Raw genomic sequence first — 144,179 nt, forward strand, 5'->3', positions numbered from 1 at the left:
AAAGTTAGACTGACAATCAATTTACCACACATCAGAAAGTATGAGTTGTGGCTGATAAAGACTACTACTATGACTATTTTAATCTATTCCCATTTTACCCAAATTGTGCAATAATCTTACTACTATGCCATTCAAAATGTATACACAGATGTAGTTATTATTACTACAAGTTACAAATATACTTGTAAGATACCACCAGTGCAAGTGCCATGGAAAATATTTCAAAATAATTAATATTAGGAATTTTAATATGCACACCTCAACCCCCCCCCCACCCCCCTAAAGTGTTGACACAGTGAGTAATCATAAAGTAGCAAAGTGAACAAGATGTTAATTTTGGTAGCTTTAGGTACATTAAATTGTCACATGCATTTTACCAATCACCAACAAGCAGTCTTGCAGGTTTGATGTGGATTTCCTGTTCCTGCTTACAAGCAATAAGAACATGCATATGGTTTTAACAATTAGAGCAGGAAAATCTTATTATCTTAGAAACCTAATGTCATAAGCAATTATGCATAATACTTTGACATGTAATGTAAAAGAAAAAGAATGCTGACTCAAAATTTAAAATTCCATGGAATAATTAACCTCACAATAAAATATCTTGAGGTAACCATAAAGTGATTTGAATTAGTGTGACTATATATTCACACAAGCAGATCAAAACTATAATTTACCATGACCAGATCTTCTAGATTACTGCAGAGTTAGAGCTGGACTACAATACTGGCTTTGCTTGAAAGTCATTATAATAAAATGATTTTAGCTGTTTCTGCCAACAGTCATGTGTATTAATGTCAGCTACATTACATTGAAGAAGCTCTTCAACAACCCCCAATACACTTAATTTTAGAAAGCAGAGATCACAAATATGTTTGAAAATATTCTGTTCATATTTTTGGTTTGTTTTTATTATAAACGTAACCATTAGTTTTTAAGTTTCAAAATATTGATGAATATATCTCTGAAATTGTAGAATATAAAACCATACAATTAAATACTACTGTTGCATCTGAAAACAATCTGATAAATTAATCATTTGGCACCAGAAGATATGGCACCTGAGTGGGGAGAAAGAGGAAAAAAGAGAGTAAATTATTCACGAATATCATTTCAAAATTCTAATATTGACCCGAAACATATGAAAACTTATAAACTTTTCAACAGCCATACTAGATTTTATAGTACCATTATAAACTGGGAGCTTTATAATGGTACTGTAGAATGTGTGCAATTCAAAAATCAACAGCTTTGTACTGTAGATGAGGAAGAGAACACGAATGATTACTATTATTGTATACAACAATTTGTTATGGATATGTGCTGAACATGGTTCAGAGTATCAGTTATGGCTATAAGCACAATGCCCTGTTAAAAAAGCATTCATACCCAAAGTCTACTTAGTGTGACACATAGTGCCACACAAGTAGTGAAAAGGTTTGCCTATTAGGTGTGTTTGGACATGGTTTTAGGAACCATTTTACCATGTTCCCTGAAATTTGGTAATTTTTCTGCTCAGCTTAAGTTATGATACATACATGCAATACATGGAAATATCCATTCAAATATGCAAGTTTCATCTACTTTTGATCAGGCTACAAGATGGTATGCTGCATGGGATCTATATGTTCTATCTTAGGAGTAGGAGGGGTGAAGGTAAAAAAAAAGATGGACATAGTCTAGTTCTGGTCAGCTATCCAATAAAATCGAACAGCATTGACAAGTCTAAAAAACGTGCCGTGAAACCTGGAGTTTGGAACTGTATGGCACTGAGTGACTTTCAAGGAGAAAAAAAAATGGATGGAAAAAAGTGTTCATATTTTTGGAAAATGAAACTCACCATTAAACAAGTACCAATATCATGGCAGAGTTTTGATTGATTAGGTTGTAATTTTCAATTTTATTTTCCTTCAGTATTTTTGCTTACTATTCTTTTTCTTTATTATATAAAATTGATGCTCACCCTATCACCTTCAGTTGAAAACATGGTTGAATTTTTGGTTATTCTCCACAGTTCCCATCTACATCTTTAGCTGGCAGGAAATCCACTTGTTGCAGAGGATAACAATGACAGCAACTATACCTACAGTTAAAAATTACTTGGATTAACTATCCTCCACAGGATAACATCCCACCTCGCAGCCTGGCCATGAAGAGATGAGACTCATTACAAGTTCAGCTGGTGGATTTGTCAGTCAGTGCTAAAACTCAAACCTGTAACTACAGGATTATGAAGAAACAGCGAAAAGAAATATGAAATTATTAAACTTTGTTAACATTACAATTGCTGGTCACACTTTAGATATATATTTATATAAAAACACAGCACTGAACAGACCCTTTAACTGACTCTACAAAGAGATCCACCCAAATATAGGATTTTGCTGACCTGTAGGCATTTTGTCCAAACTTGGATGTTTGCCAACCAGTGAAAAGAAATAATGCAAAAATTCTGCAAATTGATGGTTAATTTCAAGGATCTGGTAAAATGTTGCCCAAATGGTCCCTAATCACATTTACACAAGTCTGTGTATTTACGGTATTACTAAATATAAATTCAAAACTGTATTGTAGATTTTTCTTTAAAAAGATACAATTTGTATCAACAATGAAAGGTCATTTCTGGCCATTTAGGACTTTGCTTGAAGCTGCAATGCACTCAACAGTTAAACAGAATGGATATCAAAAAAACTCCTTGTAGAATGAATATGACACTGCAGCTGGCAAAACCCATTAAAAATACCAGAAATAACACTTACTGAAACTAAACAGACATTCTGTTCGTTTCTACTTTAAAAAAAATTGTGGCAAGATAAACCAGGCCTTCTCATAATACCACAGCCTGAGTGCATTAATAAAAATCAGTATACAATATATTTTAAAATGTTTAAACTAAATTAATTTAAAAAAGGTTGCTTTTTATTGCAACCTCAAAACTTAGTACAGTGCTATATACATCCTCACACAATAATAACTGGTTGGTATTTCTGCTCAGCTATTAATAGCCATTTTTTGATGGTCAGATGACATTTTGACCATACTATTCAATTAGTGGTAATGCAGAAATCTACCAATACTTTCTCAAAACGTTGAAGGAAAAGTGCCATAAGCCACTAAATGTATTGTTTTGATAAAAACATCAGACTTCCTACCAATATCTCCAGGTTAAAGCTGCAATGTATTATGGAGACAGTAAATGACATCACTAGTAACTGAATTTTAAAAAGGTGCTTTAACATACATATTTTATGTTTCCTATAGTAAACTGCAGCTTTAAATAACACTATCATTCTAAAAGGTACTGACGGGAACACTAAAAAAAAATTCCTCTTTGTAGAGGGTACTTCTTTACACGCTACTCTATTTTACCTCCCTGTTTTGAAGAATCTCACAAATGCGAGCTACCTCAGCATGTGGGCCTGAGAAATAAAAACACCAAGATGATGCATTTCAATTCAATAACCCAGTTTTGACTTTTCTGCTAGAATAGCTGCAGCAAGTTGTTGGGCATCGATCAGGTGAGGATTCCTTTTCATTACCATCCGCACAAGGTCAGCTGGAAATATGTTGCACAAATTGATGAAGATCTTGTCACGTGCATCCTGAAACCTTTGTGGATTTGGAGGCTCAGGAGGTAGCCCGCTCCATGGCATCCTCCAGGTCTGCTCCCTTTTTTCAGGTAGGCTTTGGAATGTAAATTGATCATAACATGGCTGAGCGGGATTGTTAGGTAATGAATATCCTTGTGCATAACCATAAGCATCCATGCCATAGCCAAGCCTGTTCCAGCTGGCAAATGTTTCCTGACCTATATACGGTTTTCTTTGTCTCATTGGTAGGTTTTCATACAAACGTGAGTCTGAAAAGCTTTCTATCCTTGTAGTTCCTAGTGCTCTTCCCATATGCAAGTTCTGTGGATGCTGGACATTCTGAGGTACAGGGCGATATTCACCAGGACAACTGGAGCGAGCTCCAATTACTGGGTGCTGCAAATGTGAAGCCATGCAAGGGACTGAAGTTTTGTGCGATGGCTTTTGCTCTTCTTGACTGTAACTTTGTACTCTTGTTAGAGTATCATGATAACCATGAAGAAAGGGCTGATGTCGATTATGAAACTGGTGACATTTAAGGTTTTCCTCAAGCACTGTATCTGGAGAACTTGGATAGGCTCGTTCATTATACCCAACACATGAATCACTGCTACCACAGCTGATACTACCTTCACTGCTACAATCAGAACCTACATTGTTTAGTCTGTATTCTTTATCTACAGAAAACTGGTCAGGACTGTGTGTACCAGATAAACCAAGGTTATGATATGCATTCATCATGGAATAATATCCTCCATCAACAGGAGAGTCACATTTTGGGTGCTGGTTGTTATAGGACACATGTGTTCCATGGCTATTGGTCACCAGAATTGGTGGGTACTGTGCTGGCACACCTTGTTCTTGTGTCAAAAAGTGCATTCCAGAACCTAATACTGCACCACCTTGGACTTTTGCAGCTGAAGGATTTGATGCACCAACAAGAGAGGGCACAGACCTAGTTTCCAATCTGGTTTTATTGCTAAGTTTCTCTTCAACCTCATTATAAAGAGGGGCTCGTATACTTGGGTCAGACTGTCTTTTAGGAGCTGTACGTTTCACATCAAACATACCCTCAGTTTTGGTATTAGAAGGAACGCTGTTGCTCTTCACCAAGCCTCCTTCATTAGTGGTTTTCATTATCGAATTCTTTGCACTAGCACGGAGTTCATCAGCAACAGAACGCTGAGGTTGTGTACCTCGTTCTGGATGGTAGTACTTACATTTATGGCCATAAGTGCACTTTTTTCCTGTTGAAAACACAAAAGTGAGTTTTAAATGACTACTGTGAACAAACATGCAGCTTAGTCATTCCAGACAAGGTTTAAAAAAAATAGCTATTCTATTATTTAACATATTACAGAATACCACAATCGCATAAATGGAAATGTAAAAAACACTAGTTAGGGGTACAACCAAAGAAAAATTGGAAGTACTTGATGGTTAATCCATTACAATAATATATACTGGAGGAAGGCCAGCAAATACAAGAAATAATGTAAAATTGAATGATTCATGTGACAACATGAACTGTGACAGTGAAGCTTCAGTTTGTATTAGTCATTTGACTGAGGAATAGATTAACGCCTGGTTAATCACTCCTCTGCACTGCTTCAATTTTACTAGGCAGTCTTATTTTGGTTTTGTCCATTTTGTGACAACATCCATCAGTGCAGACCCTAACTACCAATGTGTTCTATGCCATGAATGTAGAAGGACACATACACAGAGATTTAACAGCCATCATTACTGCAAATTTAAAATATTCTGCAGTTCAGTACTAGAAAATTTGGTGTCTAGTGTACATTCAAGTTATTTCTCTACATTGATCAAAATACTGCTTCTCCTGATTTTCAGCAAAAACTACGCACTGAGTGCTGAGTCAGCTAATCTCTGTCTGGGAAGTAGTGGGGTGCTACAACTGGCATCAGCATCCCTAAAGGTAGCATGTCAGGAGAGAGGGTGGCTTGGATTTCCATTTCCGGTCACTGTCCAGTTACCCAAGCTCAGGTTTGGCTGCGATTTTTTTTTGGCTGGTGGGCCAAGTAAAATGTTATGGATAGAATGGGTGCATGCTACCATATGGTACCTTCACACCCATCTGAAATATAAGATTGAACTGATAAATATCTCACGTGCCTCAGGGCAGTGTCCTAGGCCCAACCATCTTCAGCTGCTTCATCAATGACCGCCCTTCCATCGCAAGGTCAGAAATGGGGATGTTCGCTGATGATTGCAGTGTTCAGTTCCATTCGCAACCCCTCAAATAACAAAGCAGTCCGTGCCCGCATGCAGCAAGACCTGGACAACATCCAGGCTTCGGCTGATATGTGGCAAGTAACATTCGCGCCAGACAAGTGCCGGGCAATGACCATCTCCAACAAGAGAGAATCCAACCACCTTCCCTTGACATTCAACGGCATTACCATCGCCGAATCCCCCGCCATCAACATCCTGGGGGTCACCATTGACCAGCCACATAAATACTGTGGCTACAAGAGCAGGTCAGAGGCTGGGTATTCTGCGGTGAGTGACTCACCTCCTGACTCCCCAAAGCTTTTCCACCATCTACAAGGCACAAGTTAGGCATGTGATGGAATACTCTCCACTTGCCTGGATGAGTGCAGCTCCAACAACACTCAAGAAGCTCGACACCATCCAGGACAAAGCAGCCCACTTGATTGGCACCCCATCCACCACCATAAACATTCACTCCCTCCACCACCGGCGCTCAGTGGCTGCAGTGTGTACCGTTCACAGGATGCACTGCAGCAACTCGCCAAGGCTTCTTCGACAGCACCTCCCAAACCCACAACCTCTACCACCTAGAAGGACAAGGGCAGCAGGCACATGGGAACACCACCACCTGCACGTTCCCCTCCAATTCACACACCATCCCGACTTGGAACTATATCGCCGTTCCTTCATCGTCGCTGAGTCAAAATCCTGGAACTCCCTACCTAACAGCACTGTGGGAGAACCTTCACCACACGGACTTCAGCAGTTCAAGAAGGCAGCTCACCACCATCTTCTCAAGGGCAGTTAGGGATGGGCAATAAATGCTGGCCTTGCCAGCGACGCCCACATCCCATGAACGAATAAAAAAAAAGGGGTATTGGTGATTATGTGCAATTTATACTAGGCCAACTGCACTAGTATAAATTAGTAGCAGTTCTTACACCTCATGTAACAAAGCTTACAGTCTTCCTTACAGCCACGACTCATCACAGCAAAGTGTACTTTTAGCTTGTAACATGCTAGCAAGTCTTAAAGCAGTAGCTAAACTACAAAGAATACACACAAGAAACTATCACAACTACCCTGTTGAGTTTGTACTGTGAAGGGGTGCCACCTCTCTACTTTGGAGAATACTACTCACACGTTTTAGTGCAGCTGAAATTCAGGGGAGTAGTATAAACAGGGTTTATATATATCAAAATTAATTTACCATATGGACACGGCTGCTTCTTATGTTCTGGTACAACAGGTCGCTTCCTCAGAAAGTTATCCAAGCTAGGCCCATGGCGACCCAGAGGGTCATCAGGTGGCATAAACCTGAATTTAACAAAGTACATAAATAACCAGCAACATTACATTAATACCAGTCACTTAATGACAACGTTTTGGATGTCTGCTAATATAAGAACTTTTAGATTGAATTTGACTCAAACAGTTAAGCAAAATCTGAATACTCACTTGTCATTAACAAAAGAATACATAAGTAATCTCTCATCTATGAACTTTTTCCATTCAGGCTTTTCATTCTGCAAATCCCTGTAGTTATCATTTGATACAATGATACCATCTGACTCGTAAGCCAACTTCACTATGAAGCGATCGTCATAGCAAACCACTCTTCGCCCTTGCACTCGACGGGATGGTGTGAAAACTAGGATTTTATCCTTTTCCAACCTGCGCAGGATTTCTTGATCTGTGAAAATAAAATTGTTTTACATTTAGTCGTTGCTAACCACTTTCTGGATTTCTGAAATAAAATTTCTAGCTTCAAGGCTCAGTTTGGGTTCCGCCAGGACCACTCAGCTCCAGATCTCATTACAGCCTTGGTCCAAACATGCACAAAGGAAGATGGTAGTGGTTGTTGGAGGCCAATCATCTCAGCCCCAGGACATTGCTGCAGGAGTTCCTCAGGGCAGTGTCCTAGGCCCAATCATCTTCAGCTGCTTCATCAAAGACCTTCCCTCCATCATAAGGTCAGAAATGGGGACGTTCGCTGATGATTGCATAATGTTCAGTTCCATTCGCAACCCCTCAGATAATGAAGCAGTCCGGGCCCGCATGCAGCAAGACCTGGACAACATCCAGGCTTGGGCTCATAAGTGGCAAGTAACATTCTCGCCAGACAAGTGCCAGGCAATGACCATCTCCAACAAGAGAGAATCTAACCACCTCCCCATGACATTCAACGGCATTACCATCCATCGCCAAATCCCCCACCATCAACATCCTGGGGGGTCACCACTGACCAGAAACTTAACTGGACAAGCCACAAATACTGTGGCTACAAGAGCAGGTCAGAGGCTGGGTATTCTGCGGTGAGTGACTCACCTCCTGACTCCCCAAAGCTTTTCCACCATTTACAAGACACAAGTCAGGAGTGTGATAGAATACTCTCCACTTGCCTGGATGAGTGCAGCTCCAACAACACAAGAAGCTCGACACCATCCAGGACAAAGCAGCCCGCTTGATTGGCACTCCATCCACCACCCCAAACATTCACTCCCTTCACCACCGGCGCACTATGTACCATCTACAGGATGCACTGCAGCAACTCGCCAAGGCTTCTTCGACAGCACCTCCCAAACCCACAATCTCTACCACCTAGAAGGACAAGGGCAGCAGGCATATGGGAACAACACCACCTGCACTTTGCTGTCCAAGTCACACACCATCCAGACTTGGAAATATAGCGCCGTTCCTTCGTCGTCACTGGGTCAAAATCCTGGAACTCCCTACCTAACAGTACTGTGGGAGAACCTTCACCACGCGGACTGCAGCGGTTCAAGAAGGCGGCTCACCATCACCTTCTCAAGGGCAATTAGGGATGGGCAATAAATGCTGGCCTTGCCAGCGACACCCACATCCCATGAACGAATAAAAAAAAAGAGCAGTGGGCCTAATACTGACCCCTGGGGAACACCACTGTATACATCCCTCCAGTCTGAAAAACAACCATTCACCACTACTCTCTGCTTTCTGTCCCTTAGCCAATTTTGTATCCATGCTGCCCATCCATTTAATCCCATTGGCTTTAATTTTGTTTACAAGTCTATTATGTGGTACTTTATCAAATGCCCTTTGAAAGTCCATATACACATAAACTGCACTACCCTCATCAACCCTCTCTGTTACTTCAATCAAGTTTGTCAAACACTAATCCGTGCTGACTTTCATTTATTAGCCTATACTTTCGAAGTACCAATTAATTTTGTCCCAGATTATTGTCTCTAAAATTTTCCCCACCACCGATGATAGTTTGATAGGCCTGTAATTGCGGGTTTATCCCTCTCCCATTTTTTTGAACAGGGGTGTAATATTTGGAATCCTCTGGTCCCCTGGCATCGTCCCCATATCGAAGGAGGGTTGGAAGATTGTGGCCAGAGCCTCTGCAATTTCCATCCTTACTGTGTGCTATGATCAATCAAGGCTAAATTATTCCCAAACATTCCAAATCAGAGTTAAAGGACGTTGGGAGCAGGTGAATTTACAGTTCTTGAATCCAAAGAATTGTTCTGAACGAGATAACAGGCTGACTTGATTGCTGCCCATCTCTCCAAGCAGCTTTAAGCATCAGTTTTGGCAGGAGCAAGGACATGAAAAGAGAAAAATGATGAGAGGGCATTGCTACAGGCAGTTATATCCAGAGGATTTGTTGTGTGCTCTGAAGTTAAAAAGACTCAGAAAATAATTGTCTTTAAAAACAGAAAGACGAACATACTTAGGTTCAGAAGGAAGCACAAAAATGTAGCAGAGGCAATTAGAAAAAGTACTTGGGGCGATGGGTCTAAAATATTAAAAATAGTTGACTACGTTCAGAGCAGATATTGAGTAGAAAGGTATGGATATCATCTGAGAATCCAGTGCTATGCACTCAAGTCAGATTTAAACATCTAAAGCCAAGACTCAAGATCAAATCTCATTATCTCTAAGCAGATGGCATAAACTAAAATTTAAAAGCCTCGATGTTTTCCTTTGATATACTGAAGTGTTAACTTATATGCATCAAATATCACTACAAGCAACTGAAAGCTTATATAAACCTAGTGATTGATAATCGTAATTTAGAAGATGTCTGAAAAACAATTTGGAATCCAATTAACCCCATTTATACTGGGATAGAAGAGCTACTGTATGGGTAGAGTTTTTACTGGTAGAGTTCCCTAATCTACTGACAGCTAAGCATTTTGGAGCATAAACTATTTTACAATCTTCTGGAAAATTGTAGAAGTGAATCAGCAGTATTATCTATACCCTGTTACTACGTGCAATATTCACATGGGAAAGGATACACCACTCATTTAACACAGATTGGCTGCATTATCTTTTATAGGAAGATCACTAACGAGCTCTATTCCATAGATTTGCAACAGAGCAACAAAATGCTGGAAATTAATCTAGAGGAAAAAAAAATCCACTTTTTCCAAGATTCATATTACAATACTAAAAACCAAAAGAATTACATTTATTTAAAAAGGTTCTTAAAACTTTAGGTCAAAAAAATGAAACTGAGTCTATGAATAAATCATGGACAGTAACATCACTGACCATGTTTAATTTATGTACCATTCCAAACCAACTGAGTAATTGCTATAGGTTACCCGTGATGAGGGCATCAGGCCTCGATTGTTCCTTCCTCCAGGCAGGCACAAACACAGTGATATCTTTATGGCCCCTTTCCAAAAACCAGTCCACTGCTAACTTAATCCCTCGACAGGAGAACACTTCTTTGTTGCCATGACTGTAAGAAATAAAAACATAACTTAAATCCATATATTCAATGGGATTATCCTTCCCAGTTAATACTCCTCTAAATAAAAATCTGCAGATGGAATTATAAAAAAAGAATTAGCCAAAAAGCATCATTACATCTTCAAACATTTGAGCGCAAGAGAAGATAAGTGAAGCATAGATAAATCAACAAGCTTTATCATGGAATTTAGTTTTAAGTTATGAAGACAGACTCAAACAGCTAGTGAAAAATTGATGGTTCAGTCAGGAGAGGGGGGAGAACAAGAGAGCAAAAATCATAGAAGTTACAGCACAGAGGTTGGACATGTGACTCATCACACCTGTGCCAGTGCTTGCTCTTCAAGCCAACTAATCTAATCCCATTTCTCTGCCCTTTATTCCAAATTTCTTAATATCTTTGTCTCAATAGCCATAGTAAAGCCTGTTCTAATAACAGTATGTAAAAGCATTTCGAACATCGCCCTTCGTTTTTCTAATGATAATCATAAGTCTATGCCCCTCGTTACTGATTCAACAACCGGTTGAAACAATCTCTTGCTATTTATCCTCTCAAAGCTTTTTATAATCTTGAAAACTTTCTCCGCTTAACCTTTCCGTTCCAGTGGAAAAAGGCCTAGTTTCTTTGAACATCTCTTCATAACTATAATTCTCATTCCAGATATTATTCCAGTGAATCTCAGTTGTACCCTTTCCATGGCCTGAATATCCTTCCTGTAATAAGTACACACAATACTATATCAGTGACCTAACCAATGTCTTGCACAAATTTAATACTATTTCCTTTTATAGTCAATGACCCTATGCATAAAACTCAAAATCCCTTGACTTTATAAAAATGGATTTTTCTACATGCTCCCACCTTGAACGATTACATAGATTACATAGAATTTACAGCACAGAAACAGGTGTATAAAGTAGAAAGATATCCACTCGAGCCTCTTCCCACCTTACTTCATCTAACCCCATCAACATAGCCTTGTATTCCAGTAAATACAGGAATGTCCTCAAAAGGTGTATAAAGTAGAAAGATATCTGCTGAAGCATAGAGCGAATGGAGTGGATTGCAAACAGAGTGGGAACTTGAGAATTTGGTGAGAGGGGGAAGGACAGTGAACAGAGAGAAAGAGCTGAGCGACCAAGAATAAAAGGGTAGGTTAATCGGTGTAAGTAAACAGTAATCGAGTACCTAAAGGGAGTTTAGAAAAAATGCTTTCTAAATAGAATGGACAGGCAGCTGAAACCCACTGCTGTCCTGAAGGGCCACATGTGCAGGAAATGCTTCCAGTTGCTCGAGCTCGTGCTGAGGGTTTCTGAGCTTGAGGGGCAGCTCGAGTCACTGCAGAGCATAAGTGAGGTTGAAGGTTTCCTGGGTCGTACGTTCCAGGAGGTGGTCACCCCGCAGCCAGAGAGTTCAGGTTAGCAAGTGGGTGGCCATCCGAAAGGGTAGGAAGAGGCAGGCAATGCAGGAATCTTCTGGGTGTGTGCCACTCTCAAACCGGTATTCGGCATTGAATACCAGTGAGTGTGACGACACCTCGAAGGAGTGCAGTCCTGAGCATGGCACCATGGGGCCATGCTCAGGGCTGCACGGGGGGGGAGGGGAGGGGAAAGAGAGAAGTATAGAATTGCAGTAGTCATAGGGGATTCGGTAGTCGGGGGACAGAGAGGCATTTATGTAACCGTCAACATGAATCACGCATGGTGTGTTGCCTCCCTGGGGACATCATGGAGAGGGTGCAGAACATTCTGCAGGGGAAAGGGGAACAGCCAGAAATCATCGTCCGTGTGGCTACCAATGACATAGGAAAGGAAATGGATGAGGTCCTGCGGCTAGAGTTTAAGGAGCTAGGGAGGAAGTTAAAAAGCAGGACCTCAAAGGTAGTAATATCTGGATTATTCCCAGTGCCACGCACTAGTGAGTGCAGAATAGGAAGATAAAGCAGGTTAATGCATGGCTAGAGACATGGTGCAGGGGGGAGAGCTTCAGATTTTTGGGGCAGGAGGGACTGTTCAAGACTGCCGTGTTGCACCTCAACAGAGCTGGGACCAATGTACTCATGGTAATTTGGCAGGGGGATGGGCACCAGGATGTAGCATTAGCAAGGAGAAACAAAGAATTGGGAGAGACAGACAGCACTAGAGTAAAATAGTACAGCATTAGGTGGGATCAGACTAAGAGACAATATGAGAAGGTCGAAGATAGGTTTAGACCGCATGTGTGTAAACACACGAAAGCATGGTAAATAAGGTTGGTGAGCTGCAGGCGCAAATAGCCACATGGGATTATGATATAGTGACGATAATGGAGACCTAGCTCAAAAAAGGGCAGGACTGGGTACTAAATATTCCTGGATACATAGGAAAAATAGGGAAGAAAAAAAAAGGAGTTTGGTGGGGGGGGGGGGGGGAGAAAGAGGGTGGCAGTATTGATTAAGAAGAATATTGAAGTGCTGGAGAGAGAGGATGCCCTTGAGGGATCAAGGACAGAATCTATTTGGTTACAGTTAAGAAACAATAGAGGTGCCATTACACTACTGGGTGTATTCTATAGGCCATCTAGTGGGAAGGATATAGAAGAGCAAATTTGCAGGGAAATTACAGCGAGGTGCAAGAACTATGGAGCAGTGATAATGGGGGACTTCAACTATCCGAATATAGACCGGGATAGTAATAGTGTAAGAGCAAAGAGGGGAAGGAATTTCTGAAGTGTGTACACGAGAAATTTCTTGATCAATATGTTTCCAGCCCAACAAGGAAGGAGACATTGATGGATCTAGTTCTGGGGAATGAAGTGGGTCAAGTGGAGCATGTGTCAGTGGGGGAACAGTGATCATTCTATCACAAGGTTTAGATTAGTTATGGAAAAAGACAAGGAGCAATCTAGAGTAAAAATACTTAATTGAAAGAGAGCCGATTTCATGGGTTGAGAATAGATTTGGCCTGGGTAAATTGGAATCAAAGACTGGCAGGCAAAACTGTAATCAAACAATGGGCAGCCTTTAAAGAGAAGATGGTTTGGGTACAGTCTAGGTACATTCCCACAAGGGGGAAAGGTAGGGCAACCAAAGCCAGAGCTCCCTGGATAATGAAAGAGATGGAGAGTAAGATGAAGCAGAAAAAAGGGGCGTATTACAGATGTCAGGTTAATAACACAAGTGAGAACCAGGCTAAATATAGAAAGTACAGAGGAGAAGTGAAAAGGGAAATAGGAGGGTCAAAGAGAGAGGATGAGAATAGACTGGTGGCTAACATAAAAGGGAATCCAAAAGTCTTCTATAGGCATATAAATAGTAAACAGGCAGTAAGAGGAGGGGTGGGGCCAATTAGGGCCCAAAAAGGAGATCTTGCCTGGAGGCAGAGGGCATGGCTGAGGTACTAAATGAGTACTTTGCATCTGTCTTAAGCAAGGAAGATGCTGCCAAAGTCAAGGTAAAAGGGGAGGTAGTTGAGATACTGGATGGGGTGAAAATTGATAAAGAGAAAGGCTAACTATGCTTAAAGTAGTTAAGTCACCCGGTCCGGATGGGATGCATTGTAAGTTGCTGAGGGAAGTACGGGTGGAAATTGCAGAGGTGCTGGCCGTAATCTTCCAATCCTCCTTAGATACAGGACTGGAGAATTGCAAATGTTACACCCTTGTTCAAAAAAAAAGGTGTAAGGATAAACCCTGCAACTCAGCGGTGGGGAAGCTCTTGGATAATCCGGGACAAAATTAATAGTCACTTGGGCAAGTGTGGATTAATAAAGGAAAGCCAGCACAGATTTGTTGAAGGCAAACTTGATTAAGTTTTTTGATGAGGTAATAGAGAAAGTTGATGAGGGCAATGTGCTTAATGTTGTGTATGGACTTTCAAAAGGAGTTTGATGAAATGCCACATAATAGGTTTGTCAGCAATATTGAAGCTCATGGAATAAAAGGGGCAGTGGCAGCATGGATACGAAATTGGCTAAGTGACAGGAAACAGAGAGTAGTGGAACAATTGTTTTTCAGACTGGAGGAAGCTATACAGTGGGGTTCCCCAGGGGTCAGTACCAAGACCACTGCTTTTCTTGATATATATTAATGACTTGGACTTGGGTGCACAGGGCACAATTTCAAAATTTGCAGATGACACAAAACTTGAAAGTGTAGTAAACAGTGAGGAGGATAGTAACAGACTTCAAGAGGACATAGACAGGCTGGTGGAATGGGCGGACACATGGCAGATTAAATTTAATGCAGAGAAGTGCGAAGTGATACATTTTGGCAAGAAGATCAAGGAGAGGCAATATAAACTAAATGATACAATTCTAAAGGGGATGCAGGAACAGAGAGACCTGGGGGTATATGTGCACAAATCTTTGAAGGTGGCAGGACAGGTTGAGAAAGCCATTAAAAAAGCATACGGGATCCTGGGCTTTATAAATGGACGCATAGAGCACAAAAGCAAAGAAGTTATGTTGAACCTTTATAAAACAATGGTTCGGCCACAACTGGAGTATTGTGTCCAATTCTGGGCACCGCACTTTAGGAAGGATGTGAAGGCCTTAGAGAGAGTGCAGAAAAGATTTACTAGAATGGTACCAGGGATGAAGGACTTTAGCTTCAGTCTGATAGACTGGAGAGGCTGGGGTTGTTCTCCTTGGAGCAGAAGGTTGAGAAGAGATTTGAAAGAAGTGTTCAAAATCATGACGGGTTTAGATAAAGAGAAACTGTTCCCATTGGCGGAAGATTCGAGAACCAGAGGACACAGATTTACGGTGATTGGCAAAAGAACCAAAGGCGATGTAAGGAAAAACCTTTTTATGCAGCGAGTAGTTATGATCTGGAATGCGCTGCCTGAAAGGGTGGTGGATGCAGATTCAATCGTGGCTTTCAAAAAGGAATTGGATAAATATTTGAACAGAAAACATTTGCAGGGCTACGGGGAAAGAGCGGGGGAATGGGACTAACAGGATTGCTCTTAAAGAGCTGGCACAGGCTCAATGGGCTGAATGGCCTCCTTCTATGCTGTAACGATTCTATTCCTTTCTCCCTCATGTAATTATCTAGCTTTAAATGCATCTATGCTATTCACCTCAACTACTCCATGTGGTAGCAAGTTCCACTTTCTAACCATTGAGTAAAGAAGTTTCTCCTCAATTCCTTATTGGATTTATTAGTGACTACCTTTTTTTAGTTTTGGACTCCCCCACAAGCGGAAACATCTTCTCTACGTCTACCTTATTGAACCCCTTCATAATTTTTTATGTATCTGCATCCCTAGATTTCTCTTCCTCCACTCTTACCATTTAGGGAATACTTTCTTCCACTTTTCTTTTACCCAAAATTTACTACTTCATATTTGTTTGCGCTGAACTGCATCTGTCACAGACATGTCCACTCCACCAACATATGTCCTCCTACAATCTTCCTCACAGCTTGCCATGCCTCCTAGTGTGAGATCAAACCTTGATATAATTCCTCGTGTGCTTAAAAAACAAAATAAAAAATGTTCCTAGCAGAGATCCCGGGATATACCACAACCAATACCTCATTGATCCAAAAATCATCCATTTACCCCTGCTCTTTGCTTTTTATCCCCTAGCTATCCATGCAGTTACATTACCTTTAATATCATGTGCTTTAAATTTTCATAAGTCTCTTATGTGGCATCTTAAAAGCTTTCTGAAAATCCATATATAAAACCACCACATTTGCTTACTTACTGTGATTTCCTCAACAATTTAATTAAATCTCAAATTCACACTGATTACTTTCTAATTATTCACCAATTTCATCCTGTATTATGGAGGAGTCATTGTACAAAATGTGTCTCATAGAATTACATAGAACGCACAGCACAGAAACAGGCCATTCGGCCCAACAGGTCCATGCATCTATGCTAATCGCCTCAACTACTCCTTGTGGTAGCAAGTTCCACATTCTAACCACTCTCTGGGAAAATAAGTTTCTCTTGAATTTCCTATTGGATTTATTAGTGACTATCTTATAATTATGGCTTCTAGTTCTGGTCACCCCCCTCAAGTGGAAACATCTTCTCCACATCTACCCTATCCAACCCTTTCATAATCTTAAAGACTTCTATCAAGTCACCCCTCGGTATCCTCTTTTCTAGAGAAGAGAGCCCCGACCTGCTCAATCTTTCCTGATAGGTATAACCTCTTAGTTCTAGTATCATAGAGTAAATCTTTTTTGTACCTTCTCCAGTGCCTCTATATCCTTTTTATAATATGGAGATCAGATCAGTTCACAGTACCCCAAGTGTGGTCTAATCAAGGTTCTATATAAGTTCAACATAACTGCTCTGTTTTTCAATTCTATACCGCTAGAAATGAACCCCAGTGCTTGGTTTGCTTTTTTAATTATTAAAAATGGCCCTATTAACCTGCGTTGCTACTTTTAGTGATTTGTGTATCTGTACCCCCAGATCCCTCTGCTCCTCTACCCCATTTAGATTCTTATTATCCAAGCAGTATGTGTCCCCCTTATTCTTCCTACCAAAAGGTAATGCCTCACACTTCCAGATGAGGCTCTCTGTCAGGAACAAGATTTGGTAAAATTACCGCTTAGAAGTTTACCCACAAACAATGCAAGACTAACTCGCCTATAATTTCGGGCTCATCTCTCTCTTTTCTTGAACTGGGGATGTAATTTTCTTGAATAGGGACGTAATGCTGGTCTTCCCTCAATTCCCATTTCCAGAAGACTTTTGAAAATTATAATTCATGCTCGTTATTTCCTCCCAAACCTCTAGTTTCCAGAGTTGTACACCATCTGGCAATGGTGACTTAGTCCTATTAATTTTTTTATAGTTTCCTTTTCAATATTTATCTCCGATAGTGGGTCTTCCACATCCTTCTCGGGTACTCCTCTAAACTCACTTTCATTTTCCTCTAATAACCAAAGCAAATTCTTAATTAAGCATCTCCACCAGGAGTCCCTTCATCTACAAGTAGTCCCCCTTTAACTATCTCATTACTTATCTGCTTATAGATCCCTGTTGTTTCCTTTCATTTTAACCATCAGTCTTCTTTCACAGCCTTTCTAATTCCCCTTTTTTGCTTCTCTCCTATAATTTAAACTTTCTTCTGCAAGATATCACACAGGAGATTATCAGAAAAGATTAAGGGATATGGAATTTGGGGAAGGATAGCACAGAGCAGGATTTAATGGCAGTTATTATAGTGATTGGAAGTAGGTAGTGATATCCAACAGGGTTCAATTTAGGGGTCTACTTCTGGTCACTGAGTGCATCAATGATTTGAATATAGGCCTAGAGAGAGTGGTGTTGAAGTTTGCAGATAATAATAATAGACCAAAGGAAGCTGCAACGAGATATTGATGAGGAATAGCCTAAAAAGTGGCAGATCAAATTCAATGTCAGTGTGAGATGGTGCATTTTGGTAAAAAAATAACAGCAGTAATTATACTCTGAATGGGAGTAGGCTCAGTGCTGTGGAACAGCTGAGGGATTTGGGGTTCAAGTTTACTGGACATTAAAGGCAGTGCCACAGGCTGATAAGGCTGTAAAAAGAAATGTTAGTTGAATTCTAGGCTTTATCATAAGGTGTGGAATATAAAAGCCCAGAGGTAATGGTGAGCTGATTAGACCTCAGTTAGAGTACCGTGTGCAGTACTGAAATCCATACAATAGTAAAGATATTGAGGCCCTAGTGGATACAAGATGATTCACTAGGATTCTGTCTGCTCTGAGGAAATACAAAATACAAAAGACTTCAAAAATTGGGTCCTTTTTTTTTGTTAGAACGATGCAGATTAGGGGCCGATATGATAGAAGCATTTAAAATTATGAAAGGATGAGACAGGGTTGAGAGAAGTAGATTGTCCAGTAGTTGATGGATCTAGAACAAAGGGCCCATTAAACTTTTTAAAAATTCATTCATGGGATGTGGGCATTGCTGGCAAGACCAGCACTTATTGCCCATCCCTAATTGCCCTCAAGAAGATGGTGGTGAGCCACCTTCTTGAACTGCTGCAGTCCGTGTGGTGAAGGTTCACCCAGAGTGCTGTTAGGTAGGGAGTTCCAGGATTTTGACCCAGCAACAATGAAGGAATGGCCATATATTTCCAAGTCAGGATGATGTATGACTTGGAGGGGGAACTTGCAGGTGATGGTGTTGCCATGTGCCTGCCGCCCTTGTCCTTCTAGGTGGTAGAGATTGCGGGTTTGGGAGCTACTGTCAAAGAAGCCTTGGCGAGTTGCTGCAGTGCATCTTGTAGATGGTACACACTGCAGTCACGGTGCACCGGTGGTGGAGGGAGTGCCAATCAAGTGGGCTGCTTTGTCCTGGATGGTATCAAGCTTCTTGAGTGTTGTTGGAGCTGCACTCATCCAGGCAAGTAGAGAGTATTCCATCACACTCCTGACTTGTGCCTTGCAGATGGTGGAAAGGCTTAGGGGAGTCAGGAGGTGAGTCATTCACCCCAGAATACCCAGCCTCCAGCCTCTGACCTACTCTTGTAGCCACAGTTTTTGTGGCTGGTCCAGTGTAGTTTCTGGTCAATGGTGACCCCCAGGATGTTGATGATGGGTGATTCGGCAATGGTAATGCCAATTGTTGGAGATTTTGAACAGAGAGCAAGAGAAAGTTCTTTACACAGAGTTGCAAGGCTGTGGAATAGGCAGAAACTGAGTCATCATTTAAGATTAGATTGGATAGGTGAATGAAGGGAAAGGGGATATGGGAATAGGGTGGGCAAATGTGATCAGAACTATTTGCTTGTGTGGAGGGTAAATGCCGACGTGGACTTATTGCGCTGAATGGCCTGTTTGTGTTTTATAAATTCTATGTATCCTTACCTTTATTTTTTATTTGCCGCTTTTTAAACCTAACTGTATCCATGGAATCCCATCCTTTTCCTCCCAGTAGCAATGTATTTAACCTGCACTTTATTTATCTCTTATTTAAATACCCATCACTGCTGGTCAACTCCATCATCCGCCATTTCTTCCAACCAACCAATTAAATTAATCAGAGCTAGTTCCTCTTTCATCTCTCTGAAATTAAATTCCCATACAACACACTTGCCTTGCATTCCTCTTTTCTGTCTCTATTTTCAATGTGAACCTAATTAGGTTAGTCACTATTTCACAACTGTTCTCCCACTTTAAGATTGCTGACCTGTCCTGCTTCATTACTCAAAATTAGATCTAGTATCTCATCCTTCCTTGTTGTACATGAAACATACTAAGTTTTATTAATGGTGCTCAGATGGAGTACAAAGTTAATAGTCCTGGATGTATTTTAGAAACTATTCCATTTTGACCACAAACTCTCAATATCCCAATCTACCTCAGGATATATTGAGTCTATAGCACAGAAACATGCCATTCGGCTCAACTGGTCTATGCTGGGGTTTATGCTCCATACGAGCCTCCTCCCTCCCTACTTCAACTACCCCTATCGGCATAGCCTTCTATTCCTTTCTCCCTTGTGTGCTTATCTAGCTTCCCCTTAAATGCATCTATGCTATTTGCCTCAACTACTCCTTGTGGTAGTGCATTCCACATTCTTACCACTTTTTGGCTAAAGAAGTTTCTCCTGCATTCTCTATTAGATTTATTAGTCTAAGGAGTCTTACAACACCAGGTTACAGTCCAACAGTTTTATTTGAAATCACAAGCTTTCGGAGCTTTCCTCCTTCATCACCTGACGAAGGAGGAAAGCTCCGAAAGCTTGTGATTTCAAATAAAACTGTTGGACTATAATCTGGTGTTGTAAGACTCCTTACATTTGTCCACCCCAGTCCATCACCGGCATCACCACATCACAGATTTATTAGTGACTAACTTATAGTGATGACCTCTAGTTTTGGGCTCCCCCGCAAGTAGAAACATTTTCTCTACATCTACCCTATCAAACCCTTTCATTATCTTCAAAACCTCTATCAGGTCACCCCTTAGCCTTCTCTTTTCTAAATAAGAGCCCCAGACAGTTTAGTTTTTTCTGATAAGTATATCCTCTCAGTTCTGGTATCATCCTTGTGAATCTTTTTTGCACCTTCTCCAATGCCACTATATCCTTTTCATAATATGGAGACCGGAACTGTGCTCAGAACTCCAAGTGTGATCTAACCACAGTCCTATACAAGTTTAACATAGTTTATGTACTTTTCAATTCTATCCCTCTACAAATGAACCTGTGCTTGGTTTGCCTTTTTTATGGCCTTATTAACCCAAGTCATTACTTTTAGTAATTTGTGTACCTGTATCCCTAGATCCCTTTGCTCCTCTAACCCATTTAGACTCTTATTATCCCAGCAATACGTAGCCTCCTTATCCTTCCTGCCAAAATGCGCCACCTCACACTTATCGATATTGAAATTAATTTGCCAATTACACACCCATTCTGCAAGTTTATTAATGTCCTCTTGCATTTTGACACGTTCTTCATTTGTATTAACTACACCCCCCCCAAATTTTGAGTCATCCGCAAATTTTGAAATTGTACTTCCGATTCCCGAGTCCGAATCGTTGATATAAATTGTGATCAGTGGTTCCAGCAGTGATCCCGGTGAACACCACTTCCCACCTTCTATCAGCCTGAGTAGCTACCCTTAACCCCTACTGTTTTCTGTTTTGTAGTCAGCTTGCTATCCATTCTGCCACCCATCCCCTGACTCCACATGCTCTGATCTACTGCATTATGCTTGTCGACTCTTTGTTACTTCTTCACAGAATTCAATAAGGTTGATCAAGCATGACTTTCCCTTCTTAAATCTGTGATGACTACTCTATTAAGTTTTTGCTTTCTAGTTGTTTTTCTATTACATCTTTGAGTAAAGATTCCATTACCTTTCCCACCACTGATGTTAAGCTATCTGGTCTACAGTTCCCTGGACTTGTTCTATTTCCCTTTTTAAATATAGGAACATTAGCTGTCCACCAGTACTCTGGCACTATTCCCTTTTCTAATGATTTTTTATATATATATCATGGTACCTCTGCTACCTCCTCCCTAACTTCTTTTAATATGCACGGATGCAATCCATCTGGACCAGGGGTTTTATCCTCTCTCTGTTTGATTGGTTTATCAATTATCTCCCCCGTTTCTATCTTAAAGCCCTTTTTGATCTCCTCTTCTAATGTCATGCCCACCATGTTAGTCTGCCTGGTAAATACTGAGGCAAAGTGACTATTCAATATTTGTGCCATTTCACAGTTGTTATCTGTAAGTTTATCTTGTGCATCCCTTGGTGGCCCTATCCCTAGCCTGACTTTTCTTTTCTTATTTGTGTCTGCAGAATACTTTACTATTTCTTTTTATATTCCTTAATAATTTAATTTCATAGTTCCTCTTTGCTTTCCAAATTGTTTTTTTGACTTCTTTCCTAACCTCTTTATATTCCCTTTTGTCATCCTCTCCTTTATTGTCTATACTTGGTATATGCTTTTTTTTTTTAAGTTTCAATTTTACCCATTTCTCTTTATTCATCCATGGTGTTTCATTATTGGCTAGTTTGTTCTTGTTTTAGAGGAATATGTTTCTCCTGAACTCGATCACCCTTACAAAATATTTTCCACTGCTGTTCTCTCTGTCAAAATGTGTTTCCAGTTTACCTTCCCTAGTTCCATTCTCATTCCCTCAAAATATGCTTTTTTCCAGTCTATTACTATGGTTTTTGTCTTATTTATGTCTTCCTCAATCATTATTTTAAAACTGATTATATTATGCTATTACCTAGATGTTCCCCTACCTTTACATCTCTCATCTGCTCCGGTTCACTTCCCATTACTAGATTCCAGCAGTGATTCCTCTCTTGTTGGGCTTCCTACATACTGGGCAAGAAAGGAGTCCTATACACACTGTAAAAACACCGTTCCCCTTTCCCTAACTCTTCTTGCCAGTTTATTTGGTGGTAGTTGAAATCGTCCATGATTATTATTTGATTTTTTTTTAAAACTCTTTTCATAGATTTGCCTACATATTTCTTCCTCCACTTCCACTATTAGGTGGTTTGTATAATATGCTTATTAACATGACCGATCCCTTCTTATTCTTTGTCAAAATCCATATGCATTCTGTTTCTATCTTATTACTTATGTCCCTTTTTCCTATTGCCATTATGTTGTCTCTAATTAGTACAGCAATTCCATCCCTATGCTTTCTAAATAAGTTATATCCGCCAATATTTAACTGCCAGTCCTGTTCCTTTTGTAGCTATGCTTCAGTTATTTCAAGGAGGTATTGCTGCAGTTATATAAGGTATTGGTGAGACCGCACCTGGAATACTGCATACAGTTTTGGTCTCCATACTTAAGAAAAGACATACTTGCTCTCGAGGCAGTACAAAGAAGGTTCACTCGGTTAATCCCGGGGATGAGGGGGCGGACATATGAGGAGAGGTTGAGTAGATTGGGACTCTACTCATTGGAGTTCAGAAGAATGAGAGGCGATCTTATTGAAACATATAAGATTGTGAAGGGTCTTGATCGGGTGGATGCAGTAAGGATGTTCCCAAAGATGGGTGAAACTAGAACGAGGGGGCATAATCTTAGAATAAGGGGCTGCTCTTTCAAAACTGAGATGAGGAGAAACTTCTTCACTCAGAGGGTGGTAGGTCTGTGGAAATTGCTGCCCCAGGAAGCTGTGGAAGCTACATCATTAGATAAATTTAAAACAGAAATAGACAGTTTCCTAGAAGTAAAGGGAATTAGGGGTTATGGGGAGCGGGCAGGAAATTGGACATGAAGCTGAGTTCGGATCGGTCAATGCCCTGTGGGTGGCGGAGAGGGCCCAGGGGCTATGTGGCCGGGTCCTGCTCCGACTTCTTGTGTTCTTTAGATTTGTGGTTGGGATCAGATCAGCCATGATCTTATTGAATGGCGGAGCAGGCTTGAGGGGCCGATTGGCCTACTCCTGCTCCAATTTCTTATGTTCTTATCCCTACTACATCTGGCTCCTCGCTACGAATTATTGCCTTCAGTTCCCCCGTTTTGTTTCTGATGCTGTGCTCCATGCTGTAGAGGCAATTTAATTTGTTTTTAATAACTGTTCCCCTCACTTTATTTTTAAACAGTCATTTTGTACTTATGTTCTATAACTGTATTTGTTCCTTGACCGTTTAGGTTACCCTTATTCCTTACCTTGGTCTGACCTTTACTCTCATCTCCTATTTCTTTTATCTTCAGACTTATGTTATTTTATTGTGAATGATTACAGCCATAGAAGAAAAGTTTTTATTGGCAATGATCAGATAGAGTTGCCCATAATTACAACTCTTACTACTGCCAATCTCTCTAGATTGCCTACAAATCCCATACTGAATTTCTTTCCCATTGTTCAGTAGCCTATAATGTAATCTCAATATGATAACAGATCCCTCATTAAATCAACTTAGACAAGTCTCTATCTGATCACCAATAAAAACTTTTCTTCTATGACTGTAATCATACACAATTAGTAAAGGCGCTCCTCCTCACTTTCACTCTTCATCTCTCCTAAAAATTTTATAGCCAGAATATTTATTTCCCAGTCTCACCCCAGCTAAAGCCAAATTTCCAAAATTGCATCAAGTGTCTCGCTCCATTCCAACATGTCTCTAGCTTCATGATAATTTATAAGGCTTTGCACAAACACTGCAGCCCTGACCCTTTATACTCCCAGTATTCTTTTCCCTTATATTTTTCTTTCCTTGACCATTCATAACCTCTTTCCTATCTGTCCTACTATTATAGACCATTCTGCCCTCTTTATACCAAGTCTTCATCTCGTTCCCCAAATACTCTATCCTTCCTTCCTGCTCTATTTACCCCCTCTGCGAGAGCATTAGTTTGGGCTTTTGAGCCAGTACCATGTAGAGCTCCCCTGTCCCAGATCCCATCCCTTAGCCATAATAATCTAAAACCTTCCCTTCTACACCATCTCTCAAATTATGCTTTGATGCATTTAATCTGCTTCTCCCAAATGCACGTGGCATTGGAAATAATCCTAGTCACTACCTTTGAAGTTCTGCTTTTAAGTCCAATACGCAATTCCTCAAACTCCCTTTGCAAGACCTCCATCCTGCTCTTTCTTACATCATTGGTTCCTACATGAACCACACCTTTCCAGAATTTTCTCCACCCAGTCCCCATACCCTTGTAACTGGAAGACAACAGTTCATAAGGGACTCCTGGCCATAACTGTAGAAAAGGGCATTGTTTTCTCATAACTACCATTTGCCTTTTCTTTTCCTCACGGTAACCACTAACATATTGCAAATTCAGCTGAAAAGAATTGAGGCAATGAGAATAAAAGCAGAGAGTAGAACCTCTCAATTTTACAAAAAAAAATTCAAATTATACAGGAAGTTGTAAGGGCCACTTTCAGTATGAAATGAATCCTCCTCTTCACAAGTAGACAGTGGTCTGGAGTAGGTGTGCAATCCAAAACTCTGCTGTCCATATTCTAACACGCACAAAATCCAGTTCACCCATCACCCCTGTGCTCGCTGACCTACACTGACTCCCAGACAGGCAATGCCTCCATTTTAAAATTCTCATCCTTGTTTTCATATCCCTCCATGGCCTTGCCTCTCCCTATCTCTAACTTCCTCCAGCTTTAATTCTGAAATCTCGATGTTCCTCCAATTCTGGCCTCTTGCGCATCCCCAATTTTCATCGTTCCACTATTGGTGGCCTTGCCTTCAGCTGTCTAGGCTTCAAGCTCTGGAATTCGCTCTGAAAATCTCTCCGCCTCTCTCTCCTCCTTTAAGACGCTCCTTAAAACTTATCTCTGACCACCTGTCCTAATATCTCCTTATGCAGCTCGGTGTCAAATTTTGTTGATAATGCTCGTGAAACACCTTGGGACATTTTACTCCGTTAAAGGTGCTATCTAAATGCAAGTTGTTGTTGAACTGCTTAAGTGGAGCTGTGTTAAAACTAGTCAGTCCTTTAAAGGGCTCTGCTGAGGTACTCTGTGGGAAAGGTACTACTTAGGATTCTGTCTTTTTTCAAAATCTATACTTTGGTGATCAAATTCTGTCCATTCTTCTGTGAAAACCACAAATGAGTGTCCTTTATTATTCCTATGTTGCTTTATCTAGATATTTAATTTTTCTCTTACATTTTTAAAACCCAGGATACATAAGATAGTAGGAAACACATAATGGGGAGAGGTATGCAGGCTTCACTGTAAAGGGAAGGGTTGGGGTTTGGCGGTCTTGAGTAGCATTGGGGCAAGAGATAGTTGTAAGATATGCCGAGGGGGAAGTTGGGAGTTTTAGGATTACTGGGGAGGTAAGATGTGGGTTTTGGTTTACTGGGTGATTCCTGGGGTCTGTCAGTCATGGGGAAAGTTCCCAGGGTAATACAGTACTTTGGCAGGATGGTGGTCTTGGGGTATAGAAGCAATCAATAGAGGTACCAGGGCCCATCAGCACAGGGGAGGGGATGATGGCGAGACACAGGGCTTCAGGATATGACGGCACTGGTTCGAAGCATAAAATCCAGTTACCATATTTGCCGACAGTCAGAAGCCCTCTCAGTCAAGCAGTAGTGAGAAAATCCTACAGATATATGGTGGGAAATTGTGAACATTGCAGATTGTGGCATCTTCTTGAAGCTAACAGTGATTAGACAAAATATAAACTTCAAGCCTAGGTTGGACAGAAGCTGACGCCTTGAAGTAAAAACTGGAATGAAGGCATTAAAAGGCACAAAGATAATTCTGTGTGTAAAATTAAACATGTTGTCATTGTGAAAGTTAATTTTTGAATGTTTTTATTTTGTTAAAACCTTATTTTGCACATTAGACTTTTCAGTTACTATGGAAAAAAAATGGCAGAAACAAAATAATTAGAATTATTTTTTGGGTGGTTTCATTAGATCGCCTGACTAGCCTTCAGTTGTTATAATGAATTTGCACACCATCCAATTAGCTGTAAGAAATTTGCTTACACAGTGGAATAAATGTGTATATTACCCAATCAAATGCAGGATATTTGCATAAGTTATAAAATTGCTCAACAGATTTATAAATTAATAAATTTAGAGGGAGGGAAGGAAGGCAGGAAGGAAGGAAGGCTATAGGGTGCAAATCTCAAAGGATGGTGGCACTTTCTCTTGTACGTCTTTGGCAATGCCATATTTATATACAGATCCTGAACCGGGGGAGCTGAATGGAAGATGGGAATAAGTGCCTCAGAGTTGGGGTGGGAGTGGAAAATGGGCTGGCCTGCTGAAAATCCAAAATGTCACACCGTTCTTCCTTTTTCTTAAAATTAAAATTCTATCAATTGTGAAGAATAAAAAGTGCTTGACATTAACCAGAAAGCATAATTATAAATGTAAAAATTCAAAATTTTCCTGGGGACAATGCCCCCAGGCGCCTCCCAGAAATGCATCAACAATTTTGTGATTTCAGCATTCGTATTTCTCCCTTTGGGCTATCATGTACGTATGCTTTTATTCATCCAAAACAAATGAAAGATTATTATGGCATATCTACAGTTTATGTTATAAAGCTCATGTAACTACTTGTTTTCTCATGTCATAAGCTTATAGTCAAGTTTATTCTTTAAGTCTGCTTTTTGAGAGCTGCAACAGACTTTTTTTTTGAAGCTGGTCAGATTTAGATATTTAGGTTAGCATGTATGCAAACTTCCAAATTCATTGTTGTTGCTTCAATCGAAAGCCCTGCCTATTGCATTTAGGCATTAGCGCTGCTGTGTGTAAAACCTTTGAAAGAGCATGGGATTTTGCAATAATTGTAGAATAAAGCTTAGTTTATGAATTTCACTCTCCATTGACGCACTCAGTCACTACTTTTCACTGCCAAGTCAATTGAAATATTTTCCTCCCTTCAAAACCTAAGATTAGAAAAAGCAAGCCTTAGAGACCTGAAAAAAAAATTACTAGATAGAAAATCCAGTGATTTAGCAAATATATTTACAGTAATAAAGTCCCAAAAACATCAGGAACTTTATTACGGTGACAAGAACAGAAACAAATTTAAACACTAATTCTGCGAACCGCTTTAGCTCCTTCCTCCACTATTTTGTCTTTTAAAAAATGAATTGCCCATCTAAATCTTTTCTTTTCCATTCCATATTTATATCTATCAAAATTAATTTTAAATTCTTGAATTATCATCTTTCTTCCAGCTCCCAGTCTATTTAGTGGGAGTAACTTTGGGTGGGGGTGGGAGAAGAAAAAGGGTTTTGATTTATAAAAAATAACATCCCTAAAGCTAAAAAAAGCACCAACAGAAAGCCATTAAAACAAAGACTGTCCTGGTCACATCACAAATGCCACCAATTCAAACAATAATGATTTTTTAAAAACAGGACAGTTCTGCCAACAAACATGTATAGGAACATAGGAACAGGAGTAGGCCATTCAGCCCCTCGTGCCTGCTCCGCCATTTGATAAGATCATGGCTGATCTGTGATCTAACTCCATATACCTGCCTTTGGCCCATATCCGTTAATACCTTTGGTTGCTAAAAAGCTATCTATCTCAGATTTAAATTTAGCAATTGAGCTAGTATCAATTGCCGTTTGCGGAAGAGAGTTCCAAACTTCTACCACCCTTTGTGTGTAGAAATGTTTTCTAATCTCACTCCTGAAAGGTCTGGCTCTAATTTTTAGACTGTACCCCCTACTCCTAGAATCCCCAACCAGTGGAAATAGTTTCTCTCTATCCAACCTATCCGTTCCCCTTAATATCTTATAAACTTTGATCAGATCACCCCTTAACCTTCGAAACGCTAGAGAATACAACCCCAATTTGTGTAATCTCTCCTGGTAACTTAATCCTTGAAGTCCGGGTATCATTCTAGTAAACCTACACTGCACTCCCTCCAAGGCCAATATGTCCTTCCGAAGGTGCGGTGTCAGGAACTGCTCACAGTACTCCAGGTGCGGTCTAACCAGGGTTTTGTATAGCTGCAGCATAACTTCTGCCCCCTTGTACTCCAGCCCTCTAGATATAAAGGCCAACATTCCATTAGCCTTCTTGATTATTTTCTGCACCTGTTCATGACACTTCAATGATCTATGTACCTGAACCCCTAAGTCCCTTTGGACATCCACTGTTTTTAACTTTTTAACCATTTAGAAAGTACCCTGTTCTATTCTTTTTTGATCCAAAGTGGATGACCTCACATTTGTCTACATTGAATTCCATCTGCCTCAGTTTTGCCCATTCACCTAATCTATCAATATCGCTTTGTAATTTTATGTATCCATCTACACTGCTTACAATGCCACCAATTGGTGTGTCATCGGCAAACTTAGATATGAGACTTTCTATGCCTTCATCTAAGTCGTTAATAAATATTGTGAATAATTGAAGCCCCAAGACAGAACCCTGCGGGACTCCACTAGTCACATCCTGCCAATGTGAATACTTACCCATTATCCCTACTCTCTGTCACCTTTCGCTCAGCCAATTTCCTAACCAAGTCCGTACTTTTCCCTCGATTCCATGGGCTTCTATCTTAGCTAACATCTCTTATGTGGGACCTTATCAAATGCCTCCTGGAAGTCCATATAAATAACATCCATTGACATTCCCCTGTCCACTACTTTAGTCACCTCTTCAAAAAATTCAATCAGGTTTGTCAGGCACGACCTACCTTTCACAAATCCATGCTGGCTCTCTCTAATTAACTGAAAATTCGAGGTGTTCAGTCACCCTATCCTTATAGACTCCAGCAATTTCCCCACAACAGATGTTAGGCTAACTGGTCTATAATTCCCCAGTTTCCCCCTCTCTCCTTTCTTAAAAAGCGGAGTGACGTGCAATTGTCCAATCTAGAGGGACAGTTCCTGAATCTAGAGAACTTTGAAAGATTATAGTTAGGTGAGCAGATTGCAGATGCCCTACTTCCTTTAAAACGCTGGGATGGAAACCATCTGGTCCTGGGGATTTGTCACTCTTTAGTGCTATTATTTTATTCATTACTGTTGCTTTACTTATGTTAATTTTATTGAGTCCCTGTCCCTGATTCAATATTAGTTTTCTTGGGATTTCCGGCATGCTATCCTCTTTTTCTACTGTAAATACTGACGCAAAGTAATTGTTCAACATGTCCGCCATTTCCCCATTGTCAATGACAATATCCCCACTTTCAGTTTTTAAGGGGCCAACACTGCTCCTGACCACCCTCTTTTTCCTAATATAACTATAAAAGTTCTTCGTATTGGTTTTGATATCCCTTGCAAGTTTCTTTTCATACTCTCTTTTTGTAGCTCTTACTATCTGTTTTGTGACCCTTTGTTGATCTTTGTATCTTTCCCATTCGCCAGGATCTGTGCCATTTTCTGCCTTTTTGTATGCCCTTTCCTTATGTCTTATACTGTCCCTTACCTCTTTAGTTGTCCATGGCTGTTTTTGTTGGCAAGTAGAGTTCTTGCCCCTCAGGGGTATAAGCCGATTCTGTATCACGTTAAATGTTTCTTCAAACATTTCCCACTGATCATCAGTCGTTTTACCCATTAACAGATTTGCCCAGTTTACTGTGGACAGTCTGTCTCATCCCATTGAAGTCGGCCTTACCCAAGTCTAGAATCTTAGCAGCTGACTCACTTTTTTCCCTTTCAAACACTACATTGAACTCGATCATGTTATGATTGCTATTGGATAGATTTTCGCGTACAGTTATGCTGTTAACTAAATCTGGTTCATTACTCATTACTAAATCTAGTATGGCTTGTCCCCTTGTTGCCTCTAGGACATACTGCTGTAGAAAACTATCCCAGACACACTCAAGAAATTCACTACCTTTCTGACAGTTGCTAGTCTGCTTTCCCCAATCTATGTGAAAGTTAAAGTCCCCCATTAAGACCACTATGCCTTTGTTACATCTCTGCATTTATACAATCTAGCACTTCAGAGCTGCTGCCAGGGGTCCTATACACAACTCCCACTATAGTCTTAGATGTATAACTTATTGGCAGCCCACACAAAGGAAAAGCATGCCAGCACAATTAAGTTCGCCCACTGTGTACCAAGAGTAAAACGGAAAATTTGCACAGTGACTTGCGGTCATGTTATGTTAAAACTGGAAAGATAGAGATGCTATAAGCTCCTTCAAGAACACCCACTTGTGAAACTAATAACAGGTGCCATATGCGACAGATGGAGAGAATGTTATTACAAGTGTATTTAGTCAGTGCCGGGAGTCAAATAACAATGTGCCCATTTCTATCTTCTAAGCTTTAATTTAACAATGAGAAGCCTATCTGGGTTGGAGGGACTTCAATAATGATTGTTGATAAGTCACTTGTGGAATGGCATGAAACATGCTTTTGTTGGTAGCTGGATGCTCTACTTCTCCTCTCCGTCACCCCTCACAATAAATCATATTTTGTATTAAACCAATGCAGGCAGTAAAGCTTAAGCCTCTGGTTGGGAGTTCAATGTCCAATTGCTAGAGCTAGTGGGCTACCAAGGTAGGGAAACATACAATTTTCCCCACTCACCTCATTGCCACATTACTGCCATCAATGACTACTGGTTTTAGATTATCACCATCATCCACCAATTCTTCTACAGGGGAATCAGACCTTTGAGAATCTGTTGAAGTTGTGTCTCGTGGAGTCATAGTTCCAGGGTTACTTGTGCCACAGGAGGCATCAGAGTCAAGTTTGTTCCCCAGCTTAACAAGTTCACCTAGTATATCATTAGGTAGGGCATCTGTTCCTAATTTGTTCAGGACAAGCTGTACTTGTTCTTCTGAATATCCTAATTTCAGTGCAAACTCCATTTTGGTTTGGTAGTCTTTGTCTTCAACAGTAGGTCTTAAATCTTCCTTTGGTTTTGTTTCAGCATCTATTTTAAAATCCTGGACAGCCTCATTGCATTTTAGTAGATTTGATTCCAAACCAGGTGACCTACAAAGCTCTCGGTGAGCTTTATTTATAGGACCAGTCTCTAACATGGCAATTCCCAACTGTTCCAATTCACTGTCTGAACCCGAGCTGTCTGTGTCTTGCACTGCCCACTCCCCAACCTTCTCTGTACTAGAGTACCCTTTATCCATTGCTGTTTTTTCCACCATTGACCAAGATGTAATCACGTTCAGCGATTTGTCAGTGCTTTCCACATTGAGATGTTGTAGTCCCAGAACAATGTTGTTCTCATGCACAGAGTGATCCTTCAAGCCCATGAATTTGTTGTTTGTTGCATGTATGTGGAGTCAATCCTGGAGTTTTACGTTTTTGGACACACAACGGGCTGTATTTCTAGAAGGTGGAAAAAAAATTGGATTTCAAAATGATTGTTCATTTCCTCATTTAAAAAAAACGTAGAACTAAACAAATCATTCAAATTAGACAAATCAAGAACAATTTTTTTTTGCAACAGTTGTTTCAATTTCTCATTACATTAGGAACCCTGCCGCAGGAAATGTAGGGGGTGAAATTCCACTATATGCACCAGCAGTACAGGTGCATGCCAGCCACAGAGGGAGTAGAAAACCAGGATCTTTGGCTTAGTGCCCATTTTGCACCAGTCCTGGGCTTTTCAATGGAGCTGCACTTGGTGATTGGGAGGCTTGAGTTGCACCATGGTGCAAGCCTTATTTAGGGGAGTTTCCTTGCCGTCCTGGGAATTCAGATGCATTTCCCCATTGGCAGAGGCCAGTGCTGTGTATTTTTAAAGGCTGGAGCGAAGCACATTTGTACAGGAGCACAGCAATTAGAAATAGCTTTAAAACTTTGTGGACTGACTTCTTGATGAGATTAGTCCTAGTTTTGTTTTGCTGTTTTTGGTGTCTTATCATTGCAACATTGTTTTTTTTCTTTGGGTTGCGCTCCTCTATTCAAGAAAGGAGGGAGACAGAAAGAAGGAAATTACAGGTCAGTTAGCTTAATATCTGTAATAGGGAAAATTCTAGAATCTATTATTAAGGAGGTTATGGCAGGGCACTTGGAAAATCTCAATGCAATCAGGCAGGGTCAATACAGCTTTGTAAAAGGGAAATTGTGCTTGACTAATTTATTAGAGCTCTTTGAGGAAGTAACAAGCAATGTGGATAAAGGGGATTCTGTGGATGTGGTGTACTTGGATTTCCAGAAGCATTTAACAAGATGCCACATCAAAGGCTACTACACAAAATAAGAGCTCATGGTGTAGGGGGTAACATATTAGCATGGATAAAGGATTGGTTAGCTAACAGGAAACAGAGTAGGCATAAATGGGTCATTTTCAGGTTGGCAAAATGTAACGAGTGGAGTGCCACAGGGATCAGTGCTTGGGCCTCAACTATTTACAACCTTTATCAATGACTTGGATGAAGGGACCGAATGTATGGTTGCTAAATTTGCTGATGATACAAAGGTAGGTAGGAAAGTAAGTTGTGAAGAGGACATAAGGAGTCTGCAAAGGAATATAGATAGCTTAAGTGAGTGGGCAAAAATTTGACAGATGGAGTATAATGTGGGAAAATGTGGCAGGAGGAATAGAAAAGTTTATTATTTAAATGGAGAGAGATTACAGAACTGAGGTACAGAGGGATCTGGGTGCCCTAGTACATGAATCACAAAGTTAGTATGCAGGTATAGCAAGTGATTAGGAAGGCAAATGGAATGTTGTCATTTATTGCAAGGGGAATGGAATATAAAAGTAGAGATGTTTTGCTACAGTTGTACAGAGTATTGATGAGACCACATCTAGAATACGATGTGCAGTTTTGGTCTCCTTATTTAAGAAAGGACATAATTGCTTTAGAGGTGGTGCAGAGAAGGTTCATTCGACTGGTTCCTGGGATAAGGTGGTTATCTTATGAGGAAAGGTTGGACAAGTTGAACCTGTATACATTGGAGTTTAGAAGAATGAGAGGTGATCTTATTGAAACATATAAGATCCTGAAGGGACTTGAAGGGGTAGATGCTGAGAGGGTGTTTCTCCCCTTGTGGGAGAGACTACAACTAGGGGACACAGTTTAAAAATAAGGGGTCTTCCATTTAAGACGGAGATGAGGAGAATTTTTTTCTCAGGAGGTTCGTGAGTCTGTGGAACTCCCTTCCCCAGAGAGCTGTGGAGGGAGGGTCACTGCATATTTTTTAAGGCTGAATTAGATAGATTCTTGATTAACAAGGGAGTCAAAAGTCATAGTAGGTAGACGGGAAAGTAGGGTTGAGGTCACAATCAGATCAGCCATGATCTTATCAAATGGCAGAGCAGGCTTGAGGGGCCGAATGGCGTACGTACGAATGTATATTCGTGCGTACGTTCGAACGTTCAATACAGGCTGTCTTCTCCTGGACATAAGCCTTCTCAGATCTCATCTCAGCACAAATGCAGCTGAAAGTGTCTAATTTCAAGCTTTGCCATCAACAGGAAAAGCAGATACTACTTTAAGAAACACCACTAGAATATTCCTGGCCCTGCCCAAGAAATCCTAACCTCTGCACTACCAGTGCAAATCATGCTATAAACATGATTGTAATGATGTAAACACTATGTAAATAAGGGGACCGCAGAAACTCCGGAGAAATTGCTTCTCTGTGCTAGCTGCACAAAATACGCCAGTGCAATTACACTCAGAGCAGAATTTCAGACCAAGGGTTAAAGAGGATGTTTTGATACAATGGACATCAGATGAGGGTAAACATTGTGTTTACATGCTAGTGAAACTCAGTGGCAGAACTCCAAATGTATTAATTCACTCATCACACAACTGGACTAAACAACTAAACATTCAGTGTATTGAAACTTCAATCCATTTCTACTGAAATTGAGTACGATTTTCATTGTTTAGCCCATAGAGACCATCAGTAAATGAAATCATTGCATTCAGTCAAAGAACATGCTTGTCTGTACATAGTGAGAAAATAATTTTTGGGGTACATTTATACTGCAGCTTCAATATCACCACTGCTTTGGACCTCCTGCGCTGTTTGTAAAAATTACCCAAAGTTCCTTCCTGTGCTCTTAAAAAATTGACATTTTAACTGCCTGCAAGGGAACTTTGACTATGCCCATAACCATGGATGCAGAGTTCTTTGCTGGGTGAGAATTTTAAATCAGAAACAGGCAGTACATAAAAAGGTACTGCCTGGCTAGACTAATACTGCAGCTACCATTCTCAGGCCAGTAGCTACAGTATATTTCACGCTCAATCCTCTATTATAAAAATATTAGATATTACAATTTTGTAACAGGAAACCTCATGATTAAAGTTTAGTTTTGCAAAGAATGTGAGACACACACATGACATTTCAAATCAATAACAGATGAGTTACCAAAAAAAACCTCAAAAATCAGTATGAGACTGAATTCAGTGGTACTGCTGCATCAATGATAAGAGTTTGACAGCACAATTTTGTGAAGTGGTTGTACATTTCACAGTATCTAAAACAAGATTCTCAAGAGATTATATCTGTAATGCAAAAGGTACATCCTCCCACAAAACAACTAAAATAATTTAGACTAGCTTTGGGATGTCCTGAGAACATAAAAGCCACTATAAAGTGCAAGTTCTTTCTTTTAGACATAAAAACCTGTGAGATGAATACTCAACAATATGCATCTTGCCATGATTTTCTGCTCCTCTCTCCTCCCAGTACAAGGTCTTTGGAGATAGAAAGAGCTAAATGATGGGTAAAAAATATCAACTTTATCCAGACAATAGGTTTTCAATACTGAATACTTTTAAAGGGCAACTCCTCAAGGGAGAACAGTCACAAAACAATACTGCGGCAATGTGAAAAAAGGGGGTTGTGTGGGGAGGGAAAGAAAGAGAAACAAAAGTTGAGTGCAGGGATCTAGTGGTAGTGGAAGATTTAAGTGAAGGGTAGACAGTTGCTTCTGTAATATTAAATGTGAGTCCCAAAAAGTGGGTTGTCTCCCAGTTGGTAGGATAAAGGACCTAATGAAACAGGTACAGAAACTCTTGGAGGGGGATAAAGGATCCAGATTACTGGGGCACTGAGAGCAGATCTGGGAAAGGAGTGAGCTGTTTCAAGGGGACAGTCTACACCATACCAGAACTGGAACCAATATATCCTCATGGGGAGATCAACCAGAACTGGGGGAAAAGGTTTAAAGTGATATGGCAGGGCTGGGAAAAAGCAAGAGTAGAATAGTCCATTTGGAAAGGAAAGTAAGCTTTAAGTGTACAGGAAATAGGGAGGAAGAAAGTTTAAAATAACTTGAACAGGAGAATTTTAAAATAAAAATCAGGATGTGGTAAGGCAAAACAAAGTAATTGCCAGGCTAAGAGAATCTAAATTAAAATATGTGTATATTAATGCAAAGCACATTTGAAGAAATAAGAGTCATTAATTAAAATAGAAAGTCATGACATAATACCAATAACTAGATCAGAAAATATATCTGGGTATAAAACTTTCAGGGGGGAAAAGAGAAAGGAGAAGTACCAATATTAGGAACAATATCATAGCTCTAAAGCATAAGGATTGAAATAAAGAAGTGGTCCAAACAGAATCTTCTGGATTGAACTGAAGAATAGAAAGGGATTAGTCATATTTCTGGAAGTATGTTATAGACTGAACAGTAGAAAGGAAATGGAGGATGAAATCTGTAAACAAATTAGCACGGTCTATATTAACAATAGGATTTATAATTAAAGGCAATTCTAGTTGTCCAAAAACAGACTGATAGTAAAACAGTTTGTGGAGAGAAATAGCATTTTGGGTTATAAAAAAATAGGGTCATAGAGTATAAGAGCAAACAAGTAATGATAGATTTGTACAAGGCAGTGGTTAAATCACATTAAGAACACTGCATGCAATTTTGAGTGCCCCATCATAGAAATGACATTAAAACAAAAATTAGGATACAGCATGCATCAGGATGATACCAAAGCTTTTCACATCCAATGAGATAGATACTAAGACCACTTCCATTGGAGCAGTGAAAGTTAAAGGAGTTTTAATAGAGGTTTTCAAAATTATGAAGGGTTTTGATAGAGCAATAGGAAAAGTCTATTTCCTCTGGTTGTGCAGTAAGTGATGAGGGGTCATCAATATAAAATTGTCAGAATGAAGAGAGTTTAGGAGAAACATCTATAAGCAGAGTGCGAACATGGAATGCTTTGCCACAGTAAGTAGTTAAGGCAGAGACCATTGCATCTTATAAGGGAAGAATAGATAAAACAAGCAGAAAAAGATGTGGGACTGTAGAGATGGAGCAGGGAAGCAGGATTAGCTCTAGCAAAGAGCCAGCAGACACTGTGGGCCAAATGGCCTCCTTCTGTATTGTAAACTTCTATGGTTCTAAATGGGAGCATTAAAAAAGTGGGAGTGAATTTCCAGGGGGTTCTTCCACTCATCCGCCATAACTTCGGTGGAAGAACAGCAGAAACTCTGGAAAACATCTCAAGGTGGGTAACCCAGTTGTGTCATAAATAGTACAGACAACAGCATGCAAATGCCCATGACCCTGATATTTGGGATAGGGTCAGGGTTGCATCTATGCAGCAGTCACAGATCTACTCCCAAAAGGGCTCCACTGGAAATTTGGCTCCATGGTAATTAACCCATCGAAACACAAACAAGTAATACTTTCGGTAATCATTTTAAAGCTGAAAATACAGAATGTACCAATTTGAAGACTATAGAAAGCTGAAAAACAATAGAAAACATAGCATAAATTTGGGCATCAAATCAAAAATTACACTACTTCCAAAATAGTACTGTGAAAAATTTTGTATCAAGAGCTGTAATAGGAAACAGCTCTTAAAAACTATATATGCAAAAGCACTCAGACTTGCAAGGTACTGGGGAGATCATACTTCTGATCCTCCAAGTACTTGAAGGAGTATTTATATAGTAGGGCCAAAAAAAAAGCAATTAAAGGTCTAACCTTAGGACCAATGTACCCTAGCAGAATTTTCTTTAAGATAATATTCATATAACAGTAGAAAAGTTCCTATTTAGCCCCAGTTTCTTGTTCTCAGCAATGATCCGATGGATTTAAAAGCATCTCTCCTGCACAACTTTTACATCCTGCAGCAGCATATTAGTTCTCGCAACTGACAGGCGAATTCCCAATTAGTGGTGTTCCTGATGTCCGGAGCTCATCTGACTATTTAAATTAGGCTGACCCAGAAATGACTGCAGATTCTGCCCACTTTACATTGGATGAGCACAAATTATACTTCATGCTACTTCATCCCAGATTTTCCACTCAGGTGAAATCTCAAGCAGAAGCGCTACAAGATTGCAGGTGTGCAAGTTGCATGCATAGGTTTGTGAACAAGATCAAAATTCGTGATAGCATAATGATTAGACAAAAAAAATTCCCATGCTCTTTCATGAATCAACACTATGTGGTGCTCTTGAGGATTTTCCATCTACAAGAAAATACAATGGCTGCTAAGTAAACAAAACTATATTTACAATACTAATCAAATAACAACATGCATTAACACAGTACCTTTAACACAGAAAAATATCCTAAGCCGCTTCACAGAAATGTTTCAACACCAAGACGAATTAGGAGAAAATAGGAGGGGTAAATAAAAGCTTGGTCAAAAACGTGGTTTTTAAAGAGCGGCTTAAAGGAGGTGGGGCGGCAGAGGAGTTTAGGGAGTTAATTCCAAAGCATTGGGCCTAAATTGCTGAAGGTACGGCTGCCATGGTGGAGCAAAGGGATTTCAAGATGCACAAGAATGCAGATTGAAGAAACGCAGAGTTCTCTGATGGTTGTAGGGCTGAACAGGTTACAAAGGAGTGGGGCCACGAAGGGATTAAAACACGAAGATGAGAATTTTAAACTTGAAGCATTGGAGAAACGGAAGCCAATGTAGGTCAGCAAAGACAGGAGTGATGGGTGAGTGAGTCAGGATATAGGCAGTAGAGTTGGAGGAGCTGAAGCTTATGGAGGTTGGAAGGCTGGCCAGGAGAGCATTGCAATAGTCAAGTCTGGAGGTGCCAAAAGACATGGATAAGGGTTTCGGCAGCAGATGGGCTGGGGCAGGGGCAGAGATGGGCAATATTACGGATGTGAAAATAGGCACTCTGATGGAGAGGGTATGGGGTGGGAAGCTCAGCTTGGGGTTGAATAAATGTAAGGAATCTTACAACACCAGGTTATAGTCCAACAGTTTTATTTGAAAATCACAAGCTGTCGGAGCTTTCCTCCTTCGTCCTTCGTCAAGTTTACTCTGGATAATCAATTCCATTATTTTGTTCAGGTTTGAAATAAGACAAATCCATCTGTAGATGCCGGTGTCTATTTTGACACCCTTTTTAAAAATGGTCATTATATTAGCCATTTTCCAATCGACTGGAACCTATCCAGTTTCCAGTGCCTTCTTCATGATGATAGTCAATGCCTCAAAAATCTCCTCCCATTTTCACTCAGTACACTGGGATAAATACCATCTTTCTTTGGAAATGTGTTTGTTTTGAGCCCCCTCAGATATAAGAGAGATGGAAGTCCTCTTATACAGATAGTTATTAACTCTGATTAGGTTACCGCTGATTGGGAGGTGGTGGTGCTGCTGCTTATGCCTTCCCTTGTGAATATTTGGAGATGTAATTATTGAGACTATTAAACTATCTTGTTTGCTCAGAAGGAGGCCATTCAGTCCATCGTGTCCGTGCCGGACACCCTCCATTTCAAGCCTATTTGCATCTTTTATTGTTCTCCCCTTTGACAGCTCTTGTACCATTAAAGTACTATAAGAATTTGTTGCCGTTATGATTTTTTGTAGGTCTTTTTTTGCCCCTCTGATCACCCTTTTAATGTGTTTCTGCTTGTTCTTATATTTATGTCAGTGAACCTGTTCCCCTTTTACTGGCAGGATCTATGGAGGTCATTTTCCCTTCTTTATTTGTCTTCTGTTTAACTTGTTAATCCATTTAGGGTCAAACTTGTTTAGTCTGGGTATGTATTTATCCTGCAAGCTCAGCATTATGTCTGTGATCATTTTGTAATGGTCATCTATAATTGGTATATGCAGACATACTAAGGACTGGCTTCCTTTGTTGCTACTATGAACCTTAATCCACTCAGTATCCACATTTCCTTGGTTCCCCTTAGCACAACCCCTGTCCCTGGGTGTACTGGTCTCTAGCTGCAATCCCCGACTATTCATTTTTCAGGTCAAACATCAGCCTGACTATTTCTTTGATCTGTGATGACTCACTTACTGATTCTAGTATTATCCATTATTCAATAATCCCCTCACTTTTGTCTACACTTGTAAATTCCTGTACTCTCTTCTCTGAAATCATTATCCTTTCCTTAATCCTTCAGATCAACAGATAAGCATCACATCTCTATTATATCTCGCTTTAAAAATGTAGTTTTTTTTTGATTACTGAGCGTATCCCCATTGAAGGCTGAAGGCAGGCACAACAGTCTGTTCATTTCTCTTTTCTTTTCCTTCCCTCTTAAAAGGATTTTGGTTCTGGGTGCTGGTAGTTCACCCAAATGACTATTCTTTGTGCCTGAGGCAGACAGAGGCCATCAGGCTGTTCAACTTGGGTGGTGGGGGAAGAGGAAAAGTCTCAGGCCAATCCATTCTTCACACAACATCCACACATGCACTTCCCTGAGTTAGTGATGCACAATCACCAAAATTAATAATCAAGCAATAATTATATGTCTAGCTATTAAAATTATTCAATATTAGAGATGTAATCAAGACATGCTATACAAGGATATAGGATTAGAGAGTCCTTAAACTAAATTTACACAGAATGCACGACACAGAAAGAGGCCATTCGACCCAACTGGTCCATGCCAGTGTGTATGCTCCACACGAGCCTCCTCCCACCCCTATCAACATATCCTTCTATTCCTTTCTCCCTCATGTTTTTATGCAGCTTCCACTTAATTGCATCTATGCTATTCGCCTCAACTACTCCTTGTGGTAGCGAGTTCCACATTCTAATCACTCTCTGGATAAAGAGTTTCTCCTGAATTTCCTATTGGATTTATTAATGACTGTTATATTTATGGCCCCTAGCTTTGGTCTCCCCCACAAGAGTAAATTACTATTTACATTTTTTTTTTAATGTTAGCATGCTGTACTTAACAGTTCTGCTTATAGGTACAATCAGTACTCAAATACATACTACAGTTCTAGCTTAAAGATTAATCTTTTAAATTGCAAATCAGACCTGCAAAAAACAAATCTACAGAAATACACTTCGCTTTTGCTGCTATTACTCAACTTAATTAACACCTTATTAACAATTTGCCCAAGAGCCATTTTGAGAACTAAAATGTACAGTCGCCATTTCAACTTCTGAAGTGATGTGTGATGTTTACATGTATATGGTAAATAGATGTATAAAATTTATAGGGCGATGTCCTCAATGTTTCCTGTGATTAAAAATACTTGCAATGGAGTTTTTTTTTAAAAAAGCTCACCCAATAAAACCAAGCATGTTTAAATCTGCAACCAATGTTGCCGCAGTTAATGGTGTGAAGACAGATAATGGACTACACTTGTCAGACCAGGCCTGGTTTACATTGCATTATACTAATAAACTTGCTCAAAAACAGAGATAAATTCAGTATTAGTACTCTAGGATATATATTAAAGTCAGTACCACAAATATCAATCTGGAGTGGAGTTTGCATGATTTATTCTCCTATAAATTTTCCAATATAAAGTGATGCCACTTTCAGCTGTACTCCTGCATATTCCGTAGACACAATAGTACAGATCTGGTTGTTATTTGGGGAGGTACCAAGTGCAGAATACAGTAATGACAAACAGACAAAACACTAATACCTTTTATAGAAATACGTACTGCACACTCTAGATCAAGGGGGTCAAAACTCAATTTACATGTTGGGCCTGATTCGATATCCTGGCATTTGGCATGGGCCACATTCAGCAAAAGTTATTTGGACATACTTGATATGCATTTCACCTATTTTTGGGGATAAAACAAGTGCAATGTATACCAATTTCTGTGGACAAGGTCTTGCACATAATCTGCGTCGGCAGAATGGTCCTCACTTTCAGATGTACTGGGTGGCTGTCTGAAATCAGCATTGGATCAATTTAAATATGTAAAGAACGGTCCTGCACCTTTCAGGGCTCTTCTGCAAAATGCGTGAAAATCTAGGTGGAGGATGCGCCATGCAAGCTCCAACTAGTTATTCAAGTTCTACAACGACCCAAATAGCGGTCCAAAAGGGGACGTGTTTTTTTTTAAACTTCACCCTCTGTGGTGCAGAAGTGCTCTTCCCAGCTCCACAACACTACTTTGGGCCGCTGCTGGTCTGTACTTGGCCCTCCTGTATCACGCGCCACGTGTTTGAGTTTGTGATGGAAACCAGGGCATGCAGCTCCGTACCCTTGTTCCCCATTCGCCAGTCAGTGGAAACAATCTTTCACTATTTACCCACAGTAAGGTCCCAAAGTTTCACTCACCCCTTTACAGGCTGCTGCTCAGTGCTGCTCCCACTTACCATGTTGCTCCTGGCTCTACAGAAAATGCTGGTCCATTTACCCACCCCACCCCATTCCACAGGGCTCTTTCCCCCACCCAAGCCCCAATCTCTCTGATCCCCAGTTTTCCTCTCTTCTGCTCGAGCCCCAACCTCCCGAGCCCTCATCCCCAATCCCATTTTCCTAGTCTTGCTCTCTTCCCCAACCTCCATTTTACAGTCTATGATTCCCCTCCACCTGACCTCTATTCGCCGGTCTCCCTTTCTTCCCCCAAGTCCCAGTCCCAGTCTCTCGTACACCCCCCCCACCCAAAGAGTCCCAATCTCCAAGTCCCTGGTCACTCTCTTCCAGCTCAGCCCCGCACCTCTCGCCACTCCGTCTCTCTCTCTCTCTCAAGATGGTTCAGTTTCCGCCACTCCTAAGCGAGTGCCGGTTCTCTATACCAGCTGGAGGCCAGGGAAGGGGGTTGTCATGGAGTGGAGTGGCCATTATTGCAGTGGAAAATTTAAAAAGGCACAGCTCTCCCAAGCTGTTAGAAGTAGTGCCAAGGAGATTTTTGTCCCATTCCAGGAAATACGGCGCAGCACACTGCGGGCCGGATGAAACTGTTCCACGGGCCAAATCTGGCCAACAGGCTGTATGTTTGACAACCTTGCTGTAGGCAATGCTAACTTGGGGCGGGGAGAGGAACTGACAAAGGCTTACTGAAGCTCATTAATACAGAGAACAAATAAATGAAGTCTACATAAATTAAAGTGTGCTATCTTCTGCCAGTACCTCCAGAATACCTCACAATTCTACAGCCTGCCCCTGGTATTTCTGCAGATATCAATTATTGATGATGTTGCAAACTGATCATAGAAAACTTAAATCAATGTAACTATCAGGCTATAATTCAAACCAATTTTTAAATAGTTGGACCTGAACTATATTCCTTTCTTTCAATTCACCATAATAAAAATTGAAAACCTTATTTAGATATGTTGGCACTCCCAGTTGCAACCTAAAGTCAGCTGTGGGGTTGACAATGAACTGAAAGTAACTTTGTGGAAATTAGTATGATCATCCACTCTGGATGAGTTTGAAAAGTACTGGGTAGATGGTAATTTTTTTTAAAAAAAAACTTTATCCTTCAGGGAATTGGACACTGGGAGACGAGCAAGATCATAGAAAAGTTACAGCACAGAAGGAGGCCATTCGACCCGGCTCTATGCAAGAGCAATCCAGCTAGTCCCACTCTCTCCGCCGCCCCCCCCCTCCCCCCCTTTCCCCATAGCCCTGCAAATTTTTTCCCTTTCAAGTACTTATCCAGTTCCCTTTTGAAGGCCATGATTGAATTTGCCTCCACCACCCCCTCAGGCAGTGCATTCCAGATCCTAACCACTTGCTGTGTAAAAAAGTTTTTCCTCACGTCACCTTCGGTTCTTTTGCCAATCACCTTAAATCTATGTCCTCTGGTCCTTGACCCTTCTGCCAATAGGGACAGTTTCTCTCTATCTACACTGTCTAGACCCTTCATGATTTTAAATACCTCTATCAAATCTCCTTGCAGCCGTCTCTGTTCCAAGGAGAACAACCCCAGCTTCTCCAGTCTATCCACGTAACTAACGTCCCTCATCCCTGGAATCTTACTGCACCTTTTCTAAGGCCTTCACATCTTTCCTAAAGTGCGGTGCCCAGAACTGGACACAATACTACAGCTGTGGCTGAACCAATGTTTTATAAAGGTTCATCATGACTACCATACTTTTGTACTCTATAACTCTATTTATAAAGTCCAGGATCCCGTATGTTTTTTTAACCACTTTCTCAACCTGCCCTGCCACCTACAATGATTTGTGCACATACACCCCCAGATCTCTGTTCCTGTACCCTTTTTAGAGTTGTGCCTTCTAGTTTATATTGCCTCTTGTCGTTCTTCCTCCCGAAATGTATCACTTCACGTTTTTCTGGGTTAAATTTCATCTGCCTTGAGTCTGCCCATGCCACCAGCTTGTCTATATCCTCTAAGTCTATCACCATCCTCCTCAATGTTTACTACCCTTCCATCTTTTGTTTTATCTGCAAATTTTGAAATTGTGCCCTGTATACCCAAGTCCAAGTCATTAATATATATCAAGAAAAGCAGCGGTCCCAGCACTGACCCCTGGGGACCACCACTGTACACCTCCCTCCAGCCGAAAAACAACAGTTTACCACAACTCTGTTTCCTTTCCCTTCGCCAATTCTGTATCCATATTGCTACTGCCCCCTTTATTCCATGGGCTGCAATCTTGATAAGCCTACTGTGTGGCACTTCATCAAACTTGATAAGTGCCACACAGTAGGCTAATCATCAAGATTGAAAATCCATATACACCACATCAACTGCATTGCCCTCATCTACCCTCTGTTACCTCATCAAAAAACTATCAAGTTAGTTAAACACGATTTGCCTTTAATAAATCCGTGCTGGCTTTCCCTAATCAATCCACCCTCGTCCAAGTGACTGTTAATTCTGTCCTGGATTACCATTTCTAAAAGTTTCCCCACCACTGAGGTTAAACTGACTGGCCTATAGTTGCTGGGTTTATCCTTACACCCTTTTTTGAACAAGGGTGTAAGGATAAACCCAGCAATTCTCCAGTCCTCTGGCACCACTCCTGTATCTACGGATGTTTGGAAGATTATGGCCAGTACCTCTGCAATTTCCACCCTTACTTCTCAGCAACCTAGGATGCATCCCATCCGGATCGGATGACTTATCTACTTTAAGTACAGCTAGCCTTTCGAGTACTACTTCTTTATCAATTTTTAGCCCATCCAGTATCTCAACTATATCTTCCTTAACTGAGACTGTGGCAGCATCTTCTTCCTTGGTAAAGACAGATGCAAAGTACTCATTTAGTACCTTGGCCATCCCCTCTGCCTTCATGAGTGGATCTCCTTTATGGTCCCTAATTGGCCCCACCCCTCCTCTTACTGCCCATTTACCATTTACATGCCTGAAGACTTTTGGATTCCCTTTCATGTTGGCCGCCAGTCTATTCTCATACTCTCTCTTTGCCCCTCTTATTTCCTTTTTCACTTCCTCTCTGAACTTTCTATATTCTGCCTGGTTCTCACCTGTGTTATCAACCAGACATCTGCCATACGCCCCTTTTTTCCATCTCATCTTACTCTCTATCTCTTGTCATCCAGGGAGCTCTGGCTTTAGTTACTCTACCTTTCTGCCTCGTGGGAATGTGTCTAGACTGAACCCGGACCATCTCCTCCTTAAAGGCCACCCATTGTTCAATTACAGTTTTGCCTGCCAATCTTTGGTTCCAATTTACCCGGGCTAGATTTGTTCTCATCCCATTGAAACTGGACGGACCACTAGGCACCGGACACGACAAAGGCAAACCAAGCCCAATCGACCCTACAAAGTCCTCCTCACTAACATCTGGGGACTTGTGCCAAAATTGGGAGAGCTGTCCTACAGACTAGTCAAGCAACAGTCTGACAGCCATACTCTCAGAATCACACCTTTCGGCCAACGTCCCAGGCTCTTCCATCACCATCCCTGGGTATGTCATGTCCCACCGGCAGACAGACCCACCAGAGGTGGCGGTACAGTGGTATAGTCAGGAGGGAGTGGCCCTGGGAGACCTCAACATTGACTCCGGACCCCATGAAATCTCATGGCATCAGGTCAAACATGGGCAAGGAAACCGCCTGCTGATTATCACCTACCGCCCTCCCTCAGCTGATGAATCAGTCCTCCTTCATGTTGAGCACCACTTGGAGGAAGCAGTGAGGGTAGCAAGGGCACAGAATGTACTCTGGGTAGGGGACTTCAATGTCCATCACCAAGAGTGGCTCGGTAGCACCACTACTGATGGAGTCCCGAAGAACAGAGCTGAGAGACTGGGCCTGCGGCAGGTGGTGAGCGAACTAACACAAAGGAAAAACCTACTTGACCTCGTCTTCACCAATCTACCTATCGCAGATGCATTGGTCCACGACAGTATTGGTAGGAGTGACCACCGCACAGTCCTCGTGGAGGCGAAGTCCCGTCTTTGCACTTCACATCATGGCAGCATTTGACCGAGTGTGGCACCAAGGAGCCCTAGTAAAATTGAAGTCAATGGGAATCAGGGGGAAAACTCTCCAGTGGCTGGAATCATATCTAGCACAAAGGAAGATGGTAGTGGTTGTTGGAGGCCAATCATCTCAGCCCAGGACAGTGCTGCAGGAGTTCCTCAGGGCAGTGTCCTAGGCCCAACCATCTTCAGCTGCTTCATCAATGACCTTCCCTCCATCATAAGGTCAGAAATGGGGATGTTCGCTGATGATCGCCAAGTGTTCAGTTCCATTCGCAACCCCTCAGATAATAACTCCCCTGCTCTTCGCCGAATCCCCCACCATCAACATCCTGGGGGGTCACCATTGACCAGAAACTTAACTGGACCAGCCACATAAATACTGTGGCTACAAGAGCAGGTCAAAGGCTGGGTATTGTGTGTCGAGTGACTCACCTCCTGACTCCAGCATCTATAAAGGCACAAGTCAGGAGTGTGATAGAATACTCTCCACTTGCCTGGATGAGTGCAGCTCCAACACCACTCAAGAAGCTCGACAGCATCCAGGACAAAGCAGCCCACTTGATTGGCACTCCATCCACCACCCTAAACATTCACTCCCTTCACCACCGGCGCACCGTGGCTGCAGTGTGTACCATCCACAGGATGCACTGCAGCAACTCGCCAAGGCTTCTTCGACAGCATCTCCCAAACCCACAACCTCTACCACCTAGAAGGACAAGGGCAGCAGGCACATGGGAACAACACCACCTGCACGTTCCCCTCCAAGTCACGCACCATTCCGACTTGGAAATATAATCGCCATTCCTTCATCGTCGCTGGGTCAAAATCCTGGAACTCCCTACCTAACAGCACTGTGGGAGAACCTTCACCACACGGACTGCGGCGGTTCAAGGCGGCGGCTCACCACCGCCTTCTCAAGGGCTTTTAGGGATGGGCAATAAATGCCGACCTTGCCAGCGACATCCACATCCCATGAACAAATTAAAAAAAAAATTAATCTATGGCCCTTTGTAACTTCCTGCTCCCAACCACACAACTTACTATGCCTCCTATGTTAATGTCATCTGCAAATTTGGATATACAACTCTATTTCTTTATCCAAGTTATTAATATCTATGGTGAGAAGTTGAGGCCCCAGGTCCCTAAAGACCACCACTTATCACATCCCAACAATCAGAGAACAAACCCTTTATCCCTACTCTGTCCCCAACCTCCCAAACCAATTACTGACCCATGTCACAAAGTTACCTTCAATTCAGTGTCAGTTCATCTGTTTTGATAGCCTTGATCAAGGGATAAAATTTTGCTAGGACACCAGAATAACTCCCCTACTCTTCTTCACAGTGTCTTGGAATTGTTTGTGGCCACCTCAGTTTAACTTCCCATCCAAAAAACTATACTTAATCCTTTATGGGAATTATTCATCACATTTACAATCAAAATCTATAATATATTAAATATTGCATCGGCACAAACTTCCCACAACTTCCTCCATTATAAATTACTATGTCCACATCTATATTGGAAACTACTAGTGTAATCTTACCCTCCCACCAATGGAGGGGCTGAACATATTAATAACAACGTGTACCCTGAATCAGGTCACCATGATGCAATTCAGTCCCCATTTCATCTCCTGCCCTATAACTTTGCTTGACCTGAACACTACAGTTGGTCTTGACTCTCCGTGTGCAATGCCAAGGGAGATCAATAATATCTGTTGAATTCTTATATACTTTATTTTCTTATAATTACAAATAAATTGGTTTAGTTCACTAAAACAAAACAGAGAAACTTAACTAGGTTCACAATTAGATAGTCTAACACATGGATGTCCAAGCTTTTGTCTGCGTGGACCATACGAGTACATACAACTGAACCTCTGGGGCTACACATGAAGTTTAAATTAATGTTCACATTTGTTTGCACAGTTCAAGTGCAGATATGAACAGAACTTAATGTTCGGATTTAGACAACCATACTAAAAGCAGCCCTTTTCAAAGTTCCAGGCCCCAAAAATTCCAAACAGGATAAAGCAGCAAACAAACTGAAGTTCAACAAGGACCAAGTTGACAGGACTTTGAGGGCAGGATTGCCAGAGCCAGGGGCCGGGGGGAGGGGGGAAACATGTGGCCCTAGGGGGTGCAGGTTGGACATCTGTAGACAAACACAAGGCCAGTGACCAAATAAATACTGAGCATCAAGACAAAGTTGGAAACATGACTAGCAAAACTGAAAACCAAGAATATCTGCTCCAATTTTACCAGCCAGGTACCAAATTAAAACCTGGGTCATATGATCCAAGTGATTTTTCTTTTGCATATTATTAAAACAAAAATTTAACAAAAAGCTGTTACTAACATAATTGCATCGAAGAGTATGCTTGAACTGTTAAGGGAAGAGAAGAAAATAATTTCCTGGTTGTCAACCACACACTATTATTTGCCCCACTATAAAATGTTTTCCTATAGATCTAAAGTTACATGTTCATGCAATAAATTTAACTTGCAACCTCCCCACCAGCAAAATCTCCCAGAGGTCTCTAGAAACTCTCAAATGGGTAAATCCTGCCATAAAAACAGCACAGACGAGTTCTGCATGGAAATCCTCCCAGATAACAAACAAAAATGTTCTACATATTATACACTGCATACTTCTTAAAATATTTAAGTCGATACTCATTTAATATAGTTCTATAAAGGTTTAAATCCATTGACCCACTTAGAGCAACTCAAAGAATACCACAAATGGCTTGCAATCCTTCCTGTTTACTGCCAGGCAAACTTTCAGTTCAGCATCTAGTTCACATTTATTAACAATAAATTGTTCATTTTCTTCAAAGACTTACTAAAGTTCAACGCAGAACATTTTTGCTAAAGTTAAAAAAATAAATAAATTCTTTCAAAGAATATACAAAAAGCTCAAGATGCATTGAATAGCGTATCTGAAATGCTCATCATCTGGTCTGATCCTATACGTCTATGATGTCATTATAATGAATCACATAACCACTACACTACTGTGGTTGCAATCAGCAACTCTTAACCAGCTGTCTAATGTTTTTAAGTCAGCTTTTCAACTGATCTTCCAATAATGAAAAGCTTAGGTAAAGTTGAAGTATTAAAGCACTGGCATGGCTAAATTTGCTAAAATATTGCAGTATGGTACAGTACTGAAGTTTTCACAGGTTAATCAAAATCATTCACACTATATTTAAAGCTGGAACAATAAGTGACATAGAACGACTGAAAGTTAGTACACCAAAGATACAAGTTCACAACTATGATTCCCCACCTGGCAAATTCACAATCTCAATCTGCCAGCAATTTTATCTCTTGCAACTAGGTTGACTTGATAATTTACTCATGATTTGTAGTCAGCACCACAAAAAGGATTCAAGTCATTTAGCAGGAGTCTTCATGTATTGTTTATATCATATGCTAAACAAACTAAGGCTTTAGGGTTCAGGTAACTGAACTCTTCACTGAGAGGCAATTTGTGCACTGTATTCAGGGAAGTGACAAAGTCTACAATAAAGGAATGCCATGACTCTGGCCTTTAAAGTAAACCTTCTCTTGCTTCACTAGAGCCAAAAATAGTATCAGGAATAGGACCAGTGCCTCGGCAGTCAGTATTGCCTATGTTACTGACAAATCAGGAGGAAAGGGCAGAGAAACTGGCATCTTCTTGAAGCTGCTCATTTTTTGAAATAGGTTTTTTTAATAACCAAGGATATAGTACCAGAGGAATTCTTCTGGAAATATTTGCTTGCTGGAACGGGGGTGGGGAGAAAGAGGGTTCCCCCAAGCCAAGAAAGATTATACATGCTGATGCAAAACTGGAATGGAATTAGAATTATACTACACAAGCTTGAAAAAACTCCTTCAGAAGGTACCAAAGATTACACTCATGGAGGACAATGAAAACACCTCTGTCAGTGACAAAAAATCTTCAATTACTCAACTGGATCCCATGTTGGACAATTGTAAACAATGCTGAAGAGGTTTACAACTGGTGCCAAAAGATCCCAATGCCTTCTTCCTGGGTATGGAAGATATCATGTTCTTTTGAAACATCCCTCAGAGCAAATCCTATTTAGCAGGTGTGCTATTGTAGATAATTGGGACCCAGGGGTTTCTGCAGTGGGAGGGATGGGGTAAGAGAAGGAACACCAACCGCACGCCCCCCCCCCCCCCAACCCCCTTCTAACCAATGAAACATTTGCCTGAGGAAGGAGAAAATCTCCGAAAGCTTGTGAATTTAAAATAAAATTGCTGGACTATAACTTGGTGTTGTAAAATTGTTTACAATAACCAATGAATAAGTCAGGCTCTTGTGCCAGGCTTCACACTTAAGAACAGAACCTGAACAATGATAAAAGACATCAATAGCACAGGTGACCAGGATGGATCTCAGTCACTGGATGTAGATTTTAAAACTGGAAGCCAACACTGACCCAAGGCCAAAGGACTGGAACCAAACCAGAGATTTCCCCAAGCCGATATTGAGCACAGCAACAATCAGCCAGATCCAAATCAACATCAGTGGACTAACAAAAACTTCCCCAAGTGTTAATGAACTTGATAAACTCAATTGTCAGTTTCCTGACTGCACTAAAGGTACTAGACTGAATGAACAGAACGCAGCACCAATAAACAACAAAAACAAGCTTCCTGCAATGTCGGAGACAGAAAACAAAACTAATGCCAATGAAAAGACAAAAGGAAGTATGGCTAAGCACAAAATGGGACCTTATAAAAAGCAGCTTAGAAGAAGGTTATTTGATCAAAATGGGTCCAAATTGCACATGCTCTTGAAAAAAAAACTGATGGTGCCCACAAAGTGTGTTTTTGCCTCCTCCATGGGAAGACAGAAAATCCTATTCACACGTTGAGATTGAATGAATGAGGAAGAATCTGGATACTTAAATTTTACAAGAACACTTAAAATGGGTGCACCAGATTCTCTAATTTATAATTAGTGTATGCTTCTATAATAGATAGCATATTTAACACAAAAATCATTCAACTGGAAGAAAACAATCATATTCTCTATGCACCCAGTATGAAACTGCAGTAAAAGGATGAATTTATTGCAAAAACGTGATGCTAAGCAACTGCTCTCAGTTGCTAGGATGCGATGCTTCAGCATACCATCACGAATGCACAAATACTGAATGAACAATTCTGAATGAACAAAGGCCAAAAAGTGGCAGGGGCTCGAGTGTGTCTGGCTTGCCCTTTTAGAACAATACAACTGCCAAACAAATCATGGAACACCGACATCATTGTCTTATAGACTACATTCTATCACAAATGGAGAAGTTATTTAATAGGTAATATTCATCTCTTTAATGGTGATGTTATATACACTGTACCAACTCATGATTAGAAAGTCATTTAAGAAATCTATTTTTGTTAGAGTTTATTACGTCTTCTAAAGCAGATTATATAGCAAATAGGAATATCAACAGCATAAAAAACACAAAGCAGAACTACAAAGATTTTCAATGCCCCCACCCCCAAAAAATGAACATGATCATCACATATCAAAGATGCAGTCTAAAATTATATTGCAGAATGCAAGACTAACACATATTTCCCCCCAGAATGACCACCTGCTCAATTTTCTTAGAGCAATCCAATTTTATTCACAATGAAACAAGTTAGTATACCTATAGTATACAGAAGTTAAAACACTCCACTTGGAAATCAACTGAGATACATACACACCAATTTTTGAAACAAGTCCAGTGATGAGTATCAATGCATGGCACAATAGGTGTCCATCTTCCACAGATCATATGTACCATAGTTATACAAGAAATCAATGTTCCTACTAGGTGCCTTTAAATGAAAAAAAATCAGCACAATTTCTCTGGTATAACATCTTGTTCAATGTCAAATATTAATTGTTGTGATGATGCAACACTTAATTTACAGCGTACATGTACAATGGGGAACAGATAAACAGTCCTCTGTGAATGAATCTCTTTCACCTAATGGTATTGCAGTTTGGATCAGGACAATATAAAAAAGTGATACTGATAACTGGATGCCATGAATGTTATTGATTGCCAAGATCGTACAAACAAATGAATAAAAATTGCATATTGTGGTCCTGTACCAATACTGAATGTACTATCGTCTTTTTTTTAAAAAAAAAGCTATTTACAGACTCAAACTCATCCATAGATAAAAAAGTAAAAATATACATACCCACCACAGAAAAGAGTCATTACACAAAAGCCGAACTGTCCAAGACTATACCATGGGTTTTGTTGGATGTTTTCCTATCCTGTTCAGAATAGCTTGGAAAGGCACAAACAAGTTAACAGAGTTAAATTATAGCTTTCCTTTATGCAACTAAAATTCTAAATCATTTTCCACAGCCTGATGCTACCTTTCACCCAAAATATTTATAGTCCCACAGCTGTGACGTAATTTTAAGAAGGGGTGCATTCTGGTCAGAAATTGGAAACTCAGTTTTTACAGAGCCCAGCTCATTTTTACCACGATAGATGGACAAGTGACTAACGAATGGATCACAATAACCAAACCTACTAAATGAGTGAACACAGGAATCAACGTAAATGTTAGTAACAATTAGCTAATTATTTGCTGTATAAATTAGTGAAGCTACCAAGATCTGCTAGCTGCCCAGTTCAAAGTTTTCTAATACACTTCTTTGTCTACTGAAGCAGAAAGTGTTTGTAGAACAGCAATGGCACCCTACAGATAACGGTTCATACCATATGCAGTTTCCTAGCTGCCATCAAATTACTATTTTAAGCCTATGACACTAGAAATCTCTTACTAGTTTTAAAATTCAAAATTAACAATTAATAATTTGCACAATCTCAATCTGAAAAAGGAATGGGTCTCACATAAAATGAAGTGGTTAATGCAAAAGGACCACCAGATGTCCACCAAGGCTGCTGAAGGCAAGCAACTGGTGGTCTGCTCACTGAAAAGTTTGCATTAATTGCTGCATGTGTGGACACAATAGCAATGTGTTTTAACCCGTTCCTGGACACAAACTATACAGTATTTACAAACTATACTGTATTAAAGCTAGAACAAAAGATTCCAACCCTAAATTGCACAAGTGAACATGGACAAAGATTAAACAAATCATATTGCTGTAACAAACCTTCCAGCTACAGACTAATAAACACTAAAAGAAAATCCTGAAGGCAACTTAGCATCGCTTTGTTTTGTACAAATGAAAAAGCAATACAGAAACTAGAAAAAAAGCAGCAAATGCTTTAAATACACACCAGGTCAGTTAATATCTGTAAAAAGAACAAATTTCTTAAGGGTATCCACAAAAAAATGTTAATTTGTCCTTTTTCCTTTCCAGATGCTGACTGACCAGCCTTTTCTGTTTTTTATTTTTGAAACATAAAGCAAAGTAGTTATTTCTCAAATTAACTTCCTGCACAAAATCAAGGCATCAAATATTTTCAGCTAAATCTTACACTAAGGTTAATGAACTGTACATTTTATTGATACAAATGCTGGAGACAATAGAAATGCTTTTTAATAGTTTCTTCCCACAACACTTTTGCTCCAACAAAAAATAGTTTACTGTACAGCTTTTATAAAAATCTTTTTCAAAAAAAAGTAAATTTAAAAAAATGTTAGCTTATACTATAAAATTATGTGCTATTCAGCGCCAAATTTTCCAAATAAAAGCTAGGTTGCAATTCAAAAAAGACTAAGAGGAAGTAATCTACATTAGTCACAACACATCTAAATTCTGGACTGATTTAACTCCTCAGTCCTTACGTTACTTCCTATATTTACCAGTATAAACTGTCCTGCCACAATAAAGTACAACCATCATGTTTTAAAAAGTTATTTCCAGCACTTACATTAGCTGAAAAGTAGACAGACATTTGATTCTATGTTGCAGTTAACAAAAAAATTCCTAATACACTTTGAGCTGCAGACATCCAGGCAGTCAGTGAGAACAATGAATAGCTGAACAGATGGACCAACAATGTCTATGCTTTCCCCCATTACCAAAGCACATTTCTAGCCAATAAGAGCTCACCCAGCTCACAATTAGTTTCTGAGGCAGATGCAAACCAACTTCTATCCCACGTCAGGTCTTGGGGCCTCTTAAGACAAGTACACTGATGTCAACCAAGGTCTGCCCTGGGCATCATGTGTATTAACAAGGGGTGTGCAGCAACAATGCTCACAACAAAGGGAACTAGCAGGCAGCTGCTGAATGAGGGCATGAGTCATTAGGCAGCAGGCTGTCAGCAAAAACACCTGGCTAGCTGTAGACCTCACCAAAATCCTGTTACTATTGTAGTGAGACACGACATATTGAAAGGGAATATCTGGTTTATTTTTAAATCTTCAGGTTTTACTTTACTGTTGCGGTTACACAAGTTTTACAAAAAGTTACCGTATCAAAGTACACCGTCATATTAAAAATAAATGCCCTTTTATACTCAACATAAAGCTTGAATTCACAGGACTCAAAACGGGAACACTCAGATTCTACTTTTAAAGCAATAATCACATTCAATGGGACAACACTAATGAAAGGGTTAAAGTTGCTTATAAAAATGATTTCACTGTTTCCAGAATTTATGCAATAAAATCAGGCTATTCAAAATCAAGAGTATAGCCCATTACCTGAAGGATTCCTCTACAAGAATTTATAACAATCCACTGGGGCAACAAAAAGCCCAAATACATTTAATGCATCATACAAGAAATGAACTTGGTGGTTGCTAACCTTCACCAGTATGAAACTGGACTGACCAAGTGAGTAACATTGAAAAGCTAGACTGCAATCCTCAACCAAGTGCAGATAATTTGTAAAGCACTCAAACACACGACATAACTATAGGCTTGCTTACCAAATAGAGTTACTGTACTGTGAATATCACCCCCACTGAGGAGGGGGCAGTCAGGCATCTCAGGACTCTGAATTCATGTTAAACAAAGGGGTAACAGAAGCTGCTGAAAATTAACAGCAACCAAGTCTGCCCCTTTTTGGTTGATCTCACTCCACTTTACTATGGTGAACTGGTAATCAAAAGTCTGCAAGTCTAAATTGAAGTTTGCTCAGTTTCCTTAAATTCTAAGAAAAATATACACAAACTACCCCAAAGAAAGATAACTTTTCCTGCTGCTTGGGGTGAAAATTCTTGTCTTTGCTATTTTTAAAAAAAAAAAATTCATGTCTGCTTTTTCACCAAGATTACTAGACAGATTTCACTCCTTTTACAGACTGTAATTAATCCTTAGATTGTCAGCTTATCCAAAATGAAATCTCGAGCTGAGTAGTTGTGTAAGTTTTCAGCTACTCAAAAGCGAGCAATAACTACTACTACAATATTAACCCTAAAATAGAGAATTTTAAAATCAAAAATGTAAAATTTCTTCCTCACCACGCTGTCCCTTTTGCTCTCATTCTTTACCGGCCCTTTTAAAAAAAATTGTTACTTTTTTCCCTCCGACCTCATCCATTTTTTTCTAATCTTTTTTCAACTTTAAAAACCAGCTTAAAATCTACTGCTTACCCTCTTCTTCCATCTGGCTCGCACCAACTATTTTAGTGGTGAGAGCAGCTTTCAAAATATTGGATTTTTACTGGTAGAAAAGTGGCATATTCATATGCAACAAACATACAAGAGGCTGTGGCAACGAGTATACTCGTCAGTGGCCCCTGCACTGTCAAGCACCTAAACAAAATAAACTCATCCGCAGCACTAGAATGGTTTAAACAAATCAAATAGTCAGTAAAATTACCAGCTAAAAACTTCAAAAAGTTTACAAAAAACAAATCTGTATACTTTTAATGTTGAATTTTGTTACTGATCTATAAATAAATAGCTGCAAAAAATTATTAGTTATCACCATCAACTTTCAGTTATATAGCCTTTAAAGTAGAAAAAAACTACAGTGCTTCGCAGAGGTGTAAGCGCCGAGGATCTCATCAGCTGGGTATTAGGAGCTTCACAGAATAAAGGAGCTGAATTAACATTATTAACCATCTGTCAACCATTTTACTAAACCCAATAGATTCCTCACTGTGTAGGATTCTTGTCCAAGAGACATTTCAAGAGCCTATCAAAGTTAAGAGTAAGAAAACAAAACTTTAAAAGAGCATGCACATAAAGCTTTAGATTGCTGGTGGGTACTTCAGGCTCCCTGATCTAGCCATTTTAAGCATTCAGCTCACACACACACAGAAAAACATATCAGGAATATTTCTGTTTTGTAGTGTCATATGAAATCAACACTAATTCTGCTGGCCCCATCTTCCCTATCCCAATCTTCCAATATGTGCCATGTCTATCTTTGTTATCTTAAATTTTACTTTCATCCAATTTCTAACTAATTTACTTCATTCTAACTTTTTTTGTGAAAGTTAATATTTCACTTAATTACTTTCTGCTGCCTCCCAAGTGTCCAATTTGGAATACAGTACTAACTGAAAAATCTGGCTTCAGTGACCCATTTTTCATAGCAATGTTATAATTGTTTTTACATGTCAAGGAAGGGTTCCTCCAGGACACCTCATCTTGCTCCTGGCACCCACAATCTAGTCATGTCAGGCAAAATAACTCTCCTTGGCAACAGTTCCTTGATGAAAGAATTGCTTATAGTGATTCTACAATCAGCAATACTAATTAAAATATCTAGTCATAGAATCTCTTGTAGATTAAGCAGCAAATTTGTAATTATGTCAAACACATCCTTTAGTACAAATTACCTTTTCTCACCCTCTATTCCCTTCTCCCTCAAGTATGCATCAAGCCTCCCCTTAAATGAATCAACTCCAGCAGCTTCAACCACTCCCAATGGCAGCAAGTTCCACATTCATACCATTCTCTGTGTAAAGGGTGTGGACAACGTTGGCAAGGCCACATTTATTGCTATTCATAGTTGCCCCTAGAAGGTGGTGAGGGCTACTTCAGATCCACCGTGAAAAAGATTTGATTTTGGTGATGCATGCAGCAGGTCTATATTACAGTTCATGCTTTCCCCTCCCTTCACCTCCTTATGCACTTTTCGCATATTCAAGGCTTGACACAAGTTTCCATAAGCAGAGTCCCTTATGAACCAAAGCCTGCAACTTCATTCTTCACATAGCCCAGGCTTACCGATTAAACCTAAATCATGGTAAATCACTTAAAATAAGTGGGATGTCCAACGCATTCTCTCATCACCTCAGGAGATAGGAAAATACAACAATGTTGGAGCACTGCATGCAGGCCAAAACTAATTGTCCAGATTTATTAGATAAAACAGTGGTTGTGAAAGATGAGAACAGAATAAACAAAAGAACGTGTAGCTACGTCGTGTCTTTCCTGTCCTCAGGTCATCCCAAAGCACTTCAACTTAAATTATTTTTGAAGTATAGTCATTGTTATGTAGGCAAATACAGCAGTCAATTGTCACACAGCAAGATCCCACAAACAGCAATGAAATGAATGCACAATTAACTTGGTTTAGTGGTATTGATTGGGGATTGAAAGTTGGCCAGGACACCAGAAGAATTCCCTCCTGTTCTTCAAATAGCATCAAGGGATCTTTTACATCCACCTGAATAGGCAGACAGGGCCGCGGTTTAATGACTCATTTTAATGATCGCGCACCACCAACAGTGTAACACTCCCTCAATACTGCACTGAAGTTTCAGCCTAGATACTGCACTCCTGGAGTGGGTCTTGAACCCACCACCTTCTGACTCAGCATCTGTCATTCTTAAACATGCTCTCAACAAGTTCTCATCTCTGATGGTAAATATGCAAGATTATTTCTTAATAAAATTAATCCACGAATAGACAAGGAAACAGAATGGTGATAAAAGTTAAAAACCGATGGCTTCAATCAGACGGAATTCAGCAGTGCATCAGGTCAACAGCGTGCACGAGTAAAGAAAAATATTTCCACAAGACTTATAATTCCACATGTTTATATGCAAACTATGTATCATTCCACATTACCCAATATTTTTTAGTCTGCTTTGAGAATATCGGTACAAGATTATCATAAATCTAGGCTATGATTTGGAAAGGAAATATACTACCAAGATAAAGACATTTCCTTTCAACTGAATGCACCAAATTGTCTTTGGCAGATACAGCAATCTGAAATTGGTTCAATGATATTAGCTGCACATTGCATTTTTTGGCAAAGTGGGTGCAATTAAAATAAATATTCTACATGTATTTGTTCCATATGCAACCTGTAAGGGTTCCCCAAATCTTTCAAATATCTTAAAATGGCAAAATTCCTCTGTTTACCATGGATGGTAAGACGAAACACCATCCCCAATAAGAAACTGGGGAATAAGGGGCAGTGGTCTTCAAAAATTCGAACAGTACTCGGCCACACAATTGCAGACTCTGCACATGGAAGGTGATCCTGGCCAGCATATTACAACGGAGAACATTCTATCCATGCTCACACCTGCAATGCATACAAGATGTGAAAGTCAGGTGTGTGGGGAAAGGAACCGCACCACAGCAAACCATATTGTGCATATATGGTGAACAAAATAGCAACAATTTAAGAGAATCCCTGGCAGATACCAAGCCTCACTGTTCCTCAATTATTTAATCTGGGTCAGGCCAGATTACGTATAGATGTTTCTATGGCAAAGTAGGAACACTGTGGACCACACAACGTGTTGGATAGCACACAGCTGGCTTGGTCGTCAATCGCCAGCTTTGACTTGATCATATTAAGCATTACCATTCCTTGCTCTGATGGCAGGGACAAACTTGGGCTCCTTTTTGAAAGAGCAATTGCCTGCTAAATCTCCTGTCCCCTACCTCCCCTCAAACACCAAATGCTTATGGATTTCTTCATCTCTAACATTCAAGAACATCCGCACACCTGCCACTTCCTTCCAGCCCAGCCCTCAAACTACTCTAGCCTATTTCTCCTTTCCAGCTAACCTCCCATCGCTCACTAAATTCTTAGATTATACCATCACCTCTCAGCTCCATGCCCAAGTGCTTAATTTCTCCAATTCAAATTCCTCCAATAAAACATCCACCCTTCCTGCAGCACTGAAACAGCCCAAAGTCACCAATGCCATCCTCTGTGATTGACCATGGTGCATTGTCCCGCCTCGTCCTGTTCAAAGTGTTCAAAAAGATCGATCACACTATCCTCCTCCTAAGACTCTCTTCTGTTGTCCAACTCCGTGGGACTGCCCTTACATGGTTCCATTTCTACCTATCCAAACATGGCCAGCACATTTCTAGCAATGGCTTCTCTCCCACACTCATATGTCTGTCAAAAGGATATATCATTGGGCCCCTCCTCTACCTTATCTACACACTGGATGAGCTGAAATTTATGGACGGTAGAAGATGGGGGTTCGGCCAGGAGGGCATTGGAATAGGTGAATCTGGAGGTGTCAAAGGCATTCATAAGGATTTCAACAGCAGATGGACTGAGGTAAGGGCAGAGGCAGACAATGTTAGAGGTACAAGTGGGTAGTCTTTGTGGTGGAGAGGGTATGGGTTTGGAAGCTCAGCTTGAGGACAAGGCTGTGAAAAGTCTGGTTCAGCCAAAGAGTGGGATGGAATCAGTGGCATTGATATGGAGCTTATAGCAGGAGTCGAACATGATGGCTTTGATCTTCCCAATGTTTAGCGGGAGGAAATTGCAGCTCATTCAAGACTAGATGTCAGACAGTAATCTAACAACACAGACAGTGAAGGAGGTAGAGAGGTGGCAGAAAAGTAGAGCTTGGTGTCATCAACATACATGTGGAAATTAATCCCATGACATTGATGATTTTAAAGATGAGGGGGTGGACCAAGGTGAGGTGCTCGGGGGACATGGCATCAGGGGAATTAGGGGAAGGAACCAAGGTATGCTAACTGCGGCAGTTTCGTGGAGGGAGGGGGTGTAGGTGGTAGAAAATATAGAAAGACGGGGTTTGGATGCAACAACTTGCACTTATATAACACCTTTAGTGTAGAAAATATCCCAACTCATGTTACAAAGACTAAGGGAACAGATACAGACTAAGCTTCAATCAAAAGAAATTGTGTGCCAAACATCATAGAATAATGCGGTGTTCTGCACACCAGATGAAGACAAGAGAAGTGCCTGACGGCTTGATCAAAAAGAATGGTTTTGAGAAGGTGGAGAGGCAGAAGGATTGGGGAGGGAGCTCCAGGGTTGGGCCAAGGCAGTCACTAATAGGCAAAGAGCAGGAGGATGAATAATAAGCCTGAGTCGGAGAACTATAGGGTGCAGAGGAAGGATGGGGTGGGTTAAAGCCAAGGTCATAGAGAAATTTAACAGTAACAATGAGAATTTTAAATTTAATGTGTTGGGAGGACAGGGAGCTAATTTAGATGAGTAACCATGGATCAAATGGGTGAACGGATCTTGGTGTGGAACAGGATACAGGTGGTAGTGTTTTCAACAAGTTGGAGTTTTGGAAAGGTACAGAGTGGGAGGAGAGCAAGAGTCATTTTGGAGAAATGGAGTCTAGCGTTGACAAGAGTGTGAATAAGGGTTTCAGCAGCAGAGAGGCTGAGGTAGGACTGCAGACAGGCAATATTACACAGAGTGTAGAGATGAAAATAAACTGTCTTGGTCAGGAATAGGGTGTAGGGTTTGATGTTCAGCTCCAAGTTGAACAGTATGTCAAGGTTTCACGTGCTGTGAGGAAGTAACCAAAAAGGGGCATGGAGTTCATGGTGGGGTACGAAAACAGGGGATTTGGTCTTCCCAATGTTCAGTTGGAGGAAATTTTGACTCAGCCATAACCTGATGTCAGGCAGGCAGTCTGACAACATGCAAAGGGTCATAAGGTCAAGAGGTGGTGGTGGTGGTGGAGGAGGAGGGGTTCAGCTGGACATCGTCAACATACGTGGAAGCTGACCCATGGCTGCAGATGATGCGACACAGGAGCAGCATACGGATAAGAAAGAGGAGGGGGCCACGGCTATATATTGGAGAAATCTGGAGGTCCTGCGTGGGCAGGACAAAAAGGTATTGTTGGAGATGCAGTGACAGCGCTCGTACAGTTAATGGTGCAGTAAGCAATGGCAATCCCACAGGGCTAGACAACAGAGGGGCGATGGAGGAGGATAGCACAATAAACCATATCAAACAGAGGGGTCAAGAAAGACAAGAAGGGTTTGGAGGCCAGGTCAAAGTCAGAGAGGAAGGCTAGTGCTATCAAGGAGGTCTATGTAAAGAGATTGGTGAGATTGAGGGCAAAGAAGATGGAGCAGAGGGGTCAAAAGAGTTAAGGTGTGGGTTGAAATCATTGAAGATGAGGAGTTGCTGGGTACAAGGCTAAAGAGGGATAAGAAAGGAGATTTTGATGAGGAAATTATTGTGGGTCTTGAGAGGAAGGACAAAAAAAAAGTGAGAAATGGGAGGGATGCAAGAGGACTAAAAAAAAAGGTTTGGTATGACTTGCTGATGAGCTACACCACCACAAAAGTTTAAGTTGGGTAGGCAGGAAGTCTTCGTTGAAGGGGAAAGAATCGCCACCGTGTAAGCCAAGTTTCTGTCAGCGTCCGAATGTCAACAAACTCATCCACTAGGAGATCATGAATGGAGAGAGCTTTGCTTGCGAAGGAGTGAACGTTCTGAGGGCCGATTTGGAGCAAGGTGATGATTACTTATATGCCAGCTGTGTTGGAGGGACAAATAAGTAGGATGGAGAGGAGTGGCAAGCGATGTAGAGAAGAGATTAGAGAGGTTAACACTAAGGAGAAAGGTATGAGATCAATGCTGGAGTGGAAGGTGGGACAGTTGGAACTTCTGCCCTGGGTAAGCCAGTGATGAACGCAACAGTCGGCATAGTGAATGCCAAAGGCAGTGCAGGTGTGGGCCATGCACTCATTCGTGGGGGTTTCAAGGCTGGAACTACATCAGTAGAGATGGTAGGCTAAGGAATATTGTTGAGTGGGAGAAAGGATTGAGGGAGGTATGATGCTGGGGAAGGCAGAGATAAAAGGAGATGTGGCCGTTTGGGAAATAGAGCACAGCAAGGCCCAGAAATGGCTGGAAAGACAAAGTGGGAGTATAGGGCTCAAGCAGCAGCCAAAATGAGTACATCAATGGAGATAAAGGGAGACCTTAAGTTACACTAGATTGATTCCTGGGATGAGAGGGTTGTCCTATGAGACGAGATTGAGTAGAATAGACCTTTGTTCTCTGGAGTTTAGAAGAATGAGAGGTAATCTTATTGAAACTTATAAAATTCTTAGAGGACTTGACAGGGTAGATGCTGAGAGGCTGTCCCATGGCTGGAGAGTCTAGAATTAGAGGTCATAGTCTCAAGATAAGGAGATGGCCATTTAGGAATGAGATGAGGAAACATTTCTTCACTCAGAGGGTTCTGAATCTTTGGAATTCTCTACTTCAGAAGGCTGTGGCTGCTCAATCATTGAGTATATTCAAGACTGAGATCAATGGTTATTTGGACACTAAGGGAATCAGGGGATAGGATGGGAAAGTGGAGTTGAGGTCAAAGATCAGCCATGATCTTATTGAATGGCGGAGCAGACTCGAGGGGCCGTATGGCCTACTCCTGCTCCTATTTCTTATGTTCTTATGTACACAAGAAGGGTCTCAAGCTAGGGGTTGATAAGACAATGGATAAACAGTCCAAAATCAGTGTGTCTTTCATGAGGATAGATGCTTATGGGCAAGAGGCAGCGGCAGAATGTGGTTCAGTTCGGGGATTAGCAGCAGAGCAAAGACTTATCGTGAAGCCGGCACTAACAGAGATTAGAGTGGCACGCAGTAAAGGAGAGAGACCCTGTTCAGTTGTCAGTGGAGAAGCAGAATACAAACCAGGAGTTATCAGAAAAGCAGAGTATAAACCAGGAGCCAGCAAAGTAGCAGTGTTCAGATTTGAGAAATTCAGGATGCAGTGGCATTTGATCAAGAAAAACAGTAGAAATTAAGCAACAGAGCAAGATGCAGATTGACAACTATACTAATGCTGTTATATTTGTGTTACATTTGGTGCAGAAAAACAATATTTAGGGATGGGGAAAGTACAGAGATCCTCTTGTAGCAGTAGCAAAAAGGGAGAATCATAGATACCCTATTGTGGGGTGATGAGAGAAGAGGCACCTTAGTGGGTGGATGAGGGAAAGCAAACATCTTTGGCTCAGTCAGAAGCAGCGAGAAAAGAGAGATATGGAGATATTGCACTTGGTGGACCCTCACGTTACAAAATATCTGCATCCTCCTACTCACTATTAGTAACGATACAAGAGATCCACTGTACAATTTAAGACAGTATTTGCAAAACAGACAAGGTACATTATTACAGTTTTTTGTTTTAAAAAAAGTAACAACATATAGCATTCCTTCAGATCAAACTGCAGAAGATCCAGCCTCAGCAAAGCACACCTTCTACCACACAAACATTCGCCAAACAAGAAAACTTTTACTGATAAAGAAAAACGATATTGTCTGCGACAAAACATCTGATAGCGACGAAGCTTCAATAAAGTGGATCTTGCTCAAAACGCCAACCGATTCAAGTCAAAACTCACCGGGACAAGAAATGCAAAAATATAAACTCAAGAGAAACGCGCCGCGTATGACGAGCAGATGGAGTTTATAATTATATATTCTTCTAAAAGATAAAGCGCCTCTTTTCTCACCCACCGCCATGGGACTTTGGTCTGCCTCCTTCGAGACTGTCGACAAAAAGTATCCACGGATCGCACGTAAATCGAGCCTCTTGGTAATAGCCAGAGGCCTAGTGATGAAGTAAACGGAACACAGACAGTCAGAGAGGGCAGGTTTCCACATCACTCACATTTACCATAGCAACGCCCCGGGTCAGAGCAACGCATGACGGCTACAATATAACCCGGCACTCCATACTCACACTCACACCGCCGACCGAGAAGCCAGACCGGGGCTGCTCTCTGTGCCTCGGTCTCCGCTGTTGGCCAAATACGCCTGCCGCTTGGTCGGATTTCTCCCCAGCCTCAGGACGAGCCGGCCGCTGACTCACGCTAACGGCCGCGAGCTGAAGGCCGAGTGCGGACTCTGGCGATCTGGTTTCCAGTGGACGGACCCTGAAGCCCCTTCCTCCTCCTCCATCTCTCCCGGCGTTTGATGCGGTTCCAGCCGAGACTCAACGCCTCGCCTCACTTCACCCTGGCCCCGGTCCGGTCCGGTCTAATCCGGAGCCCGCGCTTAAACGGTTCTTTATGTCAAGAATCCTCTTCGGGTCCCGCGCGGACTTTTATAACATTCTGTGCCCCGTGGCTGCTGCCACCTGCAGCCAGTACAGGGAGAGTACACAATTTCCGCTTCGCTCAATCCTTTCCTATCTCGTCGTTTATGTTAAATTGATTTCTTTATTAATTTAAACGGCACCCAAAATTCTATATTTTCTCGACATTTTTTTTAGCAAAACGCTTGTGATACTAATGGTTAACCTTCAGGTTCAATATCGTTCCTAATATCACTGTTTCCCCCTCACTTTTCTTTAGTATTAATGTAAGGAATCTTACAACACCAGGTTATAGTCCAACAGTTTTATTTGAAAATCACAAGCTTTCGGAGATTATCTCCTTCGTCAGGTGAGTGAGTGAAAGGTTCTCAAATCGCATATCTTATATTAGGCTGGGACACGATCACACCAATCAAAGGTGTGGTTGGTGTTCAGACAGGTTAGCCACGGAAAACAGTACATCCCAGTATAGTGAATACACAATGGGTCAGATTACAAAGCCAGAGAGAGAAAGAGACCCAAAAGGCAGAGAGAGAGAGAATGTCCAGTTGTATTAAAAACAAATAACTTTTTTCCTGCTGGTGGGGTTACATTTAGCGTGACATGAACCCAAGATCCCGGTTGAGGCCGTCCTCATGGGTGCGGAATTTGGCTATCAATTTCTGCTTGACGATTTTGTGTTGTCGTGTGTCTCTCCCAGTCGGGGAACACTTTAGCAGTCAAGGACATTCAGCCACCGATCTTCGGGTAAGCGTTCTCCAAGGCGGCCTTCGAGACACACGACAACGCAAAATCGTCGAGCAGAAATTGATAGCCAAATTCTGCACCCATGAGGACAGCCTCAACTGGGATCTTGGGTTCATGTCACGCTACACGTAACTCCACCAGCAGGAAAAAAAAGTTATTTGTTTTTAATACAACTGGACATTCTCTCTCTCTGCCTTTCGGGTCTCTTTCTCTCTCTGGCTGTGTAATCTGACCCATTGTGTATTCAGTATACTGGGATGTACTGTTTTCCGTGGCTAACCTGTCTGAACACCAACGACACCTTTGATTGGTGTGATCGTGTCCCAGCCTAATATAAGACATGCGATTTGAGAACCTTTCACTCACTCACCTGACGAAGGAGATAATCTCCGAAATTGTGATTTTCAAATAAAACTGTTGGACTATAACCTGGTGTTGTAAGATTCCTTACATTTGTCCACCCCAGTCCATCACCGGCATCTCCACATCATTTCTTCAGTATTGTTGAATTCAGACCATAATTAGAAAATCATGAAAAGTCCAATTTTTGTTCGTGAGTAGCGAAAACATCAGAGTGCGTCTTCGTTAATGGAAACTGTCAAGTTTAGTATCATTAAAAACCAGATTAAAAAGTCGAGGAATGCACAGCAATAATTCAATTTATTTTAGCGGTTGTAATGTTAAATTTATTTTCACCATTTCTGCTTCCTATCTAATGGCCAGACAATTGAAACAAAAAATGCTGGAAATGTACAGCAGGTCAGCTACCTATTAATATTTCGGGTGAGTTTTAGTTCTGATGAGTTACATCCCAAATGTCTTTTGTCTTTACAGATGCTGGCTGATGTGCTGCGTATTTCCAGCATTTTCTGTTTCTGTATTGAAGTGAACTGAAGCAGAGGGTGTTTTGTTGGATGTACAGCTGAAGATCACTGATACAGGATGGGGCAAGTGAGGACACATTTTGTAGTCAATTCACTAGGGCATGGGAAGCTAGTAGAATTTTGAAAGGGCAGGGATGATGGGATGTAGGATATGATGTAGGTGACCACACAGGGCCTGACATTGTGAATAAGTTGTAATTTGTGGACAGTGTTAGAGAGCTCAAGCCTTAAAACGAGAAAGGTGTGTATGGATTTTAGTTTTTGCAGCACTGGTTGGGAGGTGGAAGAAAGCGGTCTTGGTAATGAAAAATAAGAGCTCTCTCTATAACACTGGGAAATTATACCAGGAAGCAAAATAACTCCAGGGTACTCTTTTAAGAGAAAAAGTAATTTTGATTGAAATTTCTTGCAATCAACCCTTACAACAGCTTGCACATATAGAACAAAGAATAATATTCAAGGTCACTTTACAGAGGGGAAATAAATAAACCAACACCAATCCATGATGGGAGAGTTAGGAGAGGTAACCAAAAGCTTGATTGAAGAGATTTAAAGAAGCTGCTTAAAGGCAGAGAGAGCAGTAGAGAGGTGGATAGAATTATGGAGGGAGTTCCATAGAATAAGGCCAAGATGACTGAAGACTATAGCAAAAATAGTAAGATGAAGAGGGGGATGCACAGAAAGCCAGTCAGGTGGCATGGTGTTCACACCCACCTCATTAGCTTGCACCTCGGAAGTAAGTGTGCAGCACCAAGGGGTGGAGACCACTCATCACAGGTCTCCATCCCTTTTTTTTGTGCTTTGAGCCCAGGAAATAAGCGTACCCCAGGCGCAAGTGAGTGGGCAAGAAGTTGGCAGGTGGAGTATAATGTGGGGAAATGTGTGGTTATTCACTTTAGAACGAAGAATAGAAAAGCAGAATATTTTTTAAATGGTGAGAAACTATTAAATGTTGGTGTTCAGAGAAGTTTGGGTGTCCTCGTACAAGAAACACAAAAAGTTAGCATGCAGGTACAGCAAGCAATTAGGAAGGCAAATGGCATGTTGGCCTTTATTGCAAGGGGGCTGGAGTACAAGAGTAAGGAAGTCTTACTACAATTGTACAGGGCTTTGGTGAGACCTCACCTGGAGTACTATGTACAGTTTTGGTCTACTTATCTAAGGAAGGATATATTTGCCTTAGAGAAGGTGCAGTGAAGGTTCACTAGATTAATTCATAGGATGAGAGGGTTGTCCTATGAGGAGAGATTGAGTAGAATGGGCCTATAGTCTCTGGAGTTTAGAAGAATGAGAGGTGATCTCATTGAAACACAAGATTCTGAGGGGGCTTGACAGGGTAGATGCTGAGAGGTTGTTTCCCCTGGCTTTAGAGCCTAGAACTAGTGGGCATAGTCTCAGGATAACGGGTCGGCCATTTAAGACTGAGATGAGGAGGAATTTCTTCACTGAGAGTTGTGAATCTTTGGAATTCTCTACCCCAGAGGGTTGTGGATGCTGAGTCGTTGAGTATGTTCACGGCTGAGATAGATAGATTTTTGGACTCTAAGGGAATCAAGGGATATGGGGATCGGGTGGGAAAGTGAAGTTGAGGTCGAAGATCATCCATGATCTTATTGAATGGCGGAACAGGTTCGAGGGGCCGTATAGCCTATTCCTGCTCCTATTTCTTAAAGCAGAGAAAAATCAGCTTAACCAAATCTAGAGGTGACAAAATCATGGCTAAGGGTTTCAGCAACTGTGGGGTGAGGTACAGCTGGAGGTTGGTGCAGAGATGGAAGTAAGTAATATTAGTGATGGATGTTATTTTTTTACCTCATCCACCAGTGAATTTCTAGCTAAAATATGCCGTATGATGAAATATTGAAAAATGGAGTTTTTCTCCCTTCTAACCAAATTCCCAATTTTTTTTGTACTCTATTCTTTCTAGATCTGAATTCTACATTTTATAAGTGGATTGGTATTGGTACTGACTTTTGTCTCTAGGAGCTATTGTAGCTATTCTATTCTATGCCATGGCAGTTTTTGCTGCAAAATAAATATTGGTCTGTCACACTGGGACATTGCATTGAGAGGGAAAACTCCAGATAAATGGCACATTTATAGACAAAAGTTTAGTCATCGGTTGTTTCTCTGCAATATATTTTACATTATCTGGAACTTAATTTTTATTTGCAATATGTACACCATGCTAAATGAATAACTGAAATGTCTGTAATTTTTTTTTCGGACAGTGAGTGTTGCTAATGGTTCTGATGTTGTCATTTACAGTTCCTCTAGACCCATCTTTTGTTTCTTTCCTTGTCCCATTACCACCCTCCTTGCCTTGCACCATCATCCCTTTTGTCATTTAATCATTCCTGCCATCCACCCTGTCAGAGACCTTCCCTTTGTTCTTTCCTCCCCCCCCGCCACCCTTTTGCCTGGCTCTGTACTTGCTTAAAAACTGTTTAATCTGCAACATTTTCCAGTTCTGACGAAGGGTCATCATCCCAAAACGTTAACTCCCTTTCCTTCTCCACAGATGCTGCCTGACTTGCTTAGTATTTCCAGCATTTTCTGTTTTTATTTCAGTTTTCCAGCATCCGCAATATTTTGCTTTTGATTTTGCTTATGTTCATGTTATGCTTCAAGTTATGCTTGAAGGACAAATGCTCATAATGTATCAAAATTTAAATATATGCACTGGCAACAAATCTCTTATTATTATAGGTTCATTCTTATCCTCTATATATGTATAAAATGGCTTGTAATAATACAACATTGTGTAATTTAAATGACTCCATACAAATAGAATATGCATCAGATGCTGTATGGGGAATGTAATGGGACAAATAATTCCACCAATGAATGGGATGTATAACATGAATGAGTTATCTGGCAGCACCATTAGTGGATTTATAGAGTAAAGTCTCATACCCATATATTATCTGTTTATTGTACTCATTTTATGAAAAAAAGCTTATTAAAATATTTATTTAGTTACAGCATTGTTTTTCTAGTCACATCTCGGCCAATCAAGTAATGAAGCTGAATCAGCTACATACTACAACCACAAGTATGCAAGTCCAACAAAATCGGAGCTGCAATCACCACTAGCACATGTAACAGATAAGGTTAGTATTGTCAAATTTTGAGGGAAGCCCCTCCCCTTTATTTGAATAGCTACCTGTGCATGGAAAACTTGCACTGGGAATCTGACCTGAAAGTTGGTTGGCTTCACGTCAGAAAATTAGATGAATGAACAGCTCTTAATGTGGAGCTGTCTCCAATTGTTCTGCTAGAGGCTGAAGGGAGAAATGGAGATGGAGCATCATGTGTGCAACATGGGCATTGCCAAAGATTCCATGGTTCAATAACAAGTCATTGGTAATATTGCTGCAGCTTTCTATCACAGATGCTATGATTGGTGCCATTGACACTTAGAGCACCCACTTACAGGGGTCTGTTAGTGTTGAGTTTGACAAACTGAGTGATTGGAAAGAGCAATGACAGCGGGCTTAACCACATCAGAGACATGATACAGACTGGTCTCATGCAAAGTGGTGGGATGCATCCCAGGAGAAGGGCTAGATAAAGCTGCTTCCTCTCAAGGTAGCCATACATCAACCCATTCCACTTACACCTTTCAAAGTGCCAGAGTGGGCAGGCACTAGCAACTATTGCATTGTCAGATGTGGCTCCAGTTGTTGCAGGGACATTTTATGACCTTACACCCAGAGGTTCAGTGCCACCACCAAATCAAAAGGACCACAAAACCCAACAGGAATCTGCCACCATAGCTGCTCTTCCCATTCAGGGAACACTTAGACCCAGATTTAGGTTATGCAGTAGAACAAGCGTATCTCAAAGTCAACAAAGGGAAAATGGGCATAGGGCTTAAAGCACATTTTTCACATAAATAACACATAATAAATATTGATCTTTTCATTTCTCCTCAGTGTGGGCAGTGTTTGTTAGGTAGGGCCATGAAAAAGTAATAACTGGTGGGAAGGGGCTGAAAGATAACTTTTGACTTCAGTAGAGGCAAAGTGCAGCTTTTTCTTGGAGGGCAACAATATGTGGGTTTCAATAAAAGAAGCAAAGTTGGTCAGTGGCAGGATGTGCCCATTACTGGAAGTCGTTTTCAATCAACTTGCTTTGTACAGGAATGAGCTGCAGATTTATTTATGCCTGCAGTGGCCTAGAAGAATCCTGTTGCATTGAAGCTTAATTCACAGCTATGGGATAAGTCATTTATATTGGGCAGGATTTTGCTGTGAAAATAACGGTGAGGCTAACAGCGTTCACCGTTATCTATGCGCAAATCGGACAGCAACTTCCGGCAAGCGCACATGCGCAGTTAAACGCGAAAATCCAGAATTTGCTGCCTGAGATGTGCTGTGCCTCCGTATGCTGTGTGACAACGGCATCTCGCCGTCTGGCTCTCCATTCAAATGTAGTGAATGGCGTGAAGTTCCTGTACCGACGTTGTGTATATATAGACTAAATTTGCCACAAAAAGTTAGGGCTTGTCCATTCCAGTCTAAGTACCCTTTTAACGGTGTGGTAAATCTTAATTACTGCCAAACAACCTCTCTGGCACTGAACATTAACATTTACATGTGCGGAGTCTCATTCCGTTAGGTTTTAATGTTGGAGATTTGAAAAAAAATTAATACTTTTTTTTACTTTTTTCTTTCTGTCTCTTTTATCTCTCTTAATCCAATATTTCTTTCCCTCTCTTTATTTTGCTTCCTGTACCTGATTTGACATTGAATTCACTATTCCAACTTACACTCCCTGGTTCAGGCTCTGCTCTGCTCATCAACGATTCTTCAATCCGATTGATTAAGGAGACACAGTTACTGGCCCTGATCACACAGGTCCCAGATACCCTTTAGAGAGCACTGTGCTGCTTGGCTGACAGCAAGTTGCCATGCAAAACCCCATGGAAAGTCTATGGGCAAGTGCAAGTCTAACAAACTGCTCGTGTCGTTCGTCCGCCCCTCACAGCAAAATCTAGCCCATTGTCTGAAACAGCTGGCATAGCTCTCTCAATGCCACTGAAGTGAAATAGAGGTGGTGAAGACAAGCCTACACTGACATACCAAGTAGGACTGGCACAGTCTATAAATATGTGTCCTTGGTTATGGATGGGAGTGCACATATCACCTGAAGAGTCTTTCCAGTTGAACATAATTGGCCTCTCATGAATTTGTCTTCCTCCTGTAATTCATGCAGCACAATGGGAACAACCAAAGGGGTTTCCATCTTCCCAATTTTGTCGATTGAAACTTTCAGTGCTGCTAGAATGTGTTGCCTGGGAATCTGAAGGAGTTAGCAACAACGATCCAATGTAGGAGAAAAAAATGCCAGATGTTAAATGCAAAAGTAGAAAAATAGTGGCAATGAAAAAACTATAAACACACTGCAACAACAACCTGCTTTAAATTGTTGCGATTTTAGTCCATATCTATGACATCAGTACAGGAACTTCACATAATTCAATACATTTGTTATTAGCACTTTCCCAACTGCTATTCTGCTGACCTCAGCAGTTCAGAGTAGCATCGCTGTTTCTGCCAACAAAGGGGAACCATTGAAGTATAGAAATTATAGGAATGTTAGCAGCAAACTCCAATTCGCTGATGGGGCACTCCCTTTAAAATTGTACCATTTAGTTTATATTGCCTCTCCTTGTTCTTCCTACCAAAATGCATCACTTCACACTTCTCTGTGTTAAATTTCATCTGCCATGTATCTGCCCATTTCACCAGTCTGTCCATGTCCTCCTGAAGTCTATTACTATCTTCCACATTGTTTACCACATTTCCGAGTTTCATGTTATCTGCAAACTTTGAAATTATACCCTGTATCCCCAAGTCTAGTTCATTAATATATATCAAAAAGAGCAGTGATCCTAATACCATCCCCTGGGGAACACCATTGTATATTTCCCTCCAGTCTGAAAAACAACCATTCACCACTACTCTCTGCTTTCTGTCCCCTAGCCTATTTTGTATCCACGCTGTCACTGTCCCTTTAATCCCATGGGCTTTAATTTTGCTAACAAGTTTATTATGTGGTACCTTATCAAATACCTTTTGCAATCCATATACACAACATCAACCTCACTACCCTCATCAACTCTTTCCGTTACTTCATCAAAGAACTCAATCAAGTTAGTCAAATACGATTTTCCTTTAACAAATCCATGCTGACTTTCATTTATTAGCCCACACTTGTCTAAGCGCCAATTAATTTTGTCCCAGATTATTGTCTCTAAAAGTTTCCCCACCACCGACGTTAGGCTAACTGGCCTGTAATTGCCGGGTTTATCCTTCTCCCCTTTTTTGAACAGGGGTGTAACATTTGCAATCATCTAGTCCTCTGGCACTACCCCCATATCTAAGGAGGATTGGAAGATTGTGGCCAGAGCCTCCGTAATTTCCACCCTTACTTCCCTCAGTAACATAGGACACATCCCATCTGGACCGGGTGACTTTTCTCCTTTGAGTACTGCCAATCTTTATCTATTTTTATCCTATCCAATATCACTAATACCTCCTCCACTACTGCTACAATGGTAGCATCCTCTTCTCTAGTGAAGACAGATGCAAAGTATTCATTTAGTACCTCAGCCATGTCCTCTGCCTCCATAAGAAGATCTCCTTTTTTTGTCCCTATTTGGTCCCACCCTTTTGACTATTCTTTTACTATTTATATGTTTATAAAAGTCTTTTGGGTTCCCTTTTATGTTATCCACTAATCTATTCTAATACTCTCTCTTTGCCCCTCTTAATCCCTTTCTTAGATCTCCTCTGTACTTTCTGTATTCAGCCTAGTTCTCTACTGTATTATTAATCTTACATTTGTCATTAGACTCCTTTTTCTGTTTCATTTTAATCTCTATATCTTTAGTCATCCTGGGAGCTCTAGCTTTGGATGCCCTTCCTTTCCCCCTAATAGGGATGTGTCTACACTGTACCCGAACCAACTCCTCCTTGAAGGCCTTCCATTGTTCAATTACTGTTTTGTCTATCAATTTTTGATTCCAATCCACCTGGGCAAGATCCCTTTTTAACTCACTGAAATTTGCCTTCCTCCAGTTAAGCATTTTCACATTTGATTGTTCCTTGTCCTTTTCCATAACTATTCTAAACCTAATTATATTATGATCACTGCTCCCCAAATGCTCCCCCACTGAAGTATGCTCAACTTGCCCCCTTTCATTCCCCAGAACTAGAACTAAATCCAGCACTGATTCCTTCCTGGTTGGGCTGGAAACACTGTTCAAGAAAGTTTTCTTGAACACATTTCAGGAATTCCTCTCCCTCTTTACCCTTTATACTGTTACTGTCCAAGTCTATATTGGGGTAATTGAAGAGCCCATTATCACTACTGTATAGTTCTTGCATCTTTCTATAATTTGCTTGCAAATTTGCTTCTCTATCTCCTTCCCACTATGTGGGGGCCTATAGTATACACCCAGTAGTGTAATAGCTCCTCTATTGTTCCTTAATTCTAACCAAATAGATTCTGTCTTTGACCCCTCAACTACATCATCCCTTTCCAGTGCTATAATAATTTATTTGATCAATACTGCCATCCCCCTCCTTTCTTTCCTTCCCTATCTTTCCTGAATACCTTGTAGCCAGAAATATTAAGTTCCTAATCCTGCCCTTCTTTCAGCCAGGTCTCTGTTATTGCCACTACATCATAGTCCCATGTGGCAACTTCATCCTGCAGTTCACCACCCTTATTTACCATGCTACGTGCATTTACACACATGCACTCTAAATTCATCTTAGATTGTTTCACATTTGCCCCCAGTCTGATCCCTCCTATTCCTGAACTATTCTTTATTCTAGTGCTACTTGTCCCTCCCAGTCCTCTGTGCACCTTGTTTCTCCTCTCTAATGTTTCATCCTGGTGCCCATCCCCCTGCCAAATTAGTTTAAACCTTTCCATGAGCGAAGGATCCCTCAACGTTCATTCACTTACCCACTTTGAGGAAGTAGCCCAAAAGATTTAGGACAGAGACACCATTGAGGAAGCAGGGTTTGTACAAAAGCTTTCCGGCTCTGTATTCTCATCCTATTCACCCAGTCACTTGCTCGCACCAAAGCATATAATAAAGCACAATTCCATGTCATTCATTCAGCAGAGAGCTACATCTGTAGAGCTGCTACCGAGACAACATTGTAATGTGTTCCTGTTCTCTTTTTCTACATGTAATACTTGAAACTGAACTTGAGTTCAGAGTATCAGAGGAAGCCAATAACTCACAGCATGCACCGTCTCTTACTCTAACCCTGCAAAGCACCATGGGCCCACCAAAAAAAAAAGTTTCCTGGGACTTTTTTTGAGTGGCCCATCGGTCCCTTTAAGAACTGTTAGAATAAAAAAAAGAATAACTGCATACATAAAGGCTAGCTATAGTATAATAATTTATCATGGAGATTGAAAACATTCATTATTTCCTTTTAGAGGAGCTAGTTTAGTATGTCTACTGTAAATATATATGTACTATATTACTGTTTTTCATACACTTGGTCAATAAATTTATCTGATAGTTAAAATTTGGAGGCAAAGGATAGATCCAATAGCCAAAGGAAATTTTGAAAAAAGGTTTTCTCTTTATTATCCTGGGCACATTTGCAAAACTTACCTAGATATCAGGCCAGTCAAGGAACTTTCAAGGACTAGAGGGTCTATGAAAATAATCTAAAATACAGAAGCTGAAAGGTAGGAAGATTTTAGTATGGCAGTGTAGTGGTTGTGGCACTGCACAAGCAACCCAGAAGTTGTGAGTTCAAATCCTATTATGAAGTTGTGAAATTGAATTGAATAATTCTGGCAATTTGTGTGCTATCACAAGGGGGGAAATGACCATGAAAACCTGACTGGTTCAATAATGTCTTTCAGGGCAGGGAATCTGCCATCCCTACCTGATCTAACCTACATGCGACTCCCATGCTTTGTTGCTGATGCTGCACCATGTTGGGAGCACAGTGTTTATGGCATACATACTATGAGCATAGACTTTACTTGATTTATCACACTGTGACAGCTTTAACTTGGCACTTTTTATTAGCCCTGAGAAATTCTTCCTCGTCAGCTCCCATGTCCATAGGAAGCAATGAGTAGATCAGCAACCTCCTGCCATGCTTGCTGCGCATTGCGATGCTGAGGATGATTCCCCTCAGCCACAGATATAGCTACCCTTCTCTGCTGCACCTTTTCTAGTGGAGCATCCAAAGGGTCATCATTGACAGGGGCAATTTTACCCATGTACCCTTGCTGGCCTTCTGTAGCTAGCCCTCAACACAACTGAAGCAACCAGGAATGTTAAAATGGAGCAACAAACTCATTTAAGAGCTGCTGTTATGATTCACTCATCTCATGATCCCCTTTCCATTCATTGTGCTCCCCATGCCTCTAGAAAATGTGTAGCAGGTGGCATACAAATTATTATAATGACCTGATGTTGCTGTATCTGGCAGCGTCAGCTCTCCAATCTATTTACATGAAGTATCATGGGAGTGCTGTGAACCCGGCTGCATTTTTGCCAGGATCAGGGAATCGGTGCTTGTAAGTTCAAGGGTGTTAGGAACATTGGAATGTAAAGGACTGGAAAAGACCTACTTTGCTTCATTTGGCTGGTCCCAAAGTTCAAAAACAGAATACGCAGTTCACCAAATCCTTGATCTCCTTAAAATTACAAATGTTAGCAGCCTCAATTGCCTCACTTGGCAGTCTATTCCAAACATTTACCACCCTCTGTGTGAAATAATTATATCTGATCTGTTCTTTCATCTTCCCTGTTCTGAGTTTCATTTGTACCCTCTTGGGACCATAGTAAACAGTTTCTCGGGGTTCAACTTGTCAGTTCCTTTAGGATCTTGAATACGTCAGTCTTCTCTTCTCTAATGTAAGCAAACTCAGCTTCTGTAGACTCGCCTTTTAGTTCAGGCATCTGATGCTAGGTATCAGATGGGTAGCCCTTTGCTGCAGTTTCTCCTGTGCAATGATGTCCTTCTTGTAATATGGTAACCAAAACAGCAGACAGATAGAAATAAACAAATACCCTGTAGAGGCTCAGTATCACATTTGTGATTTGTGTTCTATTCCATGCATTATACAATCCAAGATGTTCTATTAGCTCTTTCAAATAGTTTAGTGAGGTTCCAGTTTTGAGATTAGTGCTGCACTCTTTTCATTGGCTAGCCTGTTGTGTGGGAAAGAAAACCAAAATTTTAGCTCACAGTCTTAAAACAGCAATATCATGGGTAAACCAGAAGGAATAAATTCTACCAGAAACTTTTTGTAAGCCATAGTTAACTTTTTGAAGCCCCAACAGCAAATTCTGGGTTATAATATATCAAATTTTGGTCACCTTTGGCAAGCAACATTCTAAAATTTGATCAACGAGATATGAAGATAAGCTGCAGGAAATAACCTACCAACGGCAAAATGAATCAGCAGTGATATGATTCAGGATTTCTCGGAAAAATTTATGGTAGTGACTAATAGACCTTTGAATGATCAGGACTGAGATCATACAGTCAAAATTAGGAATCCAATGTCTAACCTTCTTAAGGTTGTTCAGTAGTGAAATCAATTCTCACCTAGTTCATTAGATGCTAAGTATCTAGGGGCCCTTCAAAAGTAACCAGCTAAAACTTCTGTTGTAAAAGGGCGCGTATAAACTGAATTCCAATGCAAGATAGTGATTGATGGGATAGCGTTCTCAAATAATGAAGGCTGTTTGGTTGTACAAATGCAGTAAATGAAGGCTGAATAGACTTTATAGATTTTTAGGTCTCAGTCAATGCCTTAAAGAAGTGAATGCTATCAGTCTGAATCAAGAAGCATTGCATTTTGGTACTTACATACTCTCTAACTATGATGGAAAGTGCTGACAGATACACAAGTTGGAAAGAAATATAAAGTAAAAAGGGAATTAACAGGAGCATTTAAAATGATAAAGGAAATAGAGCTAATTGACTAATAAACAAAGAACACAAAATAATGGAGATGGTTGTAGAGAGGAAATAAAATGAAACAAACATTTATCAGATGGTATCCTTTATATATTGTATCTTGTCTTAATTTTTTGTGGTACAAACTTTATTTGGAAAATCTTTCTATAGTTACAACTTTTAGTGATTCTTTATATATTTTGGTATTATTCTTCATCCATTAATTTCTCATTCTATATTCATTCAGCTAGAGAGCATTGGGGGTGATATTTGCCTTGGGCAGTAGTGCAAAATGGGCAATGGCAAATCAGCAGCCCATCTTACACTCTACAGATTAGAAAATCGGGCGGAGTGTAGAACAGGTGGCCGATTCGCTATCACAGGATTTTGTGCTCCTGCCCAAGACAATTTTCGCCCCCATTGAGTTTTATAAGACTGCTGGCAAGCTTTTGGTAAGTCTCAGCTCTTACGTTTCCCTTAAGTCTTATGTGACTGTGACCATGGTAAATTATCCCTCTTCATCCTTCTCGACCTGTCTGCAGCCTTTGACGTGGTTGACCACACCATCCTCCTCCAAAGTCACGCCTCCATCGACCAGTGAGTGAGATTGCCCTCGACTGGTTCCATTCTTATCTATCCAGTCGTAGCCAGAGAATCACCTGCAACGGCTTCTCTTCCTGCTCCCCCACCGTTACCTCTGGAATCCCCCAAGGATCTATCCTTGGTCCCCTCCTAGTTCTCATCTACATGCTGTCCCTCGGCGACATCATCCGAAAACACAACGTCAGGTTCCACATGTACACTGACGGCACCTAGCTCAACCTCACCACCATCTCCCTCGACCCCTCCACGGTCTCCGATTTGTCACACTTGTCCAGTACTGGATGAACAAAAATTTCTTCCAACTAAATATTGGGAAGACCAAAGCCATTGTCTTTGGTCCCCGCCACAAACTCCATTCCCTAGCCACCGATCCACCCTCTCCCTGGCCATTGTCTGAGGCTGACCCAGACTGTTCGCAACCTTGGCATCCTATTTGACCCTGAGATAAGCTTCTGACCACATATCTGCTCCATCACCAAGACTCCCTACTTCTCCCTCCGTGACATCACACATCTCTGCCCCTGCCTCAGCTCATCTGCTACTGAAACCCTCATCCATGCCTTTGTTACCTCTAGACTCAACTATTCCAATGCTCTCCTGCTGGCTTCCCATCTTCCACCCTTCATAAACTTGAGCTCATCCAAAACTCTGCTGCCCGTTTCCTAACTCGCACCTAGTCCCGTTCTCCCATCACCCCATCACCCCTGTGCTCGCTGACCTAGATTGGCTCCTGGTCCAGGAACGCCTCGATTTTAAAATTCTCATCCTTGTTTTCAAATCCCTCCATGGCCTCGCCCCTCCCTATCTCTGCAACCTCTTCCAGCCTTACGACCCTCCGATTCTTGACTCTTGCACATCCCCGATTTTAATCGCTCCACCATTGGTGGCCGTGCCTTCAGCTGCCTAAGCCCTAAGCTCTGGAATTCCCTCTCTAAATCTCTCCACTTCGCTACCTCTCTCTCCTCCTTTAAGACGCTCTTTAAAACCTACCTCTTTGATCATGCTTTTAGTCGCCTGTCCTAATATTTCCTTATGTGGCTCGGTGTCTAATTTTGTTCAATAACATTCCTGTGAAGCACCTTGGGACGTTTTACTACATTAAAGGCGCTATATGAATTCAAGTTGTTGTTGTCTTAGTTCTTTTACACATACACTAAGTCCAGCTGAGAGGACAGGCTGAGGACCTTTTCTGGCACTTTCAGAATGTTCCTTTTTGTGTAATTCAGAGGAGAAAGAAAAGAATACAAGGATGGATGCAAGGCAAGTTTGCTTGTGCAGAGGCGGACTGCCAATACCCACACTTTCCTACACAACTGAGCCCAGGTACCTTTAGCTGAGAATGTCAGAGGAAAAGTGCCTTTGTATGATCCGCTTCATTGTGGAGGCGGTGACGCCATTGTGCATATGCTGGAATCTGACCTGCAAACCACTTCCACCACAGGGGTGGTACTGTCAGTGGCAGTCAAGGTCTCTACAGTCCTGAATTTTTATGCCTCAGATTCATTTCAAACTACCACAGAGGACATCAGCAACTCTACTCTATGCACAGTGCAGAGATGCATCAAGCAGGTTACTGATTTGTTGTTCGCCAGGGTAAACATCTTCATCACTTCCCTTTTGGAAAAATCTTTGTCTAATTTTCCAGTTAGCACATCTAATTTTATTTTAATAATACTAGAATTTCTCACTGAATTCAGAATCAGTAAAATCAGTACTTCACCACCCAGTGGAATGAAAAATCTTTATGTGAATTACTTAACATCAACACTTATTGGTGATAGTTCTGATTTAGCCTCTGGGTTACAGTATTTTTCCACTCTGTAAAGTAATAAGTTTCAATAATTTGGGGTTTTAAATGAATGTGTTAGTGATTTCTGGATGAACAGTTATTTTATTTTATTCTAAGATCCTCCTGCTTCAATAATTTAAAAAAACAAGTGCGCCACATGAATTGAAAGCACCACAGAAGCATAATTTCCTGTTATTTTAGTGTATATTATAATTCCCTTTAAATATGATTGCAACAAAAATAGTGACTAGAGATTTTTTTTTTATTATTCATTCATTCATGGGATGCGGGCGTCACTGGCGAGGCCAGCATTTATTGCCCATCCGTAAATGCCCTTGAGAAGGTGGTGGTGAGCCGCCTTCTTGAGCTCCAGCAGTCCGTGTGGTGAAGCTTCTCCCACAGTGCTGTTAGGTAGGGAGTTCCAGGATTTTGACCCAGCGATGATAAAAGAACGGCGACATATTTCCAAATCAGGAATGGTGTGTGACTTGGAGGGGAACGTGCGGTGGTGGTGTTCCCATGCGCCTGCTGCCCTTGTCCTTCTAGGTGGTAGAGATCGCGGGTTTGGGAAGTGCTGTCGAAGAAGCGTTGGCAAATTGCTGCAGTGCATCTTGTAGATGGTACACACTGCAGCCACAACGCACCAGTAGTGGAGGGAGTGAATGTTTAAGGTGGTGTATGGGTCAAGCGGGCTGCTTTGTCCTGAATGGTGTCGAGCTTCTTGAGTGTTGTTGAAGCTGCACTCATCCAGGTACGTGGAGAGTATTCCATCACACTCCTGACTTGTGCCGTGTAGATGGTAGAAAGGCTTTAGGGAGTCAGGAGGTGAGTCACTTGCCGCAGAATACCCAGCCTCTGACCCGTTCTTGTAACCACAGTATTTATATGGCTGGTCCAGTTAAGTTTCTGGTCAATGGTGACCCCCAGGATGTTGATGGTGGGGGATTCGGCGATGGTAATGCTGTTGAATGTCATGGGGAGGCGGTTAGACTCTCTCTTGTTGGAGATAGTCATTGCCTGGCACTTGTCTGGTGCAAATGTTACTTGCCACTCATCAGCCCAAGCCTGGATGTTGTCCAGGTCTTGCTGCATGCGGACACGGTCTGCTTCATTATCTGAGGGATTGCGAATGGAGCTGAACAATGTGCAACCATCAGCAAACATCCCCACTGCTGACCTTATGATGGAGGGAAGGTCATTGATGAAGCAGCTGAAGATGGTTGGGCCTAGGACATTGCCTTGAGGAACTCCTGCAGCGATGTCCTGGGGCTGAGATGATTGGCCTCCAACAACCACTACCATCTTCCTTTGTGCTAGGTATGACTCCAGCCACTGGAGAGTTTTCCTCCTGATTCACATTGACTTCAATTTTGCTAGTGCTCCTTGATGCCACACTTGGTCAAATGCTGCCTTGATGTCATGGGCAGTCACTATCACCTCACCTCTGGAATTCAGCTCTTTTATCCATGTTTGGGCCAAGGCTGTAATGAGGTCTGGAGCTGAGTGGTCCTGGCAGAACCTAAACTGAGCATCGGTGAGCAGGTTATTGGTGAGTAAGTGCCGCTTGATAGCACTGTCGACGACACCTTCTATCACTTTGCTGATGATTGAGTGTAGACCTATGGGGCAGTAATTAGCCAGATTGGATTTGTCCTGCTTTTTGTGGACAGGATGTACCTGGGCAATTTTCCATTTTGTTAGGTAGATGCCAGTGTTGTAGCTGTACTGGAACAGGTTGGTTAGAGGTATGGCTAGTTCTGGAGCACAAGTCTTCAGTACTGCAGTCGGGATGTTGTCGGGGCCCATAGCCTTTGATGTATCCAGTGCACTCAGCTGTTTCTTGATATCTTGAGGAGTGAATCGAATTGGCCGAAGACTGGCTTCTGTGATGTTGGGGCTCTCGGGAGCAGGCCAAGATGGAATATCCACTCAGCATTTCCGGCTGAAGATGGTTGCAAATGCTTCAGCCTTGTCTTTTGCACTCATGTGCTGGGCTCTGCCATCAATGAGGATGGGGATGTTCATGGAGCCTCCTCCTCCCATTAGTTGTTTAATTCTCCACCACCATTCATGACTGGATATGGCAGCACTGCAGAGCTTTGATTTGATCTGTTGGTTGTGGGATCGCTTATCTCTGTCTATAGCATGCTGCCTCCGCTGTTTAGCATGCATGTAGTCCTGTGTTGTAGTTTCACTAGGTTGGCACCTCATTTTTAGGTACGCCTGGTGCTGCTCCTGGCATGCTCGTCTACACTCTTCATTGAACCAGGGTTGATCTCCTGACTTGATGGTAATAGTAGAGTGAGGGATATGCCGGGCCATGAGGTTACAGATTGTGCTGGAATACAATTCTGCTGCTGCTGATGGCCCACAGCTGCTAGATCTGTTCTAAGTCTATACCATTTAGCATGGAGGAAGTGCCATATAACACGATGGACGGCATCCTCAGTGTGAAGACAGGACTTTATCTCCACAAGGATTTTGCAGTGGTCAATCCTATTAATACTGTCATGGACAGATGCATCTGCAACAAGTAGATTGGTGAGGATGAGGTCAAGTAGGTTTTTCCCTTGTGTTGGTTTTCTCACCACCTGCCGCAGGCCCAGTCTAGCAGTTGTGTCCTTCAGGACTCGGCCAGCTCGGTCAGTAGTGGTGCTACCGAGCCACTCTTGGTGATGGACATTGAAGTCCCCTACCCAGATTACATTCTGTGCCCTTGCTACCCTCAGTGTTTCCTCCAAGTGGTGCTCAACATGGAGGAGTATTGATTCATCAGCTGAGGGAGGGCAGTAGGTGGTAATCAGCAGGAGGTTTCCTGTATTCCATAGCTTTCAGCAATGGAAATCACAATTGCAGAAAATTTGTTGCAAATGATATCAGTGAATAGAGCCCACTGTCAAGTTAATGAATGGAACCTTTGCATTATGCCTGACTCATGTCGTACTTAACTCGAGTGTGTTTGATGCTGTCATGGAATACAAAGTGGAACAATATTTAATCCCTTTGCACTGTCAACTCTCACCTCAATGAGCAGTACTACATGGAAAATCTGTTTACTACTTAAAAGTTGGTAAAGTATAAAATGTCATCTCTTGAGGTCTTTAACAGAGGAATTGTTTGCGTAAAACATTCAAAGTTCAAATATTGCATACAGCAGTTTTCTTTTATCAGCCTTATCATATCCACAGTTCAGGAAGGGTCACCAAATCAGAGCTGAGACATACCAATCAGTTTAACACCGTAACAAGCTGCAAAGGAACATCTTGATCCTTAAAAGAAATATACTATTGGCCAATCCAGAAAAGCTATTGAGAACTATGTTTCAGAAGATCATCATAGAATGCTTGTTTCATGGATATGGAACACCTCTGAAGACTTTCATTGTTCTAGAAATACTGGCCAAGTGAATGGTGACTTTTGGTATACTGTCCAACTGGATGCCAAAGATCAGGCCTGGAAGGAGATAGCCATCTGGGTGAATGCTATGCCTATCACCAGAAAAGCCTGGCAAAAGATGAGGAAATGATTCCACTGGAACAAATCCCATTTTCAACCACCACACAACGAACAACACACCATTCCTTTAACTGAATTGAAGAATGTTTTTTTGATGTGTTGCACTCTGCATTTGGGTGTTATTAAATTGTAGGCAAAATTGTTGACACCTGAAATCTCATCCAGATCACCTGCTAAATAAAGAGGCTCTGAAAATCTGTGCCTGTTTTGGCATAGTCCTGCTGTAACTTCAGTAGGAGTCCCCTGGAACTACAGGAAACCAGGAAAGGACCCGGCCTTTCTCTTTCTTCTGGCCAGTTGGGAGTAAGGCCTTTGTCTGCCCCTACATCATGAGCTTCCGCACCCAAGCCCTTCATCGGGACATGATTGCTATCCAGGATCCCCTGCTGTAAGTGCCCATGCATGAACACAGCATAAGCTAGTTAGCCTGGCAGCATTCACTGTCAAGGCTGCCACATGATTCATTCACTGTCAAGGCTGCCACATGATTAATGGCTACTATGTCAAGGTACCAGAGGGTAACCCATGCCTATGGAATTATACCCCTGTAATAAGTCAAACAGATGAACATGCGATAAAGGACAAGAAACGGTCAGCTGGTCGATTGAGTCCTATCCTGGCATGATGTAACTTCCACACACCATTACCCCTATTCCTTCCCCTCCCTCCTCAGGCAGCCACGCAAACCCCTTGGAGAAACAAAAAATAAATGTCAGTGTCTTTGGGAGAGAAGGAGAGGGGACAAAATTGATGAGAAGAATAAAGTATTATTGGCATTATATAAAGAAAATACACATCTGTAGGTATGCATGAAAAGGTGCTCAATTTTATTTTTTATATCAATACCTGGAATTTGGATTTTATACAGGAATTTCTCTTTTATATTTGAATGACAAATGAATAAGGATTTGTGTAGTCTGTTGTACACACCATTTCACACATTATTAAACTAGAACTGTCCAGATTGAGTATTAGTTGTATTGAGATAGAATCCAGATCCATTTTGTCAGCAAGTCTTATGATTAATTCATGCATCTTTATGTATCATCTCATCTCATCTCAGGAAAATTGAATATGTATAAATACTGAATGGCATATACAACGATCAAAGAAGCAATGATAGAGGCAGAAAGGTAAGCTGGGTGTCATCAGTGAACTTATGGAAGTTGACTTCATACTTATGTGTGATCTTGTCAAGGGGCAGCTTGTAAATAACTAAGAGGATAGAACCAAGGATGGAGCTTTGGACTACACTGGAGGTGGCAGTACAGGCTTGATATGAAAAACCATTGGAATGGAATGTAAGGGGTCGTTTTTACAGTGGTCAAATGTGTCAACAGTAGCAGTGGGCTCAAGGAGAGACAGCGAGCCATGATCACAGTCACAAAGAATGTCATTTTCAACTTTGACCAGGGTCGTCTTGGATACAAAAAAGTCCATAAAAACCTTGCAATTGTGGATAAAGTTTGTGACGCTCTGTTCTGGCATGAAGCCTCGCTTCACAGAAGCACACATTAGAAAATAAGGTGCAGAAATCAGCAAGGGAACCTTACTTTGCAAAATTTACTCTTTAGTATCTGAAGTGAAGATGGAAAACATAGTTAATAGAGGTTGAAGGAAACTGCTACTCGTGGAGCAAAGGGGTCTGAAATTCCTGAAAGCCCACTTTGTCGCCAAAGGTGCACTGGGGCAACATTCCCATCTACCAGTCTGCATCAGACATAACCCCCATCCCAAATCTCAGGGACACGATCATTTGCATAAAAGGGGAGGACACCTCTGCCATTTCTGGTGCTCCCTGGGCATCTGACCTGCTCCATTAGGAAGCTTGGCCATTCTGGCCAAAGAGGGAAGAATTTTTCAAAGAAGGATCTATTTTGCCATTGGCGCTTTCCACATGGGCAATTGATCACTCTTTGGGCCCCACCTCATACATTTTAGCGCAGGGGTACTTTGTGTGAGGTGTAGTTGAGGTGGAACTGACGGGATTTCTGATTAGTGATCCTATCCCACCAGTTTCACTTCTTCATCTGGCATCAACAGCCCTTTTAACCATTGGCGTTTTTCATCATCAACAGAAAAGTGCAGAGGCACACCAGAACCAGGTATTGCCCCAATTTCTGGCACCCTCACCCAACTTTTATCTCGAAAGTACCCTCCCAGGCCTAGGAATTCTGGGACCAAGGAGTTTGGGGTTGTTTCTGCTCTCCAGTATGATTTTTGAGTAGTATCCAGATCTGGCAGTGCAGTAATGCATTTTTGGAGGAAAAACAAGTAATGGGAGTATACACTCAGGAAAGATGCTGACGGGTGTGGAGGAACAGAGAGATCTAGAGATTCAAAATATCTTTGAAAGTGCAAGTACAGTTAGATGAAGCCATAAAAAAGGCCACTAGCATTTTGGGTTTTAAAAATAAGGGCATAGAATATAAGAGTCAAGAAGTAATGATAAATTTGTACAAAGCAATGGCTAAGCCACAATTAGAGTACTGTGTGCAGTTTTCAGAGCCCCATTATAGAAAGGACATTAAAGCTAGTTAGTGCATACAAAATAAATTCACATGTATGATGCCAGGAATGAAAAATTATAGTTATGAGGAGAGACTTAAGTACATAGCAACATAGGAACAGGAGTAGGTCATTCAGCCCCTTGAGCCTGTTCTACCATTCAATTAAATCTTGGCTGATTTGTATCTTAACTCCATCTACCTGTCTTGGTTCCATAACCCTTAATACCCTTGCCGAACAAAAGTACTGGGAAAGATGAGCGGAGATTGAATAAAGGTTTTTAAAATTATGAAAGGTTAATTGAAAAAGACAAATGAGGAGTTAGTAATGAGGTCCATTTTAAAATTGTCACTAAGAAAGTGTGGAGGGAGGTAAGGAGGAATTTCTTTACATAGAGGATTGTTAGAGTATGGAATGCGTTGCTTAGAGAATAGCTGAGAAAAAGATTATTGCATCTTTTAAGTGAAAATTGGATAAACATTTGAATACAGGAAAGATATGAGAGAGTGCATGGTGCAATGTGATTAGTTTTGGATTGCTCCAGCAAAGAGCTGGCAGAAGCACAATAGGCTGAATGGCCTGCTTCTGTGTTGTAAACATTTATGGCTCTGTAGGTCTGAATCTTCCTTGATTGAATTATTGTTAAGAATTCTCATGTTTTGAGAATGCTTTCAGCAAAATTTGTTACTTTATTAATCTGCCATAAGAAGCTAACATTTCAGAATTGCAATTTGTTATGGTTTCAGAACCCAGTATTAACATAATGTCCTCATAAAACTGTTATGATGTCAGAAAAAGTGAATTTTACAGTTGTGCAGTCCCAGTGCGGAGCCTCACCCGCTAGGAGTCTATATCGGGAATTCATGTGTACACAGCCCATGATTTTCTGTTTATTAATTTAATGGCCTGTGCATGCATTATTTCCCAACATGTGCTGCTGGTTTGCAAGGCTCTGCTCCAGGAATACACAATTGTAAAATTGTCCCTCCAGTCTAATCAGAATTCAGTTATATTTACAACATGGTGAAGGGTACTTTTAGCAAAATATACTCTATTTCTGCAAGGATCACTAGTGAGCAGACTGCAGACTGGTTTCTGAAACTAACACGATACATGTAATGGTCAGGAAGTGGCATGTTTCCATAGATACATGTTTTGCTTATCATTTAGCATTCCCATTGCATTATTCAGTGTCAAATGAGACTTGTTACAGTGAGCTATAAATTATCGCAGAGTGTTTTGCTTCATTTGGCAGCTTGGAAAAGATGCTAAGGTGATACAGTTCCTTTTGTTGTTTATCCAAAAAGCAAAGCTCTGAATTTGTTCTAGAAGTACAAGTCACTACCTGAAGGTTTCCAATATGCAATAGATTCTACAAACATCATGCTCAGGCAGATTTGTTTCAGAATTATTTTGGTATCACAGTTGTTTTGTACAATCCTCGTCCTGTTTCCATGTGTAATGTGCCACTCCCCAAACTACTAATACTTTCTTGAGTACTTAAAATAATGGACAGTCTAAATTGCTTTTATGTTAGTCAAAGTTTTAAAAGTGTTTTCATTATTTTGTGAAAGTTAATATGAAAGAGAGTGGACCAAGTTGTTCCATGGTTGTGCATCCAGTGAGAGCAAAACATTTTAAAGGTCTACTCTCACTTGTCTTGTCTCAGTTACCGGGTTGTGGAGAAGGGAAGATAAGGGGTCATACCTGTATTAAACAGTGGCCTTGCTGTTTGGGTCCTTACCTGATTGCAAGCAGTGAGCTGTTATTTCCACCTTCTCTATTGGTTAGCTTCCTCCATCGTAGAAATGATTTGATGTCTGAGGGAAGTTGTATTACATGGATCTCAGGAAGGGTCCCCATCTACCTGTTATTTCTCCAGTTCAGACACATTCTCACAATCATAGTTTCAATGTCAGAGGGCAGAGTTATGTGCACTGCAATGATGCTCAAACATACTGTGCCACTGAATTCTACAATAATAATACATGCATTTATAAAATACGTTATCACATTGACATGCGTCAAAGTGAGGATGTGGTGTACTGTAGTAGATTTTAGGTTTGCATTTCCAATTTCTCAAAGGAAGAGTTTCAAATCTTAACACACTATCGGGGAGAGTCAGAAAGGATGCTGACTGCTTCACAAATGGGTTAGCAAAATCCCAATAACTCTCAGACTTCCTAGCAGCTGGATCAAGAGGTATTGGGGAGTTGTGTAAGTGCTTGAATATCTAAATGGGGAAAGGAAGCACAATAATGTGTTGTCAAAGTTTTTAATTTGCAAACTGATTATGTTTGCGAAATTCTTAGGGGCCTGTAATTCTTGCAGCTAAAGCAGATTCTGAAATTTGGGGTGACAGCAAAATGGCAGTTTTCCTCTTATTGGACTTGGGCATAAAGGATGCCTTGGTGCAGCGCACAAAGGAAAATTGGATGAAGAGGATCACATACGTGTAACAGAGCCTGCATGATTTTATGTCCATCAATTTACATAGAATCTACAGCACAGAAACAAGCCATTCTGCCCAACAGGTCTACATTGGAGTTTAAAGTCCACACAAGCCTCCTCCCACTGTAATTACTTTTTCTCAACCTACCCCCATATCCCTCTATTCTTCATGTATGCATCAAGCTTCCCCTTAAATGAACCAATGTTATTTGCTTCAACCACTCCATGTGGTAGCAAGTTCCACAATCTCTGTGTAAAGAAATTCCTCTTAAATCCTTTATTGGATCTGTTAGTGTCTACATAGATCTGAACACAGCATTTGGCTTCTTAGATTGTCTCACTTTACCAACTGCTGGAGGCCACGAGGCAAGTCGTTACAATGTAGAAGTAATGACAGAAAATTGGAAATACAAACATTAAATGAAAAAAAGTCTGATCAAAATATGTTAGGTATGCCAATGTTGTTGCATCAAGGGGTGTGGGTCTGTACCATTTGGCACTGATGAAGCATAGTCTGGTGGATCAAGTTTGAACATCGAATACATTACAAGCCTATCAATCTCCTTTTTTAAAAGATCATCAACAATTTTCACACTCCAACAGCCGAACACCTTATTTTTTCACTTTGTATACCACCATTTGCAGAATTACATTCCAATGATTTACACTAAATTAGGATTTTGTCTTCTTGCCCTTGGGATATGGATAGGCTTGTAATTTATTAAACGCTGAAACTTTGGTCTGCCAGAGTGCCATCTATCAGCACCAAATAATTGTTTCTGCTTTGGTATGTGGAATTTGCCAAATGGATGGCAGGTACTTCTCCACAGGGAGAGAGGAAGTTGGACGAATACCTGTCCCAGGTTGCTTCCATACACCTCCCAGCAGCTGATTTGGCTGACACTGACTGAAGCCTCATAGCTGTTTGCTTGTTTGCCTTCTTAGCATGAGGCAAAAAGACCTCAGAGAGAACTTTACCTTCAAACTAAAAATAAATTAAATAGCATGGCTCCAAAAATCTGCCAGAGTTAATTCCTGGCGTAAGTATGGGGATGAGCCCGCCTGCGGCTGCTGGTGCTACCATTAACCCTGACGATGTTTGTGGGATCAGAGGGCTGGGCCGTGAGCAGCAGGGTGTTGGTGCTTGGGGGTGCATATCTGGGGCATATATAAAGGCATGTGGTTAGCTGGGGGATGCTGACGTTTCCCCATCCTGGAAATAAATATAAGATGCCCCCATGCCCCATTTGTATTTGAAAAATATTTGCACCCTCCTCTTCATGGGGCCCAGGACTCCACACCAATCTAGACGTCCACCCTACCCCAGGTGGGCTTCATTTCTGCTGCAAATCAGGGAGGTGTGTATTGTAAGAACACTGGAATTAGTACCTTGAAAGGAATATTGATGAAGGGCATCTTTAACTCCTTCATCGTAACTCCTTATCAAAGGACTGTCTGGAAATTCACTGTTCCTGTCTGGGCAAGTATTGAATGACTAAATTTGGATCGCCATACTGTCTTACATTAATGAGTTTGGATTTTATTTGCATTTACTTTCAAATCCTCTACTAGCATACGTTTCAGGCACTGAGTGAATGAATTATACCCTTCTTCCAAATCATCAAAATTATGAACTAACTTTTATTTATTTATTAATACCATATAATTACAATTAGCAGCATTTAAGTCTTAAACATTAAGTATGCAAATTATTTAATAGATAATATGATGGAATTAATAGTGGAGGTTATAAAAGCTATATCATAGTAATTAAGGATTAACCAGATTGCTGATTATAAATTGTTGGTTAAGGTCAATGTTCGAGATAGAGATAAATTGGTGAGATTGGTTATGTTTAGACTCCTTATGTAGCTGACAAGTTAACAGCATTTGGCAGCAAGTCTATGGGATATGTTAAAGTCTAATGAATTCATCTTATTACTGATATGCTCACAGCTTTAGCAGTGATTCCAGTGATTGATACAACTTTGTCCTTCTGAGTTATCATAATGGAGTTGGTTGCTTCACCTTTCTCTGAAATGATGGTGTTAGCCTATTGGGAGTGGTGACTCTCTGTCCATAGATGGGGAGAGGGGGTAGAAATTGCACAGCTGTAAAACAGGCGCAACAAGGGCCAATTTTAGGGACCAATGTCCTGCACCGCAATGATGCCCAAAAGACATCTCACCCAATATTGGGTCGGGCCATTTTTCAGGCATCTGGGGCAGCTGCCTAAAATAGGCGCTAGGCCCTTTGAATATGTTAAAAAGGGGCATAAGGACAGTCTTATGGCCCCACTGGGAAATTGGGCTGCCCTGAGTGGAGCAGGCGTGGGGCTTGCTCCACTGAGGTTTTGCTGTGTGGATGCAGCATATCAAGCAGCCACCACCAAAAAGGTAAGTAAATCATTTTTTAAAAGTTTGATGTGGTCAGTAGGCGCAGGTGTCCTTCTCCCAGTTCCACAGCACTCCTGAGGGCCGCTGCCAGCCCACGATTGCTCCCCCCCTCCTGTTCTCCTCCCGCCCCCAGCACTTACCTAAGGGCTGCTGCAGGCAAGGCAGGTGGCCCAAAATAGGATTCCTCGACATGGGCAAGCTGTGTGTAGAGGTGCCACAGCTCCAGTAGTTCACCCAAAATATTAAAAGTAGTCTTTTAAGAGCTGTTGCTCTTTTCATTCTTGTCTATTTTCAGCTATTCTGCTCCCTGCATTCACTGAATGTGCAAATAATTATTTAAATGAGCCGATCTTGCTGAATCTGCTGTTTCCAATTCCTCAGTCCCCATGTTCGATTCTTCCCGTACACACAGCGATCCCAATCTAATTTTTTATAGGATAGCAGCTTTCACATTTTAACCTGTTATAAAGTGCAATATTGTGCGTGGTTGTGGTTGAGGCTGGTTTGCCCTTTTTGAAAATTTAGGTAGTGGTTCCTAAGGTGCTGTTTTAATACAGATCAAGCTCCACTTGACCTGTATTAAATCCGATCTGGGAGGGAGAGTGTCAGATGTATTATTTGAAACCTGTATAATTGTACAGAATGTCTATAAATACAATTGTGTAACACTGCAAATATTATAGAAATCTGCCTGAAATTTGTAAATCAAAGAGCAATAGTAGCACCTATTGGTAAAAAAGCAGAACTACAGAGGTTTGATTGTCCCTTCTCTCTGAGCTTTTGTTGGTGTCTGTGTGTGTACAATTGATTGACAATTAAATATGTGAATAGATAGCTGTCCTAATTTTTTAAATTTTCTTTACTCTTTTAGGCATTGTTGCATCACACATCATTCCCTGTTGAAACAGTGGGCGTAGGCACATCAGTAGGCCTCCATTGGTACTACTCTATATATGGCCCCCTGTCTGTGGTGAGAAATGGATAGGGTAACTCCCCTTCTTACTTTCCCTCAAAGCAAAGTCTCAGGTAAATCTGCGTGCAGCCTTTCTGTAGAACGTAGTGCACCAAGTTTATTTGAGAGAAACTATTTCCACTGGTTGGGGATTTTAGGAGTAGGGGGCACAGTCTAAAAATTAGAGCCAGATCTTTCAGGAGTGAGATTAGAAAACATTTCTACACACAAAGGGTGGTAGAAGTTTGGAACTCTCTTCCACAAACAGCAATTGATACTAGCTCAATTGCTAAATTTAAATGCGAGATGGATAACATTTTGGCAACCAAAGGCAGGTATATGGAGCTAGATCACAGATCAGCCATGATCTTATCAAATGGCGGAGCAGCCACGAGGGGCTGAATGGCCTACTCCTGTTCCTATGTTCCTAAATGGCAGATTATTGGTCCGGACAATTTAATCTGTAATGCCATCCAGTCATTTGATCTAATTCCATTATTATGATTAGTGGATCTTCCACCTTGAGTATGTACTGAAGTTAGTCAAAAGCCATCACTACCCTTATGTTGTGATGAATCAGACAGTACTCTATTCAGACACTTAACAAATGAAGCTGGGCCTGTGGACAAGAGTAGATTACTTTTACTTTCACTGAAGAATATGGATGAACAGAGACCCAGAGGCTCAAATACATAATTCCTTGAAAATGTAAGTGCAGGTAGAAAAAGTCATTAAAAAAGCCAAAATCAGTTTGTTTTTTATGAATAGAGGCATAGATAAATTTTACAAGGAAATGGTTAAGCCATTACTGTGTGCAGCTTTGGGTACCCTGTTCCAGAAAGGACATTAAAACCATTGGGAGCATACACCCTAGATTTATCAGGATGAGAAACTATAATTATGAAGAGAAACTTAAGATACTGGGACTATTTTGAATGAGGCAGGGAAGGCTAAGTGGAGATTTAATACAGAATTTTAAAATTACAAAGAGTTTTGATAGGATGAATAGGGAAACACTGAGGCCAATTTTCCACTGCTTTCTGCTTGGGGAATGGTTCTCATTCCATAATATGATAAAGTTTTAGGTCCAAATAGAAAGGAAAAAAGTTAGTGCAAAAACAAGGGCACTAGATTGGAATAGGGCAGATTTTAGAAAGAGGAGGAGTGAGCTATCTGAGGTGAGGTGAAGAGAAAAATTGGCACACAGGACAATAGATCAATTATGGGATATTTTTAAAAGTAGATTGCAAAAGTGCAGAATAAATATATACCTTTAAAAAAGGAGACTACTTCAAGTTTCAGGATATTGTAGATAAATAAATAAATGTTTTGGGTGAAAAAAACCATGAGAATGGGTACTAGCCTGCGGATGTAGATTGGCCATCTGCATGCCCCTCTCCAATGGGCTGGTAGGGATGGTGTCCCACAATATCCAGTGACAGCTCCTCCAGACTGCTGAGCGACTTGAAATTGGGTTTGACTGCTCCAGTGCCAGCCTTAACCTTCTATTATGCATCTCTTTTTCCTGCAATCATGAAGAGAGTGGTGAAGTGCTAATAGTTTAATGAGCCCTGCTGTTGCTATGCAATTGGCCATTGTGCCATCAAAACAAGAGTGCAAGAGAATGTACCATGTAAGTGGGTGGTGGTGGGGTCTTTAATGTCACTACATACCAGCAGTGAGAGGTTTCCTGGGAATATGAAAAGTTTGGCACACATGAATATGGTTGCCTTGTGATATCGCTTCAGAAATAAAGGAGCCCCTAAAGATGAAGAAACATTACATGTGAGTATGTAGTTGAAAGTGTATGTTAGTTCTAGGTTATACTAGAACACCACAAAGAAACAACAGCCCTGAAATTGCTTGTATGCCCCAGTGGACTCCTGCTGTGACTCCAGTGGGAGTCCAATGGAACGGCCGCAAACTACAGTGTGGATCATACACGCCAGGTCCTGGATTAGCAGATTTTCCAGTGGCGTTATTTGAAGGTAGAGTCTGCATCCGCCCCAAACAAGGCTACTCGCACAGAGGGGGTGGGGCTGATGGTGGGGACTCCTTATATTGGGAGTACCTGCTTCCTTAGCTTTAAAGGGACCCTGCGTAAGTTTGGAAACTGGTATGCATAGTGAGATGAGGCATACCAGCATCCTGAGGGGAACAATTGGCCCTCAAAAGGAGGTCAGGGAAGTGGCCTGGACCCCTGCAGTCAAAGGAAGTAATTTTTTTTAAATTACATTATTGGTCCCTTTACAAAGAGGGCTGATGGGGCCACAAAATTGTCTTTTCAGGAGGAGTGGCAATCTCTCCCAGAGACCTCTAGGTGCCATCCCTCTGACCCTGCATACTTTGGCAGGGTCAACACCGGAGGGCATTGGTAGGCATGATACCGACAGAACGGCCGGGATTGAATCCCTGAACAATTTCAGGGCCAACATCTTCAAGGTGTTGAACTTTTTCCTCATCTGGGAGGAAGATCTGCTAACAGCAGACACAGCATTGACCTGCTCAGCCACCTCTTCCCACACAAATGCCTTTTGAGAAGGGTGCCCCACACAATTGCAAGCCAAAAATTGCAAGACTCCTTTGCATGAGCTCCCTTAATATGATTTGGAGGATTCTGAAAAGGGAACAATCTTCCCTCCTTCATGTGCCCTTGCATTCTGCTTAGTCACCCTTTAGCATGAAGCAGAAAAAAATCAATCCAAAAAAAATTCATATGCCTCCGAAAGGAAGCTGAGGTGCTTCTTTTAGGAGCTGTATCTACACTTTTAAATTCCTGCCCAGGTTTGGCCCAATCAGCATTGGAAGTGCAGCATTATTATAGCAACAAGGGGACATCGACTTAGCACTACTGTGCCATTAGCGGAAAATTGACCCTATAATTACTGAAAAAAGATGGCATCTTTGAGACCTTTGTTAAGTTATTGAATATTAAATGGTGAACATATCAGATTGTTGATGTGTGTGATAACACTCTGTCCCAATTTTATATTTGATAAACATCGAGTTTGATTAGATTTGGGTCAGAGCAAAGACTTTCCTAATGATTTGGGAGTACATGTACGGTCAGCTGTGGTGCTGACTTATAAAGACAGGGAAATTCACAGTTTTAATTCCTAGTTAACATACCTCAGCCAGTAGTGTGTGTATATGTGTGTGAAGGGGGGAAAGGGCTTTATGTGTACAAGCAAGCATCAGTACCTTGGGCAAGAGAGAGGAAAAAAATGAACCACAATTCCTGATAGCTGTCCACTGACTCTGTAGAAAGGCTGTGTTTATGGGCGTTGGATGAGAGCAGACTCAGACTTCACTGTGATGTCTCCTGTGGTTGAGCAGCATGTTGACACTCGCTGTCTAGGTTCATGTATGAAAAATGGCCACTTGGACAAGGTTCTGGGAAGCTTCCAGTACCTTAGATGATGCACCACAGCAGGAGTCATTGCCTTCAGCAGAAGAGTGGAGAAAATTGGGGAAGAGAAGAATTTGAGTTTGAATTACAAATGTATCATCAAATCTGCTATTTATAAAATTTCAGGTCTGATTTAAATATTGTAAAATGATATTTTCACAGCAAACTAGTTTTAGCATAATTCATGAGTTAACCATTGACTGAAATGTTATTTGTTGTAAAAATGGTATATTACCATTTAACATAATGTAATTAAATCACCATTACATTAATTGGTTGGCTAGTAGCAAGAAGTGTATTTGTATAAAAAAGTAGATTTCAGAGGCATAAAACAAAACAATATTGATGTAGGAATTTCCAGAGCTAGAGTTGTAAAATTCATAAAGGATCTTAATGAGTTATGTCCATTTGTGTGATTTTTATCACTGTACCATCGCTTATATGTTAAACAAATCAATAAACTCAATCGTAAAAAAAATTAATGGATTTTTTAATTGGCTTTTTTATAGGGTGTTTTAGTGAGTAAATGCATTTCAAGTTTCACATTGTATGACTTATTGTACAGTCCATTATATCATGGGTAAAATGGCAGCAGATGAAAATGATAAATAACTCTCACTTAATTTAAATTCCTAAGCCATATATCATCTTTATATAGATGGCATTTATGTCTAAAATAGTTCAGAATGTTCTCTAGAAAGTAATTTTCCAATTTTGTGTTGGTGGTGAGATCTTGCCCGTTGGTAGAGTATTGGCACACGTTACTCTAGATTTTACCCCCATTAATTTTAACAGATGGAAAATTGTGGCCAATTCGTGCCCATGTTTCTGATATGCGCTACCAGTGGGCATGGCTCCCTGCCGGAAGTGCACATTTGGAAGATTGCCCCTGTTGAATGCATGATCACATCTATAATATATTACATTATTTACAGTCACATGCTTCATCGAAACATGGAATGTAAACAATTCCTATGGGAATTCCAATGTTAAAATGTCGATACTTATCTGTTACATTTCCCTGTAGTAATCATTTGCCATGCCACTAGATGATGCTGTACTAGGAATTCTAATTTTAAATGACAGCACTTGCCTGTAGTAATTACCAATAATGCCATTAGGTAATGTTGTATTCTATTTTCCCCACAAATCACTCAAAACACTTTCTGAAAAATATTTTGCCAACCATTTTTCCTCAAGTAACTGAAATTTCTTTTGTCCAAGAATTTAAATTAATTTTCAAAAATCCAAAAATTATATATTTCACAATAACATGATTATCTATACCCATTGAATTAGATGTTATGTCTTTTAATGCCTTTATTAAAGTTTTTACTTGAAGACCCCAGCCTCTCCCAAAAACTTGAGCTCAAACGTGATATTGGTGCTCAGAGCTTTGATTCTGTTAGCTGAATTTGGATTGTGCAATCTGCAGTGTACCCGATTTTTCAGAATGCATTAACGCCATTTAGTCAGCTGAATTGGAATATTTTTTCTTCAGCCTCCCTTCAGTTGTTTGAAGAAAAGATAGAGGACAAATTATAAAATCTTTATTCAGATAAAGTTTATATTGCATTTAAAAAGAACAGAAAGGCTGTCTGTGTGTTTGTGTGTGTAAGAGAGAAAGCAAGAGTGAGAAAAAGTCTAACTGCACAGATTATACACTTGTTGTAGCTTTTCAGAAAGTGTATTAGGCTGCCAGATAATGTCTTTCCTCATCTTAATTGAGCTTGTTTTCTAAAAACGGTTGAACTTTGAAGCAAGTAGAAAGCCTCTAATTTGTTTTGTTCATAGAGTATGTAAACATTCTAATTATTGATTCCTGTTTGAGAGAAACACAGATAAAAGAAGCAGCATCTTTCTTCATCCAATTTTGAGTTGTTTTACAAAAACTTGAATTTTGAAATCAATCACAGCCTCTTTAAAGGAAATCAATTGAGGGAATGGATAGCCTCTCATGATCGACTATGGGAGAGAGTCAGTCAGAGTGAGGGGGGAGTGGATGGAGAATTAAAGGTGAGGTGAATGACAGTGGAGGTGGGAGGGGCAGACACAGCCTTGGTGAGTATTAAAAGGGGAAAAAGTAGTGGTAGCAATTAGAGTGAGGGGGTGATAGGAAGGGGAGGGGGTAATGAGAAGTTGAATGGGTAGAAAACATGGTGGGAGCGAGAGGATGGCAGGAAGAATGAGTGCTGATAGGAATGTATGGGAAGGGAGCTGCTGAAGACTGCAGGCCACATTTTACTTGAAAACTCTACCAGAAGATCAGCCTGTAATCATTGGTGGCTCCCTTCCTTACAACACCATGCCATGCCACACACCACCTGAAAGAAAAGAAAAAGACAGATCCACTGAAATTTTGCAGCGGTTCTACTAATCCCCCATCATAGCTCAAGCAGAAGACCAGAAGAACCCCAGCAGAATTTCAGGGCCAGAGAGAAAAGTAGAAGAGGAGAGACAGTGAGAGAAACAGCAACACAAAAGCAACAGACATGTATGACTGGGCATATTATCTGTCTTACCTGTGCGCAATGCCACAAATTATCACTAAATGTGCAAGTGGTGTAAATTAAAGGTATGAATCCAGCCATTGTTTTCTTTTTGTTCACATCCAGTCAAGTATAACCAATTGATGTGTCTGGCTGCTCCTCTACCCACTTCACCTCCTACTTCCCCGTCTTGCGTTGCCTCTCCAGTATGTCTTTTAATCAGCTGCAATGCTTCATGTACACTCAGACTTCTGAAATTGACTGTTCCTCCTCTAGTTGCATTTGTTTAGTGCTGATAGTGTGCAATCTTTTCCTTTGCAAGGAAAGAACACAGTGGGACCAAGTTTCACCCCCTTCTCCAGGCGGGAACAGGGCAGTAGTGTGATTAAAATATCAATGAAGCACTTTACTGCCCCATCCCTGTCAACAAACCGTGTCACCGCCATTTTGGTTGGGGAATTTGAAATGGACCCACTGGAAACAGGTGGAAATCTCGTTAGTCCATGTAAATCTGAGTCCTATGAAATCAATAGGACCCCACTGAAATGTTGAAGTACCAATGGGCATGTGCCATGTGGCAGGGCGGCTAAGACAGGCAGCAGCAACCACTGGCAGAGAATTATTCCAACCAACAGCCAGACATATCTGCACAACCACTAAGGCAAACAAGTTTCTTAAGGCACATAAATGACATATTCACTTAAGTGCTTGAAACATTCAATTCACAACAGACAACTGAAAATGTGCACCATACCATTCATTGTCTAGAGAAACACTGCTTCCAATTTTCACAGCCTCACATCAGGACTCATGAATATATTATTTCCCAACTGTCTTTTTCTGCTACATCCTAAATGAAATAAATAAAAAAGGCACAATAGAATCCCAGTTATCCCAAATCTTATTTACACTAACATCATGTAGCAGAAGTGTGTTCAGTGTGTTTTATCCCTGTGTTTGAACTTTGTGACAGCGTGGGCTAAATTTTCTTCTGCTGTGCCACCCGAAATCAGACAGGATAACGACGGAATTGGTGGGAAAATGGAGCGGTGATGCCTACCGCCCTGCCCTCTATTTCTCTCTTTGCGCCACTGCTAGGACCATTGTGGACCACTGCTAGGAGAATTGTGTGGTAATGTCATATCTACCAATAGGTGGACAATTCTACTATATGTTATAAACGGTGCCTTACTGTCTTATTAAATTTACAAATAGAGTATTAAAATGAAATCTGCAAATTTTGTGCAACAATCCTGTATCACAGTATCCTACAAGATTGTAATAAGTCTGTTTCCTTTCAAGGCCTGCATAGGTCAATAAACCGTCTCTACAGTAATTTTTATCAGAATTTCTGATAATCCTTTGAGCTTAGATCAATTTTTCACGTATTAGCTACGATTAATTAACCGTAAAATTTTCCTATAATTACAATCCTTCTTTAGTTCAATCACAATCATGTACCAAAGTGTTGCTAGGGGGCAGCATTTCCACACAGAATGACACAATGATGCGTTTATTGCTTCAAAGAAGTTCTGCCCTTTAAATGTGTTGGCCGTGAAAAACCATGGGCCGTGATCCCGCCTGAGTTTGCAGGGTCACTGGGAGGGCACTTCATCTGCACAGGCCCAGCAGTGTCACCACGGGTGTATTTTGGGTGCTCAACTGCACAACACGGCCTGAAAGACTGGCACGTTCTCCTCATCACCCCCACCCCTTCAGCCCTCTGTGTAAGGGGGTCAAACTAAATGTTTTTTTTCCAAAAAGCATTAACCTGTCGTCAAGATTATTTTGCCAGTCCCTGTGTTTTTCCAGCTATTTTTGTTCTTCAAGGAGCTTTTGGAAAGGTTGAAATATATAATGAAATAATTTATATAGTTTTAAAAGCATTTTGTTGCCTCCATGTTGACCACATAAATTTAGACAATCACATTTCTTCAATTTTGCCAGCAGCAAAGGACTGCTGGTGCATGCAATTTCCTACCCCATCCTGCTTCTCAGCTCCCAACATAAGGCCAAATATGGGCCAGGAGTATGTAATTAGGGCCAACCCCAGGAACACCTGGGAGCTCAGTCCTGCTAGAAACTGGAGAATGCTGTGCTCACCGTGTGAGTGCTTTTCCGGTTTCTCTACCTCACAGAGAATCTACCACATAGTTTCATTTTAGAGGCTAAACATCACAGCTATGTTTGAGATATCAGACTCCTCATGAGTGATATCATGGGAAATCTATGTTGATGGAATCCGCAGAGCCTGTTAAATTCAATCCAAAGATGTTCCTATGAAGGTTAACTGACCCATTCCAGACTGTCTAATAATATTAATATATATATGGTATATATAAATAGTAACACTACTGAATAACATATTTGCTTCATTGTCATTTATAATTATTAAATAACAATGAATTTTTCCCCCATTTGGAGACCGATTGTGATGAATCCCACTGCTGATTTATTCCTCCTAGACTTTTTATTCTGAATATAAATTGTATGACATTATAACTGAGGCTCTCATTTAACTAAGATATGGAAATTTTTCACTGGTTACAGTGACTTTTTGAAGTTAATATTAATAGTATTGATAGCCTCCAGGGCAATAGTGATTGGGGTGTAGCCTGTAATGGAAAAGGTTCATTTTTTGGGGGGATGGGGGGAGGGGAGTGAAAGGCAGTCAGTCAGTCAACTTTCAGCAGGCACTAATTAAATGAATTTCTTTTCTCATCTGAACTCAAATGTGTAAAGTAATGCAATATTTCCAAATGTCTTCTTCATTCTTGAAAGGAGATAAAAGCAATTGCCACATCATCTTCAATGTTTAGTCAGTTATAGTCTATTTCTCCATGATTAAGGATGTTGTGGCATCAAAGTACAAATATAATGGGCCATAATTTGCGTGGAATGGCAACTAATAGTGTCTGCCATTAGTTAGACTTGCACTTGCATGTTTAGGTTTTTAAATTTTTTGGGTGTCAAGTTGCTGAAAGTGTGAGCCGACAACGTTGTAGTGAGGGAAACAGGGCATCTGGGACCTGAGTGAACAGGGCAAGCAACAGGGTATCTCCTTAAACAATCAGATTTGAAGGATTGAGAAATTATCAGCCCAAGGACTGAGAAGGAAGTGTAAATTAGAGTGGGTGAATTCAATGTCGAATCAGGTACAGAAAGAGCAATAAAGAGAGGGAAAGAAAGATTGGATTAAGAGAGAGAAAGAAAGAGACAGAAAGGAAATTTTTTTTTAAGTTTAGAAATTTTAAATCTCCAACAACAATTAAAACTTGAAGGAATGAGACTCCACACTTGTCATAGTTAATTTTCAGTACCAGAGAGGTTGACTGGCAGTAATTAACACTTATCACATCATTAAAAGGGTACTTAGGCAGAAATGGACAAGACTGAACTTGCTGTGGCGAGTTTAGTTCATATCTACCATGCAAATACAGGAACTTCACACCATTCAATGCATTTCAATGGTGTAGCAGACAGCGAGATGCCGTTTTCGCGAAGCTAAAGGCAGAGTTTGGACAGCAACTTTTGGATTTCCGCATTTAACCGCGTATCTGCCCTCGCCTGAAGTTGCTGTACCATTTGCGCATAAATAATGACGAGTGCCATTAGCCTCACCGTTATTTTGATAGCAAATTATGGCCCAATAATATTGAACAAGTAAAACTTTAATATAATATCCTGAATAATGGATCACTGGAAAAGATTACAAATCATGAATATATTATTAGATTACTACTTGAATAACATATTACTGCCTTAGAACTCCTGCCTGATTCTTTATTATTAAGTAATATAAACAAAAACAATTTAATGATAATGTTTAAATTTAGTTTGGGTGCAATTTTCTGCTGTCTCTGGAAGGTTGTGGACTGCCTGTACACTTCAATTTGGTCTTGTGTGATAATGTCCACACAATAGTGGATGTAACATAATTCATGCAGATTTTAAAAGAAACTAGCAAATCTCCTGTGGCATTTTCGTGCAGAGAATACACTGGGGGTCATTTTTTAAAATATATTTGTTCATGGGATGTGGGCATCGCTGGCGAGGCTGGCATTTATTGCCCATCCCTAATTGCCCTTGAGAAGGTGGTGGTGAGCCGCCTTCTTGAAACACTGCAGTCCGTGTGGTGAAGGTTCTCCCACAGTGCTGTTAGGAAGGGGTTCCAGGATTTTGCCCCAGCGACGATGAAGGAACGGCGATATATTTGCAAGTCGGGATGGTGTGTGACTTGGAGGGGAACGTGCAGGTGGTGTTGTTCCCATGTGCCTGCTGCCCTTGTCCTTCTAGGCGGTAGAGGTCGCGGGTTTGGGAGATGCTGTCGAAGAAGCCTTGGCGAGTTGCTGCAGTGCATCCTGTAGATGGTACACACTGCAGCCACTGTGCGCCGGTGGTGAAGGGAGTGAATGTTTAGGGTGCTGGATGGGGTGCCAATCAAGTGGGCTGCTTTGTCCTGGATGGTGTCGAGCTTCTTGAGTGTTGATGGAGCTGCACTCATCCAGGCAAGTGGAGAGTATTCCATCACACTCCTGACTTGTGCCTTGTAGATGGTGGAAAGACTTTGGGGAGTCAGAAGATGAGTCACACGCCGCAGAATACCCAGCCTCTGACCTGCTCTTGTAGCCACAGTATTTATATGGCTGGTCCAGTTAAGTTTCTGGTCAATGGTGACCCCCAGGATGTTGATGTGGGTGTTTCGGCGATGGTAATGCCGTTGAATGTCAAGGGGAGGTGGTTAGACTCTCTCTTGTTGGAGATGGTCATTGCCTAGCACTTTTCTGGCACGAACGTTACTTGCCACTTATGAGCCCAAGCCTGGATGTTGTCCAGGTCTTGCTGCATGCGGGCTCGGACTGCTTCATTATTTGAAGGGTTGCGAATGGAACTGAACATTTTAACCTAACCCATCCGGTGGGAAACTGACGGGCTTGGATCGGCCGTCCATTTTACACCCCACCTGAGTTTACTTTCCACTGAAGTCAATGAAAACTAAATTCAGCGGGGTGTAAAATGAATGGCTGAATCAATCCCATCCATTTCCCACTGGATGGATTAGATTGAAATTACTCCTACTATTTTAAAACAATAAGAGGGTAACATCAGGGCTACTAATTTGCAGTGACTGCATAAGTCAAACTCCATTTTTTAAATGGTATTCTCAGATGTTTACCAATCCTTTCAGGATTGAATTCTGTGGGAGTTAAATTGCATAACCCCTCAAAACGGGCACGGGTATGCGGTTAACCCGCGCCCGGTCGTACATTCGTGCTGCCTGCTGTTTTAAATGATTGCTGCATGCAGCCAGCGCTACATGTGTTGTTGATTGGCTACATGCATTAGCAGGGGACCCCGATATCGCTAGTTGCTCGCGCTTCTTAAAGGCAGCCTGCACCTCTCAAAGGGGAAGTGCATTGTGGCTGCAAGAAGTGGTAGGAGTCATTTGCTAAGTGATTCAGTGCTATAATACATTGAAGAATGGCTGCGCCTGTGAGAGAGCATGCACCTAGGTTCTCTAATGATGCACTGGAGGCCTTGGTGCAAGATGTGGAGAGAAGGAGGAGCATTCTGTATCCGCAGAGGGGCAGGAGGCCCTCCAAACATATGCTCAAGAGGCAGTGGGGGGAAGTAGTGGAGAAGGTAAATGCCAGGAGCAAAGCTCCAAAAGCATGGATGCAGTGCAGGAAGAAGATCAATGATTTAACACGAGTGGCCAAGGTGAGTGAGTTCAAGTTTCAAGTGGCACATCCTACCAACTGCACCACTAGCATCATCCACTGCTCAATGCACTACACCCCCATCACCCACCTACCAACAATCTCTTTCAATCAGTGCTCAACCTTTCAAATCATATACTTTATCTCACCTTCACATACTTAGCACTGTTGCATGCCTTACACGCACAACTCACAGTTCGTAAACACTGGCAGCTGTTCAACCATGACAGCCATATCACCCAAGCATCTGCAGGAGAATCACTGACACATTTTCCTCTTTCATGCAGGAGAATGTGACGCATAACAGGAGACAGCAAGAAACAACTGGAGGAGGACAAGGGCACCTACATGTTTTAACTTCTGTGGTGGAGACAGTACTGGCCACCATGGAAAGGGCCATCGATGCAGCCGTGGCCACTGGCGGTTCTGGAGGTAGTGATGATGAGGGTCTCTGCATATCTAATTCTCCTTCTCTCTTCCCACTTCTCCCTCATTCCACAATCTTTTCTGACCCACGAGCTGTAGATGGTGTGAGCACGCACTTCTTACTTTCTCCTCTCCCCTCACCACAACCCAACCTTGTCCCTTTGTCATTTCAGATACCCATGAACTGGAACCTTCCCAGTCAGAGGAGGCAGAGGAAGAAGACAGTGAGGATGAAGAGACACCGTCACTCGATCTTACACTCACAGCCACCAACTCAGAGACTGACACTGCGCGTACTCATCCAGGAATCAATCTAGTGAACCTTCGTTGCACCCCCTCGAAGGCAAATATATTCTTCTTTAGGTAAGGAGACCAAAACTGTACACAGTACTCCAGGTGTGGTCTCACCAAAGCCTTGTACAATTGCAGCAAGACTTCCTTACTTTTGTACTGCAACTCCCTTGCAATAAAGGTCAACATACCATTTGCCTTCCTAATTGCTTGCTGTACCTGCATGTTAACTTTCTGTGTTTCGTGTACAAGGAACTACTTTTGCCCAGTCTATATAAAGATTAAAGTCCCCCACAATTATTGCATTACCTTTGTTACAAGCTCCTATTATTTCTTGATTAATACTCTGTCCAACAGTATAACTACTGTTCGAGGGCCTATAAACTACTCTCACCAGTGTTTTCTGCTCCTTGTTATTTCTTATCTCCACCCATACTGATTCTGCTTCCTGATCTTCCGAGCCAAAATCCTTTCTCACTGCTGTCTTTATGGCATCCTTTATTATCAGGGCTACCCCCCACTCCTTTTCCATCTTGTCTGTCTTTTCGAAAAGTCAAGTACCCTGGAATATTTAGTTCCCAACCTTGGTCACCTTGCAACCACACCTCAGTAATGGTTACTAGATCAAACCCATTTATCTCCATTTGTGCCATTAATTTGTCTATCTTGTTATGAAAGCTTCTTGCATTTAGATAAAGTGCCTTTAATTTTAACTTTTTGTTATTTTTCCCTGATTCGACCTTATTCACTGATGCACTATTACCGTTAAACACTCTGTCCCTTCCTGACACTCTCTGCTTATCTTTACCCAAATCGCTACACTGCTCGATGGCCTTGACTTTTATCTTTAAATTTATAAATTTACCCATACCTGAACCTCTCCCCCTCCTTTTTAGTTTAAAGCCCTATCTACTGCCCTAGTTATTCAATTCACCAGGACACTGGTCCCAGCCCAGTTTAAGTGAAGCCCGCCCCAACTGAACAACTCCCTCTTTTCCCAGTACTGGTGCCAGTGCCCCATGAATTGAAACCCATGTCTCCCACACCACTCTTTGAACCATGTATTTAAGTCTCTGATCTGTTTGACCCTATGCCAATTTGCACCTGGCTCAAATAGTAATCCAGACATTATTACCTTTGAGGTTCTGTTTATTAATTTGGACCCCAGCTCCTCAAACTCCCTCAGCAGAACCTCATTCTTAGTTCTACCTATGTCGTTGGTTCCCACGTGAACAACAACTGGATCCTTCCCCTCATGCTCCAGGTTCTTCTCCAGGCGCGAGGAGATATCCATAACCCTGGCACTGGGCAGGTAACACAGCCTTTGGGAATCCCGGTCGTGGTTTCAGAGAACAGTGTCTATCCCCCTGACTATGCTATCCCCTACCATTACCACATTCCTTTTTATTCCCCCCACTTGAATGGCCATGGTCAAATTACCCATCCTCTCTGCAGACTTTGTTCTCATCCACACAGGTAGCAAGTACCTTGTACCTGTTGGACAAGGGCGAAGGCTGCGGCTCCTCTATCACTGCATCTTGGGTCCCCATACTTGCCTGACTCACAGTCACATCCTCCTGTCTCTGACCACTGACCAAATCTAAACTACTACCTAACCTAAGGAGTGTGACTGCCTCCTGGATCAAAGTGTCCAGATAACTCCCCCCCTCCCTGATGCATCACAATGTCTGCAGCTCGGACTCCCACTCAACAACTCTGAGCTGAAGTTCCTCGAGTTGCAGACACTTACTGCAGATGTGGTTGCTCGGGATCTCACTGGTTCCACCAACTCCCACATGCTGCAGTTACGACACATCACCTGCCCTGCCATATCTATGTAACCTTGTTTTGTATATTTAATTAGTTAAAGTTTTTATTCACTCGATATTTTTAGTTTTATTAACTAATTAGTTTATCTAGTTTAAGTTATTAATTTAATAAAGTAATAGCAAGTTATAGTTTCCCTGCTCTTAGTTTAAACCACTGCCCTAGTTTAGAGAGCACAAAAGGGTAATACTCACCAACCAATCATTTACCTGCTGTCCAGTGATGTCAGTCCATATCATGAGGGGATAACCCCTGTCGCCCAGTAACCAGCCTGTGACTTGCTGTGCTGGTTGAAATACAGGTGGAACAGAGGACTGCCGCAGAATGAACGAATCATGACTGCTGCCAGGATAGTGGGCATTAACCTGCATGATGCGCTGCCTGTGGTCGCACACCAGCTGCACATGGAGGGAGTGGAATCCCTTTCTGTTCATGAATATGCCCGAGTTCAGATGAGGAGCATGCAAGGCAATGTGCATGCAGTCAATGGCACCCTGCACCATGGGGAAGCCTGCAATGCAAGCAAAATCTCACGCCCACTCCTTTTGTTTGTCTTGGGCAAGAGGGAATGAGATGAATGTGTTTCCCACTATGAAGAGAGCCTCAGTGACCTCCCTTATACTGCAGTGCACAGCAAACTGCAAGATGTTGCTTATATCTCCAGCAGCAGCCTGAAAGGAGCCGGAGTCATAAAAATTAAGAGCCACGGTCACCTTGACAGCTACAGGCAATACTGAACTTGCTCTGCTTTGAGGGTGCAATTGTGGCTGCAGCAGTTGACAAATTTCAAATAGGTTATATTTAGTGGACCAAAGATGTCTAATGCATTGGTCATCGCTGAAGTTAAGGTAAGAGAATTGGTCCCTGAAGACCCTCCGCGGATATGGCCTCCTGCTGAGTGCCTTGCTCCTCCTCATCCTCTTCCTTTTTTTTTTATTCGTTCACGGGATGTGGGCGTCGCTGGCAAGGCCGGCATTTATTGCCCATCCCTAATTGCCCTCGAGAAGGTGGTGGTGAGCCGCCTTCTTGAACCGCTGCAGTCCGTGTGGTGACGGTTCTCCCACAGCGCTGTTAGGAAGGGAGTTCCAGGATTGTCCTGTGCTGCGTGGCCTCTCTTTATTCTCCCGGTCATGTTCAATTCCCAGAGAAAGCCCTACCAGGCCGCCCATATCTGGAAGCAACTTTTCTTGGCACCATATTTTAAAAGACAGAAAGAGAACAGCAAAGCCAGCCAGACCACTCTCCCTGTAGAGTATTGAAACTTTAGCCAAGTAGAGGAAACGTCCAAAAACATGTACAATGGCACCAGCAGCCAGAAGAAATAATCCAGCAAATAACCTGTAAGTACTTCATGATCCCTTTAAAAAGCACTGGTGGGGGGTCCTTCATGCCCTTTTAGTCCTGCTCAGCTGTGCAAGGTTAAGGCTGGAGTGTGGAGTTCCAAAATATCAGCATTGCCTTCAAATCAGCATTGCTCACTGATCCGCATCATAGTCTCCCTACTCTGCATGTTGCCTGCGGTCGTTAGGTGCGTGCATGCAAACACCTTTACCAAGATGGCGTCCTGTGCACTTCCCGTCGGAAGTGTGCACGTGCATCTTGGTCCCCATTTTTGGGACTTAGGTGTCTGCATACCGCCTAAAAAAATGGGTGCTACATGACCCAAATTCACCCCCATGCCATCTTCAACCTGTAAACGGGTGGTATGTCCTGTCAGGTTACTGATGGGAAGTCTGACGAATTGAGGAAACCACTGAAAATTGATTGTAAAAATTGTGAGCATTTACTGCAATGGGTATTTCAACCAAACTTTATAAATTAAATAGGAATGGTTATTTAATGGAATGGGTTTGGTGGAAAAAAATTAAAGTAGTGGTAATTTGGTGGTAATGGGTTTAAGCATTTATTGCACTATGTATATGAAAATCTATTAATAAATAAAAGTAGCAGCTATTATTTGAAGATGATTCCCATGAATTTATGAATTAAATGTATAGGAGAAATAAAATATGGTTGCCCAAAATGTTATTAATTAAAAAGGACTGGATATTTAACCAGAACAGATTGTGTTAAAATTTATTAATGAAATATATAAAAAGAACAAATGGAATATAGTTGCACAAGATGTATTAATGCAAAAAAGCTTAATTATGGAGGTGCTGAGAGTGGACTGGGAGTATTTAAAACAAATATTTTTTTTTAGGTGGAGCTGGGGTTAGGTAGAAATATTTTTAAAATCTGTTCTTAATTTATTACCACCATGATCCGGAGTGGTGCTGCACAGCTAAACAACGTTCTTGTTTGCAACATCATTGGGGGTGCCTTGCAGAAAGAGACCGGCCACACTGATGGACACTTCCAGAGAAACAACCACTGCTACTCCCAGATCTGCCATTCCTGACCAACTCCATCAAAGTATTATAGTATGTTACAGCACAGAAGGAGACCATTTGGCCCATTGTACCTGTGCTGGCTCTTTGAAAACGCCATCCAAGTTGTCCCACTCCCCTGCTCTTTCCCCATAGCCCTGTAAATTTTTTCCTTTGAAGTATTTATCCAATTTCCTTTTTAAAATTACTGAATCTGCTTCCACCACCCTTTCAGGCAGTGCATTCCAGATCATAACAACTCTCTGCGTTAAAGAATGTTTCCTTATGTCGCCTCTAGTTCTTTTGCCAATTGCCTTAAATCCATGTCCTCTGGTTACTGACTTTTCTATCACTGGAAACAGTTTCTTCTTATTTACTCTATCAAAACTGTTCATGATTTTGAACACCTCTCTCAAATCTCCTCTTAACCTTTTTTGCTCTAACGAGAACAACCCCAGCTTCTCCAGTCTCTCCGCACAACTGAAGTCCCTCATCCCTGGTACAATTCTAGTGAATCTTTTCTGCACCCTCTCTAAGGCCTTGACATCCTTCCTAAAGTGTGGTGCCCAGAACTGAACACAATACTCCAGCTGAGGCCTAACCAGTGTTTTCTAAAGGTTCAGCATAGTTTCCTTGCTTTTGTACTCTATGCCTCTGATAATAAAGCCAAGGATCCCATATACTTTTTTAACAGCCTTCTCAATTTGTCCTGCCATCTTCAAAGATTTGTGTACATACACCCCCAGGTCTCTCTGTTCCTGTACCCACTTTAAAATTGTACCATTTATTGCCTCTCCTCATTCTTCCTACCGAAATGTATCACTTCACACTTCTCTGCGTTAAATTTAATCTGCGATGTGTCTGCCCATTTAACCAGTCTACGTCCTCCTGAAGTCTGTTACTATTTTCCACATTGTTTACTACATTCCCGAGTTTTGTTTCATCTGCAAACTTTGAATTTATTCCCTGTTTACCCAAATCCAGGTCATTAATATATAGATCAAAAAGAGCAATGGTTCTAATACCAACCCCTGGGGAACACCACTATACTTCCCTCCAGTCTGAAAAACTACTCCCTGCTTTCTATCCCTTAGCCAATTTTGTATCTATGCTGCCACTGTCCCTTTAATCCCATGGGCTTTAATTTTGCTTATACGTCTATTATGTGGTACTTCATCAAATGCCTTTTGAAAGTCCATATACACAACATCAACCGCACTACCCTCATCAACCCTCTCCTTTACTTCATCAAAGAACTCAATCAAGTTAGTCAAACATGATTTCTCTTTAACAAATCCGTGCTGACTTTCATTTATTAGACCATACTTTTCCAAGTGCCAATTAATTTTGGCCCGGAGTATTGTCTCTAAAAGCATCCCCCCACCACCGACTTTAGACTGACTGGCGTGTAATTGTCGGGTTTATCCCTCTCCCCTTTTTTGAACAGGGCACCTTACCTGTGCAAGCCCGGGGACCCAAATCTCAGAGGCCCAGTCTTCAAAAAAGCAATGATTAAGGAGCATAGATATTATGTGGAGGCAGTGGAGAGGATTTCCATGCACATGGTTGAGACGATAGATAAGTGGGATCAGTACACTATCCACATCTGCAACAAGTATCACACGACCAGCAGAACAGACTGGAGACTGTGACAGCCTGGACGTCTGGGACAGCAGCTACCCTGAAATAAGAGTATCCTCAGGCCTCTAAGCTCTAGGGGAACCATGTACCACTCAACCTCATCTCACTCGGAGCATCTCGTAGGAGTAGTAGATTAAGAGTTAGAACATGTAAGTTAGCTGGCACTAATGGGAGTCATGGCATTAAAATGTAGTTGTAGACAGAGAAAGGGGACTTTTGTGGCACTTCCTGGAGAATGTTATTTAAAGTAAACACAGCTTGATCATATAGAGATGTGAGTTCATTTCGGTGTGTGCTTTCAACTTTTGGGAGTTGGATGATGGCAGGAAAAATGGAGACTTGTATCAAGCAGGAACTTGGCAGAAGTCTTGGGAGACTTGAGGGACTTTGAGATGATGTGGGGACAAGAACAGGCAGGTGTGAGGTTACTTTATTTGGGTGAGTCAACCTTTATTTTTTGAAAAGCACTATCAGTTGTGTTTTCCTTGCTCTGGCAGCTGGCTGCAGGCTCTCCTGCTCCACTTCCTCTCCTTCTTGTACATCCTCCTCATGCTGTGGGGCTACAGATGCTTCTTGTCATTATCATCATTGCCTTCAAGTTCCAGAAGTAGCAAACCTTTCTTCACGGCAATGTTATGAATCATACAGCATGCTACAATGATCCGGAGATTTTGGCTGGGTTGTACTGCTAAGCTCCACCAGATTTGGCTAGGCTTCTAAAACAAAACATCAGAATGGCTACAGTTTGCTCTATGACACTTCTTATGGTTACAAGAAGTGGCCCTACCCACTGGTACCCATACTTCACAGTCTGCTGATCCATGTAGGCAATGCTTGAGAACGCTGCATTCTCTTACAAAGCAATAACTGAGTTGTGCCAGCTTTCAGACAGCTGCGGGTACATCTCATAAGGGAGACTCAGCTGATTAAGATCTGAAGACACTGCCAAATGAGTCCTGCCAGCACGGTCCCTGTGTGGCAACATACTCAACTCAGTTGCTAACTGAGATTATAGCTCTCCTCCACAATTTCCAAGGTTGCCATTTAGGGATCATTCTGCTACTCTTTCACTCAGACATTGTCCTACTTTGCACCATATCATTCTGTACATAAGCCAATCAGTGACAAAAAACATCTCAGTAACAACAAATCTGACACTTCTTACCATTTAAGACCACCGTGGCTCCCCTCAATGCCTACTCTTACATGCCCTTTCAATCTTAGCCTCCTACTTAGTCTACACTGACACAAGGGCCCCGCTATTAGTGGGGAGGTGGGATGGCAGCCGGTGGGGGGGGGGGGGGTGGTGATTGGCTGCGTGGCAAACCCGCATGAACCAAACTTACTGTTTCAGACGCGATCGCACGGTGATTGATAGTGGTTTCGCATCCAGCAGCTAGCCTGATTGACAGGCTGGCTACCGTTAGGAGCTGCAACGCAAGGGGGGGGCGAGAAATAGAGAGAGACAGATGTCATACGGCGCTGAAACGGAAGACCGGGGGTGGGAAGACCGTGAGGGTGAGATCGGGGGGGACATCGGGAGGGCGAAGGGGGACTTCGGAGCGGGAGACATCGAAGCAGGTTTCAAAGGTAGGTGCATTTAGTGCTTTCACTTCATTGCATGGTTTTTTTAATTTAAATTCTTTTTTCCCGATCCGGAATCAGAAGTGGTGGGCAAGCCGCCCAGGTAAGTTAAAAATCTTTCTAATCCCTTCATCTGTCACAGGTAAAATACTTTAAGTACCTCAATGAGTTACATTTGGCTCTTTAACTGTCATGTGGGACTTCAGTTTTCGGGTCCTTGAGAAACTCGGAAGCCGGCGGGTTGGAGCCGGCTTCTGAACCCGAACGGGATTTGCGCAATTTTCGGAGCCCCCCACCCCAATGCACCTACATTTGCCTCCTAAAATCACCCCCAAGGAGACTGACTGATGATATGTAGTAGGAGCTTTGGGGAATTGATGTGGTACTTCCTTGTCTTTGGTTGTGGGCCGTTTCCCCATTAAGAAGAAAGTAGAGAATGTGAAGGCACTCCCCATGCTGTCATGTGGAATGCAACCAAGGCTCCAGAAGGAATTCCTTAATGGGGGTGGGGTGCCACTCACTACCAAAGTCGTCTTCTTCCACAGTCTCTTTTTGGGCCTCTTTCCCTTGGAGCTAAAAGCTGGGTCATCCTTTGCTGGAATACAGATACTAACACTTCAACAGAAGAATCTTTAAGTTTGTCGGCTCAGTGTCCTGAAGAAGCACTAGTCTCAGAAATTACATTGCATTACATTGAGCCACAATACAGCCATAAACTGGCTGCTTTAAACGTTTAACCCTGTCGACAGCTAGAGGCGGGAGCATGCCATGAATGCTTAATAACCTCTGACCCAGTAATCTGGCCCATGGTTATGGGGGCTCAGGGTGGCTGATGGAAGTCCCACCCTGGCCCTCTAGGGACCAGAACAGGGAAATCCAACCCTCCAAGTCTTGGAGATTTTAAGTTGAAATGATTGATTGAATCCTATGGAACTTCAACATTTTCTATCTCTAGCACACACTAGTGTCATTGCTGGCCTGAGACTTTATGACCCACTTCTTCTTTATAATATTTTCTAACTTGATTATTGGATTAGACAAACTATAAGGAAATTGTCAATATACAGTTTAGTTGATAGCATCATTTACATACTAATGACAAACTTCTAAACTTTACCTTGCTCATAATGAAGTCACTATAATAAAGTGTTGTGTAAAGTGCTTTACCATATTTGCTCAATGATGCTATCAGCAAAGCAATATCATCACAGCACAGATATAAAATTGCACCTGGACCTTGAATTTTTAAAATTTTATTAGTATTAATAAAAAGTGTAACACTCCCAATGTTCTACAAACTCTATTTGGCCTGTCATGAAATAATGCATCCAGTTTGGCAAGCTAGAGAGAAAATCATTTCTTGCTCTTGAAGAACTGACCAACGGGTACCAGGATGTAGCCTGGATGGTGGTGAGAAGGGCTCTCCCAGTGCAGTCCTTCCAACACGCACGGAATCGCAGTGCCACTGCGAGCTGCCCTCGAGGTTGCGGCGGGGAGGAGACCATCGACCACCTCCTGACGGGCTGCCCCTTCGCACAGAGGGTGTGGAGAGAGATGAGTTGGTATCTGTCCCGGTTCATCCCCAACAGTTCGGTAACACAGGACGCTGTGCTCTACGGAATGTTCCCCGGGATGCACACCGAGATAGATATCATCTGTGGCTGGAAGACCATCAACTCGATGACCTTTGGTCCGCCCGAAACCTGCTGGTCTTCCAGCTGAAGGAGCTGTCCACGATAGAGTGTTGCCGACTGGCACACTCCAAGGTTCAGGAGTACGTGCTGCGGGACACAGCGAGGTACGACCTACGCAAAGGCCCTGTGGGGAAAGGCCACCGTATAAAGCCACCCCACCTTGTATTGTACACCATGAGTCATAAGAAATATACTGTGTTTGAATTGTATTATTGAGATTGTTTTGTGTGCGATCTGTAATGTTTTGATTTGAATTATACTGATTTGGAATTGTGATATTTACATAGAATTTAAAGATACACACAGTTCAATGAAATTTTAAAAATTCTTGTTCTTGAAGAGTCAAAAGCCATTAAGACTATTGGATTGAATGAAGTTGGCTTAATTGCATGCCAGGGTCCATCGCTATATTATCTAAGAGATTCGGCCAGGTTGTCATTCTTTAACAAGATCATGCCATTACCACAAGAACTGCAAAGCCTTTATGTAAATGTCAAGAATACAAGGGCTCCTATACCTTCAGTCCAAACATTATTTTGTGTACTAAATCCTCACAGTGGAGTTTAATACACCATTGCTTCTCTCCCAGCAGTTGTTTTAAATAGAACTCTGCATCTTGTAGGCAGAAATTCAAATACAAAGTTAACCACCCCTTTGCCAATATATAATTGTTACCGCCAGCAATAGTTCACAAGAAGGTTTGCACTGACTGCTCAGCACGTCAATATGGACAGTCTGTTATCTGCACCTGCCAGAATCAATTTCTTGAGACACCTGTCCTCATTCCAGTTGCATTTTGTTACGTGACCTAATAGACCAAAAAACAAAAATATAGAACTTACTCTAATTTAATGCGATGTCACAGCACTTATGTCACAACATGTATTACTAGCTGATTATTTTTCTGGCTGAGTGTTGTTTTAAATATCAGCTGAACTCTGAATAGCAGCACCAACCTCACTGTACAGTACTCAGAAGTTGTAAATGTGCAACTGGAAAGATAGCCACAAGAATAGATTGCTGCAGGGTATTATTTATAGCAAACATATTTGAAATATTAACACTTTAGCACAAATGGTGGAAATACAACAAATGATTTGGATTGCTGAAAAAAAATCCATATGATATTGAACTATATCACCAATTTGTACTTCAAACTCATGAATTATGTGCCACCATCAGACAATAGTTATTTTGCATCATTTAATATATATTTATAGCTGATAAGAACAAATCTCTGTTTTCTTCCTTCATGAAAATGGAATTAATTGTATTAGAGCTCTGATGTACTAGTAACTTATAGGAATGCAACTAACAAATTATCAAACTCTATTTCATGGTATTTAAAATTATAGACAACATATTGCTGATATGAAATAGTAGGAAAAATGTATTTTTGTAAGCTTCAAAGGGTATTCAGTGGGTTAAGTCATCAGACTATTCCTTTTAAACAGCTGAATTGTATTTCAAGAGCTGGTCAAAGGTTGCTATCATTTCTGCTGAAAACCGTCATTATCATCTGTCTAGTGACAGCAATTCAGCACACAAGGTTAGCGCAAAATGATTTCAGCTGTCTTTCACTCTCTTTGCCAGCAAACTGACCATCAGCAGCTTTGAAAAAAAAATCCCAGAGGGGATTTCAAAATAATCCCTATTATTTTGACTGCTATTGAGTGAGCTGATATTGGAGGAACAGAATATGCCAATTTATTCAGGAATATATGGCTACCCTTTTCCTCAACGGAGCAGAAATAATAAAGGTTCTGCTTGAAAGACTACTCACAGTGACTGTGATTCTCAAACAACAGAACTGCACAAACTGCTCAGTACACCACCATGTACTGCAATGCAGACGAGAAGACCATAAGCCATCTTAGTCTTCTGAGGATCAATTGCACGTTGGCCAATTATTTTCTGTAGCAATAACTATTAAAATATACAAGCAAAATTCCATATTCTATGTTTTATTGTATGATGATAGGGAGAAAGAGTGTATCGAGCAAGTAAGTAAAACAAAATAATAATACATATTTAAATTTATCAACAATATTTATATTATGCAAAATCAAAAATCATTCTTTTCATTATGTTTATTGCAAAACATATTTTATATATATGTACACTTTTATCTACATAATACTGTAATTTATTGGTAAATTAAGGAGGTAATTCCACAATCCCATGCACCCAGAAGGAGCCACACTAACAGGGAGTGTGGTTAGAGAATTGGGGGAATAGTGTTGTAGTCCTATCTCTAACCAGTGCTCTTTGTGAGCATGGGACCAAGACATACCTCTTGAAACTCAACATTTTAAGGGTACGGTGAGGTAGTGGTTATATCACTGGTCTAGTAATCCAGAGGATTGGACTAATAATCCAGGGAATGAGAGTTCAAATTCTACTATGGCAGTTTGAGAATTTGAATTCAGTTTAAAGAAACCTGCAAATAAAAAACTATCAGTAAAAGTGACCATGAAGATGTTGGATTGTCGTAAAAACCCAACTGGTTAACTAATGTCCTTTAGGGAAGGAAACCTGCCATCCTTACCCCGTCTGGTCTATATGTGACTCCAGTCCCACACCAAAATGGTTGACTCTTAACTGCTTTCTGAAGTGGCCACTCAGTTGTATCAAACTGCTAGAAAGGCAAACAAGAAGAAAACCGGATGGACTGCTCGGCTGAGACCTAAGCACTGAATCAGGACACGGCAAAGGCACACCCAGCCCAGTCGACCGTGAATCATACTCAGAATTATATCTGTCACCCAACATCTTAGATATCTCTATCCCCATCCCTGGGTATGTTCTGGGTGATCGCCACTTAGTCCTTGAGGAAACCAAGTCCCATGTTCACACTGAGGAAACCTTCCAACTTGTTGTGTGGCACTACCACTGTGCTAAATAGGATTGCTTAAGAACAGATCTAGTAACTCAAAATTGGACATCCATGAGGCACTGTGGGCCATCAGCAGCAGCAAAATTGTATACACACCACAACCTGTAACCTCATGGCCCGGCATATCCCTTATTCTTCATCACCATCAAGCCAGGTGACCAACCCTGATTCAATGAGGACTGTAGAAGAGCATTCCAGGAGAAGCACTGGGCGTATCTGAAAATTAGGTGCCAATCTGATGAAGCTACAATACAGTACTACACGCATGCTAAACAACAGAAGCAGCAGGCTAAAGACAGAGCTAAGTGATCCCACAACTAACTTACCAAGTCATAGCTCTGAAATCCTGCCGCATCCAGTCGTGAATGGTGGTGGGCAATTAAGCAACAATGGAAGGAGGCTACTCCAAGAACATCCCCATCCTCAATGATGGTGGAGCCTAGCATGTGAGTACAAAAGACAAGGCTGAAGCATTTGAAACCGTCTTCAGCCAGAAGTGCCAAGTGGATGATCCTTCTCGGCCTCCATCTGAGGTCCCAACTATCACAGATGCCAGTCTTCAGCCAATTCAATTCACTCCACAAGACATCAAGAAAAGGCTAAGCGCATTGGACACAGCAAAGGCTATGTGGGGCCCAACAACATCCTAACTGTAATGTTGAAGACCTGTGCTCCAGAACTAGCCACACTTACTCACCAATAACCTGCTCAAACATGTTCTGTTTGGGTTCTGCTAGGACCACTCGGCTCCAGACCTCATTACAGCCTTGGTCCAAACATGGGCACAAGAGCTGAACTCCAGAGATAAAGTGAGAGTGACTGCTCTTGACATCAAAGCAGCATTTGGTCGAGTGTGGCACCAAGGAGCCCTAGTAAAATTGAAATCAAAGGGGATCAGGAGGAAAACTCTCCAGCGACTGGAGACATACCGAGCTCAAAGGAAGATGTCCGTGGTTGTTGAAGGTCAATCTTCTCAGCCCCAGGACATCGCTGCAGGAGTTCTTCAGGGCAGAATCCTAGGCCCAACTATCTTCAGCTTCTTCATCAATGACCTTCCCTCCAGCATACGGTTCGCTGATGATTGCACAGTGCTCAGCTCCATTTGCAATTCCTCAGATAATGAAGCAGTCCATGACCGCATACAGCAAGACCTGGACAACATGCAGGCTTGAGTTGATAAGTGGCAAGTAACATTCGCACCACACAAATGCATGCAATGATAATCTCCAACAAGAGTGCTTAACCACCTCCCCATGACATTCAATGTCATTACCATCACCAAGTCCCCCATCAGCGACATCCTGGGGGTCACCATTGACTAGAAACTCAACTGGACCAGCCATATAAATACTGTGGCTACTAGAACAGATCAGAGGCTGGGTATTCTGCAGTGAGTGACTCACCGCCTGACCTCTCCACCACCTACAAGGCACAAGTCAGGAGTGTGATGGAATACTCTCCACTTGCCTCAAGAAGCTTGTTATCACTCAGGACAAATGTAAGATTGCACCCTTGCTCATAGTACAGTGGGCAAGTGAAATAGTTATAATGGCGTCTGCACGTGTATCTTTTCTTTTATATGATTGTATGTAATTAAAAACTCTGGTGCTGGATGTATGAATCGAGCAGGACTGATATCAGAGCAAGGGGCTCTCGGATTATAGCAACTTGCAAGAAAGGCACCCAGCCTCCGCATTCCACCCTCTGGCTTGCTTATGCATATAGGCTAAAAGATTCTTGATTTGGTTGGAGCTGGGACCCTTATCAGCTATTGGGTATCATAAATAATGGAGCCTTACAAGGCAGGCCCTAAAACCTGGCTTGGAATTTGAAGGAGTGAAGGGAGGGCCTGGTGTGGAATCTGAGGGAGTCAGGGGAGGCCGGGGGCACCATGGATCCCCAGCCTTGATACAGGGGCAAGACCCGATAAGGTGAGGCAAAAACAGTCTCAAGCCACTGTGTAAAATCATGATTGGTTAAGGCCAGAGGTGGGACACAAGCTGCTTTTGCAGTCCCCTGAAAGGTGGAAGATAACAGGGAGCCTCACCCCTTTTTCTCTTCAAGACAAAGAACTCGAGGCACTACTGGACTCCTCGCCTTTTTGGGAGACCCCAATAGGGCAAGGACCCTTGTCAATAGCTGGCCCCGGGCCACCCCCAAAAGTGGCATAAATAGAGCATTGCGTACTGATATCAGGTTGTAGAGGCTTAGCAGGAGAAAGGTAACTATGGCTGACTTTGGAGGCCCACCAAACAGCGAGAAGAGGCTCCAGGCGGAGCAGGACTGAGGACGAGGTGTCCAAGAGGTTGCCCCTGGTGGGGCAGAAGACGTGTGAATCGACAAGGTTACCCCAGGTGGGATGGAAAGCGAGTTTACTTCAAGACTCCTGAGGTGGACACAACTCTACCCAGTGCAGACCAGGTGATATCTCTTGCCCTGTATTGTAAACCACTGCCCCAATACTGCATGTGTTGCTCCTTATGTGAATTTCAATAAAGCATCTTTTTACCAAATTGGAGTCAGGTCAATTACCAGCAACCGGTAGCAAAGCAGTTTGGCACCCCATCCATTAGCTTAAACATGCACTCCCTCCACAACCAGGCACCGTGGCTGTAGTGTGTACTATCTACAGGACGCTCTGCAGTAACTCACCAAGGCTTGTTCTTTAGCACCTCCCAAACTTCCGACCTCCACCTCCTAGGACAACTGCAGCAGGTGCAGGGAACACCATCATCTACAAGTCACACTCCATCCTGACTTGGACATATATCACCATTCTTTCACTGTTGCTGGGTTAAAGTCCTGGAACTCCCGACTTAACAGCACTGTGGGAGCATGCTCACTACACAGAATGCAGTGGTTCAAGAAGGCAGCTCACCGCCATTTCTCAGGGCAACTAGGAATGAGCAATAAATACCATGCCAGCTTCGCCCACATCCCGAGAATATACATGTATTAAAGCTGCCTGGCAGCTCTTCTCACTGAGAATCTATAGGGTAGATTCAGCAATTCTGAGCCCTGGGATAACAGGTGTTCAATCAGCAAAGTGAGATCACAGAATTGAGAGAATATCCCTTTGTCCAATTCCTACTGGGCTGTAATTCAACAGATGCATTTAATCAGCTAAGTGCCTGTGCCCACTTCATGCCTTGGCCTCATTAAGATCCTAGATTTGATGTAAAAATATTTAAATGAACATCTAGCACAATTCTTTGGCTTTTGCACTGGGATCATATGTGAAGGAGGAGGTAGCCATATATTCTTGCAGTCATCTTACAACATGGGGACAGTACTGCCAGTGGTTGGCAAGGTCCCCACTGCCGTCAGCTGTTATGCCTCTGATTCATTCCCATCTAGCACTGCAATATCAGCTAAGTGCTGCTGACACATAGATGCTGAATTAGTCAGCATGGTCAGTATTTTTATCTTCTTTCTCACTAGATAACACGACGTGACTGAAAAATACTGGGGTTAATGATGACTGACATATGCCTAACCTGAAGCCCATCCTGGGTGTCAGTAAGTCACTGTTTTTGTGTTACAATGATTTGATGTGTGAAGCCTTTGGAAGATGTGAGTGTGGCAAGGCTTTCAGATGTAAGCTGTCTCTTGTTTGTGCCCTGAAGTATGGATACTGATGAGATGCAATGAAAGAGCTGTAAATAAAGGTGGAACAGGTTGACAGGCAACACTTTGTGTCATGGAATCGTGAGCCATTTATCTGGTAGGCAGTACGGTAGGGTAGCTTTACCTGGGCAGATTCCTTAAAGCGAGCTGTCTTCTCCTGTAACTATTCCCAGACCCTGCAGGTACTGTAGACAGCATTGAGCTCGGCCACTGCCTGCTGCCAAACATAGTGCATTGCCAGCTTCTGGGGAAGGTGCCCTGGAGTGCCAAACCAGGCGACTGTCCCAGCTCATGCATCAATATGTCTACTTTGCCAGTCATCAAACAGGTTCTATGTGCGGAATTGCTCCACTACATTATACTCATACGTTGGCCTCACAGCATCCTTTGAGGTCAATTCATCACTCTGCCAGGATGTGGTTTGGGTCTTATGCAGAGGCCCTGGTGACTTTTTAGCCAGCATCTCTGAACTGGTCTTATATTTATAGACAATCCAATATATCCAGCAGCCTTTCCCTCTGACAATTTATATTAACAGTCTGTCCAAATACCAGTATATATACAAAACTCAATTCTATTCCAGGACCATCTGATAGCCAACCATTTGGCTTATATCCAAAAGGCCACAAATAAGTCCAAGAGTTTTCTATCTCACTCACCATAGTTTTGTCAGTTTTCAGTCAAATCTTTGGCACTCAATGCAACACAATCTATTTTGGCGTAAGTACTGCAAATGACACCAGCTGTCTTGTATTGTTTGATGTAGGATGAATAGAATGACATAGAATCATATAAGACAGAAGGAGATCATTTAGCCCATCGTGCCTGTGTCGGCTCTCTGAAAGAGCTATCAATTAGTCCCACTCCCCTGCTTTTTCCCCATGGCCCTGCAAATTTTTTCTTCTTAAGTATCCAATTCCCTGTTGAAATTTACTATTGAATCTGTTCCCACCACCCTTTCAGGCAGTGCATTCCTGATCCATTTCAGATTACTCGCTAAATAAAAAAAAATCTCCTCCTCTCCCCCCCCCCCCTGGCTTTTTTTGCCAATTATCTTAAATCTGTGTCCTCTGGTTACTGACTCCTCTGCCTGTGGAAACACTTTCTCCCCATCAGCTTTATCAAAACCCCTCATAATTTTGAACACCTCTATTAAATCTCTCCTTAACCTTCTCTGCTGTAAGGAGAACAACCCCAGCTTCTCTAGTCTCTCCACATAACTGAATTCCCTCATCCCTTGTACCATTTTGGTAAATCTCCTCTGCACCCTCTCCAAGGCCTTGACATCCTTTCTAAAGACATTTACAGTAATTGTAAGTAAAAGAGATCTTGGGGGTTAAATTGGATAACCCCCAAAACCGGGCGCGGGTGTCGCGGTTAAACCGCGCCCGGTGCTTCCTGTGCAGGCAGGACGAGACATTTGTCCAGCCTGAGGACTTACTTGACAGCAGTGTTAAAAACTAGGCCTGACACATGCAAGTAAATGCACACTTTCTACCAGCGGAGGAGCCCCAATCTCTTAAAGTGAGGATGTCTCTTAAAATCTCTTAAAGGTAGCCAGTACCTGTTATTTGCTAAAAATAACAGTCTGCTGTCTGCACGGAGTCTGAACGGAGATCAGACATCGCACACATAAAACACAGATGCAGGTCCTGTCCCCATCTTTACAAACTGATGAGTTATGCTAAATCATTGAATAAAGGTTGTGCACTACCAAATCCCTCATCCTCCAATCTGCATGCCACAACTCACCAATCTGCTGATCTGAGTTGGTACCAGGCCTGCAAGAGTGTGTGCACCAAGGTTCTCTGCTGATGCACTACAGGCCTTGGTGCAAGAGGGGGACATAAGGAGGGACATCCTTTAGCCCCGGTGTGGGGGGGGGGGGTGGGCAAGAGGCCACCCCCACCCCCAAACATATGCTGAAAAGGCAGTGGGAAGTAGCGGGGGACGAAGTCAATGCCAGGCGCATAGCACCACGAACGAGAATGCAGTGCAAGAAGAAGTTCAATGCTTCGACATGAGCGGTCAAGGTGAGTGAGGTCAACTGTCAAGTGGCGTCTCCTACCAACTGCATCACTAGCCGCATCCACTGCTCCACGCACTACAACCCCCATCACCCATATGCCAACAAACTCTTTCCATCAGTACTCAGCTCTGCAAATCATATGCTTCCTCTCACAACATTACCACTATTGCAAGCCACATGCTCACAACTCACAGGCCACACACACTGGCAGCTATTCAACCATGACAGGCACATCACCCAGACACACGTCCAGCTTGCTTGCAGAAGAAGGTGGCGCATATCAGGAGGCAGCAAGTGGCAGTGGCATTTTCCCCTTGAGCCTGTTCCACCATTCAATGAGATCATGGTGGACCTGTGGCCTAACTCCATATACCCGTCTTAGCCCCATGTCCCTTAATACCCTTGGTTCACAGAAATCTATCAATCTCACATTTAGAATTCACAATTGGGCTAGCATCAGCTGCCGTTTGCAGAAGAGCGTTCCAAACTTCTCCCACCCTTTGCATGTAGAAGCATTTCCTAACTTCACTCCTGCACGTTCTGGCTCTAAATGTTAGGCTATGTCTCCGCGTCCTAGTATTCAAGTATTCAAATCAATAATCCAGTAACTAACCTGTAAATCCTGCATGGTCCCTTTAAATAGCACTGGTGGGGGATCCTCTGAGCACTCTAAGCCATGTTCAGATGGTCGTGGTTAAGATTGTGCGTTGAGTTAAGAGTTAAGTTCCAAAATGGTGTTTTTCACTTTAAATCAGTGTTGCACACTGATTTTATCCATTTTCTCCCTACTTTACATGCTGCTGGCATTCGCTCTCTGCGCATGCACTAATACCTATACCAAGATGGCGTCCGGCGCATGTCACGCTAGAAACGTGCGAGCGCAGCCAAGACGGCCCAATTTCTAGCCCTTAGAGCTTTTCTGAGATTTCCAGTCACACGTCTTGAATTTTCACGTGGGTTCTTCCACCTTAACTTTGCTGGAAACCGCAGAGAAACAAAGTTATGGTGGACGATCGGGAGAACCTTTGTGGAAATTATACCCCATAATGAATTATTTTAAGGGAATGTTATAATTAGAGTTTATTGCTTGAAATACATTCTATATTAATGATGTGGGAGAAGTACATTTTCATGATCTCTTTATTACTATGCATTTAGTGGTGAAATGTTAGATACTTTGTCTTAAGCTTTGTTAACTATAACTATTAAGGAATGCAAGGCTATCAATGTTTCAGAAGGTTTGTTTCAGATGTTTGCATCCGAGGACACCCACAAGAATATGGAGGATGACCTCAGGTCAGTTATGAACTGCAGAACGACACCTAGAAAATAGTGTTACAACCTCTGGAGAGTGCAATGATTGATATCATTTCAGAAAAAGTGAAGCTCTTTAGCTTGTGTAACATTTTGTTTGAAGGCAAGGAATATTTAAGTTACAATCTTAATAGATAAGTTACATCCTAGAAGTCTAAGAAGAGAATAGGGCATAACAAAGAATAGGAAGAACCTCAGTTCAGGCATAGATACGAGACTGTTTCTGTAATCAGATGTAATCTCTGCACATCCCTTTCTGAGTGATTGAATATTCCACATGACAGAACAGGCTCGATAATGCAATGGAGGGCACCCATATTATCAGGCTCAGAGACCTGAGACCTACCATGTGCCTGATGCACTTTGTGTCCCTCCTTGTGGACCCAAAGAGCTGCCAGCATTCAGAGCCTGCGCACAAGGATCACTGAGGCTGCAATCATTATACAAATGAGGGTGCCTTGTATGATGCAACCGGAAGGCCTGCATAGTGTTACTGGCACACAAAGTGTATCTTAACGAGCCCTGAAGGTGAAACGCGCCTCAAAAATTGTTAATTGTGATCTAAGATGGCCTTCAACAGTCAAATACCTGCGAGTAGACTTAAGTCTCCACCAGATTTGGGTTCTAAAAAAATGCTAGCATCTCATGGACAAGACAACTGGCTGTTGGCGCCTAACATTTTGTCTCCTTACATTTTGTCTCCTTTGAGGATCAGGAAGTATATGTATGTAGAACTATCCCTCAGGTGGTAGGGAATGCACATTAGGGTAGATTGTAAGTGGTCATCAGTAATTTTTGCAGGGTTCTCCTGATTTCCTGTTGTAATTTTGGTTGGAGATCAGGTAACTCCCATAGAAATTCTACTCCAATCTGTGAAAGAAGTGGGCTTGATGGGCTTTTTTCATTCCATGCTTTCTTAAATAGTATCCCAATGCAGCTTGAGTATAACTCAGAATACCTTTTCTTTATTCCCGAGGGTGTGTGGTATGACATCTCTTGCTGGTGTGTGTCCAGCCTCTGCCGAATATCAATGAGGTGATGTCACCACAAGTGATTGGAATCAGCGAGGATTGCTGGAAGTTTTAAAGGAGATTGATTTTGTGAAAAAGTGTTTGACAAAACTTGATTTTTGGAAGGGAGAAGAGCTTTTCTATCATATTGATGTCATGCACAATGACACAATAATATATTTTGACGCAGTGTATGTCATGACACTCCTGTGTGTGCACACAAATGGAAAAAAATTGCTGACCACTATTTAATGAAGATAGTGCTCCTATAAAATAAATTACTTTGAGTATCTGTTCATGCTACTTTGTGCACAACTGAGATGAGTTTTGTTATTTCTTACTTAGGATGCTCCTCCTCCTTGGGAGATTTTTTAATCTGTCTTCCTCAACCCATGCAAATGTGACTTCCTGCCAATGAACATACACATAAACATAATTGTGACAGGGATTGGAGGCTGGCAGGATTAGTCGCTATTGTTTTTAATATAGATAAAAATAAATATTACAAATTGTGATTATAAAATCAGAAAATGTTGGAAATGCTCAGTCAGCATCCGAAAGAGAAACACAGAGTGAACATTTTGGGTGTGATCCTTCATCAAGAGTGTTAAAGGGCTCCATCCAAAACATAATTTTTTTCTTTCAAATGTTATTTTTGCTTTTGATATAAATTAATTTGCACTTTTCCAGTATTTGTAGAATAACAAGTTATTGATACCATCACGGGATTCAAAATAGATTACATCATGAACCACCAGAACTAAAACTCAAGTGGTTTATAAACATCCTCCTATCCCAATTTCGGGATAGAAGGATGGATCAGCAAACAGAGATTTGCAGTGGACACTTTCAAAGCCATTCCTTATCGGACCTGCCAGGTGGTACATTTGAACCCTCTTCCTGTTTTACATGGTCCAATTTTCCACCCACACAGACAGCTCAGCTGAGACCATCTAGGGGAAGCCTGTGCTTGAATGCCAAACAAGGCTAGATTAAGAATTCACATTTCTCCCAGTTAGAAATCCAGTGTTATACTGTTGCATTTACTGAATCACCACTAAAAATTAAATCTTTTTATTTTTAAATTACAGTAACTCATCACCTTTTGTCGAGCTGAGCTGCCTCAGTTTCTTGCTGTGTTGGATTGTCATGAATACAGATAACCTAGTTTTAGGATGAAAGTAAATAGCATCACAAGAACTGGATTACACACGTTGCATCTAATGCTAGTTTGTTCACTTTATTGTATATATTATCCCACAAGAACTATTTAGCAATACTTTTTATGCTACAGTGAAAGGATTCCTAGCGCATGTGTTCACATAATACGTGTTCATATAATACTGCTGTAAATTTCCTTCAAATAGAAAATAACATAAAAGCAAAATAGTACAAAGGGGCATGAGGAAAATAGAGGGAAAAATGAAGATTAAAGCTAATTGGGAGATTATGTTCATTAGAACAGCCTATGTAGTTTCATTTAATTCAATTTAATGGTGAATGTAATAAGCTTAATTTCAAAAACCTAAGTTAATTTTTTTCAGTTAAGCATGAGCTGTCAAAAGTGATTGTTAACAAATGCTACAGTCATAATCAGATCTGCTAATATGAATTAACTTTCAATAATTTGCACAAATTGATCTTTGTGAGGGATGCTGATAGACACAAATTAAGTAGCAAGATAATTATCAATCCTTTGTGTTAAAAAGGCATCTGTAGAGTGAAATATAATTGGAAATCTGTTCCTAACGAGCCTTAATTTTCAGATAAACCAGAATACCAATTAGTAATAAATACTTGGATTAAAGTCCATGGTGGCATTTAATACCGTGGTGAGTTATTCATGAGTTTAATCACGTCCTTCTGTCAGTTATATCTGTGAAAAATATCAGATAAACTGCATTTAAATCTGAGCAACCTGCTTCAAAATAAATCTGAATATTTAGTCTGGTTCCACTATTATATTATCGTATATCAGGCAGGGAAATTATAGTACATTGTGCTACTTTCTTTCACCTTTGCAGTCTGGGTAGAAATTCAGCCCAAGGCAGACAATGAAAATTGTTTCATATGGTTGTTGTAAGGATGTGAAAGGTCAAAGGGAAAAGGGTTATGCCTGTCTTTACCTAATTCCCATTCATCATGGAACCATTGCACAGAGTATGACACTAATTGTCACAGATTTGGTAATCCTTCTGTCACTAACAAGGTGCGTAAGGAAATGAAATGTCATAGTAAAAAGGTTGGCGGAGCCCTCTTGAGGTTGTGGATAGGAGCAGTGTAGGGTGAACTATCTGCTGTATCTTATTCATGACAGTCTGCTCTTGGATTCTAGCTCCTCAATGCAGATGTGAAAAATGTTCCACTCTCTGTCACTGTCATTCCTCACCTTGGACAGCAGTCATGTCTTAAACACTTCAACTCTAAAATATATAGCAAACAAAAAACTGTTTAAATATTATCTTAAAAAAAAGTACTTTTATGGCAAATATTGGTTAAAAAAAGAATTAATTGAAAAATAATTCATTTATTTGGTCACCAGTTTGGTTGGATGCTCCTAGTTTGGTAATAATCAGTGATATTTTCATTTCAACACGCCATTTGAAATTTGCTCAAATCTCCTGCTCCGCAGCAATCAGCAATGCCTGCAGGCTTTACTACTGATGGTAAATCAGATATGACAGTGTAATCTGATATACTTAAGTTGATACATGAAGTTTTCTCTCGCGGTGCTGTTGTATTTTGATTTTGTACATCTTGCATCTAATGGTTATGAATTACTATTTCACCAAATGAAAAGTGAATATACTATTATGCTGCACTATAATAGATTCTAGTTTAGAAGGGGCAGTATGGTTCTATGGGGGTTGGAGTGAAAGAGTGTGTTCAAATATAGCAATAACTCAGATCAGCTGAAGCTGTTACCTTAGTGACGATATCTCCTTGTTATAATCTTATGTATCTGGCTGTTCAGTAAATGAGGGTGGATTCTCCCCCTGAACCGTATCAGGGCGGCTGGCCAGCGGAACTTTCTGGCCAGTTCCTTTATAGTCCTGCCGGGAGGCCTGGTCCATTATGAGGACTAGGCCTCATTTGCATCAGGTTGACGGAAACCGAGCGCCACCGAGCAGCCTGTCAACTCCAGGCCAGAGGAAGATAGGTTCCTTTGGGGTGGGCCGATTTGCAGAGGGGCGGAACCAGAGCAGCAGCATCCCAGGCTGGATTTGTAGAGCCGAGAGAAGCTCTCTTGCTCTTCCTGGCCCCACAAAAATAAAGAGAAACATAGGAATATAGGGACAGCAATAGGCCATTCAGCCCCTCGAGTCTGTTCTGCCACTCAGTGAGATCATGACTGATCTGTATTTTAACTCTATTTACCTGCCTTGGCTCCATATCCCTTAATACCTTGGCTACCAAAAATCTATCCATCTCAGATTTAAAATTATTAATTGAGATAGTATCTACTGCTTTTTGTGGGAGAGAGTTTCATACTTCTACCACCCTTTGCATGAAGAAGTGTTTCCTAACTTCTCTCCTGAATGACCTGGCTCTGATTTTAAGGTTATGTCTCCTTGCCCTAGACTCCCCCAAAAGCTGAAAAAGTTTCTCTCTATCTACCCAATTAATTCCTTTCAAAATCCAAAAAAACTCAATCAAATCATCCATTAACCTTCTATATTCCAGGGTATACAAGATTAGTTTATGTAATTTCTCCTCATAATGTAACCCCTGGAGACCTGGTAACATTCTGATGAAACTGCACTGCACTCCTTCCAAGGCCAATATATCCTCTCTAAGGTGTGGTGCCCTGGACTGTACACAGTACTCCAGATGTGGTCTAACCAGGGCTTTATATAGCTGTAGCTACAGGAACTTGCCTGCGGGATCATTGGGGTAGTAAACATAAGCCTTTCCACCAGATCAATTAATGAAAACTTCAAGTAACACTTCCAAGATGCTAATATTTTGGGAAAAGGAGAAAGAGAGAAAAGAAAAAGGGGAAAATCTAAATGATAACTATTGGACATGTTTTTTTTCTGCATACAAGGGTCCACCACAACTAGCCTGGCAATGGGCTGGGGCCCTGAGCACACACAGAAAAATGTAAAAGATGCCAACCTTTGTTTTTGACTGTGCTGCCCCCTGCCAAAAAAATAAAGAACCATGGAGGCTATTTGAAGGAGAATTTCATAAAAATAGATCTTTTGCTAGAAAGTAACAAGAGATCAGTTTTCATTGCATTAAGAGCTATGCAATGTTCAAATGAAAAAAAAATGGCATTTATACAATGCATTATCATGTAACCAACATGTTTATAAATATTGCACAAGTGAAATACTTCTGGATGCAGTGACACAAAATGGCAAAGAGATACATGCCCAGTCAATTTTTTGTTGGTAATTGTTGAGAAAAGAATGTCATCTCTGACACCGAGAGAACTCCCTCCTCTCCTTTCAGTAATGTCACAGGATCAAATTCCAAAAGACTTGTAATAAAGTTCCACACAAAAGACTATTAATTAAACTCAAAGCTATGGGGATTCAGGGTAAACCTGGGAATGGAAAGGAAACAGGTTGAAGGGTAGGAAAGAAGTATCAAGTGTCAGCCATGGTTCAGTTGATCGTACTCTTGCCTCTGAATCAGAAGGCCGTAGGTTCAAGCCCCACTCCAGAGACTTGAGTACATAATCAAGGCTGACACTTCCGTGCACTGTCGGAGGTGCCACCTTTCGGATGAGACATTAAACCAAGGCCCCGTCTACCCTCTCAGCAGACATAAAAGATCCCATAGCACTATTCTAAGAAGTGCAGGGGAGTTCTTCCAGTGTCCTGGCCAATGTTTATCTCTTAACCAACATCACTAAAAAAGATTATCTGGTCATGTATCTCATTGCTGTTTGTGGGACCTTACTGTGTGCAAATTGGCTACCACTTTTCCCTACATTACAACAGTGACTATACTTCACAAGTACTTCATTGGCTGGAAAGTGCTTTGGGGTGGTCTGACGGTGTGAAAAGTGCTACATAAATGCAAGTTCTTTCCTTTATTTGTTAAGAGTAATGTCAGAGTGGATGGAAGTACAGGGTGGGGTATGTGAGGGCTCAGTAATGTTTCTAATTTAGATAAATAATCTGGATTCAGAAACTCAATGCGAATTTGCAGATGATATCAAACTAGGAGGGGCAGTTAAATCAGAAAAGGCAGCTCAGAATTTACAAAATGAGTTGGACAAATATAAGTGGACAGAACAATGGCAGGTGAAATTGAATGCAGACAAGTGTAAAGTGCTACACATAGGAAGGAAAAATAGACCACATGCATACTTCATGAATGGTGTTGAAACAGCTAAAAATGTAGCTGAAAGAGACCTAGGGGTCTTAGAAGACAATGAAGACAATAAAGTGGTCAACTTTTGGAAGAGGATTCGATTGAACCTAATTTTACTATTTCATGGATATTTTAGGACTCCCAAATGCCATGGATTTCCTCATTTGCACAGGATCTCCATTTAAAATAAACTCCTGGGATGACGAGAGAAACAATCACTAATTGAAAGAGATTGATTGCTATGATTAGTCAACAACTCCATTATCGTTGTATCATGCGACTACCAGGATGGTAGATGGCAAACTGGATGGACCTTGGTTTTTCTTCATTTAGCAATTCCTATGTAACAAACACACTTTCAAAAAAAAAATTAGGGTTTTACATTTCTCCAGTACAAAACCAATAGTCTGCTTCCAGAGTCTACCCATACCTCGCCATCTTAATCTGAAAGATGTCTGGACATAACTGGAAAGGGGTCGACATGGCAGTTATTAAGGGGTACCCCTATTGCTCCAGTGGGAATGTGACATGGGTGGCAGGAGAGAAAAAGATGATTTGCTCTGGCATACTCTAATCCCAAACACAGCCAGTGTAGCCTCCCTCAATCAACCAGTAGATGAGGTAGACGTGGTCAGACTAATTCATCTATCCCATGGGCAACCTGCAAAATATATATTTTTTAAGTAGACATTTCAATGCATTTTAAAGGCAAATTGACTGAACATTTAGTTTTAAAAGTATCAAATTCATTCTTTTGGTTGTATTGGACATTTGACATCCAGTGGCCACGTGAAAAATTGAGTTTGACCACATGCAGAGAATATTTGAAGTTACACAAGACTTTTGGTAAGAGATTGATCAGGAGCTAGAGAAATGTTCATTTTACATGCAGCAGCAGTTGTTTAAAATAAAACGCAAGCACAGATAAACTTTGTTCTACTTATCGCTGGGGAAGAAGTCGATCACTGGCTAGATAACCTGATTTATAGACCTCTTTGTTGAAATCCCTATATTTGGCTGGGATTTATTAGTGACTATCTGATATTTGTGACCTCTAGTTTTGAGCTCCCCCACAAGGTGAAACATTTTTTCTATGTCTACCCTATCAAACCCTTTCATTATCTTAAAGACCTCTATCAGGTCACCGCTCAGCCCTCTCTTTTCTAGGGAAAGAACCCCAGCCTGTTCAGTTTTTCCTAATAAGTATATCCTCTGGTATCATCCTTGTGAATCTTTTTTGCACCTTCTCCAGTGCATCTATATCCTTTCTATAATATGGAGACCAGAACTGTGCACAGTACACCAAGTGTAGTCTAACCAAAGTTTTATAAAAGTTTAACATAACTTCTCTGCTTTTCCATAAGACCATAAGAGATAGGAGCAGGAGTAGGCCATTCAGCCCCTCGAGCCTGCTCTGCCATTTAATGAAATCATGGCTTATCTGATTTTTACCTCAACTCCACTTTTCCGCCCTTTCCCCATATCCTGTGGCTCCCTTGCTGATCAAAAATTTGTCTAACTCAGCCTTGAATGTATTCAATGACTCAGCCTCCACAGCTTTTTGGGGTAAAGAATTCTCCTCATTTCCGTCTTAATCGAGTGACCCCTTATTCTGAGACTATGCCCCCTAGTTTTAGATTCCCCCATGAGGGGTAACATCCTCTTAGCATCTACCCTATCGAGTCCTCTCCGTATGTTACAATAAGATCTCCTCTCATTCTTCTAAACTCCAATGAGTATAGACCCAACCTGTTCAATCTTTCCTCAGAAGACAACCCTTCCATACCCAGAATCAACCTAGTGAACCGTCTCTGAACTGCCTCCAATGCAAGTATGTCCTTCCTTAAATAAGGGCACCAGAACTGTACGCAGTACTCCAGGTGTGGTCTCACCGGCACCCTGTACAGTTGTAGCATGACTTCCCTGCTTTTATACTCCATCCCCCTAGAAATAAAGGCCAATATTCCGTTTGTCTTCCGAATTACCTGCTGCACCTGTATGTTGACTTTTTGTGTTTCATGTACGAGGACACCCAGGTCCCTCTGTGTTGCAGCATTTTGTAGTATTTCTCCATTCAAATAATATTTTGCTTTTTTATTTTTCCTCCCAAAGTGGGTGACTTCACATTTTCCCACATTATATTCCATCTTCCAAATTTTTGCCCATTCGCTTAGCCTGTCAATATCCCTTTGCAGACACTTTGGGGTCGATATTAGCACCCACGATCGGGTGCGTTCCTGGAGGGGGGGGGCACGAAAATCGGCGATTCCCGGGGCGGGTCGGGAGCCCGGCTCCAACCCGCCCACTTCCGGGTTTCCCACAGACACGCTGACATGCGCGCGCAGCCCCCGCATGTGGGACTCCTGCCGGAAATTAAAGCCGGCGGGGTGCCACTTAAGGTATTTATTTTGGTATTTCAGGTCGTTTAGAGACCTGATTAACGAGATATTTTAGGAGGGTTGGGATTTTACATACAACTGGGACTGTTTCCCGTACTGGGGGAAACACTCCCAGTTCAAATGGACGTGTTGCAGCCATCAGACTGTGGCAGCTACAAAGGTCCATTTGACAGGTTGGGGGGGGGGGGGAAGAGACCCTCACTCATTGCAGGAGGCCACTCTGTCACTTTGGACAAAGTTTGGCCTCCACCACCCTCCTCCTAACAATAAAATTCACCAACTTGAACACTTACCCCGATGTCCAGACACATGTACCTACCTTGCGGACCCCCTCAGGTGTACATCTTCCAGATGGGGGCCGCCGTAGCTGCAGTCATGACCTCCTCGGAGGGCGAACAGCATCACCAGCCTCGCCGGCCACCTCTGACACGTGGAGCTCCACAACCGCAGAGAGAGATGCGTCGCAGAGGGCACTACCCTCGCCGCAGAGGGCACTACCCTCGCCACAGGGTCCACAGACCGAGGCTCAGCTTCCTGGACCTCTCTGAGCAGCAGTGCACACGGAGGCTCAAAGTCACGCGACATGTAGTCGTGGACATCTGCAGCCTCCTTCATGCCGAGCTGCTCCCGGCTGGCCCAAGCACCATCTTCTTACCTGTCGCTGTCAAAGTCACCACTGCCCTCAACAACTTCTCCTCCGCATCCTTCCAGGGTGCCACCGGGGACATCGCCGACGTCTCTCAGTCGTCTGCACAAAAGAGCCCTGCAAATACACCTACACCCACTCTGCAGTGACACAATGGGTGGCATCAGTTGTGGGTCTTCATTGTGATCCCCAGGAAAGGGCATTATTGCACAAACCAGACAAGATTCGCAAAGACATGGCAGTAGTGGTGCCAATATAATATGTAATGTGAGTTGCTCAGAAATTCAATATAAGTAAAAACCATGACAAACCCTCACACAACCTTGTGCATCCCCTTCATGATCACGACACGTTTGCCTTACACTGCCTACTGCACATATGTGATGCATGCCCTGTGGCTGCAGCACAGGTAGTGGCAGATTGAGTGAGGCTGGCCGTGAAAGAGATGCATGGGAGGGTGAGTATGAGATAGAGCCATGAGATTGTATGAGGATTGGGTTGAGTGGCGGGATGAGTACTGGCGAGGTGAGTAAGTGCAGGTAAGATGAGGATGAGGTTTGAGTGGGTGTGAGGGGTGATGTGACAGAGTAGTGTTGGCAGTGCAGAAGGAGATGTGGGGTGGGGGTGGTGATGTGGCAGACAGAGTGTAGGGGAATGAGTAAGTGTACTCACTTTGGCTGACCTACTTAGGTCATTGCAACGCCTCCTGCACTATATGCAGGTGCGCGATATGTTGGTGGTGCAGGTGACCTCCTCTGCCACCTCAAGCCAGGCCTTCTTGGTGGCAGAGGCAGGCCGCTACCTCCCGCCCGCCGGGGGGAAGATCTCTATCCTCCCCCTCACCCCATCCAATGTTACCTGGAGAGAGGCATCATTAAACCTGGGAGCAGCCTTCCCCCTGGGCTGCTCCATGCTGTAATTTTTCCTATTTCTTGCAGCATCAGTCAGTGGAGGACTGCCCCTTTAAATAGGGCTCCTCCAGCTGACAGACCTTACTGCGCATGCGCAGTCCGCCCGCCGCGCAGCTCAGCAGCGGGGAACCCGGAACGAGAGGTAAGTGGATCCAATTAGCCTGCGATTGCGTTCGGGGCAGACTGATTTCACCGGCCGTGTTACCCACGCGCCCAATCGACCCCCCCACCGCGAACCCGCCGCCCTGGTAATATCGGGCCCTTTGTGTCGTCATCGTAATTTTTTTATATTCGTTCATGGGATGTGGGCGTCGCTGGCGAGGCTGGCATTTATTGCCCATCCCTAATTGCCCATGAGAAAGTGGTGGTGAGCCGCCTTCTTGAACCGCTGCAGTCCATGAGGTGAAGGTTCTCCCACAGTGCTGTTAGGAAGGGATTTCCAGGATTTTACACCTATCTTTGTATCATCAGCAAATGTGGCCACAAGACACTCTGTTCCTTCATCCAAGTCATTGATATATATTGTAAATAGTTGAGGCCCCAGCACTGATCCCTGCGGCATCCCACTAGTTACAGATTGCCATTTTGAAAATTACCCTTTTATCCCAACTCTTTGTTTTCTGTTAGTTAGCCAATCCTCTATCCATGCCAGTATATTACCCCCAACACCATGAGCTCTTACCTTGTGCAGTAATCTTTAATGTGGCACCTTATTGAATGCCTTTTGGAAATCCAAATATACTGCATCCATTGGTTCCCCTTTATCCACCCTGCCCGTTACTTCCTCAAAGAACTCTAATAAATTTGTCAGACATGAATTCCCCTTCATAAAACCATGTTGACTCTCCTTGATTGTATTATGAGTCTCCAAATGTCCTGCTAATACTTCCTTAATAATGGATTCTAGCATTTTCCCAATGACAGATGTTAGGCTAACTGGTCTATAGTTACCTGCTTTCTGTCTCACTCCCTTCTTGAATAGGGGTGTTACATTTGCAGTTTTCCAATCCGCTGGGACCTTTCCAGAATCTAGTGAATTCTGGAAGATTACAACCAATGTATCCACTATCTCTGTAGTCACTTCCTTTAAGACCCTCGGATGCAAGCCATCAGGTCCAGGGGACTTGTCAGCCTTTAAGACTCATTAGTTTACTTTGTACTTTTTCTCTAGTGATAGTGATTGTTTTTAGTTCCTCCCTCCCCTTTGCCCCTTGATTTTCTACTATTATTGGTATGTTATTAGTATCTTCTACTGTGTAGACAGATATAAAATATCTGTTCAATTCCTCTGCCATTTCCTTGTTTTCCATTATTATTTCCCCAGTTTCATCCTCTAAGGGACCAATGTTTACTTTAGCTACCCTCTTCCTTTTTATATACTTGTAGATGCTTTTATTGTTGGTTTTTATATTTCTTGCTAGTTTACTCTCATAATTTATTTTCTCCCTCTTTATTATTCCTTTAGTCAACCTTTGCTGGTTTTTAAAGTTTTCCCAATTTTCAGGCTTACCAGTAATCTTTGCCATGTTGTATGTTTTTTCTTTTAACCTGATACCACCCTTGACTTCCTTAGTTAGCCATGGTTGGTTCACCCTTTTTGTGGAGTCTTTCCTCCTCACAGGGATATATTTTTGTTGTGAGTCATAAAATATCTTTTTAAATGTTTGCCACTGCTTATCCACCACCATCATACCATCTAATCTGTTTAACCAGTCCACTTTAGCCAATTCCACCCTCATTCCTTTATAATTGCCCTTATTTAAGTTTAATACAGTAGTTTCAGACCCAAGATCCTCGCTCTCAAACTGGATGTGAAATTCTATCATGTTATGATCATTGCTTCCCAAGGGATCCCTTACTTTGAGATCATTAATTAATCCTGTTTCATTACCCATTACCAGATCCAAAATAGCCTGTTCCCTAGTCGGTTCCCCGATATATTGGTCTAAGAAACAGACCCTAATACACTCTAGGAACTCCTCTTCAGGGCTATTTTTGCCAATATGATTTGTCCAATCTATGTGAAAGTTAAAATCGCCCAATTTTCAATTCTATCCCTCTACAAGTGAACACCAATTGCTTTTTTTATGGCCTTATTAACCTGCATCACTACTTTTAGTAATTTGTGTATCTGTAGCCCCAGATCCCTTTGCTCCTCTACCCCATTTGGACTCTTATTTTCCAACCAATATGTGGCCTCTTTATTCTTCCTACCAAAATGCACCACCTCACATTAATCCATATTAAAATTCATTTGCCATTAACACACCCATTCTGCAAGTTTATTACTGTTTTCTTGTATTTTGTAGCATTTTTCATTTGTATTAATTACAGCCCCCAATTTGGTGTCATCCACAAATTTTGAAATTGTGCTTCCGATTTCTGAGTCCAAATCGATAATGTAAATTGTGAACAACAGTGGTCCCAGCACTGATCCCTGTGGAACACCACTTCCCTCCTTTTGCCAGTCTGAGTAGCTACCCTTAACCCCTACTCTCTGTTTTGTAGCCAGCTTGCTATCCATTCTGCTACTTGTCCCCTGATTCCACATGCTCTGACCTCAGTCATGACTCTACTATGTGGTACCTTATTAAAGGCCTTTTTTTGAAAATCCAAATATATTACATCTACTGCATTACCATTGTTTACTCTTTCTGTTACTTCTTCAAAGAATTCAATAAGGTTGGTCATGCATGACCTTCCCTTTTGAAATCCGTGCTGACTACTCTTTATTACATTTTCGGTTTCTAGATGCTTTTCCAGTACATCTTTCAGTAAAGATTCCATTATCTTTCTTACCACTGACGTTAAGCTAACTGTGTCTATAGTTCCCTGGACTTGTTCTATCTCCTTTTTAAATATAGGAATAACATTAGCTGTTCGCCAGTCCTCTGGCACTATTCCCTTTTCTAATGATTTTTTATATATATGTAATAGTGCCTCTGCTATCTTTTCCCTAACTTCTTTTGATATGCGCGGATGCAATCCATCTGGACCAGGGGTCTTGTCCTCCCTAAGTTTGATTAGTTTATTAATTATCTCCTCCCTTTCATCTTAAATGTCTTTATACATTTGTTGATCTCTTCTTCTAATGTCATGCCCACCTTGTTAGTCTCCCTGGTAAATACTGAGGCAAAGTAACTATTCAATATTTCTGCCATTTCGCTGTCATTACCTGTGAGTTTAACTTGTGTATCCCTTAGTGGCCCTATCCCTATCCTGATATTTCTTTTCTTATTTATGTGTCTGTAGAATACTTTACTATTTCTTTTTATGTTCCTTGATAATTTAATTTTGTAGTTCCTCTTTGCTTTCCTAATCTCTTCCTATTCCCTTTTGTCATCCTATCCTTTATTGTCTATGTACTTAGTGTATGCCTTTTTCTTTAGTTTCAATTTTACCTTTATCTCGTTATTCATCCGTGGTATTTCATTACTGACTAGTTTGTTCTTGTTTTTTATAGGAATATATTGCTCCTGAACTCTACTGCTCACCATTTCTCACTGGTGTTCTATCTCTTTGTCTGTCAATTTTTTTTTCCAGTTTTTTTCCCCAAGTTTCATTCTCATCCCTTCAAAATGAGCTTTATACCAATCTATTACTTTGGTTTTAATCTTACTTTTCTCTTTCTGAATCATTACTTTAAACCTTATTATGTTATGATTGCTATTGTCTAGATGTTCCCCTATGCTTACTTTTCTTATCTGCTCTGGTTCATTTCCCATTACTGGATCCAGCAGTATGTTGATATGCTAATGTCTGATTAAGGCAGGCTGGAGGAAAAAGGCTTTTAATCACAAATAAATCAATGAATTTAAAGGTACTTTGAACTAGGTGTGAATGGAACATGTCAAATGATTATTGTGCATTGCAATTATGATAAAATTGCCAAACCCAATCAACGTACATTGATGTTGCTCATCAAACCTCCCATGTGGTATTCAACATGCCTTTGTGTTTATATCTTGCAAATATTGTGGCATTGTTCAGCCAACTTTCAAAGCAAGTATCTGTTCCTCAAAATAGTATAGAAAACCAGCCCACTTTATGGGTCTGTTCATCTTACTTACACAGATAAGTTAGCTTCCATTAGTTTCTGTATACATAATTCACATGACAATTGCATTCTGCTTTCACTGAGGAACAAGATTGCTTATTTTCTTCCCAAGAAATCCTTGATTTGAATTGCAGTGAGGCTTCAAAGGAACTTGCCTGACTGGTTTGTTTGATTAACCCCTTGTGAACTGTTTCCAGACTTCTGGTTCTGTGACAAATTGTTCAATATCACAACTACTCTGCTTGCTTCTATAAATGACTTCATTCGTGAATAAACTTTTTAAATAATTAAGCTTGTTCCACAAAGTAACTAGAATGGCTGATGTTACGCATCTATTGAAGTGACATGAGATGTAGCGGAATCCTACGTACTACCTAGATAGTAAGTTTACAATAAACAGGAGGATTGTTTGTCTGGCAGCACATTATGTCCCATATACTAAATACTTAAAATTACATTTCTGATCATAGAAGTGAGGGATTGACTTTGGAAGCTGTCTTTTTCTGATGAGGACAAAAAAAACAATTGGAAGTAAGCCAGTATCACGACAAGTAGATTTGGCATTGTTTTATTTACTAAGTATCTGTCCATGAATTTAATTTAATCTTCTATCTAGAAAAGATCACAGAACACAAATAATGTGCTACTTAAATTGATTTTGCCTGTTCCTAATAATTAACCCAGTTGGTGTTTTTAGTCCACTGGCAGAAGCCTTCTGACAATCTGCTAAAACCAAATCAGAAATTACAACTTAATAATGTGTAGAAACACTTTTAAGCCAATCCTGCTATTTTCCAATTGGCATGAAGTAAGCATAAAAATCAGCAAGTGTCAGAAAATAGCTACTTTCATCAGTTCTCTGAGGTTTCTATGTTTCTATGATTAAGCACAACCTGGTGACATTTAAGTATATTAAAGAACCAGTAACCCTTTTCTTATAGGTCATGTTTCAGTTGTATTCAGGACATCGTTTATTATTTTTAAAGCTGGCGAACTGCTCTGAATAAAATATTTAGATATTTAATATGTTACTGAAAAATTGAGTTGAAGATTCTAAATTTGGAACTTTCACATAATTATGTTTGGATGCCACAGAGAAATTCACATTAAATTTGATTATTCATCTTAGAAAATTAATTAATTTAAGGATAGTCCACAATATTATAAACAATACATATTCTGTTGGAAGGAGCACATTCAGCAGGTCAAATGAACTCACACATTGGTTTTAAATAAACAATTTCAGTCAGTTCTTACCTGTACAATTATTTTCCTCTTTTGATTAATTTAGAAAGGATATGATCTGTGTATACTGTAGTTTCAAATATGTTATGATGTACCAGAAGTGATAATACACTAAATGTGAATCCAGTCCAGGGTATAGAATTCCAATCTTGAAGATATTTAATGAATGACCTTTGTTGCTAAAACTACCAGTCAGTTGTACAGGTTTAATAGTAGTAGATTTGCAATATCAGTCACTAGCTATGACTGGGCAGCAGGATGACCATTAAAGTCATTATTTATGGCGACCAGGTGACTTCATGAGAAGGCCTGTCTGCTGAGTATTAAGCTCCAAAAATCCATGATCTGTCAACTTGCTTTATTACAGGAGAACTATCTAATAGAACATATAAATCACGGAGGGATTGGGTGAGTCACATCTTCTCCTGTTGTTTATCCAGTGAAAGGAAAATCGTGGTAGTTATTCATAAAATCTGACCTGTTTTGGTCTTAGTCTATGACAGCCTTCAATAGCAAATTTGTTTTGCTTAGTGCCAGCATAGTGTACAAAGTCGTGTACGTACTGAATGTTAATGTGTATAATTCTGACACACTGAAGTTCTATTCTAATATATTGCTGCTTAACCAACACCCAAAGGAGTTGATTATTACAGTTTGGGATTTCAACTGTGCCATCGGGCCCATGTTCAATAGATTCCTCAGGGGAAATAGCAATAGCAGTAAATCACCATTCAGCCTTAATTAAGACCTAGTTCCACAAAATGGGAATAGTAGACGCCTCACAGAAAGGATTATGCTTCTCCCACCCCCATCAGTCTTGCACCTGAATTGATTATTTTTTATGTCCAAGAATCATTTGAATAGGGTTGCTCATCACTTTAATTGGAGTGTCAAACAGGATACATCACAATTTTAGATCACACTCCAGTGATCTTTGCTCTTCAAATTATGCCTCTTAAATCTGAACAACTCCGTCTCAGGTGACCCAGATTTTCTTTTTCTTATCAAATACTCAATTTGCTCTTAGTACACTCAGTGCACTTTCATTGAAATTGGTTGCTTTACAACTAATGCACAACTGGGGAGTCAATCAAAATGCAGCAAAGAAGGACACTGAAAAAAGCTCACTTCACTTACGAAGTTGTGCAAATTATTGTAAATAATGTGAAGGAATTGCAAAGTACCTTCTTTGGTGCCAAAAGCTAAACGTAGGGTTCAACAGTCCTGGAAGACAGTCATGCAGAGAGTGAGCACAGTGTTTCCTACCCACTGCACATGGAAAGATGTGGAGAAGAAGATACCTGATCTGCCAAGGTAAGCAATGAGGATCACTATCAATTACTTTACATTGCCATATATGGGTATCCAGGGGTGTGTCAGTGATGTTTGTCTGAAAGTTATGCAAAATGATATTGTTAACCTGAATTTATCCAATAAAAGGTTGGAAATGGAGTACAAAAGAGAAGTCATGAGAATATTTCAGAAATATTAGAACAGGCCACAAAGAGGAAAGAAAGGCTTCCATTTATGAGGTACCTTATCACATGTCTCAAAGGCCTTCATATAAATGAATTACTTTGAAATGCAGTAACTATTATAGAGGCAAACACAACAGCCATTTTACAAACAGCAAGACCCTACAATAAGACGAATAATCAATTAATCTGTTTTTGGCAACAATGGTTTAAACAGGAATGTTGGCCATGACATACGGAGAACTTACTACTCTTTTCAACTTGTACCATTGGATCTTTAGTCTCCCACTTAACTTGCAGATAGGACCTCAGTTTAGCATCTCATCAGAAGGATGGCACTTCTGAGAATGCAGTGCTTCTTCAGTTAGCTTAAATTATGAGTTCAACCTCCTGGTATGGGGTTTAAGACAAAAATGTTCTGACCCAAAGGCAAGAGTACTACCAATTGAACCAAGCTGACAAACATAGGAGGCATGAAAGTTGCAGGTGAAAAAAACTTGATGACTACCCATTCTTATGCAAAGACAGAGTTGGCAATATGAAAGTAGTCATTATTCTTTTCAAACTTCAGCTACAAAGGTCTTTGAACTCTTATTGTACTATGCCTGGCAACATAAACACTGTGCTGCAGCCTTCCCTTCTTTCTGTAAAATTCCTTCTCTTGGGATGTACACTGATTTTCTTTGAGGAGAAGAAGGGCTTTCATGGGGAGCATCGGAGCATTGATGACAGAACTGTACAAATAAGACACTTTACCCACTAACAGAAGGCCACAACAGGCATTACAGGCAGAGGGGCCGTATAGGTTCTGAGAAACACTGAAGGTTACAGAAATAAGACCTGGTTTGTGCAGTGAAAATTACATTCATTCACTGTGACAATTATTTTTGACATTCATCAGATTAGCACAGTGTTTGTGCTGAACTATGAAACATAGTGTGTATTATGAGTGCAGCAAAGCATCTTCGTAAGATGAGTCATGGATCACAGGTGAGAAAGCGACAGGCGTGGAGGCTGAAGAAGGGCAGACGACTGCTGGACTTGCGAGCTGCAGGTTGCAAAACAAGGTTCTATCGTGAGTGAAACTGGTCGGAGAGTACACGGTGCATGCTCCAACCAATTCTATCCTAAAATGCACGTCATAGGATCCCAATTTGAACAGTAAAAGGGGCCTACTGCTCCCCTGTGAAAGTGGCAATTGGCCAATCATCAACGTTAACAGGCGATAAATCTAATAAACCCATTTTGAGGCCATTACCATCTTGTTAATGACAATTTCGGCAAGTTAAAATCAAGCCCACTGTGTGAGCCAATGAACTTGCTCATTTACCAAATGGGAAGAAAACCCAAAATTGCACTTCCAACCATTTAATTTCTCTGTTAATTACCACGCGGTCCTTACAAAGATATTTGCAAGTAGGCTTAAGGTCATGCTTCCCAGTCTTGTGCATATGAATTAAACTGGATTTGTTGAAGAGTGGCAGTCAGTGGATTAAAAAAAGGAAGACCTTTGAATACCATCCACCACACTGTTTATTATCACTGGGATACATCGGTATTCTCAATTGATCCCTAAAAGCATTAGTCAGAGTAGTGTGCGATTTCTTTACACTGTCCTTCATTCTTTTGTTTTTGAGAAAACATATCTGAAATGGGCTTTGTACCCTTCACTTAAATGCCATGTACTAATTATATCTGCATCTCATTGTTCCAGCTGGATAGCCATTAGGCAGGACTCTTCTGTATCATTTTCCTTGGTGAGTCTTTGGCAGTGCTTGAAAATATCAATCCAGACATTTGTAGTTTCAAGTTAGATAATCAACATCACAAAGTCTTTCCATGTTAAAAATTTCCTCTTGTATCTAAGCCATTGGTTACCGTATCTAGATGATTAAAGACTAGTAAATTCTCAGGCTACAAGATTACATTTGGCAAGTTTAATGCTGCGCCCAACAATTCATAAGAACATTTATTATAATTTCATTAGATTGATAAGTTAGTCTTTAAAGCCAAGACTTTCCAATCGGCATTATTTTAACACAGGTGTTATGCCATTTATTTTACAATCAGAAAATCACAGTTGAAAAGAGGAGAGAAGAGAGTGTAAATCAAGAAGTAGTAGATTAGCAAAAATATATTTATTTGGCTGTGTAATCTGCTCTAGGTGCTGTCAATTAATGTTTTGTTGAATATTTTTTAAAAATCTAAGTAAAGCATTTAGAGAGCTCATATGGTGTAATAATCATAGAGAATTGGTCTCAAAATACTTCAGTTATTAAAATCCAGCAAGGTTATAGGGCTTCCTCACATGAAGTGTGATTATTTGACAGCAGAAATGCGGGCTGGGGTTATTTGGTGTTTGTTCCCCTGGGAGTGCTGTTCGACTTTATTTGAAAGCAAATTTGTATAATTATCCCATATCCCATTTATTGGTCCTTCCCTAGGTTGAAAAATCTCTTAGTTGTTCATTTTGTTCTGTACTTTTGCATAAATGTATATGCACAAATAACATTTATATGGAGATTTGACTCCTATTCCTGATAGTCAATTGCCCAGAGGACGGAAGAAGAAAAATAACATTCTATCCATGAGACATACTGCACAAGAATATTTCCTCCTTAAGAAATGCCACACATCACAAATTTATTTCAGAGATGTTATGATATTCATGAATGTGCAAATATTCCATAACCCAAGCAATATTGTCACAGGGCAGGATTTGGCCTGGGTGATAACTGATAAGGAAGGGGAATAGATATAGACAAATGAGTCAGTCTGATAGCACAGAGGTAGTGGAGGGGTTGAAAGAGATAGTGGAGAGGTACAATTTGATATCATCAGCATACATGTGGAATCTCACCCCATATCATTGGATGATGCTGCCAAGGGGCAGCATGTAGATGAGGAACAGGAGGGGAGGTCAAGGATACATCCTTGGGGACTCCAGAAGTAATGGTGAGAAGGGTCAAAATGAAGCTATTCATGGAAATGCGCGAGCTACAATTGGATGGGTAAGAGTGGAACCAAAGCGAGGGCAGTCCCACCGAGCTGGACAACAGAGGAGGATGGTGTGGTCGACTGTGTCAAAGGCTGTAGAGAGATCGATGAGGAGAGATAATGCATTATGGTCTCGGTCACAATGTCATTTGTAACTTTGGTTAAGGCCGTTTCAGTGCCATGGGAGGGGCAGAAACCTTATTGGAGAGATTCAAACATGCAGTTGTGCGGGAGATGAGCACGGATTTGGGAGCTGGCAATACATTTGATGATTTTGGAGAGGAATGGGAGGTTGGAGATGATACGGTAGTTTGTAGAGGGGCCAAGGTGTTTCTTTTGAGGAGGGAAGTGAGGACTGCAGTTTTGAAAGGGAAGTGGACAATGCTTGAGAAGAGGGAATAATTTACAATATCAGCCATTGGGGCCAAGAAGGGAATTTTAGAGCTGAGCAGTTTAGTGGGAATGAGGTCAAGGGAGCAGGAGACGGTTCTCATGGACAGGATAAGCTCAGAGAGGTCATAGAGAGAGAGAGAGAGAGACTGCGATGGGGATTCAGGGCAAGGGCAGAGGGATCTAGGGAAAGGTTTAGCTTGGTGGGTAAGGAGAAAGGGTAGGCAGAAGAGGCAGTTGAATAGATGGTCTCTATCTTGGTGAAGTGCATAGCCTCCTTGCACTTGTTGCTGGAAGTGAGGGTAGTGGGGATAGGGACAGGAGTTTAAGGAGACAGTTGCTGGTAGAGAAAAGGAGCTGGAAGTTAATTTTGCTTTCTAAGATGATCCAAGAGTAGTGGGCAGTTTTGGCAGAGGAGATTGAAGCCCGGAAGAGTTTGATAGGGTCCAGCCAGATCTGGCAATGGATGACTTTGGCAGTTGTGTACCAGATATGCTCATATCTGTGCCTTTTGCATGTGAGGGTGTGAAGATTGGGGGCATGCCAAAGGGAACAATTGAAAATGGGAGACAGTGAAGGTTTTGCTGGGGACAAGGGCATGAAAGGAGGAGGTGAGGGAATGGTTGAGCAAATCCACAACAACAGAGATATTGTGGCAAATTTAAGGCCAAAGGCTGTGCAGTTGGGAGTTTAAATGTGCAGTTGTAAGCAACTTGGGGGGAAAGGTTTTTCCAGGGGTGAATGCAGAGGAAGTGGGGTGAAATTAGTAAGCACTTGGAAAAACATAAGTTAATCAGGCCAGACAGTACAGATTTCTAAAGGGTAGGTTATACTTGACTAGCCTGATAAAATTATTTGAAGAAGTAACAGAGAATAAAGGAAATGTAATGGATGTGGTTTATATGAATTTTCACAATGCATTTGATAAGGTATTGCATAAGAGAAAATTGCTCATTGAATTCAGAGGACTGTGGCCACATGCATACGCATAAAGAAAAGGTTGGAGGGAGAAAGCAAAGGGTAGAGGTAAAGAAAAGTTTCTTAGACTGGAAAGATGTGTGGGTGGTGTTCCCCAGGGCCTTATCTTGGGATCAACCAGAATATACATAAGTATAATGAACTTGGGAATTGAAGAAACAACATTGACATTTACTGATTACAACAAACTGGAGGATATGGCAAATTGTGACGAGGACTGTAATAGACTGCTGGACGGCATAGATATACTAGCAAGATGGACAAGTAGGTGGCAGGCTCAGTTCAACATAGAGAAGTGTAAAGCAATACATTTTGGATGTAAGAATAAGGAAAAGAAATATAGGCCAGGAATTCCCTCGGAGCAATCCCTGCTCTGCCGGCATTACCACGCTGGAGGTGTGGCGGATACCCTGTTCATGTGCATA

The 144,179-nt window shown here is 41.4% G+C and overlaps 1 protein-coding gene across 1 annotated transcript; it reads right to left on the bottom strand.

The window, feature by feature from the left end:
* Positions 1-910: 910 nt before the first annotated feature.
* On the bottom strand, positions 911-64,163 carry LOC137322901 (probable ribonuclease ZC3H12C). Its single transcript, XM_067986114.1, has 6 exons — positions 63,839-64,163; positions 30,994-31,755; positions 10,427-10,566; positions 7,287-7,521; positions 7,039-7,145; positions 911-4,840 (listed from the first exon to the last, which is right to left on the bottom strand). Exons 2-6 carry the CDS (start codon positions 31,677-31,679, stop codon positions 3,459-3,461), a joined length of 2,550 nt encoding a protein of 849 aa, XP_067842215.1. The 5' UTR covers positions 31,680-31,755; positions 63,839-64,163; the 3' UTR covers positions 911-3,458.
* Positions 64,164-144,179: the final 80,016 nt, after the last annotated feature.

The sequence above is a fragment of the Heptranchias perlo genome, chromosome 6 (genome assembly GCF_035084215.1).
Source record: "Heptranchias perlo isolate sHepPer1 chromosome 6, sHepPer1.hap1, whole genome shotgun sequence".
NCBI classification, from domain to species: Eukaryota; Metazoa; Chordata; class Chondrichthyes; order Hexanchiformes; family Hexanchidae; genus Heptranchias; species Heptranchias perlo.

What these genes read in the sequence shown, in the direction of transcription:
- LOC137322901 (XM_067986114.1), bottom strand. Translation starts at nt 31,679, where the DNA reads ATGGGCTTGAAGGATCACTCTGTGCATGAGAACAACATTGTTCTGGGA. An exon ending in TATTCTTTTGTTAATGACAA is followed by an intron (nt 7,146 to 7,286) that starts GTGAGTATTCAG and finishes TGTTAAATTCAG; the next exon opens with GTTTATGCCACCTGATGACC. An exon ending in GAAGCAGCCGTGTCCATATG is followed by an intron (nt 4,841 to 7,038) that starts GTAAATTAATTT and finishes TGTTTTCAACAG; the next exon opens with GAAAAAAGTGCACTTATGGC.